The following is a 128,014-nucleotide window of genomic DNA, read 5'->3' on the forward strand; positions in this document are numbered from 1 at the left end:
TCCCACACCCAGAGAGAGGCCCCACATCCAACCTCCTGATGGTGTTTTCTCTCTGCCTACCTCTATCTCCATCATCCCACCTCCTCACCCCTCTACTTACTCTTCCACACCAGACCCTTATCCACCCCAAGACAGGATCACATACATAATGGAGGCAACAGAGTGGAAGCTGCAAAGAGCACTGTACAAGGAGTCCAGAATCTCACCTCTACTCCATTCTCAGCTGTGCCTCCTACCGGCTGTCTGACCTGAAGCAAGCTTTTGCTCCTCTTTGAGCCTTGGTTTCCCCAAATGCCTTCTGCTTAGACTCTAGGTTTGTGACCTGGTACTCTGGATTCCCAGGATTATGAGGCCTCCTCAGGCCTCACTCCGACCTTATTCCATCCATACTTGAATTTTTAGGAGAGGCAGAAGACGTGCCACTTACCCACTCTTCCCCACTGACCAAAACATCCTCCTTCCTCCAAGGCCCATCCCAGCATCCAGCCCCTCAGAGTCATTGTTCAAGGCCTTCTGGGAACATGAGCTCACTGTACACACCCAGTACAATTAAATCTGGGCAGCAGACTAGTTCATCCATTGGAGGAATGGAATCCTGAAGGTGAGGGACCCAAGATGGGGGGGGGGGGCAGCATGGTTGGGGAGACAGAGCTCAGGACTTTCTAGGGACAAGAACATGTAAGTGTGGTGTTAACTCTGCAATTCCATTGAATTTATGACCATAGACAAGCTCACTTAACTTCCAGAACTGCTTCCTGCATAAAGTGGGCATCATAGCATACGTGGAAATACCCAGCTCCATGCCTGGCACCCAAAAGTTATTTAGCAAATATGTGTTTCTTTCCCCCACCACTGTCACCTCTGAGCCTCAGTTCTTCTACAATAAAATAAGGATGTCAATATCCTTGCCTCAAAATTATTTTATGAGTCCAGATAAAATAACCCTGCAAAGTTCTTGGCATATAATAAGCAATCATTAAGGCACACTTCATTCTTTTAAGGTGAACTTCAAGAAAGGCCCAAAGAAACTAGGATGCATTGCTTTCGTATGGCAATATCAAGTGTACCCGGTACGTATACTTGTGAGCAATGTTTAATTTGAATCTAATTAAGCAACTAGAACTAAGTTTCTGTTTCCAGGATAAACCAGGGGAGGAAGAACAAGTTAAATGACACCAAACAGAAACAATCAGGTAAATTTGGCATCTAGAATCTTCTATAAGAAAAACTGGCCTCCATTCTCCAAAAAGTTAATGTGATAAAAAAAAAAAAAAAAAAAGCTAAGAGATTACTGTAAATTTTGAAAGACCAAATGTAAAACATACTTTGGATTCTAGTTCAAAAAAAAATTTTTAAATAGCTATATAGAGCATTTTAGGACAACAGGGAAACATGAATATGAACGAGAAATTGCCTGATGTTCTGAAATTACTGTTAATTTTCTCATGAGCAATAATGGCACTGTGGATATGAAGAAGAATATCCTTATTCTTAGGTAAAGCATGAAGAGTATTTAAGGATGAGGTGCTATGTCTACAGAACATTGTCCAATAGCATATCAAAAAGAGAGATATAGCAAATATGGCAAAACATTAACAAATGCTAAATCAGGAGCATATATGATAATAATTAGACTATTCTTTAAACTTGTCTGTAAGTTTGGAAACTTCCAAAATAAAATGTTGGAGGTAGGGGAAGAAAATCAGACAGTGGATCCAGAGCTGGGCAAGCAAACTCAGCCAGCTGCAGAGGCCCTCCTGGCACTGTGTGGCCAGGCCATCAGAGGACAATGTCTGAGTCACTGTTGGAAATGATCCTTCCGGCTCTGGCTCAAGCTGGGAAGGGCAAGAGGGCAAGGGGTTGGGGGACCAGCTGCAGCCCTACATCCTCCACCACCACCCATTTTGGAAAGGTCAGCTTTCCAGCATCAAGGAGGGCCCTGTCCCTGGGGAGGCCGGAGCAAGGAGCATTCTGTGAAGTTCAAGGCTCCCTGGCCGGGAGGTGACCATGGTCACCAGCCCCTTGGGACAAACATGCTTTTGTTTTCGTCACTTTGAGCTTTTGGTCCCTGGTGCAAGAACTGCTATTGGTTCCCATTTCCAAATGCTCCTGTAGCAACTTCTCCCCCACCTCCTTACTTCTGCTGGATGATGGGGGAGCCGCTCTCTGGGCCATGAGGTATTTGAGGGATTCAGAGGGATGTTTGGGGATCACAGGGGTTCCTAGACTGCATGGGCTGGGCCAGGAAGAACAAAGCTAACAACTTGGGGGATGCTCAACTCGGGGGCTTCCAGAAGACAAGACTGAAGAGTGGTTTAGGCCCCTAGCAAGAGGGCAGATGGGGCCTAGATAAGCTCTGCGGAGGGGAGGGATCGTCATGGGCTTTCACCCACCCAAGCGGCTCCTGGAGGCTCCCATACAGCCTGGATCCCTGAGGCTAATATTAGCCATATCTCAGAATCCAGAGGAGGGAGCTGTGGGACCCACTGAGTCTTCGGTAGGGTCTAGCACCCTCATCAACCTGAGTGCAGACACAATAAAAAGATGAGACCAGTGCAGCTGTGAGCACATGGCAGATGAATATTTATTGAGCCCTTCCCAAGTGCCAAGCACTGTGCTAAGCATGGGTTCCATGCATTAACCCTTTCAGTTCTACTAGAAGTCCTGCTTGTGCTCTTTAACTATAATCAGAGGATATGGACCATCCTTCTCCTTTGGCTGGGTATGGACAAATAAACATCAGGGAAATACTAAGTAAAACAGAAATGGTGTCTAGCTTATGAAGCACAGTGAACCAGGACTTGACCCAAATGGATGGTCACTTCTGTTCCTCTGAAAATAGCACCAGCTCTAACCTCGCCCATGGACAAATGGGCCATCAAAAATTCAAGTACAGGCCATAGGGGAAGTTTTCCAGAGTGGGTCTGATTGGATGTGTTTCCCTAAAAAGGGGATTCTGGGGTCAAATGGGCTTAGAAACACCACAGACCATTTCCCTCTCTTGGAGAGTCACAAGGGACCTTAGCACCTTGTAGGCTCTAGAAAGTCCTAGAGTAAAGAAGCCTCCCAATCCCGTTCAACCCAATGCTTCCCAAAACCATTTGCCCTCCAAATCCTTTTCCTTATATAACACTTTTTAAAGCTCCAGCCATAATGTATTGGAACACCTTCAGAGAGTCCTGCTACGGAGTCATCATTGTAGCCTGTGGGGCAAATCTAGCTTGTGGAGCACCCTACACACTGAAAGTCCTCCCAACACATGGGACAGACTAAAACTCAGTCAGATGGAGACATGAACTCACCCCAGCCCCTGGGAAGGGCAGATAAAGGGAAAAGAGCCCTTCTGAGCTAGATCCTGAGTTGGGGATAAGGGAGAGGAAGAAGGGTGGTCCAGGGAAATTAGTCAGTCCTGAGACCATTCTCCCCTTTTTAAATCACAACCCATCTGGAACAATAAAAATGATTGTATAAGCCAGAGACTAATAAGGAAAATCAGGAGGGGTACCTGGGCAACTCAATAGGTTGAGTACCCACTCTTGATTTTGGCTCAGGTCACGATCTCAGGGTCATGAGGTGGGATGAGCATTGGGCTCCACACTCACTGGGGAGTCTACATGTTCCTCTCCCTTTGTTCCTCCCCCTGCTCTCTCTCTCTCTCTCTCTCTCTCTCTCTCTCTCTCTCACTTTTACTATCTCTCTTTCCCAAATAGATAAATAAAGTCTTTTTTAAAAAAAGAATTTATAGGAATTTAGTGCCAAGAATTGGTTTACATGGATGATAGAAAAGCTGAAACACAACCAGGTGGCAGGGAGGTGATGAGAGGTTAACAGGAAGCCACCGTCACCTCCGTCACCTCTGGACTGGAAAGACAAAGAAGGAGGAGTGGTGTCTCTGGAGCTCAGAGGTCAGGGCCACCAGCAGAACTGGAACCACAAAATGTGGAGGAGTTGGAGCCATGGAAGAGAAGTGACCTCTGCCAGAGAAGCCACCGAAGCAGAAAGGGAAGACGGGCATCCTGGATTCTCCACCATCCAGTCTTTTGCCAATGCCTCTTACTGGTCCAATCCAGAGGTTCTGGGAAATAAATGCAGCCGGCAGGGGGTCAGCTCCCAGCACACAGACCCCAGACACCTTGGGATCCCAGGACCCAATCAATATTCCACATGAACTCTTGAGCTTCATTTTTTCATCCCAAAGGCCCCCACAAGGAAGTGGATGTTGGGGATCCTTCAGCCCCAACTTGACTACCCCTGGTGCAGACAGGTCCCTCCTCTGAGCACAGGCCGAAACACCAAAGTGTACCTGCACGAGTCACCACGCCACTTCCAAAGCCTTACCTGCTTGCAATCCAGAGCTCTGAGCTTAGTGAAAGTTGTGGGTTGGGTTTAAAACCCAGCAAGGCCCAGGCAGAGGGCCCCTGAACCACCCTCAATCCCTACCTCTTAGCTAGTGAGCACCAGCCAGGCCATGGCAAACTTTCTTCAGTATGAAATATAGTCCCAAATGTGCACCAAAATCATCCAAACAGCAAAATGCTGAAAAGGGCCAAGGTGGCTGATATAAGTCGGGTTCCCCAGAAAAAGACTCTAGGATGGGGAGTCTATGAGGAATCTAGCACTTATCGGGAGTGAGGAGAGTAGAACTGAGCAGAAGCAGAATTCGAACCAGGACATGGCCTCCCCCAAACCACAACCCATAGAAGTGGTCAGGAGAGCCTGAGTGACCCCACTTAAGCATCCTCATCAAGGACTTCCCCCTCCTCCCACTAAGTTAGTGATACCTGGAAATTCATCTTGTTATGTAAGGAAACAAGGTGTCCTGATACTGGGATTTATAAGCCAGTAATATATCGGAAGTATTCTACCCCTAAAGGGGGATGTGGGTTTTACAGCTGCCAGCCAGAAACCCTGCTTTTAAACAGTAATTAGCCATCAAAGCCAGCTCTTTATCAAAGATGCTCCTGGTTTGTTAAAATAAAGTCATGTCAGTGGCATCTAGGAAACTGCTGCTCTTTTCCTTTGGAGGTGAGAGGACAGGCACCCTGCCGCCTAGAAGCTGGAGCAAGCATTTTGATAGAAATTAGCATAATGAGTGGAGTGGGTCAGAACTTACTGCTCGAGCCCTGATCAGTCAAGAGACTGATCCCTTCCACCCTCCCCTCTTCACGTGTAGCAAAAACTGGTCAGGCTTGACCCAGCGCAATGGTTGTATATGAAGACTTCAGACCATGGCCTTAAGAACATGCAGTTCCCCTTTTGGGAAGCAAAAGGATGTTTTTCAGGCCAGATGGTATCTGGAAATGACACTGTCCTGTGAAAACCTGAGCAGGTCGTGGTTCTGCAAGCCACACTCTCCACAATTCAACCATGAGAAAGGCATTTGTATATAAACTAGACCCCCAGGGAAACAGAGATTGCTCCCCCCCACCCCCAGGTAAACAGGCCGCTGGTCACATGGAGGAGGAAAATCACCTCATTAGAAATAGTTGGCCTCAGTGCTATTTTTGAAATTTGAACTTTTTGGATCAAGTCCGGGAATTCTCTGCCGTTAGCATTTAAAAGAAGTGACCCTCCTGGTGGCAGGGTGTGAGACTTGATTGTCAGCAACACAGAGAGAGACACCACAGAAGGAAAGGACTGGGCCTAATTCAACCATCTAGTTACTGAGAACCTACCAGTGTGCTGAGCGCTCAGAATGCAATGGTGAGCAGCGACGTGGCCCTTCTCTCCTGGAGCACACAGCTCAGGTAACATAGACTGGAAAACTAACATACCAAACAAGAGTAGAAAGGCAACTGTAGTAAGCGCTCTGGGAAGGCACACCAGGGGCTCAGAACCAGCAGCAGCAGCCTGGCCCAGCCTGGGGAGTCAGAGCCCAGGGGAGACACACTCCACTTAGCTAAGGGGTCTCCCATATATCTTCCTGTTGACATGCATCATATATGTTTCCGTATGTATTCATGTAAATACCGCAACGTACACTATGCATAGATGTGGGAGTTAAGCATTTAGTAACCTGTGCGTTGCTCTTATTCCAGAACAGACTGTGCTGGTCTCAATTAATCCTGTGGTTGACTCTATATATGACAACCCCCTTCAGATATTGTTTCCCATCATCGGTGTCCAGAGTGAGCACAGCAGGTAAGGGCCTTCACCCAGAACAGGACTTTAGCCAAGGAGCATCCTGTCCAGAGACACCATATGTTATACCCACTTTGGGGAGTGTGTATGAATTTGGACAGGGATGTGCCTACCAGCCTGTAAGGGAGGCATAAGAAAGACATGCAAGGATCTCTGCATGCCTCACTCTGTGAGGGTGTGTGTATGCATGTGCGCGCACACATACATGTGCATATTTACGTCATGTGGGCTCGTGTGTGTGTGTGTGTGTGTGTGTGTGTGTGTGTGAATGCTTTGTGTTCTGCCAAGGAGGGGGTGGAGGGGAGCACCTCATTTTCCTGGGTCGGCAGTTCCATGGCTCAGTGCCTCTGGGGGTCGGGCGCTCACTGCATGTCCTGGTGTTCCTTACAGCCGTTTTGCCTGCAGCAGTCACACAGTTGAAAAATCGGAGTCCGTGAGCCTGCTCAGAGACTCTGCAAAGGCAAACAAGTAGAATTCGTGGCCATTTTGCAATTCCTGCTCATTAGACATGTCTGGGGCCTTGCGAGTGAGCTCTGAGGATAAATAAGTATAAATATTATATTTGCCTCCAGGTTATCTTTAAAAATGTATTTCCCTCTCCCTCTACCTGCCCCCCAGCCCCCACCAACAACTGTCAGTGCCTTCTGAAAACTCATGGGTATCAGAAGGGCTATAGTGAGAGTCTGGGGTCTTCTTAAGTTGTTTTCTTCCCTGGGCTGCCCCCCCCCCATCACCCAGTCTATAGGGTGGCCAGAGGCAGCAGGACACCCTATGGGCTTCTTAATGCTCCCCTAGGTAGAGAGGAGGCGCGTGAATGTCCCCTATGTGGTGAAAGTCTGAGCCACCAAGTAGCATCACACACAGAGCTTGTCAGGGATTTCTTCCTCACCAGCAGTGCCTAGCCAACATGGCCAGGGTCAAAAAGGAATTAGGGGCAGAGCCAAGGCCTACATGTGCCAACCCTCAGCTGGCACAATGTCACCCCTTAGAAGGGACTAAGGCCCCCACGTCAGGGCAGAAGAAGTCCAGGCACCTCCAATGTGTGGGTCATTAGATTTTAAGAAAGCAAAATCTACTCCAATAATTCAAGGGAAAGGGGATTTGAAGGAAGCATATGGGGATTCTATGCTCACCCCCTGAGATCTCCTGAATCAGTAGTGTTTTCGTGGGTGGGATTTGGGAAGTGGTATTTTTAGAAATCTCTCATGTGATTCTGGTGTTCAGCCAGAGTTGAAAGCCACTGGTGTGAAGTGAGAAGAAAACGGAGGGCAGAGCCCCACTCGTCAAGCTTTGGATGGCTGCGAGCATCCGAATCTGCATTGTGGCAGAAAGCCTTCTGTGGTTCCCTCCCTCCTCTCCAGGATTACAGCAAAGTGTCTGCTCTCTGCCTGTGACAGCCTTTCAGTGGTCTAAAGAGACAAGGAGTCCCCAGCATGGATCCTCTCCCAACCGAGCTGCCTTGACCCTGCTTAATGGGACAGTATTTCCCGTCGTCCCAATGACTCCAGTCCCCCGACAGTGTCCTCCAAGTGAGCCCACATGCCACTGTCACCTAAAATATGAGACACAGTGGGATCTGCTCAGTGTCCAGCCAGAAGAGCAGGTCATGGTCGGCTCCAGCCATTTTAGGAGAGTGTCCTCCCTCCCTCCTGCCTGCCCAGGACTCAGGCAAAGAGATCTTCTTGGACTCTGTATTTGGGAAGGGATTGTAACACTGTTACAACAGGAAAAAATGTCCCCTCCTCCTTGCATAGCAATAACAGCTGCCATTGGTTTAATACTCCCTGTGCACCAGGTATTCAGCTGATTGCTTTACATGCATGATCTTATTTAATCTTTACTATAACAAAGGTAGCATTGTTAGCATTTTGCAGATGAGGAAACTGAGGCCCAGAGTGGTTGGATAACTATCCTAGGGTCACCCTGCTGGCAAGAAGTAAAAATGGGCTTTGAATCCAGATCTTTCCCTCAACCACAATTCTATACAGCCCATAGAATCCTCCTAAAGCAACAATCAGTTGCCTATGGGGACCCCTCTAAGTGACACTGTGGGGATAGGAGTTTCAGGCTTCCAGTTGGAGACTAGGGCTTCTCTGAAATCCTGGGAAGAGACAAAGCATCTCCACGTATAGGAACAGGATTGATCTACACCTAGTGCCTAAACCCAAGGTCATGTCATTTGACCGTTTGAACATCGCTGGGCTCCCTAGGGTGTGACCAGAAACCATGGCCACACCAAGTCTAAAAACAGAATTTGAGTAGTAAGATGAGAAGAAGGTCAACAAGGAAAGAAATCACCTGATCTAACCCCCCCTTATTACACACGGGGAAACCTAGACTTAGAAAGGAGGCTCTTCAGGTCCACCAAGCCACTTAGAGGAACAGTGGTGATGGGTTTCATCTCATACACCAGCTCTTACCAGGTGGCTGGCTTTGAGCATTGTGCCAAGAATTCTGAAGCCACATCTAGGTTCAGTGGGAACGGGTGTTCTAGTTAACTGTCAGTGACCTCCACAGTTTCAGGAAGAAGTTGTGGTAGCAAGCATGTCAGGTAACATCAGCCCTGCATGAAAGCCGTGATTAAGTCTCAGGTCTCCTGATTGCAAGGGCAACACCCATCAGGCACAAGCATACTAGTCCATTAGGAAATAGTCTAGAAAACTGTGAAACAAGGTGTCTCAAAATGTCTCAGTGGTTGTCTTAGGCCTAACACTTTTGGCTGGCAAAGCTGGAAACGTTCTCAAGTTAGCTTAAGTGCAGGAGAATTGGTTGTCAGGATATAACAGGAGATCTCATAGACCCTCCAGGACAGGAAACAGTGCATCCAGCCCACCAGAGCCCCAGAGGTAGAACCATAACCTCAGGGACAGAGGCCATTCTCTTTGCTTCTTAAAAATACATATGGTAACTATTGGCTGCCCTATCCAATAGCTAAGCCCCCACCTTCTTCCTTGCCAGCAGAACACAGACTTTGTCCCCAAAATTAGGTTGTATTGAGTCCTGCCCAAGGAATGTATCACGACTCATCTAAAACAGTCTTTTTTAAATTTATTTTTATTATTGAGGTATAGGTGGCATACAATATTATCTTAGTTTCAGGTGTACAGCAGAATGGTTCAACAATCCTATACATTTCTCAACACTCACTGTGAGAAGTGTGGTCACCATCTGTCACCATACAATGTTATCACAATATTATTGACTCTATTTCCTACACTGTATTTTTCATCTTGGTTACTTATTTTGTTTATTTTTAATTTTTACTTTTTAAATGAATTGTCATTGATATATAATATTCAATTCGTTCCAGGTATACAACACAGTGATTCGGCAATTATATACATTGTAAAATGCTCGCCACCCTAAATATATTACATTATGGACTAAATTCTGTAAGCTGTACTTTTTAATCCCTGTGATTTATTTTATGGCTAGAAGTTTGTACCTCTTAATTCCCCTTACCCATTCACCTGCTCCCCAACCCTTTGGCAAACACCAGTGTGTTCTCTATGTTTATGAGTCTTTTTCTGTTTTTCATGTTGTTTAACCAGTCTGAATAATCGTATTCCCCTTTGCCAGTGGTTGGTTTATTCCAGTTCTGGGAATGATAAGGAAGGAAAAGTCTGCAGGGAGCTCAATGAAAAAAAAAAAAAAAAAAACCCACAAGGATAAGCTAATCCTTTCCTTCCTAATTTAGATGGAGCCATGTGAGGTTGTTGCCATGTGATTGGTCTAGACTGGTCAGGTGTTTACCCCTGATCCAATCATCAGTGAGCAGAGGTGGGTTAGCTGCCATAGCCACCTCGCCAACACTAGAGGAGATGTTAATTGCTGCTCAGCATCAATGGCTGGCCAATATGTGCATCATGTTGGACATCCAGCTCAGCTGAGTTTTGAAATAAGACCAGTCCTTAAAAACAAAAACAAAAACAAAAAAAACAGCCCTAGCCAAGATTAGAACATCTTGAGATACCAAGATACCCCCAATGAGAATCACCTAGCCAAGTCTAGTCAACCCACAAAACCATGATAGATAATAATAAACTGTTTTAAGGCACTAAGTTTTGGGCTGTCCTGTTACATTAAGTAACTAAGACATTATTAATATAATTATAATATAATTATTATTCTCTCTTTCTATGTACTTCTCTTTAACTCCAACTTGCATGTGAAAGGAGTGTATCCAAGAGCAAATGGACAAGCTGGGACATCCATCTTTGGCCCCAACTCCACATGGCTTTTTGGTTCTAGTGCCCAAGTAGTGCCATCTTACTAATTCTAGTCTCTGTGTCTGTGTCTTGATTCCAAATGCCTAGGAGAAAGAAACTGATTGGTCATATTAAGTTAGGTGTTCACCCCTGATAAAAACTATTTCTAATGAAGAATAACGGTCACATGCTGCATAATACTGTTGGGAGTGGGGTGCAGAATTCCCTAAGAAAGGTTGTGGGTACGGAGGAAATAATTGGCATCTCTTGCAAGGTATCTCTCAGCTCACTTCTTCTATGTTGCTTTTTCCCTCAAGCTCCACATGGTGCTAAGATAACTGCAGCAGCTCCAGCCACTACATCCTCTTGAATTCAAGTGCAGTGAAAGAGAACCAGACTCTGATAGCTCCTCCAAAAGTCCTAAGCCGGTCTGCAATCAAGGACAAGACATGATCTGATTGGATAGGCCTGGATCATAGAAACTTAAACTGTTTCCAAAAGAAAGGTAAATGGATATTGATGTGTGTGTGTGTGTGTGTGTGTGTGTGTGTGTGTGTGTGTGTGTTTGGGGCTTCAAGGGGATAAATAATAACTCTATACTCACCAAATACCAGATTTGAATATTCCAGGAACCTCAAGAGGATGAGGGGACTGTTCTCAGCAATGGGTGGTGTGTGCTGGTCACTGGAAGGCATAGCCCCTTTGTAAGCAAGAGCTGGTCACCTCTTTCGCCTCTTGGTCTTAGGCAGTTTTCACCAGTCTCAGTCTTGTCTTCTCCAGACTCTAAACTCTGGCTGCTTCTACCCTACTTCATGGATCTCTATCATACCACAGCATGATTGCCAGACCAGTGTCCTGCTCCTACAAGGGGCAGCCACCAGCTGTACTGCCCAGATGCCTCTTCAGTACAAATTACAGCGACAATAAAAACTTCCCTAGAAATCCACACTGTCCTGTCAGAGTCATTGGATTAGGTAGGAGGGTGGGGGAGGGCAAGCCTCTACTTCCCCAATACCTACCTTATCCTGGGTACTTCTGGCTGTTTCTCTTCCCCTCAAGGTCCCCCCTTTCTATTTGACATTCCCACTGAGAACTTGTTGTAACTCCCCCCCCCCCCCCCCACTAATGAGATCAGTTGGAAGACCTGACTTCATAAGACTGACAATTATGTTGCATGAAATAAACAGCCCCAGGATGGCTCTGGCTGGTGTGGGAAGTAGCCAGCCTAGAGGGAGTGAGGAGAAATAGGCATTGGAAACCCAAAATCCTATATTGGCTTCAAAGCCATTCATCAGAAGCTGATACTTCCTTCGTTGTTGGCCCAGGGCCAGGAGAGTGAGTGGCTCATTTTTGTTGCATTACAGTTTGAGTCCACATGCAAACCAGAGGGCTGTGTCTATAAATAAGATATTATAGTTAAATCAATATTGATTATTAGGAGTTAGTGTTATATTTAAGGCCATAAAACTGAATAAATATTATGGTAAAAGTGTCCTAAATCTCATGGGCAAAACCATTGAGACATAGGCCTTGGACTGATGGAACCATGACCCCATTCCCCGATTCCCTAAAAGGGGCTGTCAAGCAGACGGCTATCTTTAATGGGGGCAAGGGAAGTCAAAATATGGGACAATGGTGACATCCTCCAATCCATTTTTCAGCCACATTCTTAACTTTGTTCAGACCTTGCTACGTGTTACTCAGTATTTGCTAAGCCAATTCTCATGACTGGTAGTAAAAGGGTAGCTTGTTCACAATAATTGACAATTGTACTTACCAGCTTTATTTTTCTAAGAAAGGCATTTTTCTGATTTAAATAGTATTTCTTGTTAATTACAGAAGCCATAGAAAAGGCAAGATAAGCAAAAAGAAGATATTAAAATCCACCCAGAATCTTACTATCCTGAGATAATCACTGTTAGCATTTCGGTATATATCTTTCCAGTCATTTTTCTGTGTGTGTGTGTGTGTGTGTGTGTGTGTGTGTGTGTGTCTACATTTTTTAATAGGGTAGGAATATGTAGGCTATTTTGCAATGGCGGCAGATTATATTCTATTGTGTGTACTGAAATTTATTTACTCAGTCCCTTATTACCATATATTTAGATTGTTTCCAATGCTAATTAAATTACTTTTCAGTTTTGTTCATTTGTTTACAAGTTGAACTAAAAAGTCCTAACTTGAGAAAATAAGCCTTTATTTTTCCAGTTGACTAAGAGGAATGAAGCCTGAGGCAAGAACAAAGTGCTGTGTCCCGCAGAACACAGGAAGTCACTATGCTCCTGCTTGTAGCTTGGAGCAGAGGTAGAAGCACTCAGTAACTGGCACCAGTGGACACTGACATCCGTAAGGTTTCCCCATCAGTCTCTGCCACACATCTCCTCTCCCACGGAACCTGGAGTCCTCTGGAGGCCCTGCAATGTCCCATCAGAGAACTGCTCAGCCTGAAGAATTTGGGGCTGTCTTCCTTCCAGTGAGCATGGGTTGGAGATAATCATTACTGCATACAGTCATGACAGGAAGGAAATGCCTGTGTCTCCTGCCCACTGCTCTTCACCAACTATGCACATAAAGACCATCATACCCTTCATCTGTATGAGGGACTTGAGGGGGGAGACATTACCTAAAGTCTGCCAGTAGTCACTGTCATCCAGGACACTCACTCTTGAGTGCCACAAGGATCACAGGGCACTTTGGGGGTGAATTCCAACAGTGTCAGGAAAAAAAAAAATTAAAAAAACATGTCACCAGCAGCCCTTCCCTTTCCCATCTGCTCTTGCTGAGAACCAGTTTCTCAGCTCCTGGCTTCCAGAATCCCAGGCTTCCAGAATCCCAAGCTTCCAGAGCTAACTCAGTTCCTACCTTCCTCCGGCCTGGTCTCCCAGCTCCCTCTTGGTTAGTTATACTGAGTTAATTCTGTTGCTTGCACACAAGAATCCTAACTGAAAGCTACTTCATCCCCACTCACCCATCCTTCCAGGGTCAGGTCAAATGTTATCTCCTCCCTGAAGCTTTCCCAGGTACCCTAAACATAATAGATAGTATCTTTCTGCTTCATTGTCACACTCACAGCTTATACTTCTTACGGCCTGGTACGGTAGGTAAGTTTTAACATGACACAGAGCCAGAGTCGTGTCTTACACCATAATCATGGCTGCTTGTTGAATGAATAAACAAACATGCATATCTGTGAGACTAGGAATAACATATTTTGTGTTCAACCATCAACTGATTAACCAGTGTTAACAGAGACACTGGTTATTGTTCAGTATTTAGTTCAAATGAAAAGTCACAGTGTTTCCATCTTCTGCAGCTGTGAACAGTGAAGTAGTCCTGGTCAGTAGGGAAAACATGGATGTTGAATTGTAGGTATTTCCTAGTGCATTCAGCCTTAGTTGGTGTATCTGGCTATTATTAGATCCAAGCATGCCTTGGATCCCTCTGTGCTTCTATATCAAGCATCATGAACTGGCCACCCGCGGGCCAAATGCCTCCCAAAAGCCTTCATAAGCTGCCTGCAGATTTGTTTGGTCCACACTGGTATTTTTTTAATTTAGTAGTTGCCAACATTTAAAAATCAGATTACACAAAAAAAATTCCAGATTTCAGACTTTTCTTAAAAACCTAGAGGATCTGGCAACACAAGTTTCCATTCCTTACATGTCAACCAACTGCTGGAACTAAGCCCAGCTACCCACCCCAAACTGTGACTCAAGCCTTTTATGGAACATAAACTCTCTGCAGTCCCCACAAAGCCGGCTTTGTTCATCACCTTCTTGGCCCCTGAAGACATTACTACTCTTGGTCTCTGTTCACTGTGGTTGGTCATTACAGGTGGAAAGATGGCTGGGTAGGGGTATTACAGAAGGGCAGTGTCCTGCTGTTGAGTAGAAGTTTCAAGAGTATCATTCAAGAGTATCCTAGTCAGTCATAGGAAAAGTAGATTTTCTCCTTTCCATCTCTACCTTCCACCCTGGGGGACTCATCTGCTTCTGTGAAGCTAAAACCAAGAGGCACCTGGGTGGCTCAGTCAGTTAAGCATCTGACTTTTTATTTTGGCTCAGGTCATGATCTCAGAGTCATGAAATTGACCCCCCATTTTGAGCTCTGCACTCAGCATGGAGTCTGCTTAAGATTCTCTCTCTCTCCATCTCCCTCTCCCCCACTGTGCTCGCTCTCTCTCTCTCTTTCAAATAAATAAAATCTTTAAAAAATAAAACCAAGCTCTTCTCTTCTCTGTTAGCCTGCAGAGACACAAGTCTGTCCTTCCCAATAGGCCAGGGAGGGAATTCGGACACCCAGAGTCTCCAAAGTCCAAATAGAACTAGTTGAGGACAGGCCTTCCCATTCTACCACATTGTGATGTAATCACAGCCCCGTGGGCACCACTGGACTCCTCAGCCTTCAAGGCCACATAAGGAACACCTCCCACCACTTGCCTGGATAAGACAGGGCAATAGGGGTGAGGGCTGATGGCTCTCCAGCCTGATTGCTCTCAACAAAAGGGCCATTGAGGGTATGGTGGAAAGATGGAAATAAGCCTAGCTGGGTCCAACCCCTCCTCATGGCTCAGTCATGATCAGGGTTCACTCAGCTCAGAACTAGGCCAGGCTGCCTCCACACAAAACAAGTTTGATCCTTAGCCCCTCTCTGAGCTAGCATTGTCAGAGCCAGGAAGGGGAGGTGTAGATAGTCAGAACTCTGGCCTGGCCTGACCCTGAGTACAATAGGAGGAGGACCTAGGATGCAACTCCATGCCACTCAAAATCTAACAGAGCAGACAGAGCAGAAGTGGTAAAGGATCCTGAGAAGGAGTGTCTGGGGAGGTAGGAGAAAAGCTGGGAGAGTGTTGCTCGGAAGAAACAGGTCAAGGAGAAGGGAGTTGTCAACAGTTTCAAAGGCAAGAGAGATCCTTAAGATACGGAGTGGAAATACTACCCTTGTAATTTGAGGATCATTGGGAGCCTCCTTAGAGTAGTGGTGGGCTCTGGATCACACCAGACTAGAATGGGTTGAGGAGTGAATAAAAGGGAAATATGCAGAGACAATGATGGAGCAGAAATCCTCCCATCAATCTGGCTTCACAAAGAAGGTCAAAGATACAGTAGTAGCCAGGGAAGACAAAGGGTCACAGAATGATTTTTAATTGGAGGGCACCTGGGTAGCTCAGTAGGTTGAGCATCCAACTCTTGGTCTCAGCTCAGATCTCAAGGTCATGATCTCAAGCCCCATGTTGGGCTCCATGCTTGGGTATGGAGCCTACTTAAAAAAAAAAAAAAGACTTTTAATTGGAAGACTGGCATATATGTGGCCCAATCTTTGATCGTATATGACTCTATAACGTGGTTTAAGTTCTTTTCCAAATTCCACGTACCAAGTTCCTCCATCAACATGAGAAAGTAAAAGGAGCAAATGACTGTGAGAAAGAGGTACTGAGTGATGTTGTGGATAATATAACCACCAATCTCTTAGATGGGTAGAGGGTGTGTGCTGCAGGACTCTGCTCTAATGGTCTTTGAATTTCCATCCCTGGCTCAGATAAACAGAAGCTGAGCCTAACAATGTAATAATAATAAAAAGACACTGCAACAGTTATCTGGATTCTACTTCCAGTTTTATCACCAATTATGTGATCCCTCTTCAGGCCTCAATTTCCCCATTGTCCCATTAAGGACATTGACCTAGATCTTTTCTGAGAACCCACCATCTTTGACACTCATTCTGAAGTCAGTCTGCCTGGATTTAAACCCCAGCTCTGCTATGTTCTACTTGTGTGACTTGGGTGAATTACTTAATTTTTCTGTGCCTTACTTGCTCATTATTAAAACAGAGCTAATAATTGTTCTACCTCCTGGGGTTGTTGTGAAGATGAAATGAAGATTAATATATACAACATCTTTAGGAGAGTGCCCAGGACCTAGAAGAGCACCATACAGGCATTGACTAATGTTATCATTATGGTAGCCACATGGCCCAAGAGAGACCCCCAGTGAGTGAATGAAACATTCTGGTCTCATTAAAAAGGGCAGGAGGATTTGCAATGATATGGATGGAGCTAGAGAGTATAATGTTAAGTGAAATAAGTGAGTCAGAGAAAGACAAATACTGTATGATCTCATTTATAGGTGGAATTTAAGAAACAAAACAAATGAGCAAAGGAAAAGAGAGAAAGAGAGAGAGAGAAACCAACGAACATACTCTTAACTATAGAAAGCAAACTGATGATTACCAGAGGGAAGTGGGGGGGGGGGGGTGTGAAACAGGTGATAGAGATTAAGGAGTGCACTTGTTGTGATGAGCACAGGATGATGAAAATAAAAACTCTCAAAAGGGAGGGAGGTGCAGGAAAAAGGAGAATCTAGAACAGAGGCGGACAAATTTTTTTTCTGTAAAGGACCAGATGGTAAATATTTCAGGTTCTGTGGGCTATCTGGTCTCTATTGCTTTACAACTCAACTCTACTATGTGGTAGAAAACAGCCACAGACATGTTAACGAATAGATGTGACTGCTTTCCAATAAAACTTTATCTACAAAAATAGGCAGTGGGCCCAATTTGCAGACCCCTATTCTCAAACAAGGGACCCTGGGGAAAGGGATGGTGAGTTTTCCTCTCTGGTGGGTAAAACTAAGAAATTTCATGCCTCCAGACCCAGACCAGAGGTCTGACCACTCCTGGCTACAAACTCACCAAGAAAGTAAAGCTTCCAACTCACAGAACAAGCAAATAATAAACGAGTTTTGAAAATAATTAAAATTGAAAATTGATTGTCTGGGCCAGAACAGATTTATGCAAAGGGCCCCTGCTCCATGGGGAGTGGAAGGAGGGTTTCTAAGCTCTGTGTTGAACAAGCTAAGCATTTTTTCAGATTATTCCCAGCATAATATGCCAAAGGGAATAGGCTCCATTTATTATTTCCTTAAAAAAATCAATGGGCTGAAACATTCCCTCTAGACCTATAATATTTATTTCAATGTTCTGTCAATAAATATAACAAGGTTAGCTTTCTATCAGTTTAGTTGGAAGAATCATTTGAGGGAAGTTCTATTTGTTAAGCTCGATTACAGAAAGCAATCAATAGGGGAAAATTCCCTGGTCACTATAGGCAAGAAATATAGAGCTCAGAGGAGCCATCCCAGAAAGGAGATTGATGCCACTGCCCCATAATCCCTCCCTCCTTCCACCAGAAGTAGGAGATGTGGGTGCAACATTGAGTTATGGAGTGTCAGGCTGAAGCAGTCCCCATTTGGCACTGATAAAAAAAAAAAAACTGAGGCCCAGAGAGATAAAAAGAATTACTCAGAGTCACTGAGTAACACAATCTGATCTAAAATCCAGATATTCTGATCTCAGATTTCTCCCAGGTCTTGAGTTGTTCAGTTGACTCAGGTTGAACAGTGGAATACAGAGACCCAAGGAGAAAGAATGTTTTTCTCTTTCATTTGAATTCAGCTTCATTGAATAGAGCTTTCCAAAACACGGTAAAGGTAGGTCTGAGAAGAGTATTGAAAGGACAGAGGAGGGGCGCCCAGGCGGCGCAGTTGATTAAATGTCCAATTCTTGGTTTCAGCTTAGCTCATGATCTCAGGGTCATGGGACCGAGCCCCAAGTGGGGCTCTTCACTCAGTGTGGAGTCTGCTTAAAGCTCTCTCTCCTTCTCCCTCTGCTCCTCTCCCCCAATGCTCATGCTAGCTCTTGCTCTCTCTCAAATTAATTAATTAATTAATTAAGGAAAGGAAAGGACAGAGGAGAAATATGTATACCTTCTGTGATTTGGGGATTCCTGGAGATGTGGATATTTAAGGGAGATATTTCACCATTTTACCCTCACTCTCCAATGCGAATGCACATGCATACACACACACACACACACACACACACACACACACACATATGCATCCCAGGTTGGGTTGGGGTGTGTGTCCTCTCTCCTAGAACTTGAGTCTCATCTTTAGGCATTGATTCAGGAATGGGCTGGATGAACTCACCCAACTATACCTAAACCTTGCATGAAATGAGTCATGGGGGACATGGGATTTGGGAAGGGAAGACTTGACAAGGTGGCTCACCTGCACCATATTCTTTGCTAGGTGAAGTCATTTCACCTCTCCAAGATTCTCTGATATGTAAAATGGGAATAACAATGATGACATCTTACTCATAAGATAGAAGGAGTACAAGGAATATATGATATTGCTGGGCAGATTAAAATAATTATGTGTATGCTTCATTGTTTATTATTAATAGCATACACTGAATGCTTTCTGCGTGCCACACATTGAGCTGATACATGTTTTATCACATTGAGTTTTCACAACAACCTACAAAGAGGATGACATGAATATCTCCATGTTACAAGTATGGGAAATAAGGCTTGGAAGCTAAGTAACTTTCCCAAGGTCACAAAGCTAGGAAACGGTGGTGATGTGAACCCAAGGTAACCAACTCCAAAGCCTGTCCTGTAACCACTATAATCAAGATTATAGTAGGTCCTGATCCAGAGGAGCAAGTTGCCTTCTTCAGCCTTCCCCCAGGCCTCAGTCGCCACCTCATTCAGAAAAGCTGGGCCCTGGGTACACGTGGGTCTTCATCTCCCACCTCTAGGTCTCCATATCCTTGAACATCCAATAAGTCTTCAGTAATTCAGTTACTTTGTGGACATTACCCAAAACCACACCCCTTCAGTTGGAGACCTTGCATTATAGCTAACAAGTCTCTCACCTAGAGACTAAATTATCTCAAATAGAGAGTAACAACGACAGTCCTGATTATTGCTGAGGTTGGGTGTTGCTGGAGGAATTTGGGGAGAAGAATTTAATGTTGTTGAACATATATTTATTGAGTTCTTGACATGCCAGGCATTATCTTAGACAACGGAAATACAAATATATCCAACAAATTAACATTACTAGTTTGGTGTTCTTCCCCATATCTAAAACTAAAATCTATATCCCACCAAATAGTCACCAGAGCCAGAAACCTGGGAAATCATCAGACTGTGCCCCACCTCTTACCTGGTCCAGCATACATTTCCTGCCCCTGGTACAAATACAGTCGCATTACTTTGCTAATTTGAATCTCTCAGCTGGCTGATGGCAAGAAATCTGGTCTTTTGAGGAGTTATCTTCCACTCTACTTCCTTGCACCTCCCCTACCAAGTGTTTCTGGGGATCTTAAGGGCTGCCACCATCTTCCCACAAATCTGTCCTGTCTCCTCCTTATTGCAGTGATAATCAGCTAAATACCACACAGCCTTGGGACTCAAGCGTTTTGTAGAGCCACTCGAACAGAACTAGAACTCGGAGGCTTTGCTCTACTAAAGAGAACAGTCTCACTGTGTTATGTTGAGCTAGAAAGGTCCCACCACAGAGTTCTTGAGCATCATGTCGCTAATATTCGATGATAAATGTCTTTGACTCACATATACAGCCCTTTCCTCCCAGAGGATAACTGCCAACAAGAGATCTCAGCAGGGCTTATCCTGGAGCCACTGACCAATTGTGGAAAGAACAAGGAGTGCACAGAGACTAACAAAGTGCACGCACTAAGACTAACAAAGTGATATGAACCAGATAAGAGAACACTTACTGTCCTATTGATTCTTTTCCCTAAATATCTCAAGTCCATACACCCATTTCTCCATCTCTACCGCCACTATCATATGAGTTCAAGCCACCACCATCTCTTTAAGACTCTTATAATTGCCTCCTAACTAGATTCTCCAGTCCACTCTGGCCCCTCCAATCCATTCTCCATGCAGCCACCAGAGTCATCTTTGTAAAATGCAAATCTAATCATGTCCTATCCTTGCTTAAAACCCTTCAGTGGGTTTCATTGCACTTAGGACGAAATTTAAAATCCTACTGTCTCCACAAAAGCAGATCCTGAGACATAGACTTGGGTGCAGGAGATAGTCTCAAGGAGCACAAGTAAAGTAGCAAATAGGAACAATTCATAGGAAGTAGAAGTTTTATTTTTTTTTTTTTTTATTTTTTTTTTTTTTTTTTTGGAAGTAGAAGTTTTAGACTTATTCCCTGTTGTCCCCATTATGTGGCAGCAACCCTAGCTCCTTTCCTCGTATGCTGGTCTATCACAGCATGAAAAATCCAAACTAACTAGCTAGAAATCTTTGTTCCCAGTTCAGTGAAATCTTTGTCATTTTCCCTGGTGGAAGTAATTCACCTCTAGAGACCAGGACCTCTAGTCCCACAGAGCCTCAAGATCCTAGGACAGGAAGCACAGGTTTCCCCAAGTTGGTCCCTGGTGAAAGGGCCCAATCCCACTTTCACCCCTATGGTTTTCATCCATATATTCTATTACAACACAACTCCTCTTAATAGCCATTGGTGTAATGTATATGCTGCATCCTAGAAAACAATCCCAAACTTACAGGGTACCACTTCTCAAGCTGCCACCCTACTGAGTTTTTAAGAGGCCATTACATCTTTCTATCAGGCTGACAGCTTCCTAGTGATATAATATATAATAGGACCAATGAATCCCAACGTTATGTGTCCTTTGTCATACCTCCTTTGTTGAAAGTGTGTTCCTTGATCTGAGATGGTGTGGAATCCCATGTCATAAGTCAAACATTCTGTAAAACTTTGGATAGCGATGTTGGAATAGATAGTTCAGGCAGAGAAGACAAACCCATGTCTAGAACATCATTCTCAGTAAGGACAAATTGCTGCCCCTTGTAGGGGCACTTGCCACCCAGTAGGCAGTCATTCTCCACAAGGATCAGTATTATCCTGAGAGTTCAGTGTTGGTCTCTGCTGCTGATGGGTCATACTATAGCAGCCACATTAGCTAAATCAGCCTTGGTGAGAGAGAGCCCAGGCTATTGGGCTTATGCCCAGGCTCCATCCCCACCACAGTGCTACTTTTGACGTGGGCCCATAGGGTATGTGTGGAATGGCTTGAGACAGACACTGACACTCAATGAATAAGTCTTCTTGTCCCCCAGTTGTTTAATGCTTTTTCTACACTGGATACTATCTGATGAGCAATAATGTGAGATACGAAAATCTGGAAAAATTTTTAAAGATTTTATTTATTTATTCATGTGAGACACAGAGCAAGAGGCAGAGACATAGGCAGAGGGAGGAGCAGACTCCCCACAGGGAGCCTGACATGGGACTTGATCCCAGGGCCCTGAGATCATGACCTGAGCCAAAGGCAGATGCCCAACTCCTGAGCCACCCAGGCACCCCAAAAATCTGAAAATCTTGTGTCCATTTCAACAGAGCCATCCACACCTCTTATTTCCAGACTTCTAATCTCTTAATATCCAATCTTGCTTCCTCTAGGCCTTTGTCCAATTACCCAAGCAATTCATCCTTGCACAATCAGCTATGTGTATGGTCACCTGAGACCACATGACCTTCCATAAAAAGTTGACAACCAATATACATTACCTGAAGCCTCTTTCCTCTAGGACCACCAACATATTGAGCTGACTCACCTGTGAACCAACCCAGGATTTTTCCCTTCTCCATCAGCTGGTGATGGGAATACTCGCACAAGATGATAGACACAAGCTGAGAGTGTTGGTTCAACAAACATGGATGACGTGGGAGCCTAAGCCACCTGACCTCTACTTAGTTGTGCCCTCTTGACCTATTCAGATCTGACTCAAATGAGCCATTTCTACATACAATGGGTTGCTGATGCATTTACCCTACTTTATGACTCAGATCTGATAATACCTAGCTCATGATGGGGAGCTCTGGCCATATAGTTACTTGATAGTCCATGATCAGCTGCTCTGTCTCTGCTAGGACCTAGTAACACCCCAGGAGTTGAAGTAGTTTTCTGCAACAGAAGGCATAGCCTTGTTCCATAACTTTAACCCAGTGTTCCTCCTAATAGGGCTTTCCAGAATCCACCATAGATATCTCTAACACTATTGCAGTTACCAGGTCAAATGTCCCAAGCAGTAGGGTGGTTTACTCTACAGCCCTAACTTGTTGAACCTTTTTTTGATCTAGGACCCATTCAAAACTGGCAACCTGCTGAGCCCCTGAACAAATGGATTAGAATGCTATTTCCAAGTGTCACATACACTGCCTCAAAACTCCAGAGTCCCACCAAGCACTGTGCTTCTTTCTTAGTGATAAGAGATTCAAGGAGCAACACCTCTAAAAGATTTACCAATGTGTCAATCCTTTTAGGATTTATCTCCTACCACCTGACATGCTTGCCTCTTACTAGAGCATCCTGAGTGCTTGGCACTTTCTATTCATTCTGTTTGATGAGAATAATGCCACCAACATAGTGGATCAGAATGGTGGTTTGGACTATCAAGACAATCAAGGTGCCCTTAGATTATATTATGACAGAAAGCAAGAAAAGGAACATCGCCCTGGGGCAAGACAGTGAATATATATTGTTGTCCTTCCCATGTGAATACAAACTGCTTCTAATCCTTCTTCCTGATGTGAATTGAAAAGATCAAATGCTGCATATTAAATGCTGGAGGCTATGTTGATCTGTTCTAGTAAAGATACCATATTTAGCATAGCAGCTGCAACTGGGGGTCCCACTTGTTTTGGTAGTCCACTGTCACCATCTATGACCAATCTGGATTTTTCAGAGGCCATACCAATGAATTGAGTGGGACTGTAATGGGAAAAATCAACCCTGAATCATTTAAGTCTTTGTTAGTGGCCCTAATTTCTACAATGCCATCTAAGATATGGAATTCCTTCAGATTTAACATCTTGGCCAAGAAGTGAGAGCATTTTTAAAGGCCTCCACTTGGGCTTCTTACCATAATGTTCAGGGAACCAATGTAAAGGTTTTGGCAACTACTAAGTATATCTATTCTAATTACACACTCGGAAGCCAGAAAATGAACAGAGTCTATGTGGGTTTAAGAATCTAAGCTAGGACTCTCAATATGCCCTACCTCAAAAATGGGAGCCATTTGGGCTCCCAGCTCAGATCCTGAAACCAAAGGCCCTCAAAAGAACTTCATGTTCTTCCTTTCCCCAAAATGTTACTCTAAAGAATAGTTATACAGCCCTTTGGAGGAAGATTGGGGAAATGTTTACTGTATATACTTGAAGTGATATTGTAATGTCCTTCCTAAGGAGGACTTGGCCTCTTCTCCAATCAATAGAATTAGTCTGAAAAGTGACTCTGATCTAAAAAATGGGTAAAGAAAAAAATAAATAAAAATAAAAATATAAAAAATGGGTAAAGATTCATTATTTTCTATTGCAGAAGCTGCCATAAGCTTTTTACTCATCTGTTCTTTTTTTGGTTACAAAGCCAAGCAATACCCTTGTTGGCTGCCCATATAGCTAGCCTCTAGGAACATTATCTATCAACTATCAGCAAGATCCCTTTGGGTCAAAGGGCTGCCACTCCAGCCTTTGCTGGCTGATTGTGATATTGATACTTTCCTCTGTCAGTTACATACTGGCACCTGACCTCTGCAATTTCAAAATTCTATCCTCCTCATTGTAATCAGGGAGCCCAGTTCTGTGGTAGCACCTCTTACCATCAACCCTCACCTTGAGAAGATAGCCACTGCTGAGCTCCTCAGCCAAGCTGTATGCTCTTAACTAACACATTCCTTATTGCTTTAGTGAAGGAAGTATCCTCTGACCCTTTTCAGAGAACTCAGTCAGTTGGCCTCAGTCTCATACCACATCTCTCGACCCTCTAACCATTCCTTCAATACTCTACCAGAACATTAGAGCATCTCCACCTAACTTACTCTGGGCAACCATTATGTCCAAGCTTCACAAAGCCATTCTGTCAGTATATTAGCACTGTTTCTAATGTCCTTGCCAGACATTAAGTTCCAATTCCCAGGAAAACATTCCCATATTAATAAACACTCCTTGATCCAGATATATTCCCACCCTCCCCCATCCTGTTTCAAAATCTTCAGGATCCACCTCTATGTGTATTCCCCTGGTACATACTGGTATACATAATGACAGTTTATACAGCTCTTCTGCTAAATAAGCTGTTTCATACTGGCTCAGAATCTGTACTCCCCTGCTCAGGCTACACTGAGAACTGACCTCAGTTAGTTTTTCTTCTTCCATGGCGACCTTGGGAGTCACATGTTAAAGATGGGGGAGCCACAAGATGGAAGGAGCCTGGGCCCCTACGTGCCACTTGGTAGAAAGTCACCAGTGATCAAGAACACCTATTTTGGAAGCAAGAAATAATCTTTTATTCTGTTAAGATACTGAGGTGTTAAGGTTTATCTGTTACAGCAGCTGGCTATAACTAACATAATATTAGTTATCTTGACTTATATAACCTTAACTAATATAATGCTCTAGTTACCCCCATGCCTTAAAGCCCAGAACAAACCAATTCAAGACTCAAGAGAGAAGAGGAAATTTTTCCTCAAAGCTAAATTCTATTTCAGACCTCTTCATTTTTTGCTCCAGGATTAACCTCCTCCCAGGATGATTGAAACTGGGAATGTCAGTCCCTCCCAAAAGAAATATCACCCCTCTAAGACACCCACAGAGATATGATCAAGCCTAAAGCCCCAATTATATGATTAAACAATAATCTGGGGGATCCTTGGGTGGCTCAGTGGTTTGGCACCTGCCTTCAGCCCAGGGAGTGATCCTGGAGTCCCAGGATCAAGTCCCACATTGGGCTTCCTGCATGGAGCCTGCTTCTCCCTCTGCCTGCATCTCTGCCTCTGTGTGTGTGTCTCTCATGAATAAATAAATAAAATATTTAAAAAAAAATAAAAAATAATATAATATTATACATTCCTCAACATCTGAGCTTTCAGTGTTACTATGGGTCCTCACTGGCCCACAAGATGGGCAAGGCTGTACTCAGCCTGGTTTCTTTTTATTCTTGCATCAGTTCAAAAGGTTTTACCTGTGCTCATATTAAAAAAAAATTTTTTTTAATCAAAAGGGAAGGAAGGAAGAAGAAAAAGATGAAAAGGAGAAAAAGAAGGAGAGCCAAGAGTACTGTTTGTAAAGGATGCTACTGCATGCTCTCCATCCCACAAATTACCTATACTAGACACTTCAGAAGCATCTCCTGTTTTGTCACAGTCAGGCCCGAGAGGTAGTATCATGGTTGAGAAGGGATGTGATATCTGGGGTCTGGAGGACAAATTCTGGACCTGAATCAGCTGTTCACTGGCCCTTCGTCTTGTCTACTCACTGGTTTGGGGTTTTGCATCTGGAGGTAATTCTTATTTTCCAGGCTACACCAGCCAGAGGTAAAAATTAGATCAAATACTAATCCAAAAGAGACAGAAATGGATGTGCCATCACCTATGCCAATGTCACTGCCACTGTTGCTGTCATTGAACCCCTATCAGCACTATTCAATCATTCATGCAGCAAATATATATTGCATGTGCAGGGATACAAGTATAACAAGGAAGTCACAGCCCCTGCTCTAGTGGAAGAAACAAGTTCTCGTCAGATAATCAAATAAATTAGTGTATAATTACAAACTGATGTAAATATTCTGAAGGAAAGCAAACCATTCTATGAGAGCAAGTAAAGAATAAGTTGGTTTAAATGCTTCTCTAAGGACATAACACTTGAACTGATATCTGAAGCATGAGTAGGAGTTAACCAGGCAAAAGAGAGAGGGTGGAGGAAGAACATTCCAAGCAGATGGTATAACAGGTGCTCAGGCTCTGCAGTGAGGGGACAGGGACATGAAAAGATTGGGGGACATAAAAGGCCAGCATGGAGGGATCATAGAGGCCAAGGGGAGGACAGCCATGAAGTGAGGCTGGAACGCAGGTATGGCCAGGTCCTGTGGGCCTTCAAACCCATTGTTAAAGAGTTTGGTCTTCCTGGTAAAACCAATAAGAGGCCAGTGGAGGATTTAGACAGGAGGAAGTAACACGACCAAGTTGGTGTTGGGAAAGGATCACTTTGGCTATGGTGTAGACAATGGATTGGAAGCAGCAGGAATGGAAACAGAGGTAAGTGAGGAGCTCTTCATAGTAATCCAGGCAGGAGATGATGAAGGCTTAGACCATGGGTGTAAAATCAACAGGACCTGGGTGGTGGGTGGATAATGGGCTAAGAGCAGCTGCTGCTGACATCTTGTGCTCTCAGAGTCTCATGAAATTTGCAAGGTTCTTTTGGTTTTGAACAATGGAATCTCATTTTACATAGGGGTGAGATTTTTAAGTCTGCACGTAAGACAAGAATTGCATATAGTCAAAAGTATCATTGTAAAACTCTGAAACCACTCACAAAGTCCAATATCCATGGGTTCATTTACACAGCCACGAAGAGGAATTTTTAGGCATGCTAAAGGTAGAGAGGCATTGAACTAGAATAAAGAAAGCTACAGAAGGAAAGCCCATATGCAAATGTCTGTGCATTCATTTCTCTCTGTGCTTAAGACAACTATTCAAATCCCTAGCAGTGAATGGGTGGGGGGTTGGTTGGGGGTATGGGGGAGAAATTAATATATAGGAAGAAAGGGTAGGAATCTTTAAAACACTCCCACTTCCCTGAATTTATTTCATTCAGTTTTAATAGCAAGGCTTTATAACTCTAACACATACTAACATATTAGTGTCTTATATTAGTTGGCCTGTGTGTAGGACTCACACATCAATCTACTCCAACCTATACTCCTCCCCTGAAAGTGAGTTCTTTCCCAAGAGACCTGCTCCCATTCCACTCCAGACCTACCTGACTGCTAAGATGAACTCAGCTTGATCAAGCCAGGACTCTGGTAAAAGTCAGGATAGAAGGTCATGCTACTGTGACGAACAACCCCCCAGCCTTAGTAGCTTCAAACAACAAAGATTGTTTCTTTTACAAACCATTTGCATATTATGGGTTAGTTGGGCTCTCTTCTATGTCTCCTCACTCAACTAATGGAGCAGGCATCATTTCCAACATTTCCAGTCACCAAGGCAGAGAGAAGGAGCTCTGGAGAGGGCTTAACACAGCAATTAAATGCCTAGACATGGCACGAGTCACTTCCACTTACAACTCATTGGCCAGAATTAATCACCAGGCTTCACCCAACCACAAGAGGGCCAAGAAGTACAATTCTTCCATGTGTTCAGCAGGTGCATAGCCAGAAATATTTGACAAACAACACTAATGACTTCCACATGCTCTAAATGTACAATAACAAGAGAGAGGAAATACGAGCTTTAATTATTAAGTCTGTGTTTGGATCCCAGGCCCTGTGCAACCATGTGGCTGAATAAAATGTGCCCCACTCATGCCCCAGGGGGTGGAGTCTATTCCCAGAAATAGACTCCCAAACAGCATTTGAATCATCTATCTTGGAAATTAAAGAGATGTTCCAATAGAGGCAGCTGACAGCCTGGGTCTTGGCTCGACTACCTCCCTATCCCCTCCTCAGGCTCTATAAGGACCAACACAGCATGAGATTTATTGGGGCTGGAGCTCACTGTCACCAAAAAATCTCTGACAGCTTTTGGAAGTGCCTGGGCTTAGGGGCAATGGTTATACAGTTGAATCCCTGCCCTTAAGGAGCTCCCAACATAATGACTCTTATGTGCCATGGTAGATAGTGTCCAAATATGGCCATCAACCATTTCCTTTCATTCCAGACACAAATGATGCTCTTCCCTTCAACAGGTGGAACGTATTTCCCCCTCTCCTTGAATCAGGCAGGCCTTGTGACTTGCTTTGATCAATAGACAGCAAGAGAAATGAGGTTCTAAACTTTATAAACCCAAGACTTAAGAGGAATGGCCATTTCCAGGTCTTTTCCCTTTGAAACTCAGCCACCATACTGTAAGGAGGCCAAAGCTAGACTGCTGAATGATTGGAGGCCAGAGGAGAGCATCCATTTGGACAATCCAGTCACAGTGGGGCTCCCAGCTGAGTGCAGCCGTACAGGTGACCTAACTACAGCAGATGGAGCAGAACTGCCCACTTGAGGCTGGCCAGTCCCTAAAAGCATGAGCAAAAGTCAATCATTACTTATAGCCACCGAAGTTTTGTGGTGGTTTGTTTCACAGCAACAGATAAGTGAAAAACACACAATTATCAGGTGTATATGCACAGTTCTGGCAGGAGCCCAGAGAAAGAGGATTTTGAGAGATATTTTAGATTGGGTTCTTTGGAAACAGATGTTGAAATAGAGTTGAATAAGATTTATTGGGTCACTGGAGTCCCCCTGGAGAAATATACCTATAGAAGCAAGGAAACTAGGATTGGACCAGCAATGTGGTTGCATCTGAAGCCCCAGCCAATCCTATGAGATGTCCTAGAAGTGGGAAAAATCAGAGTTGTCCCAAATTCAGACAAAAAGGGCTAGGTCTTGTATCCTCTCCTCAGCCAGCATCCACTATAGGCTGGCCCAGGCTGGGAAGCATAACCTTAATCAAGACATCTCTCTGCAGCTGAGGACATTCCCCTCAGAGGGATGCAGCTGTGAGCCCTCAGAGCCAGTTTTCTCAGTAGCTGAGGATAGAGGCACTAGCTAGGAGGAGAACTAGGAGGAGAACACGGTATTTACCACAGGAAGTGATTCGGTGGCAGTTGAAAGGGGACAGGGAAGTACCTGGTGAAACGAGGGAGGGGAGCAAGTTTGTAAGCAAAGGAAACAGCAAAACCCAAGGCTCATATGTGGGGATATACATGGCAAGTACAAAGCAAGTAATGCGTAGAATAGGGAGGAAGAGATGAAGCAACACCAAGCCCAAAAATTGTAGACTTTGCCCAGGGGCAGGTTATATTCAGTTGCCAGAAACTGAGGAGAGTAGATCCTGGAGAGGCGCTTGGGGGTGGCATGGCCATCATGTGACGCAGGGCACCTTGTGAGGTAGAAGCTTCTGCATTACCTTCAAGCCCGGGGAAGGCATGGGACACTCTGTTGCCTGAGAGGGCTCAGTGTAACCTGGGATTTCAAGGCATTGAAGTACATCAACCCAACCCAACCCTACTCCTTCCCAAACAAGGCCCTGACCAATCAAGACATAGCCCAACTTGCTATGTTGGGAATTCATTTCTCTCTGGAAATCTGTAAACCTTATAATTAATTCCTGGGTCAAACCTTAGGTTTTTTTCTGTCCTCCAGTTGCAGAAGTAAGTCTCTTTATCTGATGACAAGGAGGCCCTCTGGCTCTCACACTGCACCTTAAATTGGTGATTAATCACCCTCAGACTTTAGTTGTCTTTTTCCAATGCACCAATAGCCTCCAGAAACAATCGTCTGATTCCCTAGTCTTCATAATTGCTGCTTCCTCTGAGACTCTCAAATGCCTGTGATAATACTCCCACCCATATGTTCCCATCCCAGTTCACCACTGGAAAAATGTTTTAACAATTGCTCTGCTAGTGCATGTCAGGGGCCGTTAGTACTTCCTCCCACCTCCAGTGAGAGGGTTCCCACTACCAACTGGCCAGTGGGTGATACAACTCCAAAATCCCATTTGAGAGTCTGTTTCCTAGGAACCACTCCTAGCTCTAACTGTAGTAAGTTGGGTTCTCTAAAAACAGATGGAAGATGGGGATTGGCACGCAGAGGGCTTATTGGGATCTCGGTAACAACACCTGCGAAAGAGGGAGGACAGTAGGACTGGACAGAGGGAGAAGTTGAACTCTGATGCATTTGCAACAGAAATGTGTCTGTCCCATGGAACTCTCTAGGACAGGTATGGCCCTTTAGAGATGTCCCGAAATGAAGGGAGAAAAATTCTTTCAGTCATTGAATTTGAACTGCCTCCAGAGAGGGGCATTAAACTTGGGAGGGGCCGTTCCCTTTGGCCAAAGACAATTCTTAGGGAGAGATCAGCTGAATGCTGTTGGCCACCAGTGCTCCCATTGGCTGGGACAATGAGTATGGCAATCTCAGGGAGGAACCTGAAAGCACACCACAGCATCCGCTCTACCCAGAGAGTGATCTTAGGCAACACAAGATGGACAGTGGTGGTCAGCGTCAGTTGTCACTGAGGTTGAGTAGGTGTCCACTGTATTTGACCCTGAGGTGGTCTCTGGGGACCAGGAAGCAAGCTCATTCAGTGGAACAAGGCGGGAGAAGCCCATCAGGAGCCAAAGAGTGAACAGAAGGTAGGGAAGGGGAGATGACTCTTGACCTCTTCAGATCCCACTAGTGACTACCTTTCCACGTAGGGCCTAATGCCTAGAACAAGTTATCATTTAGGAAGCATGGCTCTGAGTATGGCCTGCACTATCTCCATACAGACATGTATACAGATACGTGTCCACACTCAGGTACACGCTGAGGCTTCCTGAGGCAGGAATTTCAGCCATCAGCTTGAGCAGGTCTCTATCTTCGTTAGCCCAAAACTGAGCTCTGCCCATCAAACTTGCAGAAGCAGAGCTCACCTCGTCCTGTGCACCTGGAAGGTCGAGGGTCCCAGCTTTGTCATGAAGCCTGATCAGAATCCTGGCAGTAACCCAAAGCAGGGAGATCCTAAGACACGAGCAGCACCAACAACAGTAATGTTTATTGATGACCAGCTTTGTTCGGTACCTGCTAAGTACTTTAGAAGCATTAGCCCATTTCATCCTCTCCCAACCCTTTGAGGTGGGTATTTCTACTATTCCATTTTATAGATGAAGAAGCAGAGGCTCCCAGAAGTTAGACAACTTGCAACCCACGGTTGCACAACTGGTTAGCAGCAGAACAGGGGATTTGATTCCAGAGAGACTGATGACCTTGAGACAAGCAGGACACTGAGAATGGACAGGCTCATTCACTCATTCAGTAAATATTTAGGGCCCAAAATGTTGTAGACACCTATCAGGGAGCTATGCCCTCCAGATGCCCATCAAGAGCCCTTCCCTCCTGGGGCTCATTTTCTAGCAGAGAGACAGCTATAAACACAACACAGTTAACGTTTACTCATTCACGTATGTTAAAAGGTTCTGTGCACGCTGCGTGTGCCTCCCAGGGTCCCCACTGTGGCACCCCGGCTGCTGGGGGTGCGGGTGGCCCACAGCAGTCGCTTGGGTGCCTCTCCTCCAGAGTGCCCTCTGAGAAGAGAGCTGCCCCTCCCAAGATCCTTCCCCTCCCTGGGGAGCCCACAACCAATGTCCAGTCCATAGAGGGTCCTAAAGGCACCAGGGCTCCGTCCTCCACACAGAGCAACTTGGAGAAAGTCATCCCAGCCCTAACCCTTCCCTCTGCCTGGCTCTGTCTCCTGCATTCCCAACAGGTCTTGGTCTGAGAGCCTCCCCAGCAGACTTCCTGCAAGCGAGGCTATGGCAGCGGCTGTTTCCTGTGCACCCAACCCATGGAGGAAGGCCTCTGCTCTGTGGGAGGAAAGAAAAAAAGAAAAAAAACAGAGCTGAGCAAGAGACATAGGGAGGGTGGGAGCTGAAAGTGCAGCATTTTGTTTAATTCCATACAACAGTTACGGTGCTGGCATGAAGAAGCAATAATGGGGCAAAGACTTGAAGAAGGAAAGGGAGCGAGGTCCTCAACTCTTTCCCTGAAAGGAGCAGATTGCTGACATGACCTGACTTGAAACCTCCTCCAGCTCCACGTAGAGAAGGGCAGAAGCAGCAGGCAGGCCGGTTTGGAGGTCCTTTCAGTGAAATAGGTAGAGGGCTTAGTGGACTTAGAGAGGGTGGTGGCCGGGAAGGTAGTGAGAAGTGGTCAGAGTAGGGACACGCCTCTCAAATCCAGCCAGCTTAACCTGCCGATAGACTGCAGGTAGGAAGTGACACACAGGGAGGAGTCACGAACAATGCCAAGGGGTTTGTGATATTCTGATTTATAATAAGAAATATATGTGTTAGGTCTTCTTACGCATTCCTGGCACAGAGCTCCTAAAACCCTTGGAATCTCCTAAGTGTTGACAGCCATTAAGCTGTCCTTTATTATGTCAATGAGGTGACTTTTGGAAAACCCCAGGGTAACCCCAGGTTTGGGGCTGGTTGCCAGGGGAACCAACCCCAGGATTAAGCCATAGGAACTTTGAATCCCACCCCCAGGGCGGGGAGAGAGGCTAGGGCCTGAATTCAATCACCAATGGCCAATGATTTAATCAATCAATCCTGCCTACGTAATGAAGCCTCCATGGGGGGGGGGGAGATGAGGTTCAGAAAGCTTCTGTTGGTGAACCTGTGGGGCGTGAGCAGGGGGTGTGGGAGCCCCTCATCCTTTCCTCCTCTGTTGCCCTACGCATCTCTTCCATCTGGCTGTTGCTGAGTTATAACCTTTTATAATAAACTGGTGATCTGGTAAGTAAATTGGTTTCCTGAATTCTGTGAGCTGCTCTAGCAAATTAATCAAAGGGGGGCGAGTGGGAACCTCTGATTTGTAGCTGATTGCTCAGAAGCATGGGTGACACCCGGACGAGTGCTGGGCACCCGTCGTGGAGGCAGGACTGAGCCCTCAGCCCGTAGAGTCTGGCGCTATCTCCAGGGTGACAGTGTCAGCACCGCGCTGAGCCACAGGACACCAGCTAGTGTCAGAGAATTGCTTGGTTGGGTGGGGAAAACATGAGTCGCAGTGGGCGTGAGAGTCACAGTGTTTCCATCCTGAGCAGTGGGAGGAAAGACTCGCCAAGCACTGAAGGGGGAAAGAAGGCAGGTGAGGCCTCTCTGGGGAGAGCGTGAGGCCCACCCTGGACTCGCCCACTCTGAGAGCTGCAGAGAGCCAACCCCGGGCCAGCCGGGCTCACGACACGGTCCAGGGACAGAGTGGAAATGGGTGGCACATCCACTCCAAGCTACGACTGAAGCCTGACCTGGGCACGCCAGACACAGCTCCTGACAGAGGAGTCTCCGCGTGACAACGAAGAGTCAAACTGCGTGCGTGTGTGGGGCTGAGAGTGTCCTTGGGGGTAAGAGAGGGGATCTGTGCAAATAGTGTGTCCCTGGGTATGGAGGTGTTTGTGAGTGTGTGCGAGCGCTTGTGTGTGCTTTTGTAAGTGTGCATGCATGCTCCCGTGTGTGTGCATGCGTGCATGCTTCTTGGAGTGTGTGCACGTACATACATGCTTCTACGAGTATGTGCATGTGCGTGTATGTGTGTGCTCCTATGAGTGTGTGTACATGTGACAGTGCAGCCCAGGGGCCTCGGCACACCCTGGAGTGCGCACTTGTGTATGTGAACGTCACAGTGGCTGTGGTGGCTGGGCACAGGCTGATACAGGCGAGCAGAAGATGCCAGCTCGGGGCCTGGCACACCAACGACACCTATAGTTGTGGTACAGCCTCCATCGGTGTTCAGAACAGAGCCCGTGGGTCACCCAGGGGGCGGGGGTGGAGTGCCCCCTTGGCCGCCCTGCGCCCCACGGGTCCCCTCGAAGCCCTGCAGGTCCCCCCTGTTCTGGGCCCTCCTGCTCTCCGGGGCGGCAATCAGGCTGGGGCTGGGAAAACTGCCTACGCAGCTCAGGGGAGGGAGGGTGGTTAACTCTCCATTTGCCATTAAACATAATCAGGAAAAAGTCTGTGTGGAGCCCACTGCTCTGGCCCAGAAGTGATTCCCCGGAACAACAGATAAAAGCCTGGCACTAAAGTGCAGCCAGAAACGATGTGTAATTGGGATGAAAGAACCCTTAAATCTGCATGCTGCTTTTAACTTAGGAGGTTTAAATTACAATTAATAGTTCCCTGGAAGAAGGCAGGAGGGGAAACAGAGAATTCCAAGGCTGTGAGCTCAGAGCCCTGGGCTCCATCCTCGCTCTTGAGTGTTTGGGGGGTTCTGGGAGGTAAGGAGGGAGGAGAAACAGGAGGTTTTTCAGTGTCTGGGGGGCCCCCGATGGGTTGCGTCCTTTATAAGCCCCACACTTGCCGATTCCCAAACAAGCTCATCCAGACCCCTGGACCTTTGTCTGCCCCCCGCCCCCTCACACTGCCCTTGGATGTTGCCAATGGCAAATATTATCGTCCCCATTCCACAGATGGGGCAACCCTGGAGACATGCCTGTCCTCGGGCTCTGGGGTACAGCTGGTTCACCTGCATCTCCACAACCAGGAGGGGTCGAGAGCTCATCCCTCCTTATGGTTCTCTGGGACACGGGGACCCACAAATGGGAAGGTATTTGCCCCACATCACTCAGGGCAACCAAATGGAACTAGCGCTTGAACCCAGGCCTCCTGACTCCAGTGGACATCCCCTCCTGTGCACCCCTGCCCAGTGAGTCTAGGGTTTTCTGAGGAGAGTATGGTTCTCTGCACCAGCCATGCGGCCCCTTCCTTCCCCCACCTGCTCTGGAGACGTACAGATTGAGCCCTGACTGTACCAACCTGAGGGAGGTTAGCAGTCCCCCCTGCTCAGACCTGGGCCTGGCCCTCCACCTTCGCCAGCCCTGGTCTGGGCTCTCCCCTTTCACCCCAGCACACTAACTTGCCAGGTTTCCCTCTGCCCAAGACTTCCTGCTTTCTGCTCCCACGTCAAGCCCTGGGCTCTTCCTCTGGGGTCCTGCCCTAAGGGACAGTAGGGCTGTGGGCATGAAGCTGACTGGCCGTCCTCCAGAAGCATGAAGCTGACTGGCCGTCCTCCGGGAACAAGGGTTTGGGTCCCCAGACAACACCCCCAGTCAATCAGAGAGAGCCTTGAGAGCCGGCTGGGCCTTCCCAGTGCTGGCTGAGTGGCTGCCCCTGCCGCTCGGCCAGGAGCACAGGCTCCTGTGTTGGTGGTAATTCGAAAGCTCCCTCACATGAGCTCATGAGTGGCGGGGCGCCCAACCCTGCAGTTCATGGCTTTGGAATGTGTTCTCTGGGCTGGCCTGCTTCGGTCCCCCCATCTCGCCATAGCAAGTGCTCTTGCCTGCTCTTGGCCCTTCAAAGCCAGGCAAATTCCAAAAGAGCTCTTTTCTAAGCCTGCCAAATTGTGTAAGCACATACATGCATACGTGTGTGTGTGTGTGTGTGCGTGTGTGTGTGTGAGAGAGAGAGAGAGAGAGAGAGAGAGAGAGAGCGCACCATGCACAGAAGCATCTGCGTGCATGGGTGCACCTGTCTGTGCATGAGTGGGCATACGTGTACATATTTGTGTGTATGTGTGTATATTGTGTGCTTGCGTGCTCTCGCGTGTGTATGTGTGTGTGTGTTCCGTGCATGAGTCGTTTTAAAAGAACGCAGCGGGATCCGCTCGGGGCCCTGTGTAGCTGAGCCTTATTTATAGCTCTCCTCTGTCTGGTTCGTTTCCTCCAACTTCCCCGCAGAATGATATGAATGAAAATGACACTATTGACTATCTTGGTAACCATAAAAGACCTTATAGAAATAAGATTTTTATAGTTTGTGGACTGAGAGAATCAAAAAACTAAGAGTTATGGACCCGGAGGGTAGGGGAGAAGCAAGCCGAGGCGGCAGGAGAGGTCCCCACGGTGGGTCGTCTGTGGGTTTTTTAAAACAAACTCATATAAATAAAGTGATTGTCTTGAAAGAGTTACGAGAGCCCTGAAGCGGGTGGGCAATATCCCCGTGGCCTCTGCAAAGGCGGGAGGGCGAGCGGGCCTCTGCCTGCCGGAGAGGAGGGCCGAGCTCTCGGAGCACCGGCTCCTGGCCTCCCACTGGCCTCCCCACTGGCCTCCCCACTGGCCTCCCCACGGGACCAGCGCCACCCGCTCTTCTGCAGCAGAGACGGCGTCCGTGAACCCTGCGGGGCCTGCATGCGCAGCCCCCTCTGAGCCCGAATGGAAAGACCACCCCCCTTCCGACTGAGGCAGGCGACGCGTGTAAGTCGTGCTTGGCGGCCCCCGTTGGGGGAGACCCCTCATGAAAAGTGACAGCATCACCCCGTCCCCCCACCCTGCAGAACGAGCCCCCGCAGCTCCCAGGCCCAGCCCGGCCTGCTCTTCTGCAGCAGAATTCAAAGCCACGTCCACAAAGTTGTGCCAGCACTTATTTCTCATTGGTCCTTCAGGGGGCGAACAAGACTTTGTCCTACCCTCAAGGAGCAACCTCTCTGGTTGGGGGGGTGGGGGTGAGTGGTGAAGGGGCGCGTAGGCGGGGGCACAGGCCCACAGGTATGCGGGTACACGGGTGTGCAGGTACGGAGAGCAGGGCTGAAGCTCGGCCTTGCAACTTCTGCTTTTGCTCAGCCCAGCGAGCGGGGTGCTGGGCCCTGGACACCCAGCGCTGTGGCCCCGAGGGGAGCCCCACGCCCAGTGGGCAGAGGGACACTGAAGGGGGCAGGTGCATCACAGATGCTAAGGGCTGAATTGCACAGACTGCCCAGAGGACGGGGAACACCTCTGGCTGGGGTGGGGGCACAGGGGTGGGGGGTCTCCGTGGAGCCTGGAAGGGCAAGGAAGTCACTAGGGGGAGAAGGAAGGGCGAGCCTGCCAGGGGAATGGCTGGGGCGTAGGTGAGAAAGTACAGACCAGTTCAGGAGCCGGATCCCGTGTCCAGAAGGATGGCCAGCTGGGGGCCCGGGGCGGGGCGCGGGGGGTGTTTGGAAGGACTATTGAGGCTGGATCTAGATTGTTCACCATGGCTCGTTTTCTGGGGGAAACAGAGCCACCTGGAAGCACTTTGTGGGGAGGAGGCAAATGTTCCGGTCAGATTCCTGTTTTGGAAAGGTCACGGTAGATGCAGGGAGTTCAGGGCGGAGGGGTGACCCAGCGCAGGCATTCAGCCAGTGGCAGTGACATTGGACAGAGTCACGTCAGAGGTAGAAAGTCCAGGAAAGGTGGGAGAGGCTCCTCCCCAGCTTTGCATCCGAGGGAAGCTCCCAATCCGGCTAATGGATTTTCAGACAAAGAGCGGGATGGCGCACTTAGCAGCCAAGCAGTCAGCAGCCCAGCTTCCCTGGGGCTTCTCCTTCCCTCTCCTGTCTCCTTCTGGTCCCCCCTGCACCCCCACTTGTTCCCAGCCCTCTGGAGCAATACCAGGTCCCCGCCCTCTTCCACATAAAAAGGACAATCCTGAAAGCCAGACAGAAGCCGCTCCACCTGGCCAGGGAGCCCCTTGGAGATATCAGCTGGGCCTGAGAGGCCACCCGGCCGCCGGACTCCTCTTCCTAGGGACCTGGGGACAGGGGGTGAAGGCCAAGGAGCGCCAGTGGCCTTGCCCACAGCCTGATTCCCGGTCTGCAGGCACAGCTCGCCCCCCTTCATGACCTCTCAGGACAGGGGCCCCGTTCCCTGCCAGGGCAGAGCCTGGCCCCCTCGCCTTGGCCAGCGCCCCTCCGGGATGGGGTGCACGCGCCCTGGGGAGCAGCCTGGCCGCCGTCGGCCGGCCTGAGCGTGTCTGAATCAAGGCTGGAAGAGCGGGGCTCGATTCACACCGACTGGAGCCGTAGGCGAGTTTATGGTTCTTGATTACACCCAGCAGGGAGGCCTTCTTAGTGATGAGGAGAAAATATTCCACAACCTGTCTTTGCAATGTGCTGATCTCTTGGAGAGAGGGAGAGCGGGAGAGCGGGAGGGGTGGGGGAGGGATGCAGAGAGAGAGGGATTTATGCAATATGAGAGAGGGGTTTGGGTTTTTTTTTAATCCAGGGTTCCCCAAAACGGCCTCAACATGCCCTCCCTCCCCATCATTTGTTTTTGCCTTCGTGTAACTTTGAAGCAGAAGGACCCCTCCGGGCTTCCGGAAGCAGGTGGAAACCTTAGAAGGACGGGGACCCGAGCACTCCCGGAGCCCCCCTCTCCCCTGCACAGCCTTCCCGCCACCGGCTTTGTACTCCTCGGTGCCCAAGCACAATGCCCAACTCACAGTGACCCTAAGACACAAACGAATGCGAGAAGGGCTCCGTGTCTGTCCTCCCTCCCCGGGCTGAGACCTCCCGTGCCCCCACCCCCCCACAGCCCCGGCCAGGACCTTGCACAAAATCAGCCCAGATTATATGTTCTGGAGAAATGGAGAAGCCAGTGCCAGCTTCCACACCCTGCTGGCTTCCGCGTGCCGGCGAAGCTGCCCTTAGCCCTGCACGCTGTTCCTGAAGTTCATTCTGGTTTTAAGTGATACCTCATATGCCCCCCAGAAAAACGGGGATATTGGGGCGAGAAGGGGGGGGTCTTGGTGCTCTTGCGTCTCTTAAAAATCCACAGGAATGAGAATTTTAAGTCATTGGATCCGAAAAGCACCTGCCAGTGGTGGGGGGGGGGGCTCTAGTGGGGGAGCAGAGGTGGGGGCGGTTTCTCTGTGTCCGCAGGAGCACTGAGGTCTTCCTGGCCGAGCCATCAGAGGGAGTCTGGGGGCTGGTGGTGTTCCCTTTCCTCTCTTGTGTCCTCTCAACTCCCAGCAGGTGCCCCTGTGGCCTGGTGAGGACCCTGCCGCTTCCCATTCTGCCTCAGTCCACTTGCTTGAGGGATGGGATGGAGTGCGGGGGGGCACTGAGAAAGAAACCTAAGCAACAGGGTCCTAACCTCCAGTATGTGACCTGGGATCCTCTCTGGGGGAGGGGACAGAGCCCCCAGCACCAAGGGTGGGGGGATGGCACACTCAACCAGAACAGGGGAAGCCCTCGCCGGCACCAACCCTCCCAGCAAACAAGCTCTTCAAAGCCTCTGGGGAAGTGAGGCACTGGCACCTGGTGGACCCCGAGGCACCCCGGGTCAGCAATCTGGGCTCTGCGGGGGGGATGTGGGGGGGGCCTGCCAGGTGCCCCCGGGTGGGGGGGGGCCGTGCCCATCTGCCCTCCTTACCCAGGGTTGGATCCCGAGGCTGCCGAGGACCTGCGTGAGCCAGCCCCTCGCCTCTGGCTCTGCAAACTTTGGCCCCCCCACACACAAGGAGGAGGGGGGCGGCGCCACAGGGCCGGTGCCCGAGCTCCGAAACTTTACACTGAAAGTTAATCCGCTGAAGCGTAGCCCAAAATAAGCGCGCTGCCTAATGTGCCGGGAACTGGCGGTCGCAAGGCCAGACTGCTAGCGGATGTCTGTGCATCTCCGCCCGGAGCCTGCATTTAGCGCCAGCGAGGGAGTCTGGGCTGGAGCGCTGCTTTCACACCGACTCGAGCCGTGAGTTTATGGATCTTGATTGCACCCAGCAGGGAATCCTTTTTAGTGATGAGAGAAAAAATATTCAACAACCTGTCTTTGCATTGGGTGTGTTGGACACACTTCCCTGCTTCGGAATCAGACATATGCCCATGGTGGGAGTAAAACTGCTGTCAGCAGGCCAGAAACACTCCTCTCCTCTCCCGTCCCCGCGGTGGGGGCTGCGGCCGGCCCAGCTCCCGGGGAGGGGACGAGGGGAGAGGCGGCCCCCTCCCCAGCCGGCCCTCCCGCCCCCCGCCTGGGCCACCGCCTCCCTGCCGGCCGCGGGGAGCGCGCCTGGGCAGTCCTCGGGGAGCGGGCTCCCGCGTGGGGCCCGCTGACAGCCAGCCCGGTGGAATATTGTATTAGTTGGTTGTGAGCTGTGTTCTCGTCAGGGTATCTGAGTTTCACAGAACAGACGGGGTGAGAGTTTTTGTGCTATATCCAGATTGGCTTAAAATAATGCCGTTTTTGTAGCTTATTAAACCACAGAAACTACACCAAAGTCATCTACGCTGCTGCCAGCAAACTCTGGGAGTTGGGGTTGGGGTAAGAGCTGAGCTCAGCCCGGGGCTCAGGCCCCCGCCGCCTAGTTGGGCAAAGCAGAGGGTGCAGAGGCCAGGAGAAAGGGGGTCACCATCTCCTCCCGAGGCCTTCTTTGGGAGTTCTGCGGGCCCCCTCCAGAACCCCTCTGGGACATCTGAGAGAGCATGAAGATGGGGGCCTGTTGGCACAGAGGGGGCCTCTGGGGGCTGAGACGCGGTGCTGGGGCAAGAGAAGGTGGACTGAGGAATGGCAGGCCCAGACCCTACGTGGGGAGGCTCCGTCTAGGCGGGGTGATGTGCCCCTGAGTTTCAGCCTCCGTCGGGTTCCAGGACTGCAGGAGAGAGGCAGGGCCTGGACACTGCAAAGGGGAAGAGGCTTGACCGGGGGAGGGTGCCAAGCAGGAAAGGCTCATCGGCAACCTTCCCTGGCCAGGAACACCTCCCCTTTCTCGTACCCCCTCCCAGACCCCAAAGAAGGCTGAGTCCCCTACCTGTGGGGAGGGTTGAAATAAGGGGGAAACGGGTCCTACACAAAATGCCAAAACAGCCTTGCCATATGTCATCCTGCCAGGATCTGGGCAATCACAGCTAGGGCTGCCCTGTAGCACCCAACCAATGCAATCTGTACAACGAGCCCCTGAGATACGTGCTGTAATGATCCCTAATGATCAGAAGAGGAAACTAAGGCTCAGAGAGGCGGAGTGGTTTGCCTAAGAACACACAGCTACAGAGCGGTGACGTTGGAACTTGAACCCCAAATCACCACCGAAGGAGAGCTCTAACCACACCGTACCCCAGTCATCCAGCACTCGAGACTCCAGAGTGAGTCGTGCACAGCTCTATTTCTTGTATACTCCCATGTGGCATGTTTAGAAATGGGGGCACCTAAGAAAATGGAAAGGATGTGAGGTGAAGTCCGCATTCCCCATTTCCCAACGTGTCCACTGGCCGTGCCTCTGGCCTCCTGCCCCCCCCAGCCTGTAGTGTCCACCAGGAGAGAACACAGGGCCAGTCCGTAGCTCCCAGGGCCAAGCGATGCCCTGGCCACTCCTCATGGGCTCCCCCCTCGTCTCCCTGCTCGCCCACCCCATCCTGGCCTGGGCCTCACCACCCTTTTACCTGGAGGGTTGCCCCACTCAGCTCATCGGCCTCCCTGGCTCCAGTCTCTCTCTGCTCCACACGGTGGCCAGAGTGCGCCACGTAACCGTGCCACCCTCCCGCGGACAACCCTCTTGGGGGGCTCCCACCACCCACGCTGGAGGCTGGAGGCCTTCCACCTTCCCCTGGCCTGCAAAGACCCTTCATGAGCCACCCTACCCACCTCTCTGCTTCACCCCGGTGCGTTCCCCACACCAACCATGCAGAATAACTGGCCCTCCCAAACCCAAGCTCCTTGGACGCCTCCCTGCTTTGGCTCAGTCAGGACCACTTGCCTGATACTCAAGCTTTATAGGGTTAACTTCATACCCCCCCACCCCACCCCACAAAAAGTCCTGCTGAGAACAAAGAATATGACCCAGAGACAGAGAATCAAAATAGTAGTTCCGAGGCTTCCAGAGTGAATCAGAGACCAGTGCCACACCCTCCCAGTCCAGCAAGCAGGACCTCTCGGGGCCAAGCAGGGAGGGCGGTTGTTAAGATTTGGGCCTAATTCCCGGCTCTAGTATTTGGGCACACCATTAAAAAAAAAAACCCGTGCCTCAGTTTCCCCATCTGTAAAATGGGATGATAATAATACCTAACTCCTAAACTGGTTGTGAGGATTAAAATAAGTGATAAATATTTATTTATTTATTTATTTATTTATTTATTTATTTATTTATAAATATAATATATGTTTATACCTAGAATTAAAATAAGTAATAAATATATATATAAATATATTTATATATATATGACTTGGAGCAGGCTTAGCATGCAGTAAGCATCATATAAATGTGAGCTGTCATTATTATTATTATTATTATTATCCCCATTCTCGCCATCATCCTCGTCATCTCACATGGCCCATCCAAGCCCCACTTCCTTTGATTTTGTTCTCTGATGATTTCCTAACAAATTCTCTCTCTCCCCCCTCCTTTCCCTGTCTCTCCCTCTTTTTCTGTCATATGCACATCCTCACACGCGTATGGACCCAGGTCCATATATTCAGATGCACACAGGCACACGTACACGTACACGCACACGCACGCATGTGTGGAAGCAGCCACAAGCTCACACGCCAGCTCCCCCACCCGCAGAACTCTTCTTGCACACTGAGGCCCCTTGTGGCCCCAGGGCCACCTCTCGATCTATGCCTTGGTCTAATCCTAACGTCGGAATCCTAAATCAGGAGCTCCTGACAGCCCTGCGCAGGCTCCTGCAGGGCCCAGGGAACTGGGCACAGCCTGTCCCCAGCCAGGACCTGGCCAGCGGCGCCGCTCCGTGCCCGGGGTGCTGGTGCCTGGTGGGCGGGAGAGTGACACTGGTACAGCGTGATCAGCGGACACATGGGCAGGTGGGGATGGTCCCCGGAGCGACGGGGAGTGCCTACCAGAATGATCCCAACTCTGCAGTATTGCCTCCTTTTCCAGCTCCTGCTCTGGTGTGTCCCGCCAGCCCTCTGCATCAGACCCGGGGGTGGCAGATGCCCTCAGATTTAGAAACGTCTGTTCCCTGGGCGGTCCGTTGGGGTCTCCTCTACACAGTGTTGAGGGCACCGAGGCTCCTCATTCACCGACGCCCTTCTTGACCTCGCAGAAGCTTCCAGACAGGGCCCTTTCACATCAGGAACCTTGCCTAATACCCAGCCGAGGCTCACTTTTATTCACTCACGCCTCTGTGTCAGGGTCGGAGGCAGGGGACGGAGAGGGAGGACTTGGAGGGGGACAGAAGTGAGTTCAGATCCATAGCCTGCCTGCTGTGTGACCTCCTGGACGTCGCTCCATCTCTCTGAGCCTATTCCCTCCTGGAGACAAGAATCTGTACTTAGGTCTGTTGTGGGGAGTGACACGGAAAATAAATAAGAATGTGCTAGAGAGTTCTGAAGCACCAGACCATGGAAGGTTGTTCACCATCACCTTGGGGACTGCGCTCGTCATCCTCCCTTTGCTCCCAGCGCCCAGCCCCATCCTCTGCCCTGCTCTGTCACCCTGGAGCCTCACCGGCACGACGGGTGTCACCCAGGAGCCCCACCCACTGGCTTCCAGTCCAGTCCAGCTAATGTTCAGCAGCAGCAGGAGATGGGAAGGCCGGAGAAGAGAGAGACTGGGGATGCGTCCCCATTTCTTCCCAGGCTCGCTGCTGCCGGGCACCTGCCCCAGCTCTGTCGAGTGGCCCCACTCTCTGTCCCTCCTCCTCTTGCTCAGGCCTAAGGGTCACCACGGCTTGCCCTCCCAATTACTAACGTGCAGAGGGTTCACTGTCCCTGTCGTTTCCCTTCTACCTGCGTCTCCCTCTCAAATCAAACTACCCTCAGCCAAGCCACTGGGGTGTTGCCAGTGTCCCCATGCTGATCCCAGTGCCCATCATAACTGGACCTGCCAGCACCTTCCCTGCTCGCTCCAGCTGTTCTGTGTCTTAAAGACACCCTGGGCCCACAGCTCTCTCCCTGCTCCCCACTTGCTGGGCCTCTTGTGGCTTTGGGTCACCGAGGACTCGCAGGATAAAGTCAGAGAAGGAAGGAAGGGCCTGGAATCATTCTAGGATGGCCGCCCCACCATCCCCTGCAGGGGGAAGGAGCTTCCTGCCCTCCCCATGCTGCCAGTGCTCCCTCCAGGCACAACGGGCAGCCTATCTGGGGGAAGACCTGCCCAGTCCCTGCCCCTGAAGGACAGCCCCTGGGAGACCCGTCCACACCTGGAGCTCAGCGCCTGCTTGCCTGTGCAGTGGAAGCTCTGGTTTAATTAAGGATCTTAGGAGAGAATTCTCTCTTGTTATTTTCTGAATAAATTAAGGAAGTAACTTTGATGCAATATCATTTTCATCTAATCAGGAACATTCTGAAATTACCATATTGTTTTCCATTAGAAACCCCATCAGCCCCCAAATCAGATAACCAGCCTGGAGGTTGCCAAGGCCCCTCTGTCCTGGGGCGGTTGCGTGCCTGCGGGGACAAAACAGGACTCGCAGCTCCTTGACACGATCCCTTGTTGGGTTCCTGCGACCGCTGGTGGCTCTTGACTAGGCTTCTCAGCCCAGGCCAGGGCTGCGGAGGGGTCCCCCAGGCCAAGGGCAAAGGGGAGGGGCCCAGGGGCCCTGCAGAGCAGGTTGGGTCGGATCAGAACCTGCCGAGGAGCTTCCTGGCAGTTGGGCTGGGAAGGAGGAGAGGTCAGGTTTGTAATCTCGGGGCCCCCATTCCCAGGCCAGGCTGCCTCACAGGGGCAAGAAGAAGGGAGCTGATGGGGTCCCAGCTAGCACCAAGGGCCAAAAGAAGGGGGACCTGGGGATCCAGCTTCTAAGAAAAGGCTGAAGACCGCCCACGCGAAGTGGGGCCGAGGCTGCTGGGGATTTGCAAAATCCCCCCACCCCCACAAAAGCTGACTTCCCGGCTTGACATAGCTCCCTGAAGGCTCGAGCTAAGGGTGTCGAGACCACCACAGCAAGCCAGGGGCCCGTGGAGGGGAGACGGGAGGATCCCGGGCCGGACTGTCCTGCAGCCAACCTCACCACCGCTGTCCCGGAGCCTCAGCCCTTCCCAGCAGCATGGGAGCTGGGGCCGGCAGGTGTCCAGGGCTGACCCCAGCCACCTCTGAGCCCCGTTGCAGGGCTACCCCGTGTGTGCAACGTCCCAGCATGCACCCAGAGAGACCCACGTCCACCCTGAAGAGGGTGATTTTGTTAGAAGGGCCTGGTGACCAGGTCAGAATGTCTTTCAGTGTTGATCTGTTTGTCCCTCTTTTGCATTTCCCGGTCCCTGTGACATTTTCCTGTTTGTCTCTCTGTCCTGCCTCCCTTCCCTCCTCTCTTCTCTCTCTCCTCTCCTCCTTCTCATTCTTCCCTGCGTCCATCCCAAGAGCCTTCCCCAGAACACAGTGAGGACACCCCACCATCACCCCCCACCACCACCCCTGCGACCCTCTCGGGTTCATGCCCGGCTCTGCATTGCCCAGAGCACTTTCCAGAGCTGGCAAGTGAGGGAGGGGAGATGCTAGGGAGGAATGGGAGCCTCTCCACCACTCTCCTCGTGCTGCCCCACAACCGGAAGGGCACGAGCAAGTGATGTCATGCCAGTGTGAAGGAGGAGAACAAGAAGGTGCAAGAGAGTAGAGGGAGGAAGAGGGTGGCTGTCAGGCGGCAGACAAAAGGGGGGGTGTAGATGGGAGCCAACAGGTCGGGGAGGGCCCAGGGAGGACGTAACCCTGGGACGGACAGGGGTCTTGCTAAGCTCCAGATGTTCTTTGAAAGTGGGGAGTTGTTCTCCTTGTCTCTGGGCCCCAGAGCTTCGCCAGAGGGCCAGGCCCATGGAAAGCCCGGGAAACATTTGCTGAGCTGAATCAGTAAGAGAACAACGTGCCCGATACAGCCGCGTCCCTTCTCAGGCCCTTCTCAGCACGTGCAGCAGGGGCGCTCGGGACCAGACGGCAGCTCCCATCCTCGAGGCCAGAGGAGGGCAGCCACCAGGAGGCACTGTGGGAAGCCCGGCAGGGCCTTGGGCACCGGAACCGATGCGGTGGGCCCTGCCCGGGTTGCGACTCTGGGCCCAGACACCTGGCCTGCCCGGAAAAGGCAGCAGCTCACAGGCGGGTGCATTGACTCGTTGTGCCCGGGTACCTCAGGGTGGCTGTTTGTGCGGTGCTCCTGGTGAGGTCCACTCGCCTCCCTGAGTGTGGGTGAGGGTGTGGTGTGGGGTGTGCATAGAGCTGGTGGGCACACGTGCAGGTCGATGGGGAGGGGTGCGGCCGTAGCCCGAGTGGGACGATGCGCGTGTGTGGGAAGGACCTGGCCGTGCTTGCAGGCCTAAGTGGGAACAGCCAAGGGCCTGGACAGAGGCTGGACCGGGGTAGGAGCCCCCAACGCCGAGCCTCAGGGCAGACTCCACGGCTGCTGTGCGTTAGCCCAGAGGTGGGGGGGCATTTCCTCCTGGAGACCTTGACCGAGGATGTGGCAGGGCCCCGCCGCCCGGAGGGGAGGGGCCCTCCTTTGCAAGCCCTTGACGACTTGACGACTTGACGTGAGCTGCCCGCTTCACATGGACCCAGTCCCAAGTCCCCCGAGGTGCTGGATACATCTGGCTCCGTGAATACCTCCCACGGTCTCTTCCGGGCTTTCGCGGCTTTGAATTCCGAGACAGCTCTCGCCAGCTGCCTGCCCCAGCAGTGGGCGCCCCCGCTGTCCTGCTGCAGGACGGGTCTCTTCCTGATTTTCACCTCCTGCCCCGAGCTGAGGCAGGTCTCTAAGCTCCCTTGGCCACCAGGCAGTAACACCTTCCCTTATTTCTTGACCACAGCTCAGCCCTGAACAGCGCTCCCTAGCCTCAGGCCTCCCTCCCTGCCTCTCCTCTGCAAATGTTGCATCCCCAGGGAGCCGGAGAAGGGTCCCCCACCCCCGCCACAATCCCCTTAGAGCCCACAGTGTAGGCTCCCCAATCCCCTTAGAGACCACAGTGATGCCCCCCATCTCCTCAAGAGACAACAGCAACGCGCCCCATCCCCTTAGAGACCACAGTGATGCCCCCCGCCCCGTCCCCTTAGAAACCACAGTGTAGGACACCCAAACCCCTTAGAGACCATAGTGTAAGGACCCTCAATCCCCTTAGAGCCCACAGTGTAGGCCCCCCAATCGTCTTAGAGACCACAGCGTCGGCCCCCCCAATCCCCTCAGAGACCACAGTGTAAGGACCCCCAATCCCCTCAGAGGCCACCGCGATGCCCCCTCCCCTTAGAGACCACATCGTACCCCCGCCCAGGCAGCCTACAGGAGGCTCCCAGAGAGGCATGCGGCCTGAGCCCTGGCTGGGACCCAGCCTAGCGCGTAGGGACGCCCCTGCTGTGGCTGGCTGAAGCTTGTTGTCTAAGCCAGCCTGGGGGCGCTGGGGCGGAGGGCGGCCTGACAGGGCTCGGAGAGCCGGGCACACCCTGGGTGAGGTCATGCCTGCCTCACACCTCTGGTATTCCCGCCGATCGCTATCTCCTCCCCCAGTCCTCGGGTTACTCCGCGGCCTCGGCCCAGCTGCGGCCCAAAGAGGGGCGGAAAGTGCAGAGCCTGCCGCGGGCCAGAGGGAGGGGGGCCTGGCCTGCGGGCCTCACCGCCCCCCCCTTGCTCCTGCGCCCGCAGACCGATGGACAGGGCCGGCTGCCCCGTGGGAGCGAGGTCTGCTCCCCAGCACCCACCTGCACCAGGGTAAACCCTGTCCCCTGGCTGGCTGCCCGCCCTCCCACTGCTCCCCGAGCCCAGGGAGCCAGACCTGGCAGTGGTGGGAGCAGGGGTGGGGGGGCAGGTTCCAGAGGGTTGCCCCTAGGGGACACACGCAGTCACCTCCCGCCGGGCCCTCCAGGCCGGCTCACCTCGACCTCAACCAAACTTAAGTCATGCGAGCCGCCTCTACCCACGGGAAACCATAGGGTAAACTTTTGAGAACGAAAGGATGAGAATCCCACGGCTGAGATCAGGCTCGGGGCTCGTCCCAGGCAAACTGGATACGACTGTTCTGGTGACGGTGCGTCCCCGCGGCCTGCTGGAGCCCCAAGAAAGGGCATTTGATGAGCCTCGGCTCTGAGAAAACCTGGTTCTTTGGCCTGGGATTTTCGGGAACAAAGAAGTGTCCCACTCTGGATGCTTTTTTTTTTTTAATTTTTTAATTAATCTCTACACTCAATACAGGGCTCGAACTCACAACCCCGAGATCAAGAGTCACATGTTCTACTAATGAGCCAGCCAGGCACCCCTTTTTTTTTAAAGGCTTATTTTTTTTTAAGATTTATTTATTTATTTATGATAGACATAGAGAGAGAGAGGCAGAGACACAGGAGGAGGGAGAAGCAGGCTCCATGCCGGGAGCCCGACGTGGGACTCGATCCCGGGACTCCAGGATCGCGCCCTGGGCCAAAGGCAGGCGCTAAACCGCTGAGCCACCCAGGGATCCCCAGGCACCCCTTTTTAATAATTTTTACTTCAGCCCTGGACCCTTTTCCTTGACAGACTGGTGGGGTAGGGAGGGGGCTCCTTAGGAAACAGAAAGGACAAACGCCAGCAGCTCTCAGGAGACCAGGAGACTTGCTTATGTGCCCTGTTCTCCTCCTTACTGTCCTCATCCCTGGACTAGTCCCTGAGCCAGGGAAATCCAGGACCCAAGATGATGGCAGGCCTCACTTTTGGGGGGGCGGACATGATCTTCCTGGATGACTGGTGACTTCCCCTTCCTTCCCATCCTCATACCCCCAACACACCTCCCACTCGCTCTCCTTCTGTCTGCCTCCCTCACACACGACAGCAAAGCCAATGGTTCAAGGGTGCTGCATTGGCATCACCTGGGAGCTCCCTAAAACAGCAGATTCTCAGGCCCCACCCCAGACCTACTAAATCAGAAACTCTTAGATCTGCATTAGTTGAGAAGCCCGGCTCTACCCTCCCCAACCTTTCATGTGCAGATCACCTGGGGATGCCACTAAACAGAGATAGTGGAGGGGAGGCAGGGTAGGTAGGACTCAGAAGGTCTGGGAGGGGCCTGACAGTCTGCATTTTTTAGAAGCTCTCAGGTGAGGCAGGTGCTAGTCCATGGACACCTCCCCCCCTCCTTGGAATAGCAAGGCTCTCGACACCCCAATTCTCAACCCGGGTTGCACTTTAGAACCACCTGGGGAGCCTTTAAAAATACCACTACCCGAGCTTTGTCTCCAGAGATCCTGGCTTAATTGCTCTGAAGTGAGACTGGGGCATGGGTAGGTCTTTAAATCTCCCCAGGCGATTCTAGTACAATCGGAAGTTCTCAGCCAAGGGTGGTAAGAAGTGCTTGACACACACACACACACACACACACACACACCCCCTCACCCTCTGGGGTCCTCCTCTCTTCGGTCTCCTGGATCCCCTTCTGCATCTCCTTGCCCACATCCCGCAGACATCTGACACACATGAGCATGAGCACGTGGACACACGGAGAGGTGTAAGGACAGATAGAGACTCTGACACAGAGGAAGCAGGCGGGAGTCGGCTGGCACCCCCAGGCAAACGCAGACGTGGATAATCCATTTGCACGGTATATGTGTTGTAAACACCCGCAGGTATGGAGAGAGGGACGGACACATGCAGCAGCCGCAGGAGGGTCCCAGACCTCCTCCATCCGTCTGTCTCCATCCGTGGTCCCATCACTGCTCCAGACGAGAGGGCCCCTGTCTGTCCCTAATGCTACCAGCGAATGGGAAGCCCCGGCTTAGGCCCCCTCCTCTCCCTCAGTACCTCCCGCTCAGCACCACTGCAGTACTGTGGCCTGGACAGAGGCCTCCCGGGGAGCCCATGGGTGGCTCAGCCCCAGGATATCCCGGGGGCGTAGGGGACACGCCTGCCCCCAGGGGGCTGATGCATCCTAGGGGCTGTGGGTGCCTTCAGCCCCTCAGCTCAGCCCCGCGCGGCTGCGTGGGGGGCCCCTCTGAGTTTCAAACCCTGCACCCCCCCCACCGCCCCGTGTGCTGGGGCTCTGGGCAGACAGGCCTGATTGATGACTCAGGGGGGCTGTGGCTGCCGCAGGCCTATTTTATGATGTCATTAGGCAGCTCCGGCCGCAGGCAGGAATCCCTCCTGACATCATAAAGGACTTGATATTTCGCTAATGTTATCTTGGCGGCGTGTCGCCCTGACATTTTCTCTTTGCAGCGCTGCCCCCCAGGACCTGGAGTTGTCTAACTACAGCCTGGAAAAAAAATGCAAAACAGACAAATGCACCCTCGGGGGACAGCGGGAGAAAGCTAATAGACCGGTCCCCGGCTCCCCTCCAGCCCCCCCTCCCCCGAGGAGTGGTTCAGGTGGGAAGCATGATGTGGTTGTCAAGAGGAACCCAGGGCTGCCTCCCTGCTGCACCCCTCCTGCCCCGGCCTGGCCTGCTCAGCAGCGGGAGGAGGCAGTCCGGCACCGAGGTTCCACAACCCACTCTGCTACCCGGAGGCTATGTGATTCGGGCCAAGGCCCACCCTCAGTTACTCCTTCCACACCACAGGGGGTTGGCCCAGGCAACTTCACACTGTCTGAGGCTCTGGGGAGGGCAAAAGTGTCACACAGGCAAGAAGGAGGGACCCCACCCTAGGCTCTGACCTGAAACTCTAGGCAGCTGCAGGGAGGCTGGAGGGTATGGTTTTGGAGCCCCCCACTCCCACGAACGGCCCCGGGGCGCAGACTCAGAATAGCAAGAGGTTTCCTTAGCCCGAATCGCAGCTCTTCAAAAGACCAAGGCCAGCTGCTGACCCTAAGGAGAGGCTGGGGCGGCCCGGGTACAGATTGCTTGCCTGGGCCCAGTGAGCAGAAGCCAGCAGGCCGTGCCCATCCTCTCACCCAAGGGTGGCACGCGTGGTCAGGGCTCCGCAAAGGAGAAAGACCCACCAGCCCCCGGCACTCCTCCTAGGTCCACCTGCAAAAGGACCTCGGGCTAGATCAACCAAAAAATCCTCTCCCACCCGAGCAGCACCCACCCACCACACCCTGACCCCAGAGTCCCTGGCAGATGGGCCTCCAGCGGACCGCCCCAGAGGCGGGAAGCTCATTCCTTCCCCCAGGCAGCCCCACCGTCTCCTTCCCTGTGGCCTCCTGCCCCCACCCCCCAAGGGTCCAGACTCTGCCTTGTGGGCCTGCGGGGAGAGGGCTGCTCCCTCAGCCCCAGGACAGTGGGACAGCCCTGCTGAGCACGATATGCACACACCCTCCCAGGGTGCAGGGGGAGAAGCCAGGGTTTGTGCTCTTCTCGAAGAACTGTCTCCAGTTCTTCTCCAAAGAGACTGGCCATTTAACCTGGGGTCCGTGGTTAGAACTGCAGCTCAGGAGAATGAGTTTCCTCTGTAATCCTGTGTATCTCGTGCGTTTAAAACGCTGTTCGAAAAAATAATAAAATAAAATAAAATAAAATAAAGTAAAGTAAAGTAAAATAAAATAAAATAAAATAAAATAAATAAATTAATTAAATTAAATTAAAAATAAAATAAAATACGGTTTGAGAAGGTTCCACAGGCTTCACCAGCTAAAGAAGTCCATGGCATTTGGGGGAGGAAAAAAAAAGTTTAAAAAGTCTGTTGCAGACTCCAGACAATTAGCCGTGAACGTGCTGTTTGGAGCGATCTGCTGGCCTGGGTGTGTCTCCCACCCCTGGAGGAGCCCCCACCCCCATCACCGGCCCTCTTTGAAGAAACTGCTCTAAAGATGAGCTAGACCAAGACCCACACCCAGGTCTGACCTCCACCGTTGTGTGTTTTCTGTGCCCTGAGGTGACTACACGGCCAGACTCGTGACTCCGTGACTCCGGGACAAGCCGACCTTGATGGCATTGCCGAGGGCTGAGCATAGAGAGCCCGGACTCAACCCTGGCTTCAGAAAGTTCTCAGCAGGGGAGCAGGCTCGCTCCAGCCACACCCCGGCACCGGCCTTCCTGAGCACCCCAAGAGCTTCCTAGGCACTGCCCCCTGAGCCTGACGGCCCACCCCGCGCCCTTCTAGTAGCCAACCCCCCCCCAGCCTTCCAGTGCCCGGCTGGCCCCCCGCTTCAGGCTCGGCCGCAGCTGAGCATGAGCCTCCCAGAGGCGCCACCGTGGGCCTGGATGCACTCGGAGCGGTGGCGCAGGGAGACAAGACAGCGACTGGCTGGGAGCCCTGTCCCCTGGCTGGCCCAAGGGGACGCAGCCTTGGCTCTCAGGCTGCATCAGGAACCAGTGGGCGCTTCCCCTCAAAGCAAGAGGACCACGGGGCTGGGGGGGGCTGGGGAGCCCCCACTGCCTTGTTAAAGAGTCATTCTGAAGCCACGGCCCCTCCGGAGCCGCAGGACAATGATGACTCTTGGTTGCCCGCGCTGGTGGACAGCCACTCGACACTGCCCAACGATGAGTTCATTCAGCAAAAACGTGTTGAGTGCCCGTTATTTGCCAGGTGATGGAAACAAAGGCAAAAATCCCCGCTCTCAAAGAGCTGACATTCTCAGGGCGCCTGGGTGGCTGGTCACTTGGGCCACCAGCTCTTGATTTCGGCTCAGGACATGATCTCAGGGTCCTGGGATCAAGCCCTGCATCAGGCTCCATGCTCAGCAGGGAATCTGCTTGGGGATTCTTTCTCTCTCTCTCTCTCTCCCTCTGCCCTTCCGCCCAACACACACTCGTGTGTGCGCACACTCGATTGCTTGCTCTCAAATAAATAAATCTTTAAAAAAAAAAAAAAAAGAGCTTACATTCTCTCGGGAAGGCACACAACAGAGGAAACGAATAGGTAAAAAGTCTAGTATTCCTGGGTGTCCTAAGTGCCGTAGATAAAACTAAAGAAAGAGCAGGGCGTTGCTCGCAGAGGAGGTAACATTTGAGTACAGACCTGAAGGGGATGGCGAAGGGAGCCGTGAGGAGGTCTGGGGCGAAAGCATTGCAGCAAAGGACATAGCACACGCAAAGGTCCTGAGGCAGGAACAAGGCTGGCAGATTTGGGGAGCAAGGAGGGTGGTGTGGTTGGAGGAAAGTGAAAGGGAAGAAACAGACCCTCACAGGTACGGAGATGGAGCATTGGGGCCCTGAGGCTGCAGTGATGACCTCGGCTCTCCTCCCCAGGAGATGGGAAGCAGCAAAGGTCCTGAGCATGCGAGCGACGGGCTAGGACTTGAGTGTCTGTTAACAGGATCAGTGTGGCTGCCACGCGGGGACCAGGCCACCGGGGAGCAGGGAGGATGCCAGTGCGCTGCCCTGTGCTGTGACAGTGGGTGCTGGGTGCGTTCTGCACGGGGAAAATGGCCCACCTGGCGCTGCTTCTGGGGCCAAACACACAAGTGTGCCCTGGCACACTTTCCGCACAGCGCACCTGGGAAGCAGGTCCTTCGTCCCCCTGGGAGAAAAGGACAGAAAAGGAAGCTCGGGTCCCGAAAGGCCACGCAGCTGGGGAGGGCGTCAAGGCAGCCTTATCCCACCCACGCCCGGGCTCCTCCCTGTCCACTTGCAGCCAGGAGGACGCAGCCCTCAAACGCCAGCTCACCCTGCTTTCGCTGTGCGGTCAAGCTCACGTGATACCTGTTGGTCTTACGTGCTTTTATTTTCACTCACACCGTTTGCAACTTTTAATCAGTTTTTTTATTTTATTTGACATTCCATTCAAAACCATCAGGGAAGGGAAGAGATGGCAAGGGGAGGGGGAGGCATTTGATGATGGCAAGAGAAGAGCGGAGGCCCTGGAATGATCCATGCACCACAGTCCTGGTCCAGGGCCCAGGAGCCCAGGGCAGACAGGGAAGCCCCCAACCCCACCCCCGACCCCGAACCCCGTCCCTGCACAGCCACCGGCCCATGCGGGGATCCACATCCCAGTGAGGTGGCCCAGGACTGAGCCGGGGACCTGGGCAGGGCGGTCTCGCCAGGGCAAGAGCAGAGTGGCCCCCAGTCAAATCCCAGGAACGTTCCAGAGATGGCAGAGGGACCGTCGAGACACAGACCACTGAGCGGGGGCACACGTGCCCTGAAGTCCAAGTCGGCAGCTGTCCCAGCAGGTGGCGAGGCTGCCCGCCAGCAGGTAGGAGGGCTGGGAGGGGCGCCACGAGGGGAAGGAGGAGGCGGCCCGGGTTCTCGCAGCCGCTGGGGTGAGGACTCACGTGCAGCGGGCAAGGCGACAGCTCGCGTTTAGAAAGCCGGGAGCCTCTGGGGCTCTGGGGCCGAGTCCACGTGGGAGAGGAACGTAGGGAGCCCCCCTTCAGAGGCTGAAGCGGGCTTCCGAGGCTCATCTGTCACCGCCACCGCAGCCTGGGCCAGCTCTGCAAGAGGGAGTTGCAAGAAGGGAAGGAAGGAGGAAAGGAAAGAAGGATGGAGACAGAAAAAGGGAGCTATGGCAGCCACATCCGAGAGTCCATCATGCTCACCTTGATACAGCCACGCCTGCAGGCGGAGGTAGATCCCAACACCCTCGCAGGTAGAGGTGCACCCCCAGAAATGCACCAGGCAATGGGCACAGCCCCAGAAGCACTCGCTAATGCACGTACGGGGCAGACTTAACAGATACAACATCCAGAGACGCCCAGAGGCCCTGGAGAGGATAGACATGCTGACAGTGATGCACACCTTGGTGCCAACAGAAGGGCGTGGAGCCACATCCATGGATACCGACAGAGGTGGGCAGGGATGCACCCGTGTGGACGCACCCGTGTGGACACACCAGGAGGCACACACACCGGGACAGAGATTGAAAGGACACCTGTGCATACAGGCAGAAATGCCTAGACACACGCGGGGCACCTGGATGGCTCAGTAGGTGAGCATCTGGCTTTGGCTCAGGACATGATCTCGGGGTCCCAGGATCGAGTCCCACAAAAGCCTGCTTCTCCCTCTGCCTGTGTCTCTGCCTCTCTGTGTGTCTTTCATGAATAAATAAATAAAATCTTAAAAAAAAAAAAAAAAAGAAATGCCTAGACACATGTACCTGGATACTGACAGATGTGTGCATGCAAGGAGTTCACCCCCACGCAGATGTGCAGGCACACACCCGGCTACGCGCACACGGACAGGTGTGCACGACTACACAGACATGCCTGTTCTTATATCGATATTGATGCACAGCCACACATTTACCAGAACACACGTTCCCAGAGGAGGTGAATGCACACGCGCAAGGGCACGCTCGAGGACATGCTCGGGCACGGCCAATGGCCAGGCACACGTACACAGCTGGGCGCTGTTCCGAGCTCAGGCCTGGGGCTCTCAGCACCCTCAGGCCAGCCAGCTTCAAGCCAGGTGCTCTCCTGACGCACCCCTGCCAGCCGCCCAGCCCTGCTTGGCTCCCTGGCACTTGGGCCCTCCCTCCCACCACCTCTAGTCTGCCCTTTGGCCCCGGGCCAGGCCCCGGGCTCCAGGATTGCAATTGCTCCAATTCTCCCAGGTGCCGACTCAGCCAAATTTCACACCCAGCTGTGGAGCCAGGCCAGTGGGGCTTGTTGCAGCGTGCATGGGGCATCGACGCGGGGGTGGCGGGAGGGAGCCAAGATGCTGCAGGGGCAGAGAGAAGAGCAACCCAGCCGCCATGCAGGCCTGCCTGGCGAGGCCGATGCCTCTACTACAAGTCATCCACCCTTGCTCCCCACCCCCGAAATGGGGCAACGTACCTGTCCCACCAACTGTGTCACCTAAGTGTACCTATCACCCCCCGGACAAAGGGCAGGTTTCGCCTCACCTTCTCTCGCCTCTTCCCTACGATGACCCGGGTCGGATGGCGCCTGTGTCATCCCGACCAGGTGGCGAGCTCAAAAGGGGAAGTCGATTCCTCCAGGGAGCAGCCAGGACGAGAACCCAGGGGCCGGTCGGTAAGGCTGCACCTGGGGAGCGGCCAGGCTCCCATTGCTTGCCCACAACAGACATCAGTAATCGATCACAGTCTCTTCTGGGGAATCCAGACTTGGCTTGGAAATCCCTTTCGATGCGCCGCTGCAGGCCGACATTCAAAACTGGCCAGAGCTGGCAGCCGGGAGGAGACTCGCTGCCATGCCGTCGCCACCTCTGATTCATCTAATTCGGGGGGCAGAAGGGGTGACTGGATGCTTCGGGAGAACACAGGCAATGTGCCTATCAGAGGAATTTCCCTACTGTTTCCAAAGGCTCCTGACTTCTCAGCCACCCCCTCCCTGCCCCCGGGGTCTTACTACACTGGGCCGGAGGTTTAGGGACAGGTCACTGCCGTTGCTCTATTTCACAGAGGGGGGACGCTGAAGTTCCGCCAAGGTCATCCAGGGTCACACAGCGAAGAGCCGCCGTGGGCCTGGGGTTCGAGCATCGACTCCCATCTCAGTGCTTTGACCATCCTGGTCAGACAGGCCAGGCCAGAGTGTGCGGGCCTGGGGGGGGGGGGGGCGGGCAGGGATGGAGGGCGGCAAGAGGGGCCAGTCTCCTCCCAGCAGAAAGGAATCGACCCTACAACTAATTGGTTCAGAGTGCTTCTTTTGACCCTAATTAGCTATTTGTCATGTCTCCATTTGCATACCAGAAAAGATGCAAATTTGCATATTTGTAAATGAGGCTGAGCCTGGATGTGGGTTCTGGAAGCGCTTGGCGGTTGCTGGCAGGCAGGGAGGCAGCTGGCTCTTGCCACTAAGCATGGGCCGTGGAACGAGGAGATTTGGAAGACAGCTCCTTGGCTTGGGGCTGCAAGGTGCTCTCAGAGGAGGTCAGACAGGATGGCCCGCCTCGCTCCCGCCCTGGGGCTACGCGGTGGGCAGAGGGAATGGGTGAGCCTAACACTGCTATTTTGATTAGATGAAACAAGGAGGGGGGAATATAAAGTAATTTCAGGACGCTCTGTGCTGGGAAGCCTTCTGTTCCCGTCCTTGGATAGAATCTGTAACACTTGCAAGGGGCGGGGGGACGTCTCCCTCCACCTCCCTAGAGAGGATGAGGTTCAGGAGGGAACGGAGGTCAGGGGGAATGACACCCTCTCTCCAACACACACACACACACACACACACACGCGTGCATGCACACACACGCTCTCCCAGACGCTCACATGCACACGTACACTTGTACACACATCGACAATTCACTTGCACGTACACACACACACACACACACACCACGCACACAAGTCTCTACCCCCCAGAAGTACCCCTACACACAACGCCCCAGACCCACAGAGATACACGCGCAACTCTAACGGGAGAGGCACATTCACACATGCAGACATTCCCAGACTTCCCGCCACATACACATTCACGCCCTTACACATACAGACACACACTCAAACACTTGAACATAGATGTAGGCATACAGACTCACTTAAGCTGTGTGTAAATATTTACATACACACACACACACACAAGACATACACGAGAACATCCTCGCTAAGGACCAAATTCCCTGGCAAATTCTGGAAATCCTGAGCCCTTTGCCAGAGTTTCTGGTGCCTCCGCGGGAGGAGAGAAAAGGAGCTAGGTAGCCATCCTTCCTAGAAAGGGAGCAGGTGTGTCGCAGGGAACTGGACCCCAAGCAGGGACTGGTTCTCCGAAAAGCAAGGACTAGCAAATGCCCCGGTGCCTTCTGGGTTTTTGTCTGGGGCTGGAAGGGGGTCTGGGTGGAGCTGAGCAAGCAGGAGAGCATGGTAGGGGGGTCGGGGGACCCATGATACCTCATTGGGGCCTGCCATGCATTGAGCGGGAAAGCAGCACGCTTCCTCCGACTTCCACGTCGACCTCAGCGGCCGGTGTGGACCGAGGTGCCACAAGCTGCTGCATCTTCAGGCGTGTGGGCACCAAGATGCCAAGCTCAAAGGGAGCTTCCCAGGCCCATAAGGCTTCCCATGATCTGGGCCCCGGGGACCTAGAAGCCCGAGGTCAGGGACCCAGTGCTTCCACCACCTTTCTCCCCACCCCCCCACCGGCATCTCCTCCCCAGGGCTTGCACCCCAAAAGGCAAGCTAAATAGCTCCATATTTGTAAATTAAATATAGCTGTACTCCAGCTTTCCAAAGAGCTGGGAAGGAGAGAAGGAGAAAGAAAAAGAGAGAGAGGAAGAGAAGAAAAGCTGCCGCCCTCAGGAAAGTCTGGCTGGTACAGATTGCCTGAGTCATGAATATTCATCTGGCGAATGAGGAGAGCGGGAGTCTGCATAACAGCTCCACCCACCCAACTGAAAGAAATGTCACCGCCTTTGCCAATAAAGTGCCAAAGGAAGCCGGTGGAGGCTGCCAGCCAGACGGTGCCAAACTGCTGACTTCCACTCCCAGGCGTGGAGAAAGCACATTGTTTCCGGCCCGAGGAGCTGCCACTCGGGGCTGGGGGAACGGAGCTGGCTGCTCGGAGAGAAGAGAAGTCACACCCGCCACCCACGGGAAGCCTGGTGGGCAGCGCGCCGGGGGCCCCAGCCCCCACCAGCACCCCTCCGAAGAGGGGCTCACCCCGCCCCCCCCCCCCCGCCCTGCTCCCACGCTTCGCACTGCCTTGGAGGAGTCTCCAGAGGGGCTTTGCGACTCCTAGGCGGTGACCAGAGACCAGAGGCTGGGGGAGGGCATGCGGGGGGGGGGGGGGTGATGCAGGGGCCCAGAGGTCCACGGTCACCTTGGCCCCCATTTAGCAGAAGGGGACACCCCCACCCCACATGCAGGTGACTCCTCTCTCTGGGTCAATCCCACTGGCTCTCACTCCAGGAGGTCTGCTCTGACCTCTTTCTCTGCGACAGAGTCGGGCTCCCCGTGCCACCCACCCTCCCAGTCCTGACAGCCTGCCTTGATGCCAGCCTGTCCTGCCCATAGCTCTTTCCTCCGCCCGGCTCTGAGCTCTGGGGGCAGGGGCTGCGGTTGGCTGATTGGCCAACGGACTCAGACAGGGCACCTTGAGCCATTGGGCAAACAGAAGCATCTCCTTCCATCCACTCCCATCGCCAGGCCTTCTCCACGGCCTTGAACGTGCTTGTCAGGTCCCCAGGGGGTCAGGCGTCCTGTCCCAGCAGCTCAGTCTGGGCGTCCCGTCCCCAGGCCCTGCCCCCCACGAAGAGAGCAGAGGGTTTCAGCGCCCCCCCGGCACCCCATCCTCATGGTGCACCCACGAGGGTGGGTGCCCACCTGCCCACCGGTCCCCCACAGCTGGCTCCCTCTGGTAATTACCTACGTGAATGGGATAAGCAGAGCCAGGGAGAAGACGTTCTCTTAGTACAGAAACCCAATTAGGGCTGTGGGCGTCTCCAGCTGCTGCTCTGGTTATGTAAAGTTTGGGATGTGTAGTTGGGACTTAATGAGGATATTTATGTGTTCACATCTTACCTTCCCAGACTGCTCATTTCAAGCATCCCAAGTACTCTTGGGCCGAGGACGTAGCAATACAAGCCGGGGGACAGGCTCCAAGGGAGCAGCACCACCTCTGGGTAGCCGCACAGCCCCTCTCTCAGGATTCATGGACCCTCTCTCCGCCCCAGAAATCAAGGATGACACCCACCTGGAGCCTGGCTCCCTTCTGCAGCATCTTCAGCAAGTCCACCCTCTGCTCGAGGCCTCCTCCGGGGACGGAAACTCCTTTATTGCCTCCTTCATGGTTAGAATATCAGCAATCGGTGCACAGTTCTTCCTCGAACGGAGCCAGACTCTGCCTCTTGGCGACATCCCTGAACCGGCCCAGGCGTCGTCCCTGGGACCGCGTGGACATGTCGCCCTCTCTGTCCCAGGTCAGCCACCAGTCCTGCGGAAGGGAAATGGGTGCTGAATTTAAAATGTTGCTGTGGTCAAATAAGTTTGGGAAGATTCTATATCAGTTTCTTTGTTGCAGGACTTCTCTGAGCCTTTCCTGTGCTCACACTTAAACTGAGCTGAGAAGGTGCTTCATTTCAGGCATCTATTTGCTCACAGAAGCCTTTTCTGTAGAGCGACCTCAAGAAACCAGGGTCCTAAAGAGCACATTTTAGGAAACACTGCTTCCAGCATGTTAAAAGTAAATATCTAATTCCTTGGCCTGAGCTCCTTCAACATTTCTCCTCCATTGGTCCTGATGCCTGGGCCTGTCCCCTCTCTGGTCCTCTGCTGTAAGTGAAGCTCTGCCGTATGCCTCTGTTTCTCCATTGCTCCAGACAAGGTCTGACCACCAATTGTCTGTCCAGAAGAGTCTTTACCTTCACTGTCCAAGACCCCATTTCCTCCATTTTTGATGTGGTCAAAACACCATCAGGAGGATGGGCAGCTGAATCCCACTGAGCATCTCCTCTGAAAGTCCCCCCAACAAGCCACAACTGAGCCTCAGCTCCTCATTCTGCTCTCAGACCCTGCTTTTGGAGCCCACAGGTAGACGCCCAGAGGTGTTTTGGAGCCTACAGGTAGACGCCCAACCAGGTGTTCCAGACAATGGGTCCCTGCTATGCCTTCCCTGCACAACAAGATGGTGGGCCATGGCGAGCCCCCAAAGTATCGGAGCACCAACCAGGGATTCACACACAGTCGAGGCTGTTGCACAGTATCATGCAAAGCATACATTTGTTCTAGCATCCAGTCCCCGCAGAGTCACAGAGGGAGCACTCCAATCATCCTGAGCTCCAGACCTGGGAGTCTTTTGGGGCCAAGGCCATAGTCCATACCTGTATGAGGGAGCCCTGGCTCTACCTTTAATCACTCCCTCCATGCCTGCCTTCTCATCATCCTTCAAGTATGTGGTCAAGCCCAGGCATGGAAAAGAGGCTCATCTCCCTGGCCCAGTCCAGTAGATTCGAGGGGTTCCCTGGAGTGGCTACTGAGAAAAAGGCATCGAAGCTTCCCTGGGTTCTGTAGAATGGTTAGCGATGCGAACTAGTGTTGGAGAGTGGGCAGCGTGGCACCCAGGCCTGTTAATACCATCCCCAACCAAGCTCAGTCCCTTTTCCTCCAAACTACTCCCCCAAGCTACAACACTCCTTTCTCCCAGAACAAACACCCCAACTCCCACACATGCCCATGCGTGGCCTCATTCCCCCACCCAAACTGCTCCCTCCAAGGTCACCAACAGACTCTCATTTGTCAAGTCCTGTACCCTCTCCCTGGTGTCAATGCCTTTGCAGCATTAGATATGGTTGACCTTTCTCTGGAAATTCACCCCCACCCCATGGAATTCCGAGACCATCTATGCCCCTGGTGGCTCTTCGCCTTCCTGACCATTCATGCTGTTCTTCTTCCATCTCATAAATGTGGCCACATTCCAGGGCCCAATCTCCAGCCTTCTCCTGCTCCTCCTGCCCATGCATTCCCTCCCTGTGAGATCTCATCCACAGCTTGGTCTTTGGGAGAAGCCCCCTGTGCCCCTCACGTGCGCCCCTAGGATCAGCCTCCTAAGAGGCAGCCCTGTGGCCTACAGGCGGCCGACACAAGCCAAAGCTCTGAAAACCCAGTACCTCCTCTCTCCTCCAGAATCAGCTCTCATTCTGGGTTTTCCACAATGCATAATCCTCCCAGGCTCCAGGATCAAATTCTTTCTTGGCTTGGCATCTTGACTCTTGATCTGCATCCATTAAACCACCATGTGCCGAGTCCTCTTATTTAATATTTACCTAATTTCCAAAATAAAAATAGCTGTATTATTTTTTTCTGACTGAAGCACCTCATATATCTGCTGCTCGTCAGTAGATAAAAAAAAAATCAAACCAATACTTAAAAGTATGAAAAGAAAGTGAAAATCACTCAAAATCCTACCACCCAGATATAACCATTCCAGCATTTTGGTGAACAGCCTTCCAGACATATCTCTATGCATATATACACACAGAGATCTATGTATATAATTTATAGACGAGGGATTGTATTATACATACTGTTCTCACTGACACCTGCTTTTCTCTCTCAACAATATGTCATAGACATCTTTCTATGTCAATAAATAGAGTTCTACAAAATTATTTTAATTACTTCATAGTATTCCATTGTATGTATGTATCATATTTTATTTAGCTGGGTCTCTATTGATCCTTTAGAATGTTGTCAAGATTTTACTCTCATAAACAATACTGTGGTAAATATCCATGTGCATATCTCTTTGCTTAATTCTGCAATTATCTCCTTAGGATGAAAATCCTACAGACGAAATTGCTGCAATAAGAGGATGCTATTTCCAATTGTGCTGCTCTGCCCTTTTGCAAACGTACAACAATGCACTTCCCATCCACAGTGCCCCAGCACGTCTGCCCACACCCTCTCCAGCCCCGGGTTTCAATGTTTGCTGTTTGTCGTCTCAAATCAACAGACAGCAAAAGACACATATTTTTACTGTCATTGTTTAAATTATTAGTGAACGTAAATGAGTATCTGTTCATGGTTTCTTTCTGGTCATTTGTCATGATTTTCTTTGTGAATTGCCTGTTCGTGTCTTTTGCCCATTTTTCTAACGCACTATTTATCTTTTTCTCAATGAGTGGTAAGGGTTCTTTGCACATTTGAGACCACATTAAATAATTATCTTTCGTATACGCTTTCCCTTTCTTCCTTTTCTTTTAATGGTCTTTCAGGTACTTAAATTTTTAATCTCCATATATTCAAATGTATCAATCTTTTCTTATGATTTCTGGATATCCCATCATGCTTAGAAGGAACATCCCCACCTTAAGATGACCAAAATAGTCATTCATATGTATTCATTCATATTCATAAAGACTCCATCGTCTTCATGGTTGGTCTTATTGGAGTAAAACAGAAAACCAGCTTGCGCTGTAATGGCTGGCCCATGCCAACACCATTGATAAAACAGCCATATTCTCCCAACATGATAGAAATGCCATTTTGTCATACACAAAATTCCCTTAAATAGTTGGATCCTTTCCAGACTCTCTATTCTGTCCCAATGATCTATTCTTACATAAGAAGTTTTAATTATTGTCCCTTGGGATGCCTGGGTGGCTCAGCAGTTGGGCAGTTGCCTTTGGCTCAGGTCATGATCCCAGGATCTGGGATCGAGTCCCACATCGGGCTTCCTGCATGGAGCCTGCTTCTCCCTTTGCCTGTGGCTCTACCTCTCTCTCTCTCTCTCTCTCTCTCTCTCTGCATCTCTCATGAATGAATAAATAAATCTTTGAAAAAAATTATTGTCCCTTTGTAAAACATTTTCATATCTGAGAGAATACATATTCATCATTTTTCTTTTTCAAGAATTTCCCTAACTACTCTACTTTTTTACTCTTCTGGGTTAGCTTTATAGTAATTTTTGTCAAATTAAAAAACTCTTATTGAGGTATCGATTGGATTATCTTAATTTTGCACATTCCCTTAAGGAGCACAGACAGACTTACAGCATTAAATCTTTTCACCCAAGAACTAGGGATATTTATCCAAGTCTCTTTTCTATCCCTCAGGAGGGTTTTCCGGTTTTCTTCATGCAAATTCTACATGTTTCCCAAAAAGTTTATTTCTAGGCATTTTGTGTTATTATTTTCTTCTTGATGGTGTGGGTGAGGCCTTTTATTTTACCTTCTAGGCAGTCATTTTATAAATAGAAAAGCTATTCATTTTTGTATATTGTTTTGTTACTGGCCGTTTTACTAAAATTTATGTTTTCCGACTGTTTTCAAGAAATGGTCTTGGGTCTTCCAGATAAATAACCATCTCATCTGCAAACTATGATTATTTGCTCTCCTCTTCCAAAATGTATCCTTTTTATTTCTTGTCTAATTATAATGCCTAGCACTTTAGGAAAAGTGTTTTTAAAAATACTGATAACAACAGCTGCCATGGTCTAGCTTCTAACTTTAATAAGAATATATCTAGGGTTTCATCAACCTAATGTCTCCTGAGTATCTTGTCTACTCCTGTGACCACTGTTCTGGTCCAGCCCCTATTAAATTGTCATCTGTGTCATCACAAACAGGATGAACCAGGGTACAGGCTTTGAAGTCAGATGACCCTGTGTTCTGGTTCCGACTGTCATTTAGCAACCATACAATTTTGTCAAGTTATTCAAGATTATTGAAACTCAAAAAAGGTGGGGTGGGGGGGCGAGTCTTGTAAGGACTAGGCGAGGTAATCCACACACTATGGGCAGTATCGTAAATGATGATTTTTAGGTCTTAGCCCCCTCAACTCCTCCTTCCAGTCCCATCGATACCCACTCTTAGGTTGACTCTTAGGTTGACCGTCCCCAATACCACTGGGCTCACAGCACTCTACCAAGCCCTCCCCTGCTCACAAGTCTTCAATTATCCCCCACTGCCTACAGAATGAAGGCCCAAATTCTAAACCTGTGTCTGAGATCTTCCACTCTTCAACTCCAAACTTTCTCCCAGCCTTACTTCCCATAGCCCCCTGCCACCCCCACCCAACACACACTCCCATCCCTTTGCTCCAGCCTAGAAGTCCTCCTCACTGGTGGCTGCCTCATACCAGGTAGGTCCTCACTTTCCACCCAGATCCCTAATACAGATTTTAGTCACAAGGAATGCAAAATTAAAATCTCAATGGGTTTAATAAAGTGGAGTTGGCAGCTCACTTAATAGAATAGTAGAGATTCAACAGGCGTCAGGCACAGTTTGATCAGGGCTGGGACAACATTTTTCTGTGATGTTTCAGGCTCTTCCCACCTCCATATGTTTACAGTCGTCTCCGGTTGTGTTCCCAGTCACCAGATGCCTGCCAGAAATTAAATCCACAAGCTACCTCATCCAAACCCAGATAGAGAGATTGGATGTCTTTCTCTAGTCATCTAACAAAAATTCTGGCCTTCACCTCACTGGGCCAATCTAAACCAATCCCTGTGACTGGGGAAATGTGTGTGTTGATTGCTTTAGAACCAACCCATGTGCCAAAAATGGGTCTGGGGGAGAAAAGTTATCTTGAATGCCAATCAGGACTCCTCTCCAGAGCCGTACACACCACTGGAGATGGGTCAGGTGCTGACAACCTCAATTGCACTACAACCCCTTCTGAGTCACTCTCCTGGCATTCAGGCTTCCTTGAAGGCCTAAGTCAAGCCCCCAGAGTTCTGATAATGTGCCCGCTCCCTTTTAGCTCCCAGAGTCCTAACTCTCAGCTCAACACATGGTTAGCACCGCCGTGTAGAACTTATTTATATAATCATCTGTCTATTCTTCTTAATTAGTAATCACAGAATTGGTTAATAAACTGTACAAAACACTCTATACAAGGTAGGCCCTTTGAATTTTTTTTTTTTTTTTTTTTAGGATAGTCACACAGAGAGAGAGAGAGAGAGAGAGGCAGAGACATAGGCAGAGGGAGAAGCAGGCTCCATGCACCGGGAGCCTGATGTGGGATTCGATCCCGGGTCTCCAAGATCGCGCCCTGGGCCAAAGGCAGGCGCCAAACCGCTGCGCCACCCAGGGATCCCAAGGTAGGCCCTTTGATCTCCACAACAATCCTCTGAGCCTCATAGAGGTTAAGTGACTTGCCCTATGTCACACAGCCAGAGATGATGTTGCCCCAAATGCCACTGCAGTAAGCTCATGAGCTCGCTCTCTCTCTCGTACACGTACACACACCCCACGCTCCCTCCTCCAACCGCCATCCCAGGCCTGACCCCAAGGTGCAGAAACCCCCGTGGCATCACCTCCTTCTTCCCACTTCACTTCAATCTCTAGAGCTCTCAGACTTGCTCCAAAAAAGTATAGAGAAAGTTTTCTTGCCAGACAGCAGTTTCTAAGATTTGTGTGACAAGGCCGGGTACAATTCAAATGACTCTGGGTGATTTAATCTGCTTGGGGCTGGGGTGGTAAATCAGTGCGGCCCGGGCTGCCACAGCCGCCCCAGAAACCCACGAGCCGAGCTGCTGGTAGGCGTTTATCTGCAGATCTGCAGGTGAGGGCCCTGGAAGCTGAACCGTGGCCCGGGGAGTTCCCCTCCGCTGCACTCAGAATACATTTGGAGGGTCTACAGCCCACGGCCTCTCCCGCCTGCATGTTCCATGGGAAGAGAGCTCTCCCAAGGCTGCAACCCTGATTCCCCCTCCCACCCCCACCCCCAGTGTCAGAGCAGCACCCCCACCCCATCCCCAGTCCACACTGGACTTCTCAGGGAAGGAGACTGGCGTCCGTCGGGCTCCCACTGAAACTGCCGCCTCGCTGCCAGGTCCCTGCGCACCCACACACACCCATTACCTCATTTCATCTCCACAACAACTTAATGAAGGAGGCATGTCCGTCCTCAGTTTACAGGTGACTTAATTGAGGTTCAGAGCGATTAAATAACTCGCCCAGGGTTATTACACAGCGAGCAGCGGGGGGCAGAGCCAAGATTCAAATCCAGACTCAGAAGGCTCCAAAATTCCCATCCTGTTGAGCCCACCCCTCCATGGGGGCCAGGGGCAGCTTCCGCCCGAGCCGTGTCACTTGAGAAAAGAGAGGAAACAGTCCCTGGCTGAAGGGGAGGTATTGCTCGGAGGGAATGAAGCAATAGTTTTTCCCATACAGGAGGATGTCTAAGGAGAAAGTCGCACTTATGAGGCTCCTACTGTATGCCGAGCAGGTGCCATGTGCCAGGTGCTTAACATCCAGCATCCTTGCCGTGAGTCCGTAAGCAGCGGGATGTTGGTAAATGTTTACAAGGAGCAGACTGGAAGGAAGGAAGAGGCTGGATTTGTAGCATTGGCCCATCCCTGGGGTGTACAGGTCCCCACCGCGGTCACCCTCAAGCCGCCTGGGGGATGTTACAGGCCACAGGCTCGGGAAGCAAGGCCCTCGTGGGTTCCGGGGCCGACAGGAACCCACTCCCACTCCTGCTGCTATAAGACAGGGTTTATTAAACCCACTCAACAGGGTACCTGGGTGGCTCAGTGGTTGAGCATCTGTCTTTGGCTCAGGTCATGGTCCCAGGGTCCTGGGATCAAGTCCCACATTGGGCAACCTGCATGGAGCCTGCTTCTCCCTCTGCCTTTGTCTCTGTCTCTCTCTCTCTGTCTCTTATGAATAAATAAATAAAATCTTTAAAAAAAAAAAACACACTCAACAGATGAGACCCCACTAAAAGGCACTCGGAACCCATATCCACTGCCTTACAACTTGCTAAATCCACGTTCTGCCCACAGCCTCAAGTTCCCCCAGGCAGAGACAACACGGGGAGCCAGGACCACCGGTCTCTACTCCCCGCAGGTGGACAGACCCCCGCAAGGTCTCGAAGGGCAGAAGAAGACCAGGGAGCCCCAGTCCAGCAGGCCGAGGATCCGCACAAGGAAGAACTTTCTGGGCCGTGCACCTCGAAGGCAGCATCCGCGCAGGGCACGCAGTGAACGCTCATTCAGTAAAGAATGAATGAAGGAACGAGAGTGAATGAGTGATCAAATGAATGATGGAGCCATTAGGCTGACTTCGAACTCGCCAAATCCAAGACGAAATTCACCTTCTTTCCCCAGAAACCCATCCCACCCCAGGGTTTCTCATCTCGGTGAGACCCACCAGCCCAGACGCCCGGGGCCCTGACCCTCCTTCCCTGCTCCTCACAGGCAAGCAATCAACAAACTGCATCCCCTTCCCATCCTGGTGCCTCCTGACCAGAGGCACCAGCCACCTACCGTCACCCTCTCCCCCCGCGCGGACCTGCCGCACCCTACTGCCCCTCCGCCTCGCCCCCAGGCTCATACCCACTCCAACCCCTTCTGCCAAACGCGTCATCCACGCTGCCCACCTGACCTGTCAAAGCTGCCCCTCTGAGCTCACGTCCCTCGCCTCCCTTCCAGGGCTCCCCACTACCCAGAGGATGGACGGGGAGCGCTTGGTCCTCCAAGATCTGGCCTCACCTCCCTCTCCCGTTTGATCCCTCACCTCTTTGCTGCATGTTGGTGCTAATTCTGGAACACCACCAGACTTCTCGGTGTCCTCTACACGGCGTCCAGGCCTTGCTCACCCCACACCCCCACCCGCCCCCACCTCCCTTCCCTTCATCCCGAAAACTTCTTTAAGACTGAACTAAGATGATCCACAAGGTGATTCCTGGGGGCCTTTGAGACTAATATCTCGTGACGGTTCTAATGCCAAGTCCTCACAGTTTACGCCTTCTGGATTTTACAGTCCCCCTCTCCCTTCATGGGACCCTAAAAGGGTGCTTAGGGGCTTTCCAGCTCCAGTGCATCATTTTATGGAAAGAAAATCGAAGGCCCAGAGAGGGAAAGGGATTTGCCCCAGATCACCCAGGAGGCCAGCAGAGGCAGAGCCAGGACAAGAACCAGGCACCTGCATCACAGCCCAGGGCTCCCTCTCGGCATCACACTCCCCACCCTGATCCCCTGATTCCAACCCAACCACCCTGACTACCCCACCCCGACTCACCTCCTCACACCCAAGCTACGTTAGCACCGTCCCTGTCTTTGCTCACGTGACAACGAGGCCATTCCATCACCTCCATTCAGCTCCCAGGGTGTCGCACCTCCAGGCAGCCCATCCTGGTTAGCACGTCAAACCCACCCACGCCCCACACCCTCCCCCAAACCCCCTGCATTGGCCAGAACCCAGCAGCGAGGGTTTGGTTCGCTCCCAGCGGTCAGTGTGCTCCTCTGTCTCGCCAGGTAGGACCCCCACTCTTCGGGGCTGGCCAGTGCCTCGTCTTTCTCCTCCTCCTCCTCCAACCTCCAGCTCCCTGCCTAACTGCTCGGGGTAACAACATGGTATCTGGGGTCTCGGGTCTCGCATGCAGGGTCAGATCCCAGTTCTGTACCTGCCTGACCGCTGCTCTGAATCCATCTGTCCCTCCACCTTCCTTATCTATAAAATGGGTCCTACCTCCCGGGGTCACCCTGAAACTGAATGATGTCACCCATGGTGGAGGCCCCGAACTCAGTGGGTCCTTGATACATGACAGCGCCCTTCCCCACCGCCTTTCTCGCGGACTCCCCAAGACACTCGGAGGAAAAAAGAAGAAAAAAGCTCCCCTGGGCTGGGAGGTGGGCAGACTCGTGGACATTTTCTCTCGCTCCCGTTTGCAACAGGCTATGAGCAGCCTGTGTGCAGAAACGCGGGGCGTATCCAACCCCCTTCCCCACCCCCAACAATCTGCTTTAACCTTCCTATCTCAAATGCCTTGTTTATTTTAATATCACCCGTTTCACTTTTCTGTTCATGCAAAAAAAAATTTTTTTTTATAAAAACAGATTTAAAAGGGAAAAGAAGTATTTAATGAGTAAAACTGTCTGCAGCCCTGTTTCTTTCTCAGGAAAAAGTGGCTGTGATTCTGGCATGAGAGAGGGAAGCTCAACAGCTTCACTTCACTGCAGCTGCCAGAAGAAGTGCATTTCAGAGTGGAACAGAACCTCCAAATTAAACAGTATGTCTCCCAGCCAGGCGCTTCCTGTGCCGAATTCAGCTTGGCAGGTGACACCCCAGCTCGAGCAGGGATCCAGCCCCGACATGAGCAACTTGCAAGGCTCTCTGCTCCTGCCCACCTTCCAGCGTGGAAGGACCTGGCCCACCAGGCCCGGGCAAAGCACTGACCTGCAGGATAAGGCTCTGAGAGGGGAAGGAGAGAGCTGGAGAGGCAGTGACTACACCTGGCCGGTGGCCAAGGGAACCCGGACTCCCACCCACCCACCCAGCCACCCAGGGCCTGAACATCCAGGGACCAGTGCTTTCCTCTCCCCAGATGAGGCTAGTTGAGCAGAAAGATCAGATCCAGGACTTGCTGCTCAAATGAAAGTTCAGAAAATCTGCTGCTATCTTCCCATCTTCAGGGTTGTCATTTTGGATGGCTGCTCCGGATGGAGTGCAAGGGTCCAACCCCAGAGGGCACTGCCCCTCCCCAACACTCCCCTAAAAGATGAAGAACCTGACCTTCAAGTACGTACAGCAGAGACTGCCCAGGGGGCAAAAGCTGGCTGGGCCCAGATGGTGGTCCCCCTCCCTTGCCCCAAACCCATACCTTTATTAATGTAGCCTCGTGACTCATACTGAGCTTACTGTCCCTTGAACTCTTAAATAAATCCCTTTCTCATATTGTCTAGTAGTCAGGATGGGCCCCAGCATCCACCTTATCACTCCACACTGTTGAGATCTTTCAGGATCCTGATTTTGCTATCCAGCTTTGCTCTGTCCTTCTTCTCTGTTCCATCACCTCCGGGTGTTACAGGCCAACACCCTTTATATCTCCTTTTGGGTCCCTGGCATATACTGGTCAGAAAAGGGTAGAAAGCAGAGCCCCACAGCTGCCTCTAAAGACCCACAGGAACATTCGGAGGCTGCCATTCAGCCAGAGGGGAGCCCCCTCCAGGCCCCCCACGGCCATCCGTCAGGTCCTCGAGAGCCGTAGAGACCCCAGCTGGTGTCTCAGGAGGCGGTGTGAAATGACAGGAATTTCCAGGCTTGAATCCCAGCCCCATCAGTTTTGGGAAAGTCATCTGACCTCCCGGGCCCTCCATGCCTCGTCTGTAACACGGGGACGGTCACCTCCAGGGCCCAACAGGTGAAGAGCAGGATCGTGTGTGACATAACCCGGCTCACGACAGTGCTTGAAGAATAACACCCGAGCCCATTTTCCTCACCCACCTCATGGGGCTGTCGAGAATCCGAAAGATTTGCCAGCTCCTGGTGACCCATGCTGGCTCTAAGGACCGCTGCCTTCTCCTCCGTAGGTATCACCGGCGTCACCCTCCAAACCAGGCCCGAACCCGAAACCGAGGTCAGCCGAAGCCCTGGGTCTCTTTGATGTGAACTCCTGTCAAGGCAGTCTTCCCTTCCCAGATCTGTGCACTTGTTTGTGGAGTTTATTGGGGTTTCTTTTTAAAGATTTATTTATTAATTTGAGAAAAAGAGAGAGAGAGAGAAAAAAAAAAAAATCTCCAGCACACTCCCTGCTGAGCACGGAGCCCAGTGCGGGGCTCGATCCCACAACCCTGAGATCATGACCTGAGCTGAAATCAAGAGTCAGGTGCTCACCTGACGGAGCCACCCAGGTGCCCCTGTGCAACTGTTTCCATAAAACAGTAACAGTATTAATAACCGCTTAATCCTTCCAATCCCACTATGAAATAAAAAGTATCTCCGTCTTACCTCCGAGGAAACTAAGGTGCAGAGAGGCTAAGTGACCTTTCCAAGGTCACACAGCTGGAGAGTGTGAGCGAAGCACAGCTCGGACTCCGAACACCGCGCTCTCAATACTACACAATAGTTCCTAAATGCCAGTCTAAAGGGGGGAGACTTTGTCCCTGGCCCTCTCCCACTTGTCTTTTCTGGCCTCGGCCCTGCGTTCACTTGGTTGAGCACCTTTGGGTCCTGATGGTGTCTGCACAGCGGTGGCCGCGCCTCACCCCCACCTCCCGGCAGCTCTGTGCCCACCACCGTCACATAAAAAAAAGGACTGAGGCACCAAGCCCATTGCTCCCTGAAGACTGGGACCAGTGGGGTCCTCATCTTGGCCCCCCGGGGCTAATCTCCACCTGTGCATCCTAAGCTCCAGACTCGCCCACAGCCTAAGCATGGGACCCCCTTGGTCCCCCTTCCCCAGCCTTTCACAGGACCCAGCCACCTACTGCCTGGCCCTGACACCTCTGAACTGACCACTGCCTCCTGAACTCCCAATGGCCAGGATCCCCACCTGCCCAAGGGGTACCCGAAGGCCCCTCCTCACAGCTGCGTGTCCAGATGCCAAGTCCAACCACCCAGCACAGCTATCCTCCGGCCTTCACTACCTGCTCCCCACTCTGCCGACCCCCAGCCCCGGGGGCAGACTGGCTGCAAGGTGAGGGCATTCCCTAAGTTTGGGGCCCTGTCTGCCCACGGGAAAAAGAGGAAACGGACCCAGGAAGCTGGCAGGGCTGGGGCTGAGGCCCATGGCCACCGAGGGGGCAGCCAGTCAGGAAAAGCCCCTGGAGGTTCCAGGGGAGCCATCATGGAGTGTTGGCAGACCCCTGACGATGCCAGAACCCGAAGGCTCTATCAGAGAACTGCCCCTCAGGCCTCAGAGGATGGCGCTTTGAAGCAAACCCACAAACATAGTCACCCCACAATCAAAAACACTAGCCCCTCGACACTCACATCCTGCAAACACTCCCATTCACAAAACACACTTGGCGAATCCCCTGGCACAGGAGCCCATCCAATCACTCAGGAAGCACCGACCAAGCACCTGCCACCTGCCAGGCACTCTCCCAGGCACTGGGGATACCTCAGTAGCCAACCCAAAGGTCCTGCCCCCTGAGAGGTCCCTCGTTCTCATGGGGACACCAACAGTAATAAATAAATAAATAAATAAATAAATAAATAAATAAATAAATAATAAACTTAAACAAGTAAATCACTTGTATTTGGAGTGATGAGGACAAGAGAGAAATTAAAACCAGACAAGGGGATCAGGTGCCTAGGAGGAGGAGGAGGAGGAGCAGCAACTTTAAGCAGGGCAGTCAGGGCCTCCTTTGCAGAAGTGACACCTGGGTGCCCCACAGCCGCAGCGGCAAGGCCAGCGGCTCCCGGGTCAGACAGCACATTCCAGACATTTCTGTTAACGTTCCCTCCGACGGTCAGGTAGGTCTTCCCTGCCGGGAATCCCAGAGGACCTAGTGAGGGTACCAAGCCCCACAAACCTGGGCCCTCCCAGCAGGAGGGTGGACAGACGCCACCAAGTTAGTGGGGATGACCCCAGGCCTTGCAGCCCCTTCCAGCCACTCGTCTCCCTCCTCCCCCCTCACCTGCTCCTCACCCCCCTCCCCGATTCCCTGAAGTCCGGCCCTCCATGCTCAGAGCTCCACCGGAACTGCTCCCTGAACGGAAGCAACACCTGGTTCCCCCGAAGCACCGTCTCCCTCCGGCCGGGCCCTCCGCACTCTGTCTGCACCCCATCCGCACCCAGCCAGCACCCGATCTGCACCTGGCCCACACCCCACCCGCACCCCACACATACCCCGCCCACACCGGTCCTCACCTGGTCCGCACTCTGCCCACCTCTGGTCCATACCCCACCAGCACCCCGTCCGCACCCCACCATTCACCCCATCCACACCCGGTCCTCACCTGGTACGCACCCGGACCGCACCCCGCCCGCACACGGTCCACACCCCGCGCACCTCCCCGACGGCAGCCGCTACCGGTCAGCGGGCGGTGCTTGAGGATTATTAACCGCGTTTCCAGGAAAAAGGAAAGAAAGGGAAACACATCAAGAGGACACTAGAAGCAGGTGACACAGTTGGTTCGTTGGTGTGCTCACTCGGGGAGTGCATGTGGAATGTTCACAAGGCCATGTGTCTGGCAGGAGACGGAGGACACGGCATCAATCGGTGAGCACAGCCACGATCGGTGTCACAGAGATCAAAGCGGAAGAGGGCTGGCAGGGGGTGCAGCCTGCAGCAAGGATGTCGGGGGCCCCCCGGGCTCTGCGCTTGGGTACCTGCCTTGGGCCCAGGGCATGACCCCGGGGTCCCGGGATCGAGTCCTGCCTCGGGCTCCCCGCGTGGAGCCTGCTTCTCCCTCTGCCTGTGTCTCTGCCTCTCTCTCTCTCTCTCTCATGAATAAATAAAATCTTTTCTAAAAAGTTTAAAAACAACAAAACAAGGATGTCCCCACTCTCACAAACACTTCTACTAAGCAAAACACACCCACAGATCATTTCTCAAACTCACAGTCACACGCACACGTGCACATTCCCACCACACATGTTCACACTAGCCTCACACAGACAGACCGAAGCCCGCAGGTGTCCCCTCCGCTGTGAAAAACCCACTCACACAAACACACCCCCACACGCATGCACAGACACACAACGCACCCCCACAGGAACATACATACAAACGCGCTGGGCACACACACCCCCTCCCCAGGGCCACGCACACCCCGAGGTCACACAGGGAGGTTTCCCTGCGTGGCCAGAAGGGACGGAGGACCAGAGAGGGGCACTGGCATGGCCTAGGCCAGCGGGCCAGGGGCAGCAGGCCAGGTATGACCCCGGCTCCTCCCAGGACCCCACGCTCCCCCTGGGTGCAGGCCACCAACCTCAGCGCGCAATGGGCTGGGGGGGGCGTCACCTTTGTCGATATCCACAGAGAAGCCCACGGACTCGCGCACGGGGACACACGTGCAGACACGCACGTTCCCACAGAAACGCGAACCTCATGCCCCTCTCCCGGGCAGCAAGGTGGGGTGCGATCTGGACAGCTTCTCGCAGTTGCAGCTCGTCGCCTTCATCCTCACCCTCCCCGCCCACCCTGCACCGCCGCCACCGCATTTTCCTCCCGCCCTTACCTGTGGCCATGGCTTCCCCGGGTGGCATGTGTGTCATACAAATGCATCATATGCGAATGCTGTACACGTGTGGTTTGCAAACGGGGGTGGGCGCCTTTGTAACTCTTCACGCAAGGTGGGGGTTGGGGGGGTGCCGTGTGCGAGCACCTTTATATGTATGTGCAGGTGCACGTCTATGCACATGCGTGTACACGCTCCCAGGAAGACAGAGAAATCCATCATCCAAACCTCGCTCCTCCGGGGGATGAAAGCAAAGCAAAGTTCAGGTTTAAATCACACCAGCACGGGCAGGAGGGGTTCCCCTGCCTTACATGATTATCTGCGTGCGGCGTGCGGCGCAACGGGCTGGCAGGCAGGAGGCGGCGAGCAACCTGTCAGCAGGGAGTCATTTGTTGTCTCCAGGCCCTTGGGACCTGCTGTGGCTGCTCCAGGGGCGGGAGACCGGAGTGCAGCGGCCAGGAGCTCCTGCCTGTCCCAGGTGTTGGGGGTGGGGGTGTGGGGGGCTGGCATCCATCCGGCTCAGGTTTCTCCAGGCTACAGAAAAGCAGAGACCAGGCAGGAATCTCCAGGCCTGAGAGAAGCCTGGGCCCTTCTGGGCCTTGGGTGGACAGAGGGTCCGGGCGAAGGGTAGGACTGGCCCCAGGGCAGCCCCCACCCTACCAATGTCTCCACTGGCCCGGAAAACACCGTCGGGGCTCCGGGAAGTCGGACCGGAGGCATTTTGCCTCATTCTCTCCAAACTGTGTCGGCACCCCTTCCCCGTCTCCATCTCGACCCCTCGCTCTTTGTTTTTTGGGTGATTGCTCTTTGTCTCTCCTCATCTCTTTGGGTCTGACCGCCCGGGCCTCCCCCTCCACTGGCCCGTCTTGCACCCCTCCAGGCCCTGTGTCGGCTCTGACATCAAGGCTTCCCTCTGCTAAGCGCTGTCACCCGTGGCCGTGCTTGCAACACATCACACGCCTCCCAGAACGTGTCATCCCATTCGAGCCTCTCGTCCCTTGGGGGATGGGCCGAGCGAGCCGGGACTGGGAATCCCATTGTACAGAAGAGGACACTGGGCCCCCAGAAACTGGGAGGCTTGCCCGACACCACACAGCAGGCCTGAAATGAAAACTCCAGGTGTGTTCCCATTGTGTGGCCGGCCTGCCCTAACTCCACACCACCTGGAAGCGTGAGCGGCTCTTCCCCAGTGCCCCAAACCCTAAAGCGAAGAGGATTCAAGAACTCGGTGCCGAAGACGGCTCATCCCCAGACCAAGCACTGAAACTGCCTTGAACTCATGAAAAGTGGTAGAAAATGTAAGAGTGGGGATGGGAGGCATGGGGCCGCTGCGTGTCATCCCACGGATGCCCCATCACCACCCGCCTCTGCCCCCCACCCCGTCTGAAGTGTCTGCAAGCCCCACGTTCCCTGGGCCCACCTGGAATGGATGGGCCTCCTGCTTCCTGAGTCGGTGCCTCGCGAGGTCTCGGTCTTCCCATCTGTGCAATGGGGACCCTGGGTCTTGCTCACACTGCTGAACCAGGCCCCTGCACCTAACACACAGCGGCTCCGCTTCCTCTCCGGGACCCTCTGACTTCATCCACCAAGAGCCCTGGGTGGGCCGCCTCTGAAGGATCACCATGCTCCCCCGGGGCGGGGGGGAACCCCAAAGTGGCTCTGGCCACGTGGGCAGCTGGGCGGCCACCATGACACCCCTGGGCCCAGAAACCGAGCCCCATCCGCGGCAAGGTCCAACAGCCTCCCGAAGCCTCCACCGCCTGCAGGCCCCCCCACCCCCCCGAGGGGCGTCAGCACCAACGACCCGCCAGGGCCTGCCCATTTTCCTTTCTTTTCATTGCTGGCTCTGCGCACAGTTATAGAACCAGGTCTCCACAGAGTAATTTACTGGCAAAATCTCTCCCAGAATCCAGCTTGAAACCAAGCTGTAAAAACAGCTTCGAGTGTAAATAATTCATGCAGACAATATGACTTTTTTATGTAAATTCGGTGCATTAACCCTCTATTATAATGATGGACGACAGATAGGGCCGACGTTGCCTTGGTAAGAGCTAATGGATGGCCGCCATAAATTCACTGCACATTTTATTGTGTTGCTGAAAATTGTGCCTTCAGGCAATGCTGTTTACTTTTATGTAAAACTCTAGGTTCCCTAAATATTACAAATATTTTACATCCAGCTCCTCAGCATTTGGGCTCTGCCCACAAATCAAGCTTTCTCCATGTGAGTTGTAATTAAAGGTTTGTTGTTTTTTTTTTCCTGGGACAATTATCTCTAACTATAAAGAGAAATATTTTTCCCCTTTAGATGTTCCGTCATTGACTTATTAACAAACCCTTTGAAGAAGGAGGTGGTAAGCGACTCGCTGTGGTACTTGGCACGAGTGGGTCGGCGAAGAGAAGGGGCGCTGCGGGTACAAGAGCCTGCTGGCTGGCTTTGCATGTCTGGCCGCCACTCTGGTTTATTTACACATATGATATTTGGGGCCTTCCTCCCCCCTCTTCCTTTCTATAATTCATGACCACTTTAGCAGGGTAATTCCTTCAGCCACCTTTGCAGGAGACCGGCCCCTTGCAAGCCCCCTGCCCGTGCCCCTCTGGGGTTGTAGTGGGTGGCGGCCTGCCTCCTGCAAGGGTCAGAAGCAGAGTCTTCCCAGCTGGCCGGCCATACACAAGCTGATTCATCTGGTCTTGCCCCCCAACCCTTCACGGCCCAGAGAACCTGGGACAGATGCTCAGGTTTCCTGCATTGGTTCTCGTCCAATCCAAAGTGTGTAGAGATGCCCTTTTGGCTCAGTCCCTGAAGCCACTCAGTGGGCATGCCACTGAGTCTTGCACGAGGTCTGGGAAGAGGAAGGCCGAGAACCTCAGAAGCCTCTTAATGAAGGGAGGCAACAGCTGGAGCAGCGGCCCTCTTTAAAAATAATCCTCACTCTTGTTTATTATTGTCATCAATATTAATGGCCACTCCGTTAATATGCACATAGCTGCATCACCGTCACCCAGAAGCTCCTGGGATCTCTAAGCACTTCTGATGGCATGTGGCTTCTCCTGCAGGGCCCCCACCTCTCTTCCTGGCCCTCCCCATGGGCCTACCACCCATCAGACACAGGCCCCAAACCACCCTCCTCTCCCCGATCGGCACCTGCTTCTGGAAACCCAGAGTCACGCGGGGTTTGGAGTCATCTCAGAGTCCCGGGGGCTCTGCTGTGAGGATGGCACAGAGAGGGGCACAGGAAGGTGCTGACAAAGGCAGCTTTCAGGAGGAAAGATAGTTCATTTCCACCCCCACCCCCCCAAGGGCTCATTTCCTGCAGAGTCAAAAAAAAAAAAAAAGACACGAAGGTTAAAAACAAAGATGAGATATCATTTTTCACCCATTAGATTGGCAAAGATAATTATAATAATAATGGCGGCAGCAATCGGCTTGCTTCCTGTGCACGGGCGCTGTGCTCAGCCCCCTGAGCCTGCTCTCACCCCAACACCTTCGGGGGCAGCGAGGTGCAACGGGAGACGGAGACCCCACTTCCCCTCTGTCCCCGCGATCCCATTTTTAATACCTGCACATTAATAGCTGGAACTGCTGCTTCCCGTCACTGAAATCCTCTTGCCCCCCCCAGCCCTTCCCCCTTCCCTCCCCTGACCCTGCCGCGTGCCCACTCATCTTTCAACCTCCCTGGCACCTCCTCAGAGAAGCCCTTCCTGACTCCCAAGTCTAGGTTACCCTCTCTTGACTTACTCTCTCACAGCTGGAACTTTTCATTCATGCTTCGAGCACTTTTTTTTTTCCTTTGTACTCCGCATCACGTGCTGATCAGATCATTATTTGTGTAAGTGCTGAAGACAGAAGCGCGTGGCAAAAAAAAAAAAAAATTTAAAAAATTAAAAACTGCTGTCTTCCCCGGCTGGCAGGGGCTGGATGTCCCATCTCCTGGCGCTACTTCGTAAAAACCGCAAAAGCAAGGACTGACCACGTTGTTTTACTCGCCCTCTGAATCCCTAGCCCGAGTTGGCGTGGAGCATACCCTCGGTAACATCTGTGGCATGAAGGAATGAAGGAGTGAATGAATGAATGAATGAATGATCACAGAGCTACAGGCCTGTAGAAGCTCGTTGCGAGGATATTTATAAGAGCAAAACAGCTGGAAAAACACACATCACCGCCAGCTGGGGCCTGGGTCAGTCAAGGGGGGGTACCCCCACACCCATCACGCAGGCCCTAAAAGCGAGAGGTGGATCCACGCGTATCGATACGAGGATGTCCGTGACATATTGCTGAGTGGGGGGAAGAAACAGGTGACAGAACAGCATGTGTCGTCTGATCTCACCCAGGGTGGAACTGCATACGTGGAATCTATTTGTGTATATTTATGCACAGAGAGAAGTCTGGAAGGACGTTCACCAAAATGTTATGTGGTTATCTCTGGATGGTGAAATCTGAGGTGATTTTTACATTTTTCTTTGAACTTTTCCATATTGTCTGAATTTTTTTTTTTTTTTTTGCAACGAGCATATGCATCCTTTTCTGCAAAACTGATAATGCTGCTTTTTCGAAAGAAAAAGAGAGTATAGGTACAGGGGGGCAAGGTTGGGGGGGTGGGGAGGCCTCGCGATGGAGGGCTCCATCCGAGGCTGGGTGGACTGGACCGAGGCCCCGGCGAGGAGCTGCCTCCCCCCACCCCCGCTCCAGTGGCGTGGGCTGGGCACACCCCGCAGGCCCCCCTGCAGGGGGACACCACGCCTGTCCAGAGCGGGGTTTCTAAATAGGGATCTCCACATTTGATTCTTCTGACATGCTTTACCGCCTCAGAGCTGTTTTGCAAAATTCATAGCGGTTTTCACAGGCTCCGAGCTTCCTGGGACCAATTCCATTTTGAACAATAGCAGAGTGTCTGCTTGCAGGCGGGGCGAGCCCACCCCAGAGCAGCCCCCCCCCCCCCCCCCCCGTCCTCCAGGAGCTGGGACCGTGGGGCTGAGTGTCGAGGCCATGCCATGAAAATACATGAGCTCGCCCTTGTCTCCGTCCTCACCCTCCTGCCGGGGAGGAGCGGCAAGGAGGACGGAAGGTGGACCCCCCCCCCACCTGCCCTCCGGTGCCTGCAGGGACTCTCCCTCCAGGAGGTGAGCCAGACAAAGCCCTTGCCAACACCCCTCCCTTCCTACCTGGATCACCTCCTGCGGGTCCCCTGACCTGAGAACCACCTAAAGCCCTCAGAAGCTAATTGACTTGGCCAAGTCAAGGTCACAGGGCAAGATAATGGCAGGTGCAGGATGGAAACCAGGGCTCCTGCTGCTCGCCCAGTGCCTGCCTTCATTTTTAAAAGGCTTGGTGCCCCGTTCCTAAGATAGATCCGAGAGGTACGGTTAGCGAGGTCATTACCCCCAAACGAAGCCACGGAAGACCCATTACTGGCTCCCCGTCCTCAGCCCTGCCCTCCCTCAGTCAGTACCCGGGATGATTTCTACAAGATTTACTGACCAGCCATTCCTTTGCTTAATAAGGCCCCTATGGCTCCACGCTGCCTACTGGGGGATGGGAGGGGGGGTGGATCTAAGCTCCTTAGCCTGACGCCCAAGATCTTTTGTGATATGGCCTCAGTAGCACTCCAACCACAGCCACCGCCAGCCCTCCCCCTGCACACTGTGCTCCAGCCACACTGAATGACATCAGGTTCCTCCCCAACCCGCCCCTGCACCTGCTGTCCGACCTCCACACCTTGGCCCCTGCTGCTCCCTCCCCACTTCCCCTGGATAAATCCTGCTCATCCTCCAGGACTTGGGCGTCACCCCACCCAGGAAGTCTTCTCTAATCCGCCCCTGCTCCCAGGCACAGCCCTTGGGTCCACGCCTCCCTCCGTGCCCCAGACACCCCCCACCCCCCACCCCCGCTGCCGCACTACTATTTCATCCAACTGACACTTAATTCAACAAATATTCATTATTGACTACCTCCTGCATACTGGCCCCTCTCGTGGCATCCACTACACGTCCCAGCACCTGTTTCTGGAAGTTCCTTACAGGCAGGAACATATTACCAGAGTCCGACCTCAGCCTATTTTCAACTGCATGCTAAAGGCTCGGAGCATCAGCCCCGCTTCACAAATCCGAAGATGAGGGGGCCCTCGGCAGGCCATGGGCGGGGGCGGGAGGAGAAAAGAAAGTTTCCTAAAATGCAAACCCCCCAACTGTCAGTGCCTCCCCACCCCCCCAGCCCCCCCCTCCGCCGGCCCCAAACATCTCACCTGCCCACCCCGCTTACCCACCTACAGGCCCCTGCAAGGACAGGCCCGCTCTCTCCCCTCTGCTGCCTTCTCCTGCCTTCCTAAGCCTTTTATCATTCTTCCCAGACTCCACCTGTCCTCCTGCTGGGCCTGCGCACGTGATTTTACCTCTGCCTACGACCCTCTTCTGTCCTGTTCATCTTGGTCTCTCAAACACCTGATACCTAGTGAGCATATGAACAAATGAATTAATGAATGCTATCTCACAGCCGGTGCAGCCTCAAGACGTCCAAAACTCACCACCCTCCCTCCAGAGAGAACCCCGTCCCTCCTCCTTCTGTGACCACCGTCCCGGGGGACACCCTCACCAACCATCCCATCACGGGGGCCACAGACCGGGTGGCACCTCAGTTCCTCCCCTCCGTCCCCTCATTCATCATCCACTCAGTTTCCGCCTACTATTGATTCTGACTCAGCAACTGCCTCTGACCCTTCCCCTCTCCGTCTTTCCCACTGCTTGGGCTCAGGGTCCTCCCTCGCAGCCAGGCACCCATGGCTTCCCTCCAGAACCGCCTCTCGCTCTAGCCCTTTCTCCCTGCAGAAGCCAGAGAGATGCTCTGCTCCCACCCTCTCCTGAAAGGCCCTCCTTGGCTCCCCAGTGCCCTGGCAGGTGCAGCCCTGGATGGTCTACTCCAGGCCCCCAGCCCCTGCCAGCTCGCACCTGCTGGTCTCCAGGGTCTCCACTGGGTCAGAATGGGCTCCGCGTCTGCACTCCCTCAGGCTAGCTCACCCTCTGGGCTTCTTCATCAGGTAACCCCTCCTCATCCTTCAAGATTCACTCAACAATCACGTCCTCAGAGACCCTTTCCCCACCCCGACCTCCCGTCCCACCCCAGCTCCTGCTCAAGGCTACCTGCATCACCCTGTGCCATCACCTATTCAGGGGCTCACCCCCCAGTCTCCCACCCCCGGCACTGTGAGCTCCTGTCTGCGGGCAATATTTGTTATTGTTATTTGGGGCAGGGTGGGTTTCCTTAGTCCCAGCCGGCAGACGAGGAAAGTGAGGGGCAGGCAGGTGGCGTGACTTTGCCAAGGCCTCAGAGCCAGCCAGCGGTGGGGCCTCAGCTTGACCCCAGCTGTTGGCAGTGGGCTGCTCTTCCCAGCAGGCATCTCACACGCACACGCACATGCACACACTTCTACATGGTTAGGAATGCACATGGGTAGATCCAAACACACTCAGAGGCACACACACAGCCCTACTGACACATAGATGCACATACCCAGACCCCCAGGCATGCCTATGACCCACGCACAGGCACCTACACACCAGCGCCCACTGGTGCATACGCACGAACACGAACACACAGACGTGTGCACACACAAGCCCATGCGTGCATAACCCACACGGGTGCACACAGACACTCACTGACATGTACCCAGACACCGGACAGACAGATGTGCACAGATACATGCATTCACGCGCCCATACCCGGTCACAAAAACACCCACAGACGCGGCGCCCAGAGAGGCGTACACATATAAGACCGCGCATGTGCGACCAGCACGCAGGCACACTCAGACACGGAGACGCCCTCGGGGGCCACACATGTGCATTCACAGGAGCGCGGGCACGGGGATGCGCCCACACGAGGACGGACGTGCACACACGCAGGCCCTCGTAAGCGGCGCGCACACTGGCCGGCGATCACAGAGACACGCTAGGGAACGTTCGGGAACCCGCACGGGTCAAATGGAGCTGTCTGCTAGGGGCGGGGGGCCTGTCGGAGGTACCTTGGGGCGCTCACATTTTTGCAGCTCAGGAAGGCAGCTGACATACCAGCCCGGCTGTGATGGTATTTTGCATAAATGCTAATGTATTAATTACCATGTACAGTACACAGAGCTGCCATTTAAAAGAAAAAGTTAAGACTTTTTAATTCAAAAGCCCCATGCGGGGTGGGGGCGGGGGGCCTGCCCCACATGGTGGGTGGAAACACGCGGGGCCGCCGTGCCCGCGCCCACTGTCCCTGTACTTGGGTCCCCGCCTGTGGGCTTCCAGCCCGGCCTGCCAGGGGCAGCCTGCCAGTCCCCGGCCTCGGGGGGCTTGGTGCTCCCGGGGAAGGGGGGGCCTCTGGAGCCCACAGTCGGGAAGAGGGAGGGGGTGTGGAGGGCAGGGAGCACCTAAGCTGACAGGGGTGCGGTCCTCTGGGGGCAGGAGTCGGAGCCCATCAGGATTCTTTCCTCCTTTCAGCTGGTTCTCTGCAAGACACCTGGAGTAACCTTTTAAACCAGTGCATCAGACTACGTCCTGGCCTTGCTCTAATCCTTTCAAAGGCTTCCTGTGGCTCTTGGAGTCAAGGTCACACTCCCCGGGAGGGCCTGCGGTGCCCACTTCTCTCTACTTCTTGAGGCCATTGCATTCCCCCCAGACACCTCAGCTAGCCAGGCCCCCTCTTCTGCCGCCATCCTGGGGATCCCCTGGGACCACACCACCTGGAGCAGCCCCCTCTCTCCCGTCACCCTCTTTACATCACCCTCTTTACATCGGCCCCTCTTCGCTGATTTTCTTCGCTCCGTGCTGCACACCGCCCCCGCCGTCAAGGGAACCAGGGGAGCCAGGACTTGGCTGCTCCAGCCCCACGGGGCCACCCCTCGGACACAGTTGGCCACTTAGTGGATGTGCCGTTGATGGTTGGCTAATGAAAGAATGAGCTGGAATGAGTAAGGATGCCCTTTGCAGCCAGCCCCGCTGCACAGGCGGACTCAGGAGCCGTCTCTGCACCTGCCCGGCGGGCTGGGCCTGGCCCTTCTTCCTCCCGCCGCGGGCTTGCGTGTCCCCGAGCAGCGGGCACGTCCAGCATCCCTGACGTCTTGGAGCCCGGCGTCTAGGCCCCCCGAGCCCTCCCTGTCCCCCGTCACGTGAAGGGAGCCTCAAGTGATGCCTTCAGCAGCTGCAACAAGTAGCTCCACAGCCTCTCCGTTTGCAGCTACTTTCACATCCCGTCTCACGCGAGCCCTGCCCGGGAGGCACCATTCCCCCAATTTCGGAAGAAATTAAGGTTCCGAGACATGGGCGATGCACCCAGAGAACCACAGCTCTGCCGAAGGAGGCCAGGATTGAAGTCCACATTTGACGCCCACCTCGGTGCTTCCTCCACGGGGCCACTGAGCTCTCCCCCTGCCCCCTCGGGGGTGCTCCCGGCAGCCAGAGCCCGCCAGCGATGGAAGGCCCACGCACACCTCACAGACCACTCCTCCCCCCACCCCAAGGAGGCAGGAGAGCCTAGGGGGTCCCTCCAGGCAGGTGAAGAAGGTACCAGGCCCGAGGTGGCTCGCCTCCAAACACAGGTGGCATCCTCATGCCCACACCCACACCCCAGGTGCCACCATTCCAGGTGCCCCCATCTCTCCCGAGCCCTCTTCTCCTCGCACCTAATCCAGGCCGCCACCTCCACCATCTCTCATTTATGCTCTTGTGACAGCCTCCAGGCCAGACCCTCAGATCTGCCCTCTGCCCAAAGCGATCTTCCCCAAACTCAGATCCTACATCCCTCTCCAGCGACTTCCCTGCTCCCCACTTGAACCCTCTGTCACTGCCCTTAAAGTAGTCAGTAAACGGGTGTTGCTGGTAAGAACGCGCACCGAGTCCAAACCCTGGCCCTGCCGCTTCCTAGCTGTGTGGCCTTGAGCAAGTCACCTAATCTCTCTGTGCCTCAACCCGCCTAATCTATGCAAGCGGCATAATCACCATGTCGCACCCCCACGGGTCGCTGTAAGGATGAAATGAGTGGAGATGTATAAGGCACCCCAAAACAGTGCCTAGAATCTTAAAGGCACAGATGTCAGAGCCGGTTCTCATTAACGATGGGGTTTGGTGGTGATTTGATTTGTGTTGCTCCGTGAGGATGGGGTGGCTCTGCAGAGGCTTCGCTGAAGCCACCCAAGGCCCTGGCTGCCTGCAGCCTCCGTGCTATTTTCCCCGTCCTGGCTGAGTGTGGGCCCCAGGGTGCGGGCCCTGGGCAGGGGCGGGGGAGAAGAGGATGCCCTCAGCAGGAGATGCGGTCAGCCTCGAGTTCCAGCCCCGATGGACATGGCAGGCAGCAGCCAGAGAGGACGGCTGCCCGTGGAGGGTGCGGACGGGCTGCACCCTCCAGAGCCCCAAGTTCCCTGGGAGCCCCCACGGGGCCGCAGCTCCCTTTGTGCAGAGGTCAGGAGCAGCTGGCCAGCTGCGGGGGAGTTCCGCTGCCCTGCTCCGGCCGGCAGCCCAGATGTGCGTGTTTGCACAGCCGAGTCCGGGCTCAGAAGGAGCCTTGTTGGGCATCATGAAAGGGGGCTTGTGTGAGGCAGACGGCCTCCGCGCCCCAGCCTGCCTGCCTCCAGGACAGCGAGCAGGAATGCAGCCCGCAGGAAGCCCTTCCTACAGGGCCTGCCAAGTGCCCTTCTCCTGCCTGAGAGGTCAGGGCCACTGCCAGGAGTGCGTTTAGTTTGCCAAGTGCAGACTAAATACCCGGGTCCTGGTCCTTCCTCAGTTTCCTCCTATGGAAGCCAGGGGAGGCCCCAATCTCTCCCTCCACTCGGGGCAGGGGTCGGGATGCGTGGCTAAGAGCTCCGGAGTCAGGAAGACCAGCAAAGAATTTTCACATCTGCAGACCTCAGTTTCTCATCTGCAAATGAGGGTCATACCTACTGCCTCCTGGGTTGTCCTGGGGATGAAATGACATAATAGGAAGGAAGGATGGAGCATGTGCTGATGCATAATAGGTCCTCACTGGCTCTGTGTTCTCCTTGTCTATTCACTGGGCTCCAAAATGAGGGATCTGAGGTTGCCTATGCTGAGGGTGTGGGCTCCTTCCTCCCACGGTCCCAGAAGAAAAGCTGCTGCCAGAGGCCCCCACACCAGGCATGGTGCCATGCAGCTGGGCAGCCTGTATGCCAGGCATAGGAGTCTTTCCAGGTAGAAAGGTTTCTGCTCCCCTTCATGGTCTCTGGGCACCGCGGGCCCTGGACGTCCAGATGCAGACCATCCTCATGCCCAGTCCAGCCCTAGGCAGGGCCAGTCCCTGGGCTCAGCTGGTTTGCCCGGCAGTGTTGTCCTGAACACAGTCAGTCACAGGGCAATGTTAGTCTCTGGACATAGATGGTCCCTGGACACGGTCTTTGAGCACAGTGAGACCACACACTGTCAGTCCCTGGGCACAGAGATTCTCTGGCGTCATCGGTCCCTGGGCAAGAGTAGCCCGTGGGGCCAGTCAGCCCTCGGGCAGTCATGGTCGAGCAAGTCCATCCCAAGGCAAAGATGAGGCCCAGACAGAGAAAGTCCTCCAAGGGTCTCAGAGAGCAGTTGTTCCCCTGAGATCAGTTGTTTCTGGGCTCAGCTGGTCCTCGGGCACTGTGGGTCCCTTGGCATTGTCATTCCGTGGCAGGGTCTGCCCCCGGATATGGCTGCTTCCAGGGCACAGTCGCCCCCACCGCCCTGCCCCACCCCTGGCCACAGCAACCCCGAGGCTTGGACAGCGGTCTCTCTCTGGACATAGATGTTTCTGGATTCAGTTGGTCCCTTGGAGACAGTCAGTCTTTGACCTTATGATAAACTGGACCCCGACCAGTCCTTGAGATCCCCCATTTGATTGACATGCATAGACCCGTCGCCCCTCTGCTTTGTGGCCCCATCCCTCCTCTTGGGCCTGAAGATCTGGGACCCACAGAGGGGTAGGAAGGATCCTCTGGGGCAGCCCGGGTGGCTCAGCAGTTTAGCCACCTTCGGCCCAGGTTGTGATCCCAGAGACCCAGGATCGAGTCCCACGTCGGGCTCCCCGCATGGAGCCTGCTTCTCCCTCTGCCTGTGTCTCTGCCTCTCTCTGTCTCGCTCTGTGTCTCTCATGAATAAATAAATAAAGTCTTTTAAAAAGGAGGGGGGAGGATCCTCTGGGGGTCCGAGAGCCCCAGCATGGCCTGCTTCGTGGCAGGTGGATGAGGCAGGATGGGAGGATGGTGAGGAGAGAAGTAGGCCTGGAAAAGCAGAGAACTAGCTCTCTCCAGTAGTTTGCCTCAGTGCAGGGGAGCGGGGGGAGAACACATGGTAGAAAAGGCATTGGCCTGGAGCCGGAGACCCTCCTCTCTCTCCCCTGCTCTCTGTATCCTCTAGATACACAGAACGGATGCCACGGGCCTGTGGAAGGAGCATGGGCTGGCCTGCTACTGAATGTCCATATGACCATGGACATCCCTTCAAGCTCTGAGGAAGCTGTTCCCAGCCGGGTGGCCGTCCCTGTTCACCAACCAGTATACTCACAGCCTTGGGCATGGGACTGACCGGGAAGGGGGAGGTGGCCAATCCAGGGTATTGCCAGCTCTGGGCAACCCGGGTGCTGGTTTTCTGACTCTCCCTGGGTCCCGCAGCTCCATCACTACCCAGTCCAGCTGGGAACAGAGCAGCAAGCCCCAGGGTGGGGCTCCAGCCCCCATGGACGCCGTGACCCCAGGCCCATTCAAGACTCATTCCCTCCAGCCCATGTTATTCTCTGAAGGGGGCCTGGTTTCTGCAGGATGATAATATGACCTGGCATCCCATTAGCCAGCACCTGCCCTTTCTGCCCACCTTCCTCCCCCAGCCCCCACGCACATCAATGTTTAATTGAATTGCCAGTGTAGTGGTGCAAGTCCCATCTGTTTCTGGGTCTGGGAATGAAGCGAGCAACACTCGAGGGTCACCCCTTACAGGGGGCACCACCCACACGCTGAGCCTCGCCATCCCAGACAAGCCCGTGTTCGGAGACCATTCTAGATCAGTGCACTCAGGTTCCCTGGGTTCGTACCCTTAGCAAGAAACTGAGGGCAGAGCCACCTTCCAGAACAGAAAAGGGTGAGGGAAGTGCCTGCAGCAAGAGGATTCGCCGGGGACAGAGAAGGGAGATGGATGACGAGGTGCTCTGATGGAGCTGGCCACCCCAGGGTGCACCGTCTGAGGTTTTCCAGCTGCAGACCCCCCAGGGGTAAGGTTAAGAACAATCTACTTACACTTGCCCTCTCAGTGGTGTCCCAACCAAAGCCCCTGGACCAGGGAGTCATGGAGAAGAACCTCCACAGGGAGCCAAAACCCTGAGGCTGAAGAGACATACAGACGTAAACTAGGTCAATCCAGTTCAGGCTGGTCCCAACTGGCTGCAACTAGATCTAACTGATCCAAGCTGGCTCGACTCAAACCAGACCTGTCGGGGCCAATTCGAAATGCGAGGAGCTGGCCAAGACTCAACGAGGTTGAATCAAACCGGTTGTGACCTGCTCACACCACCCAGAGCCATGGGAAGGCCAGCAATTCAACACCTACTTCTTTTGTGCAGCCCTTTGCGGGGTGGAGCTTTACGTGTCCCCTCCTCTGAAAACTGCTCAGATCCTTTTGTGTTCCGGATGATTTGTTTTTATTTTAATTCCAGGATAGTTAACATACAGCGTTATAATGAATGTTTTAATCCAAGCATCACATCACAGTCGGAGGATGTAACACATACATCTCCCCTGCTATTAAAGTGATTACTTGGGTAAGCGCAGGAGCTGTCAACAACTTGGGTTCAAGTCCCCACTGCAGTTTGCCGGTTGTAAGATCTTGAGCAAGTTATCGACTCCTGCTTCCCCTGTCTCTTGTGTAAAAAATTCAGCTCATTAGAGGACTTGCCTCAGAGAGGACAGTTCTGAAAATTAAGATAATATATAGGGCTGCTGTGCCTGGCATGTAATAACCACTCAATACACAGAACTTATTCGTATCTTATTATTATTCCTTGGCTCTGACCTCACACAGCGCAGCCTCAGATGACCAAGGTTCAGAGTTCCTACACTGCCACCGCCTCCATACGTGTGAACTTGGATAATTCACCCGAGTTCTCTGGAGCCTCAGTTCCCCTAGTTGAAAATGGGAACACTAACACCTGCCTCAAGGGTCATTTTGAGGATCAAATAAAATGAACCAAGCACTTAGCACCATATTTGGGACACAGGAAACATCTATATTGGCTATTACTCTATTAACGACCAACACGTAAATAATGTTAATTCTGTGCTAAGTGTTCCACGTATGTTAACTCAAGTAATCCTTAGAACAACCCTAAGAAGCAGGTACTAGTATCATCCCCAATTTCAGCAGAAGAAACTGAGGCTCTACACTTACCACCGTGCCTCGTGATTCTGAAACATTGTAGGAAGGAAAGGAAATTGTGTGTCAAAGCAGAGGGCAGTGGGAGACTGAGCAGAGGACAGGTCTTGGGAGTCAGATGGCGATTAAAAAACAGGCGGGGGGCAGCCCCGGTGGCTCAGCGGTTTAGCACTGCCTTCAGCTCGGGGCGTGATCCTGGAGACCCGGGATCGAGTCCCGCGTTGGGCGGCTCCCTGCATGGAGCCTGCTTCTCCCTCTGCCTGTGTCTCTGCCTCTCTCTCCTTCTGTGTCTCTCATGAATAAATAAATAATCTTTCAAAAAATAAATAAATCGCCTTTTTAAATAATTAAATAAATAAAAAAATAAAAAGTAGGCGGGCTTTGAGGTCATATCCCCAGCTCAAGAAGTTTCTGGGCCTCAGTGTCCTCATCTCTCAGGTGGGAATAATAACCCTTATGTCAGAGACCTGCGAGAATCAAATTAGATGCCATCTACAGCTTGCACATCGTAGGTGCTCAAAAACGGAAGCTCCCTCTCCTCTTTCCTCCCACAGCAATGTTAGCCATTCAACATGGTGCGCGTTTTCTCAGTGACATCTGTCAGGGGTGACCCCCGTATAGCGCACCATCTTCACATGGCATCTGCCCGCGTGTGGTGTCCCTCTCTAACACGGCGTCTGATCCAAGCTGGCCTGCGTCTTACAGCAACACCATCTGGAACGCATGGCTTCCAGGTCACCATGGCAAGGAGAAAGAGCTGGAATGTCACTCGCCGGCTCTCAAATGTCTCACCCCAGAATGTCACATACAGCTCACAGACCACTGGCCAGATTGGGCACATGGTTCTGTCCGGCCACAAGAAAATTGGGAAACAGGAGGATCACACAAATTCAATAAGAATACATATCTGTGCCGTGAGATGAGGCTATCCATCCCAGTTGGGCCGCGTCAACCCGAAGCAGCTGACGGCTCTGAGGACGCTACCTCGGTCAAGCCGTATCTAGGGTGCTACTTCCGGTTCTGGGTGTTGTATGTTCAGAGACACTCCCCCAACTCCAGACACAGGGTGGGGCGGAGAGAGGGGGGAGGAAGGTTTACCAAATCAAAGTCAGGGGCTTGAAATCTAGTCTTGTGAGGAAGAGTTGAAAAGATGTTTGGCCTGGAAGAGAAGAGGCCTCAGCTATCTAGTTTCCCATTCTTTTTTTTTTTTTAAGATTTTTTTTTTTAATTTTTATTTATTTATGATAGTCACAGTCACAGACAGAGAGAGAGAGAGAGAGGCAGAGACACAGGCAGAGGGAGAAGCAGGCTCCATGCACCGGGAGCCCGATGTGGGATTCGATCCCGGGTCTCCAGGATCGCGCCCTGGGCCAAAGGCAGGCGCCAAACCGCTGCGCCACCCAGGGATCCCTTTTTTTTAAGATTTTATTTATTTATTCATTAGAGACACAGAGAGAGAGAGAGAGAGAGAGGCAGAGACACGGGCTACCCACTGGGAGTCCAATGCGGGACTCGATCCCAGGACCCCCGGGTCACATCCTGAGCCAAAGGCAGACCCTCAACCGCTGAGTCACCCAGACGTCCCTACAGATGGAGGTTAGATGGCAGGGGTAGGGAGCACAGCTCATTCAGACTCTAAGCTTAGTCTCACAAGGAATCAGGAAGGACGCCAGCCCTCTGAGTCCCTGTTCGGTTAGGCGAGGCTTTGCTACAAGAACAGCACCAAAATCAAAGCCCAAAATTCCCAGGGCTTAACGAATACCAGCTCATTTCTCGGGGGCAGAGGACGGACTGTCCAGACCTGTTGTCCCCGGACTCTTCCCCACTGCTCTTCTGGTGAGAAGCCAGGCCGTCTGGGTGCCTCTTGCTCTCAGGGACACTTATGAAGGACACCCAACATGAAAACAAATAAAAGTAAATCACCCCATCAGAGCTATAAGTAATAATCAATAATTCAAAGCCTTGATAAAGTCTTGCTGGAGAGCGCTTCAGAGGGAAGGCACGGGCTGAGTTTCATGGTTAATTCAATGTCAATTAGCTGATTGCTAACTTCCCTCCAGCGAAATCGCATGCAGTGCAGGGGAGAGAAATCAAACGTGCTCTCGCTTTAACAAGCCTGGTGTTTCAATCATTCATCTCTGGCCGCGGGCTCAGAACCAATGCCAACAGACGTTCCTTCACAGTTTTATCAACCATTTCTGCGTGTCACTGTTTTTTCAGCTGCCCTTAATTGTCCCGGGACCATCTCTGGGAACCAGGACTGCTTGAAATCCGAAGTCAGGAGAGCAGCTCTCTGCTTCCTGGAAGGTGTGGGGCCCCACGGCTCCTGAAACTCAGTTTCCCCGGGATAATCTCTTCCTCCGAGAGATACTGTGATCAGTCAGCGCAACAGCGCAGGTAAAGGAAAGAGTAGAGAGAGGCTGGTCCATAGCAGGTGCTCAATTAGGGCAGTTCTCCTCTGCCCTCACCAATCTCGGGGTGAGTGCATGGCTCACCTGCATACCTCCGGGCCCCTGTAGACGCCATGGCCGCCTTCAGCACCATGGCCAGAGTCTCTGCCCAGAGGCTAGAGAAAGGAGGGGGAGGAGGAGGGGGACGAGGAGGGGGCAGGAGGACGAGGAGGGGGAGGAGGGGAGGAGGGAGAGGGGGACGAGGAGGAGGAGGAGGAGGAGGAGGAGGAGGAGATGTTGCAGGGCTCTGGGCTGGAGAACCATGGGGAAACCAGTGTGACGGGATCCTGGGCATCACTGAGGCACACTGTTTCCCTCTGCATAGGAGAAAACAGGCCAGAGAGGCTGAGGAACCCGCCCATGACCATAAAGATGCCGCATCTCCTGGCTCAGCGTCTCTACCTCTCGTGCTGTAAAAGGTCAGAATTCTGAGTCCCCTTCTCCTCCTTCCTGGGAATCCCTAGAGGGTAGGACACAGGAGGGGAGTTACTGATGTACAGGGAGACCCAGGAAAGGGTAGCCTGGAGGAACAGATGGCTGCAGAAGACCCGGGCTCTCCCTGGGGGGTTCAGGCCTGGTCTGGAATCCCCCCAAAAGTGTCTCTTTGCTTCTCTCTTCTCCCCACAGTTGTGAGCCAGGCCTTTAATGGGGCCATTGCCCTGCCTAGCACTGTGCACCACACTGCAAAGGCGGGTAGAAAGGCTCCTGACACACATCCAGCACCTCCTCTTGGAAGGCGGACATCTATTTCTCATACGTGTGTAGCACGTTGGGATGGTCGGTCTTCTGTGTCAGCTTGCCTGGGCTAAGGGATGCCCAGAGAGCCAGCGAAACAGTATTTCTAGATGTGTCTCTGAGGGCATTCCCAGAAGAGACCAGCATTTGAATTGGCAGAGAAAAGAAGATCACTACTGGGGGCAGTGGGTTTGGGGGGGCACCACCTAGCCCCAAGGAGGGTCTGAAAGGAACAAAAAGGCAGGGGAAGGGCAAATTTGCTCTGGTGAGCTGAGACACCCATCTTCTCCTGCCCTCAGACATCTGTGCTTCTGATGCTCGGGCCTTCAGACTTGGACTGGGACTTGCATCATCGGCTCTGTTGCTTCTCAGGCTTCTGGGACTGGACTGGAATGACTCCACAGGTTTCCTGGGCTTCCAGTCTGCAGGTCTTCTCAGCTCCCCTAACTGCATGAGCCCAGCCTCCTAATAAATCTTTTTTTTCTGTACACCTATGTATATATATCATATTGTTCTCCTTCTCTGGAGAACCCTAGCGGGTACGCATGTCCATACCTTGTGGACTGTGCCCAGCTGTGTAATGACTACAGATATTTTGTCCTGGGCAAGGCTGCAAATGTTCCTTCTGTGACCCACAGGCCCTCCGGACCCCCTGTCCTTCCCCAGGGGTGCAAGGATGACCTTCTCCAATCTCTCCAACCCGAGCTATCCTTGTGTTTGGATCCTAGCCGTACCGCATACTAGCTATGGGATGCTGAAAAGCCGCTGAACCTCTCAGAGCCCCAGATTCTTCACGTAAAGAGTGAGGATAACAATAGTACTGAAATCATCCATTGTTGAGGGCATTAAATGAGATAACTCATGCAAAGTGCTTAGCATGGTACCCAGTAACAGAATCTGTGTTTCATAAATAATAGTGGTTTGTTTTTTTGTTTTGTTTTGTTTTGTAAAAGTTTCTCTTGGAAAAACTCCAAGCCTTGGAAAATCCCAGGAGTCCGTCCATAGCAAAATTAGTATGAAAACAGTCAAGGGGACTCTGGGCCCCTGGGACCTCCTGGGCCAGACAGCGTGAGGCTCAGTCAAAGGCTATGCTCAGGGGTGAGCGCTGAGCCAGGTTCAGGGCCAGTGTGAGGTCAGAGTCCAGGCTCATTCGGGGTCTCATCAGTCGCCCACCGCTGACTCATAACACAGCCTTGCAAAAGCACCTTTCCTATTGGCCTCAGTTCCCTTGCCCATAAAAATGCAACAACAACCCCAGCCGAGCGTGCCTCACGGAGGTGTGAGGAGGGTGCATGCCATCCAATCTCACGTGTGAGGAGGGCTCGCGTAAACCCCACAAATTAGCTTCACCGCTCGGTGTTACTTGTATTTCTCTGGACCCCAGACCCACTGGGCAGGAAATTTCTCTCCTTGTTTTCGTGCGTCCGGGGTGGAAGCCATTCCCAGGATCAGAGCACCAGGGCAGGGCACCAGGGAGCGGGGGGGGGGGGGGGGGGGGGGGCAGGGGCGGGGGGGGGGGCCCACCCGAGGCTCTGCTGCTCTTCCCAAGAGCTGGGAACAGAAGGCTTAGAATTCTCTGCACACATATTTGCTGACTTCTCTGCACTCTGCCAGCTTCAGGCATTCACTTCCCAGAAGTTTATTTGAGGAGACGCAGATGAGCCGGATTTGGGTTCAGCAGACCTGCCCAGACAAACAGGCTGAGCCCTTTCTCACTCCCTCTCTCACACACATTCCACCTCGCTCAGTTTCTCTTTGTCTGTCTGTCTCTCCTTGACGACCTGCTCCTTGGGCTCTCTCGTTCCTGGTGCTGTTTATTCTCCATTTGATCCCCTGCTCCGGATTCCATCCCTGCCCTTGTTGGCCCCGCTTCGCCCCCTGGGAGGCTGACCCCAGCAGGCTGCGTGGGGTTCAGCTGGCGGGAGGCACTGCCAGAGATCACAGGGAGCGGGAGAGGAGGGCAGGGATTCCTTCCCCGCTCCCTCTCTCCTGGGCAACATTTTTAGCAGCAGCTACGTTTCTCCATGACTACAGTCTGCACCAGGCATCTGTCCTCCCCAGCACCGGCCCTTGCCAGGCTGCGACAAGCCATCTCGCCCACCTTGCGCCATCGGCCCTAAAGGTGGTGAGGGCTTCCGACCACTGCCAGCCTCTGGGGCCTCGCCATCCCCTGTTGCTTCCTGAACTCCACCCGTACCTTGGAAGTAACCCGCCTGTCACAGCCGCTACACCTAAACCCTTTGCACTGAATTCCGCTCCCTGCCAGGACCCTAACCCAACACGCCTCAACCCCATCCACATCCTTGGGCATCCTCAACATTCTTCACCTTCTCTCCTTTCAAGTCTCCCCCTGAGCTCAGGGGGAGAAAGACTAAGATTGCTTTGCTTCCATCATATCCCTGAGTGGAGGCCTCCCCAGGGTGCTCCTGGTCTTACACACACACACACATGCCCCCCTGCCCCCCAGAACCAAAAGCCCCTTCTCATCTTCCCAGCGGGTCAAGGAGAACTAGGGACAGCTTGGAACTCAGAGTCAGAAGAGCTGGGTTATAGCACCCCCTTTGCCACAAACCAGCTAAAGCATTTAATAACCTCCACCTCCTCCCATAGAACATAAAGAAACGCACACTTGTCAAGCTGCTAGGAGAGCAGGTGGGCTGACAAACGTGGATGAGGTTTGCAAACTCTAACCACGACACAGCAATGGGAAAATTATTACCGAGTCCCCACAAGGAGCCAACAGCACTGCAGCCTCTCTGAGGAGGGCAAAGGACAGCAGCCTCCAGGACGGCCACCATCTGGTGACCGTGGCTGCTTCCCGCCCCGTGGGCAAGAAGGAGCCGCTGCTCCCCCAAAGGCTGCTGATCTTGACGTTGAGGTTGGAGCTGGACTAAGGTGAAATGCCAGGGTGAGGCTGTGGTTGAAATTCGGGCTGGGATCCGATTTAGGACGGGGCTGAGGTGTGGTGAGTGAGGCTGAGGTCGGGGTTAGATGTGCGTTCTAACTGGAGCTGAGATCAGAGTCGGAGGTGGGTGAGAGGCTGTGGCTGGGGTTGGATGTTGAGCTGGGTCTGAGGCTCAAGGAGCTGCAACTGATATGAGTCGAGGCCTGGGCATGAGACTCTAGAAACTTCCCTGCCCATGCAGACCTCTGCTGGGCTTTGGGGCTCTAACTGACCTGCATAGTGGACACGATGGTAGAACGACATCTCCTTCCCCACCCTGGGCTTTGCTCCTATATTATTTCATTCATCCATTCAATGAAAAATTCATTACTGATCACCTGTTACCTGCTGAAGACTGAGCCCGATGCTGGAAATGCAGTGGTGAGCCGAGCAGGTGCGGCTCTACCCTCGTGGAGCTTATATTTTTAAAAGGGAAGGGATCCCTGGGTGGCTCAGGGGTTTCGCACCTGCCTTTGGCCCAGGGCATGATCCTGGAGTCTGGGGATCGAGTCCCACATCAGGCTCCCTGCACAGAGTCTGCTTCTCCCTCTGCCTGTGTCTCTGCCTCTCTCTGTGTGTCTCTCATGAATAAATAAATAAAATCTTTTAAAAAAAATAAAAGGGAAGAAAGACAATAACCTGACAAGCGCAGAACTGGACGTATAATTATAGGTGAGCCAAGGGCTGTGAGCCAAAAGGCCAAAGAGCACATGAGGGCCATGGAAGGGCCACTGGATATCGATAAAAGCACCCAACGTCTTTCAAAGTTCATACAAAGGAACAGATGATAGAGGGATTTGACTCCAGCTGGCAACCAAGGGATGCTTCCCAGAAGAGGCTGCGCTGTGCTAGTTTCTGTGTGGTGCCCTCCACCCATGAAACTGGGAGGCAGCGAAAGCCATAGACCCGAAGTCCGTAACCCCGGGCTCAGAGCCAGGCTATCTGGGTACAAACCAGTTGAGCTGCGGAGCCTTGGACAAGTAACTTCCCCTCTCCGAGCCTCCGTCCTATTCTCTAAGACGGAGACACTAGTCCCCACTCTGTGGACTCGTGTGAGGATTCAAGATAACGTGTGTCAAGTTCCCCGCACGCGGCAGGTGCTCGGTTAGTGCGATCTCCTTCCCCCGCACCCCCCCCCCCACTTTCCGAGGCCAAGGAGGCGAGCAGGAACACCGGTGACCATTCGGGGGCCAGATGGTCAGGCTCGAGCTGTCACCCTGACAGGCCCAGGCATGAGTCCTCCCTGGGGTGCACACTCCCCAGAGCGTGGGCGTGATTACACGGCCATCGGGACAACTCCAAGTTGGACTAAAACCTAATGACTGGAAATGAGACGGAGTAGTGAAAATTCCAGGCAGCAGATCTACAGGGGAGGTTGGTTGGGTAGGTTTTACCTACGGTGCGAGCGGAGGGCCCGGGTCACCCCCCGGCTTCCCACCTCCCGCGGCCTGCCAGCCTCTCCGGACGCCCGGCCTCCCACTATTGCGGGGGCACAGCTGTGCCCTCTGGGGCAGGCCGTGCCCGGAGGCGGGACCTCAGGGGCCCGGGGGGCAGTGGCTAGGAGGCCCCTGGTGAGCCTGATGCTGGACCAAGTGTCCCCTGAGGCCTGCGGCGGCAGGTGCAGTGGGCAGAGCACCCCCGGGAGAAGGATGGTGCCCCTGCAGGCCGGCGGCGGGGCCTTCCCATGGGGGTCGGGGCACGGCGATCCTGTGCTGCATTTGGGTCTACATGGAGCCAAACCCCCACTCAAGACTGTTTCTAGTGGATCCCTGGGTGGCTCAGAGGTTTAGCATCTGCCTTCAGTCCAGGGCGTGATCCTGGAGTCCCGGGATCGAGTCCCACGTTGGGCTCCCTGCATGGAGCCTGCTTCTCCCTCTGCCTGCGTCTCTGCCCCTCTCTCTCTCTCTTTCTGGGTCTCTCATGAATAAATAAATAAATTTAAAAAAAAAAAAAAAAAAAAGACTGTTTTTGAAAGACTCCTAACTTTGGGAAACGAACTAGGGGTAGTGGAAGGGGAGGTGGGCGGGGGATGGGGGTGAGTGGGTGATGGGCACTGAGGGGGGCACTTGACAGGATGAGCACTGGATGTTATTCTATATGTTGACAAATTGAACACAATAAAAAATAATTTTATTTTTTTAAAAAAAGACTGTTTTTAGCTACAAGAAGCGGAGTCCTCTCTTGCTGTCCCTCCCCTCAGCAGAGGGCAAGGTTGCTGCCCCTCCCAACCCTCTCTGTACCTCCTCCTCGAAAACTCCCACCAGCCTCTTTCTTTCCTCCACCTGCCTCTCTTGGCTCCAGTAACTCTGACCTATTTTCCCGTCCATTCACCTTACTCCACACACAGGGGCCTCCTTGTTGCTTACGCGTGCCCAGTCAGTTCCTGCCGCAGGACCTTTGCACCGCCTAGAACGCTCTTCCCTCTCCCCCAAGAAACAGCACAGCTCGCTCCCTCACTCCCTTAAACGTCACCCTCTCCGAGAAGGCTGACAGGTTCCTGACTCATCAAAATTTTCAACCTCCTCCTAAACACTCCCCATCCCGCTGCCCTGCTTTATTTTTCTCTCCTTAACATGCATCACTAAATGCTCTATATTATATTTATCTTGTTCATTGTATGCTTCCCCCACGAGAACACAAGCTCCAAGAGGACAAAGATTTTTGTCTGTGATGCTTGGCCCTGAAGCCCGCAGCCCCTAACACAGAGCAAGGCACAGGGAAGGCACCGGTACTAACTTTGCCGGGTGGTTGCGTGTCGCCCCTAACAACCGTAAGTGCCCCATGAGGGAGCGTCCACATGAGTATGTCCAGGGTGCCAAGCGGGATGCCAGAGGTCCCTGTGACCACCTCTGTGAGGGCACCAGATGAATCAGATCCAGGCTCTGGGCTCCCAGGGGATCCCGGTCTGGGGAGGGGGGGCAGGAGAACCCCAGACTTGGGAAGAGCCATTTCTGTGTATTCAAAGCCCAGCTTCCTGGGTGATGACAGAGGAGGTCAGCTGGGGCGGGGGGATGGGGGCAGTCAGGACAGCTGCAAAGACGCCTGCAGGAGGCACCAGGGGAGCTGGTGCACAGGGTTAGCCAGCTCCGGGGCCGCCCACGGCCATGGGACCTCACATGCCCTCCACCTTTCCGTAGCTCGGCTGTAAAACGGGGGTGATATCGAGCCTACCCGTTGGACGGCCCAGAAGATGAATCAAAGCAGTAAAGCTCCTTGAACAGACCCAGAACACAATTAATAAGCGCACAATAAATGCTAGCCATCATTGTCACTGCTTTTATTATTGTTAATGAAAACTGACAACGTGCAAGAGAAAAGAAGTCTGGGGAGAAGCCAGGCAGAGGTTAAAGGCAGAGCTGCGGGCACGTTCAAGGTTAAAGAGCCTCCCATGGCTGCCTTGGTTTGGTAAAAGTCCACCAATGGGCTCTGGCGGGGGCAGAGGGGCGGGCGGGGGGCCAGATTGGCAACATTTGTCCCTTTCTGTGGGGTGAAGCTCCCACCAAGGCCGATTTCAAACTACCCAGTGACATCGCTGAACACGAAGTTGGGAGGCGATGCAGGCCGTGCGGTGACCTTAGCTTGCAGGCTGGAGGTCGGCCTCCACCTGCCCCATCCCACCCCGACGGCCCCACCTGCTGTCCTGCCCTTGGCCCTCAAGTCAGGCTCTAGAAGGGGAAAGGATTGGACTCCGGGGTGGGGGGCAGGGAGAGGGCTGCTCAGCTGTGGCCTGAGGGCCATGTGTGGCTGGACCTGAGAGGTCCCTGCTCCAGGTAATCTTGAGAACCAGTGTGTGTGCGTCTGCGTGTCCTCTCTCCGTGTCTCACACACACACACACACATACACACACACCTCTGAATCCTCAGCCCTGAGCTCCACGCCACCTGGATACCAGCACAGCTGCCTCTGGGGAGGCCGAGGGGATTGGAACCCTTGGAATCCTAAAAGGAGTAAGGGAGGGGGTCTTCCCAGAGGCCCACCTCCCACACAAATTCCCTGCGGAGAGCCCTGGTCTCCCCCTGTGGGCTCAGGTGGGGGAAGCTCTGGAAACCAACTTCAGAGGCTTGGGGCTGGGCCAGCCCCCGCAGAGCAGCTCTACTGAGTGGGGAGGGGCCCTGGAGCTCCGGCTTTGCCACCTTGCTCCCTCCCTCCCACCCACCCTCCCCAGCAGGTTATCAGCGTGAAAACAGGAAGGCTGGCAGTGCTATTAATAATACATGAAGCCAGCTCTGCCCCCGATCAGGCGGGCAGGCAGAGGCGGAGAGGCAGCTCCAGCCCCCAGGGAGGGAGAGCGCCAGGCTGCTGGGGGCCAGCCTGGCTGGGCCAGGGGGCAGGGGCAGGGGTAGGGGGAGCCTCCCTTCCTTCTCCCATTGTTTGCTTTGTGGCGTCCAGCACTCAAGGCCAGGTGCGGGCGCTCCCTCCATCGGGCTGTCAACTCCCTCCTCCTTGGAAACACAGCCTGGGTCTGAGTCTTGCAGAAGCTGCGGCCAGTGGAGGAAATCTGGTCGGGGATACAGAAGACCCAGGTTCTGGGACCTGGGAGGCCGCAGGGGGGGGTCAGAGGAATAACGCGAGCTCTGGCCTCAAACCGACCTGGATCTGAATCTTGGCCCAAGCCCGCCCACTGTGTGACTTCAGACAAACCGCTTTACCTCTCTGAACCCCTGATTCTTCATCTACAAAATCGGAGACTGCTAAGGACATGGTGAGAATAAACAAAAGGACAGATGCAAAACCGTGGGCACGTGGTAGTTGCTCAATACATGGCAGCAGGGCACTAGGAGTGTTCCTCCTAGTGTTCCTAGGACTCTGAACTTGGGCAAGTTTCCTTCTTGCCTGAGCCTTGATCTTCACACCTATAAAATGAGGAGGCTGAAGCGGGTGCTCTCCGAGAGCCCTCCAAGTGCTGGCGGGATTTCCGTGACTACAGGGTGAGAGATCCCAGGCCACAGATGGGGTCTGAGAAGCTCCCCAACCCCTCCCCCCGACACCGCAGCCCTCTGGCAGCCCCCTGGCAGCCCCCTCTCTGCAAATACCATCCCTGCCCCAGAATGCTCCTGCTCCAAGACCCAGGAGGTCTGCTGTCCGGTCCACCGTGGCCTCAGTCTTCCTGGTTATGACACTGGGACAGCCACCCTGCCTTAGCCATCTAAGGAAGGGGTGAGCAGAGGGCAGGTCTGGGGGGGGGGGGCAGTGTCCCAAGGAGACAGAAGCAGCCTTGATCCTGAGTCATCATTAGAGAATCACAGAGAGCTCAGGGCTTGGGGCGCCACCGGTCCTTCCTACCTGCACTCACTTGCTCATCCGTTGCACAAATACCTGAGGTTTTGACAGCAGCCCTCTGTCCTGATTCTCCCTTGTTTGTCCCTCCGAGGCTCCTTCAGGAGCTCCTTTTCCTCAACTAGCCCTTTAAATGAAGGGGTCCCCAGGGTTCTGTCCTTGACCCCTTCCTCTCTCCCACTCACTCTCCTGGTACCTTCGCCTGCCCCACAGACACATCTGTCCCGATGCCAACAACCCCAGACCTCCTTCCCCAGACCTGTGGACACAAATGCCCACCAGGCATCTCCAAGTCCATGCCTCACGGGCATCTCAAACTCAGCAAGGCCTGGGCCCAACTCGCCATCTGCCCCCAATCCCGTGTCTCTGACCATTTCACCTGCACCCCTCCTCTGAGCCCGACACACACCCTACCCTGTGCCACAGCTTCAGGAGCCACTGGGCTCCCTCCTCTGCCTCCCAGCTCCCCCCACAGCTGCCTGCAGACTCGTCCAAATCACGGCCCATAGAGAAGGAAAGGTTGTTTCAGCCCTTGGTCCCATAAAGCAAAGAAAACCCCAGCCTGGGAGTCAGAAGATGAAGGTTCAAGCCCCAGCTCTGCACTGAACCTCACAGGGCCTCCACTTCCTCAAATGGGGACAACAAAACACCTGCCTGGTGGGACAGGGTCGTCGTGAGGATTAAAGGATCGGCTGTGGTGGAAGCATGTAGCAGGTGCCAAGAACACATCAACACATGTCAAGTCTGACGACGACGGTGGTGCTGGTGGTGCTGGTGACTCGGTCACCCAAGAAACAGAAACAAATAAAGGCAGACCTCGTCTTCAAGGAGCTTGCAGTCCAGCAGGAGAGGCTATCATGCAAAAATAAAATAACTATAAAGCAAGCGATGAATGCTTTTATGCTCATAGGAACAATGAGCCACTTGGGGGCCCGGGGGTGGTGGTGGTGGCGGATCTCGCTGTGCCTGAGAGTCAGGGGCTCTGGACAGGGATGGGGCATTTGAGCTGAGACCGGAGGGACAGGGAGGAGTTCCCCAAGCAGAGAAAAGACAGACCAGCATCCCAGGATCTGAAGTCCTGCTCCTTCTGAGCGAGGCGCCACCCCCTGAGGACCCAGAGAGCCCTCTTCCCCCACCGAGCGGAGCAGGTGGGTGGGCACGTGGGTCAAAGGCAAACTCCCTGCAGTCAGAGCTGCCCCAGGTGCCAGCAGAGACCCTCATGGGGCGGCTCTCAGGGCACAGGGCTCTGCAACCCCCTCCAGGGTTCAGGACTCCAGGGATCCCCTCTCCCTTATGCTGTCTCCCCAAATGCAAGGTCCATGAGGTTTGGTCTCCTCACTCACGGCCACGACCGGCTCCCCGTGCCCTGCACCCAGTGCCAGGCACAGTGCTGGTCTCCTTAACCTCCACCCCCACTCCAGGGTCTTCTCTGTGCCTGCAAGTCTGGATGTCGGGGAGGGGGAACGACCAGCGGGGACGGCTGAGTCCCTGTGCACGCAAGTCTCCAGCACTCAAAAAACAGAGATGACAGAAAAACCCGTCTGCTGCCTCTGTACTGCCAGGCCCCCTCTCCCCAGCGCGACAACTGACAACCGTACTTCCTGAGCGACAGGACCCAGGGGGGAGAAAGAGGCTGCAGACAGTCCTCAGCTAGTCCCAGCTCTGTCCCTGCCTGGCTGCGTGACCTTGGGCACACTTTTATCTCCCTGGGTCCAGTTTTGTCCTCGGTAACTTTCAATCACTCAATCAAGATTCACTGACCGTCTATTTGATTCTGGGTCTAATCCTAAGAACAGGGACTATGTTGGTTAATAAGATACACCAAGTCCTGGCTTCACACGGCTTGCATTCTTTTTTTTCTTTCTTCCAAAGATTTTATTTATTTATTTGAGAGAGAGAGAAAGAGGGAGCAGAGCACAAACGGGCAGAGGGAGAGGTAGAAGCAGGCATCCCCCCCGCTGAGCAGAGAGCCCGAGGCAGGCCCGGATCCCAAGACCCCACAATCACGACCCGAGCTGAAACAGTGGTCTAACTGGCTGAGCCGCCCAGACACCCCATAAGGCTTAACATTCTAACTGGGAAAACAAACAATCAAAATGTAACAGACTGAATAGGTGACATGATGTTACAGGAGGGTAAATGCTCTACCCAAGGGATTAGAGAGGAACTGGGAGGCGTGTGTTTTAGCCAGGTGGACAGAAAAGGCCACCCTGGGAAGAAGAGGAGAAATCTGAATCAAATGGGGGGAGTGAGCACGTGTGAAGAGGTGGGGAAATCACTCTCGTCAGAGGGAACTGCAAGTGCAAAGGCCCTGCGGTGGGAAATGAGCTTAGCCAGTTTAAGGAGTTCCAGGGTAGCCAGAGTGACTGGAGCAAGGGAACAAGGGAGAGGACAGCAGGAGAAAAGACCTGCCGGGAAGCAAGAGGATGGATAGTTCATCCAGGGCCCTGAAAGCCATGCTAAGCACTTAGTTTTCACCCTGTGTGAGATGGGAGCATTTAAAGGTTGCGAGCAGGGGCGCCTGGGTGGTTCTGTCGGTTAAGCATCTGTCTTCAGCTCAGGTCATGATCCCAGGATCCTGGGATTGAGCCCCACATCGGGCTCCCCATTCAGCAGAGAGCCTGCTTCTCCCTCTCCCTCTGCGGCTCCCCCTGCTTGTTCTCTCTCTCTCTTTCTTCCTCTCAAATAAATAAAAATCTTTTTAAAATATTAATGAAATACAATAAAATACAATAAAATTTAAAAAATAAAATAAAATAAAGGTTGCAAGCAGAGGAGGGACATGACCCATCCAAGATTTTAAAAGATCCTTCTGGCTGTTACGGCAACAACAGACCCTGGGGTAGCCCTGTCTGATGGAAATATCACGCAAGCACACACGTAACTTAAAGTTTTCTAACTGCCATTTACCAAAAAAAAAAAAAAATTAAACAGGTGAAATTAATTTCAATAATATATTTTATTTCATCTAAAATATTATTTTAACATAGCATCTATATTGAAAAATCATTAGAGATATTTTCTTTTTTTTTTTTCATACCACATGTCTGACATCCAGTGCATACTCTACATTCTCTGCCTATCTCAATTTGGACAAGTCACGTTCCACATGCCCTCCAGGGACATGGGGACACCGTGAGGGACAGCGGAGCTCTAGAGGGACGGGAGAGAAAGCAGGGCGGCCAGGTAAAAGGCAACTGCCAGGTACGGAAAGGCGGGGCTTAGAACTGAGCGCTAGCCGTGGAAGGAGCTAGATTCCTGGGCAGCAGGCTCAGTGCCAGGGGCTGGTCCTTAGAACCTCAGTGACGGGGACGCCAGGGTGGCTCAGCAGTTGAGCATCTCCCTTCGGCCCAGGACGTGATCCTGGAGACCCGGGATCGAGTCCCACGTCAGTCTCCCTGCACAGAGCCTGCTTCTCCCTCTGCCTGTGTCTCTGCCTCTCTCTGTGTGTCTCTCATGAATAAATAAATAAAATCTTTTAAAAAAATTTTTAAAAGAACCTCAGTGACCTCTCATCTGATCACTCCCCAACCTGCAGGCTCAGGTGTTGGTCTCCGAATGACAAACATAATACTGACCATGGCGAACATCCACAGGCCACCTTGCGTCCTAGGTACTTTCATCTCTCTGCTGGCTCGCGTCACCCTTATTACCCAAGGTCACACAGCTTCCCCCCGCCGGGGCTGCCTTCCGGCTCCAGACCCTTAACCACCACACACTCCTGCCTCTGATCAGAGCACACGGGCACCCAAATCCTCCTCTTCAAAACCGCTCAGCACCTCCCGTGTGCCAGGGGGCACGCGTAGGGCCCTGGACCTTCCGAGCTTACCCACAGGAACCCAGACGCCTGTGATCTTTCTCCTGGGGAGGGGGAGAGAGCTTCTGCCCAGGAGGGAGGGGGCTGCGGGGACGTCCCCTCCAGCTCCTAGGCTCCTGCGTCTCCCAGACCTCACGGAATCTAGCCCTGTCTGTTGAGGAAGAGGATTAAGAAAAAACAAAGATGGTGGGGGGGTGGGGGGCTGCTGAGCCAAGCCCAGGCTGGGGGCCCATGGTTAGAATTAGCGCCATGGGTCAGATTCCCTGGAAATGCTCTGAGATTATGACCTCTGCATGAAGGAGGTTTACTGTCACTGTCACTACACTCGGAACAACAACAGCAAGATGGGGAGGCAGCAGTGGGCAAAGGCGGACACTCACACCAAAGGAGCCAGGCTCCTGGGGAGCTCTGCAGCTGGGGTGGCCCTTCACCAGTGTCCCGAGTCGAAGCAAGGGGACCTGAGCTTTGCACACCCCTCACCAACTGACCAGCCACTGGCTGCAGGCTGCGTCCGGGGAGGAGGCATGACTTTGGGCAATGAGCCCCCTACTTTCACCAAATCACCAAAGGCAAGTCCCAGAGCCAGATTCAGCCAGCAGCCGCCAAGGGCCCACAGGACTACAGTCAGGCGGCCAAGGGACAGGAGAAAGAGGAGGGGGGTGGAGAGAAGAGGGAGAAGAAGGAGAGAGAGAGGGAGAGAGAGAGAGAGAGAGAGAGAGAGAGAGAGAGGCCTCCTGACCTGGACAGCTTCTTCCTTCCTCCTGGAGGAGGAGTAATCATGCCACGGGGACAGGAGCACCAAGCACTAGGCAGCCAAGTCCATAAAGAGCCCGGGCTGAGGCGGGGCGGGGGGGGCCTCAGGCACTGGAGGAACCCAGGCCCAGCTGGGGGCTGTGTCTCTAACTCACTCACCACCCCCTGCCCCGTGGGGCCCCTTCTGGCTGGTCCTCAGGTCCCCAGGCCCCGTCCCAGCTTGGCAGCTCCCCTCCCCCACGGTGCCCCACAACAGAACACATCCCTGCCCCCAATCCAAGTCCTTCTCAGCAGGCTATTGTGAGGTTTGAATGAGCTTAAGCAAGTGGAAAGTTTTGGTCACTGTGGGGGCTACCCACATGGGAGGGGGCTGTTATTAAGCTCCACGCTCCCTGCCCCGCCATTGGAAGAGCTGCCCCCCTGGGCCCGCTTTCTTCCCTTGCCCCGCCCTTCCCTCCCCTGGCCCTTCTCATCCCAGCCTTCAAATCTCCCTTCTCCTACCTGAGAGTCTCTCTGAACCTCAATCTCTATAGCCTTTTCTGTGTCACCCTGTCCTCCTTTGGGTCTTTGACTATGGCCCCTCCTGCCAGTTTCACCTCCAACCAGGGCAGCTCCGAGCCACCCCGCAGATGTTCGCTGCCCACCTCTCCAAGCCAGGTCTGAGAGGGTCAGGCAGGAGGGGGATTGGCCTGAACTCTTGCTTCCACGGCAGCTCCTCAGCTCCAAGCTCACCCTGCCACCTCCCTGACTCCCTGTTCCCTCACCCGGCTCCTGCTCTCACCAACAGGGCAGCCAGCCCCTGACCCCAGTTCCCAGCCTGTTTGTTTACCTACAGTGGTGTGGAGAGGCTCCGCAGCAACACCACTTTACTGCTCCAAAAGCTCAGTGCTGGCAAGGGGCCAGCAGCTCCTGCAGCAGTGCAGGCAGGCCGCCAAGCAGCAAAGCCCCGCCCCGGGGAACAGCACAGCATCCTCTAGGCTGGGCCATGGTGAGGGTCACAAGCCTGGCCCTGCAGGGGTAGGAGCAGCATGCAACATCCCCATTCCCCGGGGCCCCAGGGTGCCCAAGCCTGGCAGCTGCTGACAACCCCACAGCCAAGACAGAGCTTTTCCTATTGGCTCAGTAGAAATGGGAGCCCCACTTCTCAAGGAGCTGCTCTAAGAACCAGGTGGGGAGAAGAAATAACATAAACAGAAGGGTCACAAATGTATAAACACTGAAAAGCTCCCCAACAACATGCACTCAATAAGTATAACTGAACCAATGACTGTGCATTGTTCAGTCTGCAATGTGTTTGATAGATGGGTGGGTGGATAGGCGGGTAGATGGGTGGATGGGTGGATGGGTGGATGGGTGGGTGGACGGATGGGTGAGTGGATGGGTGGATGGATAGACAGACAGATGGGTAAGTGGGGGAACAGGTGGATGGATGGATAGATGGGTAGGTGCATAAGTAGGTGGCTGGGTGGATGGGTGAGTAGATGAGTGGATGAATGGATGAGGGGTAGGTGGGTGGGTGGGTGGATGGATGGATGGATGGATGGGTAGGTACATGGGTAGGTGGATGAGTGGTAGATGGGTGGGTAGATGAGTGGATAGGTAGATAGAATGGAGTCATGGTTTGCACGTTAGCAAGCCCATCAGTTACCTGATCTCCCTTTACCTTCATCCCACCCAGAAAACCCCCTTTGCCAGATTTCTTTATTCACCAAAGACTGACTGAAGCACCAGCCTCCCTCCTTGGCTTCTGAATTATCAAGCAACTTTTCTATTTCCCCGTCTGTCCCTTGTCCTGTGGATGAGAATGCGGAGCCCAGATCACAGACACGGGTGGGTGGTCGGGAACTAAGAGGCTGAGGCCTGGACCCTGACTGTCTCACAGAAAGGACAGCTGGGGCCAGGCGAGTACCACCCATGCTGCCTCCAGCAGAGTTAGCAAAGCACAGGGAGTGTTTGGGGACGGTGCCATCAGACAGCAGGAGTGGAAGCTTGTTTTCTCCCCGCCAGGAACCTCAGCCCTAAGCTGAGACTAGGTTCCCTGAGCAGAGCCCAGAGGACAGGGCCTGAGCTGTGCGGGGAGCTGGAGGGAGCCAGGAGCTAAGCGGTGGAGGGGGGACAGGGAAGATGTGGCTGAGAGCCTTAGGGAGAAGACGTTCTGAGGCAAGCCTGGCTGGATGGGATTAACCCAGGCACCTCATCTTCTCTAGCTTCAATCTGCTGGGCCTCCTCCAGGAAGCCCAGGGCCTGACCCTGAGCTAGGCCCAGCCAGAGCACGAGAAACTCTGGAGCAGAGAGGTCCTCAGGACCACCCTGCCTCACCCATGGCGGGGATCCTGGTCTTTCTGGGGTGGTAGACTCTAGGTACCCCAATATGGCTGGGAGATGCGAAGAGACTAGAGGAACCAAAGGGAGCCCAACTGTCTCCCCAGGCTTCCCCAACCCTCGTGTCATTGTAAAGATTTTTAAAAGTAATATATGGGGGGCACCCGGGTGGCTCGGTGGTTGAACATCTGCCTGCGGCCCAGGTCGTGATCCCGGGGTCCTGGGATCGAGTCCTACATCGGGCCCCCCGCAGGGGAGCCTGCTTCTCCCTCTGCCTGTGCCTCTGCCTCTCTCTCTATGTCTATCATGAATAAATAAATAAAATCTTTAAAAAAAAAAAAAAAAAAAGAAAGCAGACCTTGAGAGCATTATGCTAAGTAAAACAAGACACACAGAAAACAACAAAAACTATATGGTTTCCCTCATATGTGGAACCTAAAAACACAAAGCAAATGAACACACAAAACTCAGAAATACAGAGAACAGAACAGCAGTTGCCAGGCTATAGGGGTGTTGGGGGGGTTGATGAAATGAGTAAAGGGGGTCAAGAGGTATGAGCTCCCAGCTATGAGATAAATGTCACCGGGATGTAACGTACAGCACAGTGACCACAGCCAATAAAATCGTGGTGCGTGTTTGAACGTTGTCAAGAGGGTAAATTCTACAAGTTCTCACCACAAGAAAAAAAAAATTGTAACTTTGTAGGGTGATGAATGGTAACTAGACTTATCATGGTGATCATGGCCCAGTATATGCAAATATTAAGTCATTTTGCTCTCCAACACTAATAATGTTAATACATCAATTACGTCTCAATATATGCACTATATATATCTGTATATATATACACACGCATACACTATACACACACACACACATATATGTAAAGGGAATTTTCTAGACTCCATTGCCCCCCAAAAAGTATGAACAAGTGAGTGAATCTTAGCTTAGCTACTCTACTTCAAACGCTGGAAGAACAAATCAGTATTATCTCTCTAGCTACCAAGGAAGATGTACGCAGTTAGCTCATTCCAACCCCAGGGCCTTTGCATTGTCCCGTCCGCCAGGAGTCTTTTCCCTCACCTCTTCACACAGTTCACGCCCTCACTTGATTCTAATCTCTGCTGTTGGAAATGAGAAAGGGCTCTTAGCGCTGGTTGCTTGGAGAGCTCCCCTGTCTTCCCAAAGTTGTCTCTCCTTCTCCAGTCTGGGACTCTCACCAAGTACACGTACACACACACGAAGACAATCCTAACTAGACAGTTCCAGCGCCCCCCACCACCCATCCAGAGCTAGAACTTGAGTCACAGGGTCTCTGACCTGACGGATGATCTCTCCCCCTTCACTGGTGACCATTCGCGTCCATGCATGACAAGGGCTCACCCAGGCCACAGAAGAGGTCACTCTCTGTCCCCAACCACACCGTCCGTCCCAATCAGCCCTGGCAAAAAAAAAAAAAAAAAAACACGGTAGCATGCAAACAGGAGAGTCCAATGGCCCAGGATTTAAGAATTCTTGCTCTACCACTTAAGGAAAAAAAATTATATATATATATATATATATATATATATATATATATATATATATATATATATATAGTGTGTGCCAGCCTCCATGCTAACCTCCCTACACTTGAGCTCTTTTTTTTTTTTAAGATTTTATTCATTTATTCATGAGAGACACAGAGAGAGGCAGAGACACAGGCAGAGGGAGAAGCAGGCTCCCTGCGGGGAGCCCGATGCAGGACTCGATCCCGGAACCCCAGGGTCACACCCTGAGCCAAAGGGAGACACTCCACCGCTGAGCCACCCAGGTGCCCCCACACTTGAGCTCAGTTAAGCCCCACGACCATGAAGCAAGGTAGGTGTTTATCTGTATTTTACTCATGCCTGAGGCAGAAGACACTAGTGAAGTGCTAGGGCTCTGGACCGAGACAGAGCTGGGTTCGAATCTATGCTCCTCTGCTCAAGTGCTGTGTGGCCTTGGGCAAGTCACTGCAGCTCTCTGAGTCTCTGCTTCCTCCTCGGTAATGAGGAGATAAGACAGTCACTGCCTTTGATCCTGCTGAGGATCAAAGGAGGTTAACAGATGAAAGTGCCGCAAGGTGCCAGGCATGCAGCGTTCAATCAAGGTCGGGGCCTGCCCTTCCCTCCTTATCTCGCCTGCTCCTCCGCCAAGGTTTGCAGGCCGAGACTGGTCTTCCCCCTGGTGCCACGCACAGGGCTGGGCACAGCCAGCACACACAGAATATTCTTGCTGGTTGGCAGATTCGCCCAAGGCCTTGATTGCAGAGAGCACTCCCTCTCCCAGAGCACCCCAGCAGGGGACTCCTGCCTGCCCTGGCCAAGCACCAGGGGAAGGTTCTGGAAGGGAGGCCCCTTCCTACCTCTGATCGTCTGCCCTGTTTGGAAGCCCTCTACCCACCAGGTGTCCTACCCTCAACCCCAGATCCCACCCTGGTTCCTCGAGTCTGAGTTCCTGCCTAGAAAGTTTGGCAGGCACCCTGGCTTCTCCAAGACGGAGTCCCACCAAGAGCTCACCGGTCACTCACCCCGGTGCCTGGAGCTCTGACCCTGCCCCAGCCCCTCGGCTAAGCCCTGCCACAGGCTGACAGACACCCACACTCCTACCAGCACCCCAAATCACCCACTCTGGAGCCCTGGGCCAAGACTCAGCCCGGACTGCCCACAACTCAACCCTGCGGCTGCCATCCACCAACCCATCCACAGCTGTCACCTTCGTGCCACCCCACAGCCCACATGCGTACACCCCAGGCCTACAGCCGGTCCCCATGAGCCCTGCCCTCCGCGGGACCCCGAAGCCCGGCAGAAGAATCACTGACGCACTTTGACATTAATCAAAGACACTCATAAATAAATATGTGTAAATCACATGCAAACCCAGGTGGGGATTTACATCTCGTTGCTGGGTCAGCATCTCCCAGCACCAGGGAGCTTTGGAACGAGAGCCCTCTCATGGAGGGGTCCACTGAGCAATCCCAGATTCACCAGCTGAGATTCTCGAACTTCCAAGCTGGGAACATCGAGCAGCATTTACTGAGTGCCTACAGTATGCATTCTCCCAGACGCTAGCTCCCGCAGACACTGACCGAGACAGTCCGTGAAAGGCTGAGAGCAGCCCCTGGCACCCAGGAAGCACCTGCTACGTTTGACTATGATTACTAACACCATCCTGAAGCCTCCGGTTCTTCTGAGCGCTTTGGTGAGGCTGCGATGTATAAACCCGGGTAGAAGTACTTAGCACAGTTCCTGCGCATAGTAAGCACTCAATAAATCTCAGCTATTTTTATTAAACAGTGTGTGTCTACGCAAACACATTCTGGAAAGACATAGTCGCTAGGAGCAGTTACGAGGGGCGAGGCAGAGAGATTAATGGAGGACTTCTGCTTTCTGTTCCGTGCATTCCTGAGCTAAAGGATTTTTACAAATGAGCCTGTGTTGCTTTTATCATCGGCAAAACCTATAAAGATATTCCTATTTGGTAGAAGAAAAGCTGCCAAGGCAAAGACCCCGCTGTGGGAGCACCCACTTCTCAGCTACTTGCCCGCCGTTCTGCACCTCTCTCTACGCTCCTGGGAATCCACGTCCCTCTGGACCTGGCAAGTGCCAGGTAGGTTCGGTTTGCTCTGGACACATTTATATTCATGACGCCTTATGTGACATTCCCCCCTCCCCGCCCGCCCCGTCTGGCAGGGCCAGCGAACCTAGGAACCCTGGAACTTTTCTGAACATCAGCCAAGCCAGGCCTTGGTTCTTTCTCCCACCTGCCCTCAAGGATTGGGCTTTCGTCAGCTCACCAGGTACGAATGACAAGATAGGTCCTCTTCTCTGAAGCCCACGTCTTCTAAGACTGAAAGCCAGGGTCTACCTCCTTCTAATACTAAAAGCCAGTATTCACCCCTCCAAGCCCCCACACCCACCCACTCACCCATTTAATAAAAAGAAGGAAACAGGGTCACAGTGGCCCGAGCAGGTGCTCATTCAGCAGACACTCTTCACCGGATCCACCCCAGACCAGGAACCGGGCTGGGTGCTGGAGAGCCAGTTGCCTCCCCCACCCCCCCACCCCCAGGAGCCCAAGGCTGGAGAGGCAGACACGTGAAGGGGAGGGACAGTGCGGGCCTGCAAATGCTAAGGGGGAGGTGGTCTGCACCACAGCAGGTGGAGGCAGGAGAGAGGTCACAATCCAGTCTAGAGCAGGAGCAAGGAGATCTCCCAGAGCACGTGAGCCTTGAACCAGGATGCGACAAACAGCAGGGGGGAGGCAGTCCAAGGAGAGGGAACTGCGTGGGCAAAGCGAGGAGCTGCCAGGGCCCCGTGTGTTCGTCGGAGCAGAAATTCCGTGCTGCTGGATTCAGAGGGTCGGCAGAGGCAGGACCCCGGGGGACTTGGGCCCTTGAACCCAGTGAGGAGCGGTGGAAGGCTTCTCGGGAGGCGAGTGACACGTCTCAGTTGCATCTGAGGGGAGCACTCCGACTCGGCTCAGCTCGGGCACTGGGGGGGAAGGGAGACTCGTGACTCTCCTGGAGCCACTGAGGTGTAGGCTATGGCTCTCCCTGGAGGCTCCTACAGCCAAGGCTCAACGGGCCTACAAACAGGGGTAAACTGAGGCACTCTACCTAAGGGTCTCTGTCTGGTAGAAAGGAGAGCAGGGACGTGAGTCTGACATGCACTCTGTTCTCAGCCGCAAACCAAAGTTGAGACTCGAGGGTGATTTTATCTGCGATGACAAGTCCACCCCCGGGCTCAGACAGGTATTGTTCCAGGCTCGGGCAGACATCCCCAAGTCAGACAGATGTCCAGGACTCAAACAGACACTGCCCCCAGGCCAGGAAGATGTTGCACCAGGCCCGGGCAGATGCTGTGCCAGGTTCAGACACATGTCCTGGGCCCAGACGGAAGCTGTCCCGGGGCCAGATAATGTGCGGGGCTCAGCCAGGTGTCCCAGCCTCAAACAGATGTTGTCTCTAACCCAGGCAGATGCTACCCTAAGCTCACACAGATGTCTGCCACCAGACACACATAAAGATGCTAAGAGGTCCTCGGGAAAATATAATTCCTAAATCCTCCTTCGCCACTCCCACCCTCCACCTGCTTCCCTCAAGAAAGCTGAGGAAGGCCAGCCCTGAGCCTGGCCAACTCTCTCCAGAGCCCCCTACCCAACGGAGCCAAGGAGTTGGTCTGTCCCGATCGTTCTGTCCTTCCCTCGGACCCCAGGCCGGTCGGCTGCACGGATGGAGGGAGGCACATACAGCAGGGCAAGGAATGGGACTCGTGCGTAGGACCGCAGGGCATCTGGGCCATGGCAGCCGGGAATGCCCATTCTCCCCAGAGCTGACTACAGGCAGCAGGGGGCGGGGGGGGGGGGGGGCGGCGGTTAATGTCAAGGAAGGAGTGGGTTGATAGGAAGGCCAGGCCCACTAAGTCTTACTTCTAACCCACACTTTGAGCTGGGTGGCGGGAAAAGGTCCCGTGACCTCATCCCCATACTCATATCTCTGCCCTAAACATCCTAAAAACATCATTACCCGCTCATTTGAGAGTAATTGCCTACTTCTCCAGAGCTGAGCAGCTCTGGGCTAGGGAGCGAGGGGGGGCGGGGGGGGGGGCGGATAGGAGGCCGGCCCAGGTGGATGTAAAGAGGGAGACCGGCCCACCATTCATCATCAACTTGGCTGGAAGGACGATCCTGATCCTCCACCTCCTCCTCCTCCTCCACCTCCACCTCCTCCGAGAGCCTTCACAGGGATGCCCCAGATCAGAAAGGAAAGAGACCTTCCCCCTCACAACCTGTGCATCATTCTCAGGGCAGAGCTAGGGACGCGGGGGTTTCATGAATATGCAAATTAACCTCGAGCCAAGCCCGCAGTTCTCTGCCCCTCAGGAAGGTGAAGAAAGGTGAGGTGTGGTCTTGAAAACCACTCTCCAACAGACCCACCTCCTGACACAATTACGAACCCTGATGCACACACAGACCAAGCACAAGCACCCTAACACAAGCACACAACACTTTAGGGAGATCTGCAGAGTACTAACACACGAATTCACACAAGCACACCACGCCCCCAACACGCGATTGTCAACACCGCACCACAGTCTAACACGTTCCCCCCCCCCACCGCTGCACCCCCACCCAAGCTGCCCACTCCCCACCTTCAATCAGGGCACAAAGTCAACACCAGGCCCGGGGAGGACACCTCACCTTTCTGATGAAGGTGACAAGGACTTCAATTATCATTCGCTGCTCCCACCCCAACCCCGCGGTGGTGAATTTTGCAGCCATCCAGATGAAAAGTGTGTTTAAAAAAAAAAAAATTTTTTTTAAAGAAAGAAAGAAACTCAGACCCAGCCCCAGCCTTTCAGAGTGATTAATCCCTGCTAATGATTTACCGATTTGCAGAGAGCGTGTTCTGCATAACCGGATTGTGGGCATTAACACCAGCTCAGAGGCTGCTTTTCTGCCAAAAATGAAAGTAAATTTTAAGAGCAATTGACCACCGCTAATTTCAATATTCTACTGATGCCCTGGGAGGACCCCCACCCCCCCACCCACAGGCTTAGGGGCTGAGGCAGGGGGGAAAACATGCAAGGGAAGGTTCATCCCTAAGACAGATTTCACCTTCCATCGCTCCTTCCCTTCACCCAGACTGAGCAACGGGGAACCTTAGATTAAACTGGAGAGGCTGCTGCTTCCTCCCCTGCCACAGGCAGTAGCACCCCTCCCGCCCCTCCACTCCTCTACCCCAGGCTCTTGCCGGTACAGACGGGACAGAGGGGGTTAGGACACCCGGAGGGGCCGAGCGTCGAGGGGAAGAGGTGGGGGCTAGACAGCCCAGGACAGGGATCACACAGCCCATGTGGGAGAGCTTCCTGGATGGTGGGGAGCACGGTGAATATGCCTAGCTGGCACCAACCTGCCTGCAGGCAGCAGACGGACACAGGGACCCCTGCCCTGCCCCAGGTGGGAACCTGTGACAGCAGGACCGTGCCAGGCTCTTTTGGTCAAAAACAATCCAGCCCAGAAAGAGGGGTGGGGGGAGCACGGGCGTGGTGGGTCGCTCCTGCCACCGCTGCTGAGCAAGAACTGGCTGGGGAGCAGGCCATTCCACTCCTGCTCACACAGCCTTACTCACCCTGGGCAGCCGGGGAGAAAAACCAAGCCACGCTTTCCAAATTTCTGTGGGGGGAGTGATCTCATCTCGCCTTCGCAAGCAACCCACCGGGGACCGCCCTGCCCAGTTTACAGATGAGGGTACTGGTCCCAATGTCATCCGGCAGGCCCGAGCCTGAGCCAACCTGGGACCCTTGGCACTCGGAAAATGCAGGATCCAGGGCGTGAGGAGATGACCTGTGAGTGCTGGCCGCGTCCTGTCCCCCCACTGCCAGTCAGGCCTGTCCCCTACCCCCAGAACCTCAGAGCCCACACACACAGACGGTATCTATCCTAAGACACCTGCTCCCTGCTGTAGCCCTCCCCATGGGCCCGGACCCGCCTCTCCTTAGCTTTTCTTGGCACTCATGACTTATAGTAAGAAATCTCGGGGGACGGCCCTGGAGCCTGTCTTCCCCCAGCAGTGCAAGGCCTCGGGTCTGCAGGTGCATCTGCTCTCAGCGCTTCCTGGACTCCAAGTACCCAGTGACCGGACGGCAAGACACAGCGCAGGAACCCAGAGTCTAAAGGGGGAAGCGGCCAGACCCAGCTGCCCCGTCCCCTCCCTCCCCGATCTTGCTCGGTGTGCCATTGTGCTGGTTCGCCTGTCTGGGACGTGCGTCTGGAATGTCCCAGGGCATATGTGGCGGCACAGGTGCTGGTGGTGAGCGTGGCCGTGTCTGAATCTCTCGGGCGGAGGGTGAATGCAGATCACAGAGTTGGTGTCTGTGACTCGGGGCTTTGCAGAGAGAACACGTGGGGCTGGAGTTCACCCCTGCAGACCCTCCCCTGCCGCCCTGCCTCAGCTGCGAGACCCCCCACAGTGAGGGCCCCATCTGCTGGAGGCTCGGTGACCTGTGTCAAATGAGCAAGCGCTCGGTCACACTCCAGAGCCTGGAGGAGGCCGCACCACTCTGGGAAAGCCTGGGCAGCTCCTGGCCCCGGGGGCGGGCTGAGCAGGGGCCCCGCTGGGGACCGGAGGCCCATGAGCCTCTGAGACTGGCGGCGGCCTGGCTGGGAGCTGCCCTCCACAGACAAGGAAAGTGAAGAAGAAGAAAGAATAGGAAAAGAAAGGGCTTCCCTGCTTCCTTGGGACCAGCACTGCTGCTGAACGGCCCGGGTCAAACTCGGAGCTGGGCGTGTAATCGTGCCACGGGGTGTGGGTGTATTCATCGCAGTCTGTGATGTGCGGGGTTGGCTCCTTGTGCATTCGTGGGGAGAGTGTGCCTGTGTGTGCGGATCCATGTGCATGGACAGCAGGGTGTGATTATTTGTGTGAACTGCTAGATAAGAGCCTCCACGCTCGTGACCCCAAGGGCCTGCAGGTCTCCTGCATCCGTGTCACTGAAGGAATGCCGGCTTGAGCCTATTTCAGCCTGTGTGCGGGTCCTGCGCCCATTTTCCTTTTGGACACACGTCTGTATGTACAACTGTGCATTGGTTTGTGTGACTGTGAGTTCCAGCCCAATGGGATCCCTCCGTGTGTCCCTACTGTGAATCCCTATGTTTGTCCTTAGGCCAAATTGCATGTGTGTGTGTCTGCGCGTTGTGTGTGTAAATGCACATCCATTCGCATGCCTGAACCATTCAGCGTCTGCACGGGGCAGGCGGGCATCAACTGCCAGGTCCCAGTTCCCCACCCCCTACTCTGTGAGGGTGGGGCCCCTGGAGACAGGGGCTGTTTACATGCAGGCATCTCTGCCAACAGGCATGTCAGAGCCCCAGGCATGTCCCAGACCCTCCAGGAACGAAAGCAAGGAGGATATCAAGACTTCTGGGGAAAATCTGACTCTCAAATGCAAGAAAATGTTGACTCCGGACTAGATCCAGGCATGGTAGAGGGTCTCAAACTTCCATAAACAGAGAAAGGAATGTTATCGTTATCCTTCCCTGGTCTACACTGCCTGCCCCGGGGGGCGGTATCTAACACTAGAGCTTCCGAGCAGTCCTGAGAAGCACGCATTGCTCTCTCCCTGTCTTAAGATGACAAAACTGAGGCTGCGACAGGCAAAGCAGCTAGCACAGAGTCAGGGGGCTGCTACTGGGGGGGGGGGGGGCGGGCGGGGGGAGGGATGGGGATGGAGCCTTGCTGGTAACCTAGGAGCCTGGCTTTGCTGCAGACACCCCTCAATTCCGCACATACCTGGGAACTTGGCGTCAGAAGCCCCAGCTGGCCCCCGCCTGTCCCCGGAGAGCTACCAGAGATGGGGCAGTGGGCTCTCTCTGCTGCGACAGCCAAAGCCACTGCCCCCGCAGGCACCCGCCCCCATCCCACAGCAACGGGAACAAGCATGAGGAAGAGTGGGACCTTCATCAGTTCTGCAGCGTCGGACAAGCTCCGCTTCTTCATCTCTGCCCTGGGGATAATAATCTCAGGGCCCTTCTACAGGGCTGAGATGTGCAGGAGACATGGGAATGAACGTAAAAGCACTGCACCCGTGGGGCACTGTCCTTCAAGTCTCGGTGGCGATTCAAAGGCTGGACATCGTTACACCTGACCGCTGCCCAGACACTTCCATTCCTCCAACAGCAACTGAGACACTCATTGAATCAGACCACCGCAGCTACAAGGGACTGAGCGGTCAGCTGGTCCAAACCTCCACAACCCCACTCGAAGGATAAGGAAACAGATTTGCTTAGACAGGGGAACTAACGTGCCGTTTGCTGGGCACTCATGATAGAAACCACCAGAGTAAAAGCCCTTCCTGAGAGCCTTCCCTCCCCGCTCCCCCCATTGTCTCATCCTACCCTCTGCCTGCCCTCAGTGAGGCAGGTGGGCTGCCTACAGTCCTGTTAGTCCCAATTCACAGGGAAGAAAACCAAGAGCTACAGAAATTGACCCGAGTTATTCTTGCCCAGAAAGCTGGTGGCAGGTCCAGGTAGGAAGCCCATGCTTGAGTGTCATGCTGGCCTGGTGAGGGCTGGCGTGAGAGGCACTTTCACTACAGAATTCCCACCTTGGCCCCACCTCTTGGGTCTTGGGGACGGGTCAGGGAGACAAGTGCCTTATGATCTCATGAAAGAACAGGGACTCAAGGTGATCACTTCTTGGGCCAGAGTCCAGGAAAGCCAAGCATCCCCAGCTGGGTTCGGACACAGAGCTCCATCACAGCTCTTGCAGCAAGGGTGGCACCCAAGAAGGCTGCTCAGGACAGTGGCCAACGGCCAGACAAGGACCCTGCCTTGTGTCACTCCATCCTATGAGGGCTGGCCAGAGGCTGGTCTGGGGTGCTCAAGGGCCTGGATGAGCGGTCTGTACCCAGGCTGACCCCGTGACTCTGCCTCAGGACCATTCCCACTGCAGCTGGCACCTGAGCCCCCAATCACCCTTATTCTATTCACTGAGGCTCTGTCCTACGGTCCTAACTTGTCCAGCAGGGTCTAGCTGGGCCCCCAGCTCAGTTCTGTGATCTGAGACCCCAGGGCCCTGGAATCGACAGATCCACTGGAGGTTAAGACCAGACCGGGTGTGGGGGGGGGTGGGGGGAGGTGAGCTGCCAGCTGGAAGACTCCCTGGGACCCAAGCCCTCTGTGCAGGAAAGAGGTGGAGGCCGCAGGTCACTACGCTGGGCCTCCTCCCACCCAGCGTGGGGCTTAGAGGCACAGACTAGCTGCACTGAGGTCCGAGACCACTCGGGATCTCTCCAGGAGGCATCAAAGAGCTGGGGGGACAGGAAGATCCCCGAATTGCAAGCCGCACGTTTCTAACAAGGCGTCCTCCGTCTCAGCTCCCTGCTCTGCAGCCCCCCAAGGCAAGCCCGCTCAACTCCAGCCTGGACAGCTCCCGGCCGCGCGCAGGACTCCAGGAGCGCGGCCGCCCTCCCCCAGGTCCCCCCCAGGTCCCCCCAGGTCCCCCCAGGTCCCCGCCACTCCTCACCAGGAGCAAGTTTCGCGTCCGGGCGTGACCCCGTCGTGACCCCGGCCAATGAGCGGGTCACGCAGGGAGGAGGAGCGAGAAGGCGGCAAAGTGTGGGACAGACCCCCCCCCCCCCCGGGGCCGGGATGTCCCCAGCCCCGCCGGCGGCGCTGCCCCGGAGCCCCGCGCTGCACCTCGAGGTCCTCTGCCGCGGGAAGCCCGGAGCGCGGCCTGGCTCCGGAGGCTCCCGGGTCCCCGGCGCGCCCGCCCCGCGCCGCCCGCGCCGCACTCACCTGGTCCGCGGAGCCCGGGGAGGCGAGCCCGCGCCCGGCGCGCTCTCGGGGCCGCGTGGGTCGGCGGAGCCGCGACGCCGGGTCTGGCAGGGGCGGAGGGACACGGCTCGGCGCCGGGGGCAGCCCGGGGGCGAAGGCGCGCCCGCCCCGCGCCGCCCCGCGCCGCCTCCCGCTCGCAGCCGCCTGGCCCCGCGGGGAGCCCGGCCCGCCGGCAGCGGCGCTGCGCAGCGAGGCGCGCGGGGCTGGGCCGCTCCCCGGAGCCCGAGCGCCTCCCGGAGCCGCAGTCCCCGCCGCCGCCGCCGCCGCCGCCGCCGGCCGCCCGGGCGGGAATTCGGTCCGCGCGGAGTGTGGGACCCGGCGCGCGCGGAGTCTCCTGCGCCGCGGTGCGCGGGGCCCACGCAGGCGGGACGGGAGGGGGCGCGGTCCCGGGCCGCCCCCGCGCCGCTCCCCACGTGGCGGCCGCGCCCCCGGGGCGTGCGTCCGCGCGGCGGCGGGGCCGTGAATGAAGCGGCGGCGGCCAATCGGCGGCGGCGGCGCGCGGGACCCCGGGAGCGAGGCCCAATGGCGAGCTCCGGGCGGCCGGGCCGGGCGGCGGGCGGGCGGCGGGCGGGCGGCGGGCGGGCGCGGGCGGGCGCGGGGGGCGGGGGCCGCGGCCGGGGGGCGGGAGGCGGCTCCGCGGGCAGCCAATGGGCGGCGGGCGGGGTGGGGCTCCGGAGCGCCGAGCGGGTCGGGGCTTTAAGCCGGCGGAGCGCGGCGGCGGGGCCCGCAGACGGAGCGGAGCGGCGGCGGCGGCGCGGCGCGGGGCGCGGGGCGCGGGGCGCGGGGCGGCATGGCCACCACCGCGCAGTACCTGCCGCGGGGCCCCGGCGGCGGAGCCGGGGCCACGGGGCCGCTCATGCACCCGGACGCGGCGGCGGCGGCGGCGGCGGCGGCGGCGGCCGAGCGGCTGCACGCGGGGGCCGCGTACCGCGAAGTGCAGAAGCTGATGCACCACGAGTGGCTGGGCGCGGGCGCGGGCCACCCCGTGGGCCTGGCGCACCCCCAGTGGCTGCCCGCGGGCGGCGGCGGCGGCGGCGGCGGCGACTGGGCCGGGGGCCCGCACCTGGAGCACGGCAAGGCGGGCGGCGGCGGCGCGGGCCGGGCCGACGACGGCGGCGGCGGCGGCGGCGGCGGCGGCGGCTTCCACGCGCGCCTGGTGCACCAGGGGGCGGCCCACGCGGGCGCGGCTTGGGCGCAGGGCGGCGCGGCGCACCACCTGGGCCCGGCCATGTCGCCGTCCCCGGGGGCCGGCGGGGGCCACCAGCCCCAGCCGCTCGGGCTGTACGCGCAGGCGGCCTACCCGGGGGGCGGCGGCGGCGGCCTGGCCGGGATGCTGGCCGCGGGGGGCGGCGGCGCGGGGCCCGGCCTGCACCACGCGCTGCACGAGGACGGCCACGAGGCGCAGCTGGAGCCGTCGCCCCCGCCGCACCTGGGCGCGCACGGACACGCACACGGACACGGACACGGACACGCACACGCGGGCGGCCTGCACGCGGCGGCGGCGCACCTGCACGCGGGCGCGGGCGCGGGCGGCGGCGGCTCGTCGGTGGGCGAGCACTCGGACGAGGACGCGCCCAGCTCGGACGACCTGGAGCAGTTCGCCAAGCAGTTCAAGCAGCGGCGCATCAAGCTGGGCTTCACGCAGGCCGACGTGGGGCTGGCGCTGGGCACGCTGTACGGCAACGTGTTCTCGCAGACCACCATCTGCCGCTTCGAGGCCCTGCAGCTGAGCTTCAAGAACATGTGCAAGCTCAAGCCGCTGCTCAACAAGTGGCTGGAGGAGACCGACTCGTCCAGCGGCAGCCCCACCAACCTGGACAAGATCGCGGCGCAGGGCCGCAAGCGCAAGAAGCGCACGTCCATCGAGGTGGGGGTCAAAGGCGCGCTCGAGAGCCACTTCCTCAAGTGCCCCAAGCCCTCGGCGCACGAGATCACCGGCCTGGCCGACAGCCTGCAGCTGGAGAAGGAGGTGGTGCGCGTCTGGTTCTGCAACCGGCGGCAGAAGGAGAAGCGCATGACCCCGGCGGCCGGCGCCGGCCACCCGCCCATGGACGACGTGTACGCCGCGGGCGAGCTGGGGCCGGGCGGGGGCGGCGCATCGCCGCCCTCGGCGCCCCCGCCGCCCCCGCCGGCCGCGCTGCACCACCACCACCACCACACACTGCCCGGCTCGGTGCAGTGACCCCGCGGCCGGGCCCCCGCGGGCGCGTGGCGAGGCGCCGCGCGGCCGGAACTCTTCTTTTCTCTTTTCCTTTCTTTTCTTTTCTCTTCTTTTTTTTTTTTTTTTTTTTTTTTTTCTCTTTTTGTTCGGTTGCTTTGGATTTTACAAAAAAGAAAAAAAAAAAAAAAAGCCCAGAAACTTTCGAACCTAAACCAAACACCCGGACGACCCTCTCCGGCGAGGCGAGCGGCGAAGACGGCCCGACAGGCTGCGTCGCCCGAGCCCCCGGGAGAGAGGAGCGAGGATCCGGGACGCGCCAGCTCACCCCGCCGCCTGCTCCCCGCCCCCATCCCCTCGGAGACCCCCGCCTCCCCCTGCACCCCTCCCACCCCCGGGCTGTTCGGGGCCGGATCCCGGCAGCGGCCTCCCCGCAGCGACAGGTAACGCGGTACGGGGTTAGGGACCCCCGGGAGAGAGGATGGAGACAGGAGGGCCCCCTGCCCCAGCCTGCGGGTCGAGGGTGAGGGACTGTCGCTTAATCCGCTCCACGCCTCTTCTCTCCCGCAAGGATGCGCCCCATCCCCCTTTTTACCCTTCCTCCGGGCTTGGTTTTGTTGTTTTTGGTTGGTTTTTTGTTTTTTGTTTTTTACGGTTTTTATTTATTCACGGAGCCTCTCCCCGGCTCCTGGGGTCCTTCTAACTCCGCCCGCGCCCTTAATTTAAATCGCTGTATACTGTATTTATCGGGGCCCCGGAGGGGAGGCCGCGAGAGCCGCGTCTGTGTATAAAAGCAGGAAATAGCCAAAGCTTTAATCTAGCCTAATTTATTTTCCCCCTTACCTCCCCCTGCCCTTACGCCCCACCACCACCACCACCATCACCACCACCACCATCGCTCCACCCCCCCCCCAAAAAAAGCAAAACAAAAACAACAAAAAAAAAAAACTAACAAAAAAAAAAATTCGAGTGTTCATTTTTCGTTTCGTTTTATCCGAGCTGCGATTCGGTTCCCGGCCACGCGGGAGGGGTCTGCGCTCCCCACGCACACCCCGCCCCCCCGGGAAGAGGCTTCTGCCCCAATGCAAACTGACCGCGGCCCATCAGGGCCCCCCCCCCCATCCCACCCCTGCTCCCCGCGGGGCACTGCCCTCCTGGCCACCGACAAACGAAAACTTGAAAAAGTTGGAGGTATTTTTTAACCAGCTGTAGAAATAAGCCGTTCCCTGAGAACCCTCTGCCCTGATTCCCTGCAGCCTTTGCCCGCTCCCTCTCCAGCCCCACCTGAGATGCGGGATGCCGGGGGTGGCCAGGAGAGAAATTCCCCAAGTTTGGGGTGAGGTGGGAACCATGTAAATATGTGAGATATGTACACACTTGGCGGGGAGAAGAAACATTTTTGTGCTTGGTTTTTATTTTTGGTTTTTCCGGGTTGCCCTCCATCCCCATCCGAAAGGATTTTGTACACCGAATAATCCGAAGGAAAAAAAAAATATTTTAATATGATTTCCAGATTTCTGACCCATCTCTATTTATTTTCTGGATGTGTTTGGAGCTTCCCCCTTCTCCGTTTCTTCCGTTCTGTTTGTTACAGTTTGAATTTAAATTTTGTTATTTTATTTTATTTTATTTTTATTATTTTTTGGAACAATGTTTTGGTGCATTCTTTGTATCTTTATTGCAAAAATAATAATAATAATGTAGACTGGGAAGTTCCCTTTATATTTATGTTATAGTAAATATTTTATTACTCACATAAACATGTACCCCAGGGCTGTGTCCTGTCCTTTTTACTACCAGGGTTGGGTCGGTTTGTGGGTAAATGTGCGGATACCCTGGCTAACCTCCCCTAAAGTTCTGGCCACACTATCTTGGAAGAGGGTGACCACGCAGACCTTCTTTCAGACCAGCCTGTTAACTTGGGCGACAGTTGGGCCCCTGACTCAGCGAGTGAGCTTAGGGAAGACACTGCCTCGTGTCTCCTCCCGTACACAGACTATCCTGAGACCAGACCAGGGCCTCCGACACTGCAGTCACCATACTGAAATGGGGACAGCCGTTCCTCGGGCACAACGCAACTGCTTCTCAGCCAAGGAAGAAGCCTGCCTCACCTGGGAGGGACCACCAGCCTGGCATCTTTGTATCCCCACCCAAGACGCCAGCCCCAGCTTCGGTTTCACTCTGCACTCCACGTGTGAGGGTCCAGGCCAGCTCTAACCTTCCAGGTCATGGGGCTGTTGGAAGCAGGGTCAGGACACACCAGCCCAGCCCGCTGGCTCTCCACCCTCAAACAAATGGTGCCCAAACCTACCTGGATCTGCTGGGAGTCCCAACAGCTTTGACAGCGGCCCTGCAGGTATTAAGTGGGCCTGGGGAGGGAGTCCTGCCTGTTGGCTTAGGCAAAGCCAGTCCCACCCGTCTGCAAACAAGCCACGGGGCCCAACTTCCCTTGCAGAGGAATGAGCCACCAGAAAGCCCTCCCCTCTCTCCAGGGATGGGTGCCCAAGAACTACCGCCCCCCCCCCAACTCAGGGAGTGATGCGTATGCCCATGGGAAGATTCGGCGGTTGTGCAACCATGACCAGGGTGGGGAAGACACGGTCTCAGACGTCTGCCTACTCAAGCTTTCAGCAGCGGCGTCTCCCCCTCCCCAGTGTCATGATGGTGGGGGCAGATCGGGCCTCCAGGGCCCAAGCCCAAGGTTGCCCGTGACCCGGTCAAGATCCTCATTGCCTTTAAAGCAACTTTTAAAGGTATTAACAAAATATAGCTCTTGCTGTTTCCTCCATAGATGCAGTTCTTTTCCCTTCTCAGGAGAAACCACCTGAGGTTTCTGTCACTTTTCATGGACACAAAGCCTGAAGCAGCACAACCACTTGACGGTGGAGAAAGCTGTGTCCCTAGTGAAGGAGGATGGGGGGGTGCTGGCCAAGCCCAGGGCTGGGAGAGGCCTAGGCTCCAGCCGATGGCATCTTGGGCACCCAGAGAGGTGTTCCCAGGCCGTCCGTTTGGTGGTCCCCGGCCAGGCTGAGGCTCTAGGATGATGGTACCATGCTGAGCGCTCCCGGTGACTTTCTGGGCTCTGACCCTCAATCTCGGGAGGAATTGTCTCTGCAAGTACAAAGGCCGCCAAGATTTCCCAAGGCTTAGCCTCTCACTCACCGCTGCTTTCTTTTTCCTCCCTCCTTCAGTCCAGCCCAGTGGGCAGTGAGCCCTGTGACTGGCACCCGTGTCCCAGCCATTGCACATCCTGGCGGGCCAGGCCAGGCCCCAGGCTTAAGGACGGGGCCGGGGATGCAACGGCCAGGTGACAGCGTGGCCTCCATTTCCTGCTCCACTAAGTACAGAACTTCACATCAGTCCCACACTCCCCCACACTCTCTCCTTATTTCTCCATTCCTGGATTTGTCCCAGCCTCGGGGCCCTGAAATGGAAGCAAGCGAAGCTCAGAGCTCCCTGCCGCCCGCACCGCCCTGAGCCGCAGCGGGTTTGGAGGTTGGAGAGGCACCAGGGAAGAGGGGGCCTTTCCCTGGCCTCTGCCTGCAGCTGACACCAATTGATTGATTGATTTCCTAATTGTCTGCTTAATCCGGTACAAGAGGGTGGATTTATTATTTAAGCAAGTCAACTCAAAAACAGCAAAACAATGTGGCCTCCCAAGAACCTGCGGCAGCTGAGGAGTAGAACAAAACAAAACAAAACAAAACAAAAAATTAAGAAAAAAAAAAGTGGAAACGAGGACGGAAGAAAAGCTTCCACTTTGTGAAGATTTTACTTAATGAGACAGCAGCCTGGGACAGGTACTCAGTGACCAAGTGCTTGGTCACGGAAGTCCCCAGGGCTCCTCTCCCCAGTCTCCAGGCCCGGGGGGACAGTAGGAACCGCCGCTCATCAGACTGTGTGAGGAGAAACCACAGGGAGAGGGAGATTGTGCCCTGGAGTCTGAGTCCCTGGATGAATACAGTTTAGGACAGGTGTCTCCGTCCCGTGTGGGTGTGCAGCTACCTGTTCACTCCCGAGAGCCTCACACACGTCCCCTCGCTCAAGAGAGGCAGATGGCCCTAGCATCAGCCTGCAAGGAAGCCCGAGTGCCCAGTTGTCATTGTCGGGTCCCCGACTCTCTCCCCTCCTCACTTGAAGAAAATCATTGTCTGTGATCATGTGGCCACAGATTGTGCTCTTTAGGAGAGCATCACTCTCCCCGTGGGAACCTCTGGGGGTTGGTTATGAAGTTGTGTGCGTGCCACTGTGCCTGCAAGTCCAGAGCCCCTCCCAGAGGTAGGCAAAGGAAGGCCAAGCTACACTAGTAGCACGGTGGGGGGTGGCCATTGTGGTCACCTGTGGTCACCAAGGCAAGCGCAGCAGGTGCTTCGCCCTAAACCTCGAGGACATCTATATTGTCCCCCACTCCTGCCCCTCGAAGTTGTGCTAGGTTGTACGTTGTACGGCTCGGATCCTGTGCCATCATCCCTTGACCCCAGGACCCGACTGGGTGCGCACAGGACGAGCTGACTCCCAACCTTAGCTGCCCACCTAGAGCTGTTTGGAATCAAGTCTCCTCCAGAGGGAGGCTCTGGAGCTGCGTGTGGGAGGGTCAAGCTCCCAGCGACGACCCGGGCCCCAGGCTTTTCCCAGCAGGGCTTAGGCTCCAGAAAGCTCCAGAAGGGAGTCCCACCTGAGCAGGAGTAGGAGTGAGAGTAGGTTGGTCATCTGGCCCAGCTGCTCCCCCTATGCTAAGCGACCAGGAGTCACCCGGGGACCTCCGGCTTAGTGACAGAAGCCAGAGGAGCCAGCGATCTGGGCCCTGCCTGGCCTATTAGAAGGCACGGTTTGGCCGGCCCTTCCGGGCTCCACGTGGGAGGACTGCCCTCTATTGGTCCCTGAGCTGGGACCTGGCCGCAGTCCTCAGGACTGACCTCGCAGCTGAGCATTCCCGCCACCACCCCACACACTGTCCCAAAATCCAGCTTCCAGCTGGCTACTCTTGGGGGGGGTGGGCAGTGGCACCAGGCCGAGCAGAGGCAACTGTCCCCTCCCAGAAGACAATCCTGCTTCACAAACACACACAGGCTTGCCCACACCCTTCCCGCACCCACCACCCCACCCATTCGCCGTCACACTACCTCCTGTCCCTCTCCCACTCACACGCATCCCCGGGCCTCCTCCCCTCGGCCAGCCAAAACCCCGAGCTCGCCCTGCCAGCTTGCCCCACACACACGTACTCGCACACTCGAGGTCACACCCGCACCACCGTAACGCGGCCCAGGACCAACCCTGTGGTCTCTGGCACCGAGCTCTCTGGAGCTACGTGGCGCTTGTAAACACCTGACTTAACACACACAACCGTGCCTTGCAGCACTGGATCAGGGCCCTGGGTCTCAGAATTTGCAAGCACTTACCCCACAAACTGCTTTCCAATCCCTGCCCATCATTGTTCCCGGCTCCTCCCAGATCTCTCCTGCTCCCTTCAGATAATTAAAGTTAGGCTGTGTGTTTGTATGTATGTGTGATCTTATTTTTTAAACACACACCCCCACACGTACATATGCGTGTATATATACAAACACACACAGCAATTAGATCTATCCGTTCCTGCCGTCGTCCCTCTTGCGCGGCGAAACCTCCGCTACGCACATGTCCCCACGTTGCCGCGCGATGAGCCATCGCCTGGCCATGGGCTCCGGATGTCACGCACGCACGCACGCATGCACACCAGCACTTTCACACTTCCACCCACCCCACAGCTCCCTGGTGCTTCTCCAGGGCCACAACCCACCTCCCACCCACCTTCAGGGCGTCTGAGCGGGCTCCCTTCAGCCGGGCGAGGTACAGGAGGGCCCGGCTTCCACGCCCCCCACGCACACCCCCAGGGGCCGTGTCTCGAGCGGAGCCTGACCAGGGTGGGCCTGGGTATTATTAGGCTGCAGAGACAGTACGGAGGCATATGGTCTCGTACACAAGAAATAATGTTCATGTTAAATCAGACCTCATGCATAATGCATGGTGCCTGGTCTCACATTATTTTGGGTGTTCGTCAAAATCAGTGTTCTTTCTTGTGAGGAGGGCTCCCAAAGAGAAGGGGGAGAGACGCCGGCTAATTGCACCTGCAGCCCGGACCCGGGGAGCCCGGAGCGCCCCGGGAGCGCCCCACCGGCCCTGCTTCACCCACCGGCGGGCCTCGGCCCCCATCCCCTCCGTCTTTCCCCACGGAAGGAGGGGCTGGCTGGGGCTGGTAGCAGGCATGAGGCCCCGTGTTATTTTTATTTCTTCTCTCTCGGCTCTCTGTCCCCAGAGGGTTCTGGGGAATAGCAGTGGCTCCTCGTTCTCACACCCGATTCATTTGCCGTTTTATGAACTCCCCGTTGATTCATCGCCTCCCTAAGTCAATGATTCACTCCTGATGGCTTTTCAGAAATCCTTCTTCAAAGGCTCCAGATTATTCAGCTCTGAACAGGAGGAGACCTGGACCCAGTCGGCTACTGCTCTCCCTGCCTAGGTGGGCAGCTGTCACCGTCCTTGGCTGTCCCCTGGGGCCGGCCACCCTGAGACGAGGGAGTGCTCCCTCAGTGCCGAAGCTGCTGGAGTTGACCCCTGCGGCTCGTGTGGGCAGACCCGGCTCTCCAGGCAGGCCCCCTCCAGCCACTGTGGGTCACCCGCCTTCTCCCATTGTCATCAAAGTTGCTAGGGAAGCCCTCCGAGTCTTGCGGGAGGGAGACAGAGAGCAGAATGGTGAAGCACAGGATTTACGGGGCCAGACAGACCTGGGTACAGATCCTGCCTTCACCTCTTCAGCCGTGTGACTTCAGGCCAGCTACTTACCCTTTCCGTGCCTCGGTTCCCTGATATGTTGACAAGGGCAATTCCTACATCATAGAGCTATTTTGAGAATTAAGTGGGATGATGTACATACAGCGCTTGGCATCAGTCGGTGATGAATGAATGAAAGCTGTTTTATTGCGGGGCCTCTGCAGGGTGTTGTACGAAAACAAGTGAACGGGAAAGAAGACCAAAATGTAATGAACTTTGACCCCCACCCTGTCCAAGGCATTCTGACCTAATACTTACCGGGCGCTCACTTCGTACTTACTTTCACTGTCTCACATTAATCACTCCTGTTTTGCAGAGGAGCGAACTGGTACCCGGAGAGTTTTAGTGACCTGTCCAAGGTAGCATGACTAGCTGATGATAAAGGCTGGAATAAAACCTATTTCATCTGACACCTGGGTCCATGTTGTATATTTACACTCCCTGCTCGGGCAAATAGCAGCATCCAGTGCTTGGAGCATGTGCCCAAAGCAGAAGAGGTTCCAGAACTCAAGACTGGGCCAGAGAGAGAGAAGCTTGGGGAAGAAGGGTTGTTGGAGCTTATGGACTAGGACCTGCTCCCCTCTCTGCCACCTTGTCATCGGGTAAATTCCATGAGGTTCAAGGAAGTTGGATGCCTCGCCTGGGACCACCCAAGAGGTCAGGAAGTCCTCCCCATGCATGCATTCAGGGAGCTGCATACTGACCAACCACACAGAGCAGCAAAGAAGGTGAGCCCTGGTGTCTGCCCAGGCTTTCATTCTGGCTGCACCACCTGCTACCCATGGGACTCTTCAGGCAAGTTACTTACGCTCTCCATACCTCAGTTTCCTCATCTATCGAAAGAAAATGATAGTACCCGTGCCTGGCAGGACTGCTGAGAAATTATATATGTAAACACTTAAAACAGTGCCTGACATGTTGTAAGTACACATTAAATGTCAGCTATAAAATTAATTTTATTTTTTAATTAATTTTATATATACAATATATATTATGATTGCTGGGCTGAATCAGTGTAGAGAAATCATGCCTAGTGCCTTCCCCTCACCCCCCAGAATTATTGCTCTTTGGTCTCAAACCACTCTGGAAAGACAGGTTCAAGCTCTCCATCCCCACTTCACAGATGAGGAAATGGAGACCCAAGGATGTCGGGACCTGCCCAAAAAGACCCAGAAAAATAGTAGCAGGTGCGGTCTCCCAACTTATCCCCAACTTCTGCCGTTTGTGGCAACCCCACATCCCCAAGGATGTGCACTGAACCTCTTCTAAGGCTCTGTGTAGGATCTGGGGGGATAGCACCCACACTGCCAGAGAAAACCTCATAGATGGTGGTACTGTTAATCAAGCTAGGTCATGAAGAATGAATAGGGGTTCATATTGGGCCTCCCTGCTCAGGGCTTGATCCCGAGGAGGCAAAAGCACTCAGCCCCAGTGCCCTCAAGACCCCACTCATTGCCCCCTTCCTAAACCTTCATGCTTCTTGCTGCCCTGCCCAGGACCCTTCTACCAATGGGCTTCCACATCCTTCTCTGATCCCAGCACAGAAGAGTTA

The 128,014-nt window shown here is 53.8% G+C and overlaps 1 protein-coding gene and 1 long non-coding RNA gene across 12 annotated transcripts; one reads left to right on the plus strand and one right to left on the minus strand.

Moving 5' to 3' along the window:
• Positions 1-52,962: 52,962 nt before the first annotated feature.
• On the minus strand, positions 52,963-117,942 carry LOC112914652 (uncharacterized). Of its 11 annotated transcripts, XR_011994771.1 has the most exons (7): positions 117,459-117,942; positions 107,523-107,580; positions 69,784-70,013; positions 60,718-60,873; positions 58,806-59,045; positions 53,760-55,395; positions 52,963-53,654 (listed from the first exon to the last, which is right to left on the minus strand). It is a non-coding gene; the product is annotated as an uncharacterized lncRNA (long non-coding RNA). The 11 variants fall into 11 exon arrangements; XR_011994773.1 differs by lacking the exon at positions 107,523-107,580; XR_011994772.1 differs by lacking the exon at positions 69,784-70,013 and having other exon boundaries at positions 117,459-117,940.
• A 308-nt stretch (positions 117,943-118,250) lies between these two features.
• POU3F1 (POU class 3 homeobox 1) lies at positions 118,251-119,825 on the plus strand. The gene has a single exon (XM_025992242.2). The coding sequence runs from the start codon at positions 118,288-118,290 to the stop codon at positions 119,677-119,679; it is 1,392 nt and encodes a 463-aa protein (XP_025848027.2). The 5' UTR covers positions 118,251-118,287; the 3' UTR covers positions 119,680-119,825.
• Positions 119,826-128,014: the final 8,189 nt, after the last annotated feature.

The sequence above is a fragment of the Vulpes vulpes genome, chromosome 10, assembly GCF_048418805.1.
Source record: "Vulpes vulpes isolate BD-2025 chromosome 10, VulVul3, whole genome shotgun sequence".
Classification (NCBI taxonomy): domain Eukaryota; kingdom Metazoa; phylum Chordata; class Mammalia; order Carnivora; family Canidae; genus Vulpes; species Vulpes vulpes.

Excerpts from the sequence above, each read along its gene's own strand:
- POU3F1 (XM_025992242.2), top strand. The coding sequence starts at position 118,288 with ATGGCCACCACCGCGCAGTACCTGCCGCGGGGCCCCGGCGGCGGAGCC.